At 45.3% G+C, this 144,179-nt stretch overlaps 1 protein-coding gene across 5 annotated transcripts; it reads left to right on the top strand.

The window, feature by feature from the left end:
- The first annotated feature begins 38,425 nt into the window (after positions 1 to 38,425).
- ZBTB37 (zinc finger and BTB domain containing 37) lies at positions 38,426 to 127,831 on the top strand. 5 transcript variants are annotated; one of them, XM_069231578.1, is made up of 5 exons: positions 38,426 to 38,609; positions 47,531 to 47,672; positions 48,176 to 49,107; positions 110,587 to 110,686; positions 125,750 to 127,831. In XM_069231578.1, exons 3-5 carry the CDS (start codon positions 48,203 to 48,205, stop codon positions 126,278 to 126,280), a joined length of 1,536 nt encoding a protein of 511 aa, XP_069087679.1. In that variant the 5' UTR covers positions 38,426 to 38,609; positions 47,531 to 47,672; positions 48,176 to 48,202; the 3' UTR covers positions 126,281 to 127,831. The 5 variants fall into 5 exon arrangements, with proteins under 5 accessions (XP_069087679.1, XP_069087683.1, XP_069087680.1 ...); XM_069231579.1 differs by having other exon boundaries at positions 38,481 to 38,609; positions 47,531 to 47,676; XM_069231580.1 differs by lacking the exon at positions 38,426 to 38,609 and adding an exon at positions 38,699 to 39,016.
- The last annotated feature ends 16,348 nt before the right edge of the window (positions 127,832 to 144,179 follow it).

Genomic DNA, 144,179 nt, shown 5'->3' with positions numbered 1-144,179 from the left:
CTCTTGGAGGGTTGGGCCCTTTTTCCAGGCTCCAACACCACTTTTTCACCCTGAGCCTTGCACTGTGCCCTTGTCTTGACACACACCAGTTCAGGGATACCCAGCATGGCTGCATGGGTTTTGAGTTCTACCTCAGCCAATGCTGAGGACTCCAGGTCATTTCCAAGCAAACAGTCTACAGGGATATTTGAGGAGACCACCACCTGTTTCAGGCCATTGACCCCTCCCCACTCTAAAGTTACCATAGCCATGGGATGTATTTTAGTCTGATTGTCAGCGTTGGTGACTGGATAAGTTTGTGCAGCCAGGTATTGACCAGGGGAAACCAGTTTCTCTGTCACCATGGTGACACTGGCACCTGTATCCCTCAGGCCTTCTACACTTGTCCCATTAATTAAGAGTTGCTTCCTGTATTTTTGCATATTAGGGGGTCAGGCAGCCAGTGTGGCTAAATCCACCCCACCCTCAGAGATTAATGTAGCTTCAGTGTAGACCCTGATTTGCTCTGGGCACACTGTTGATCCCACTTGGAGACTGGCCATTCCAGTGTTAGCTGGAGTAGAGGTAGAAGTGGAACCTTTCCTGGAACAGGCCTTGTCTCCAGTTTGGTGTCCTTGCTGATTACAGCTATGACACCAGGCCTTTTTGGGATCAAAGTTTTTACCCTTGTACCCAAAATTGGATTGTGAAGAGGCTCTGGACCCTCCCTCCTGAGCAGGTTTTTGGGGCCCTATAGAAGACTCTTTACTTTTTCCCTTGGATGTCTCAACACTCTTCCCCTGGGGAGTCTTTGTGACCCCTTTCTTTTGGTCACCCCCTGTGGAAGTCTTGGTCACCCTAGTCTTGACACAATGGTCCGCCTTCTTTCCCAATTCTTGGGGAGAAATTGGTCCTAGGTCTACCAGATGCTGATGCAGTTTATCATTGAAACAATTACTTAACAGGTGTTCTTTCACAAATAAATTGTACAGCCCGTCATAATCATTTACACCACTGCCTTGAATCCAACCATCCAGTGTTTTTACTGAGTAGTCTACAAAATCAACCCAGGTCTGGCTCGAGGATTTTTGAGCCCCCCTGAACCTAATTCTATACTCCTCAGTTGAGAATCCAAAGCCCTCATTCAGGGTAGCCTTCATGAGGTCATAGGATTCTGCATCTTTTCCAGAGAGTGTGAGGAGTCTATCCCTACACTTTCCAGTGAACATTTCCCAAAGGAGAGCACCCCAGTGAGATCTGTTTACTTTTCTGGTTGCACAAGCCCTCTCAAAAGCTGTGAACCATTTGGTGATGTCATCACCATCTTCATATTTAGTTACAATCCCTTTTGGGATTTTCAACATGTCAGGAGAATCTCTGACCCTATTTATGTTGCTGCCACCATTGATGGGACCTAGGCCCATCTCTTGTCTTTCCCTTTCTATGGCTAGGATCTGTCTTTCCAAAGCCAATGTATTGACCATTCTGGCTAACTGGAGGTCATCTTCATTGAGGCTGCCCTCAGTCCTTCCTGAGTTGCTGGACTCTCCTGTGAGAGAAGCAGCATCTCTGACTATCACTTGGGGAGACAGGGTTTGAGGGACCCTGTTCTCCCTAACTAGGAGTGGGGGTGGGAAATCCTCCACATCACTAGCTTCCCCCTCTGGGAAGGTATCCTCAGAGGGGTTGTTCTTAGCAAACTCTGCCAATAGCTCCTGGAGCTGTACTTTGGTAGGGTTTGAACCAGTTTTAATCGTTTTGATTTTGCAGAGAGACCATTATGTTTCTAAAAGTTGGAATACTTTTTAAGAATCTAAAACTATCTCTAGAACTTAATTCAAACTTTTACAAAACTTTTAAACTCTAAAAGAAATGCTAACAGGGACTAACACAAGGCCCTAGCAGGGCTTTTAAAAATTTAGAAAAATAGCTCACATTTCAAACATCAGTTTCTAATGACAATTTTTGGAATTTAGTTGTGTGATCAGGTATTGGCTGAGTAGTCCAGCAAATGCAAAGTCTTGTACCCCACCACTGATCCACCAATGTAGGAAGTTGGCTCTGTATGTACTATTTCAAAGTAAGAAATAGCATGCACAGAGTCCAAGGGTTCCCCTTAGAGGTAAGATAGTGGCAAAAAGAGATAATTCTAATGCTCTATTTTGTGGTAGTGTGGTCGAACAGTAGGCTTATCAGAGGGTAGTGTTAAGCATTTGTTGTACACACACAGGCAATAAATGAGGAACACACACTCAAAGACAATTCCAGGCCAATAGGTTTTTATATAGAAAAATATATTTTCTTAGTTAAGAACCACAGGTTCAAGATTTACAAACAATACTTTAAATGAAAGGTATTTCACTTAGGAACTTTAGGAACTTTGAATTAGCAAACTAGCATATACAGTGTTCACACAAATGGCAATAAGCTATTTTAAAACTGGACACAGTGCAATTTTCAACAGTTCCTGGGGGAGGTAAGTGTTTGTTAGTTTTGCAGGTAAGTAAACCACCTACAGGGTTCAAAGTTGGGTCCAAGGTAGCCCACCGTTGGGGGTTCAGAGCAACCCCAAAGTTACCACATCAGCAGCTCAGGGCCAGTCAGGTGCAGAGGTCAAAGTGGTGCCCAAAACGTATAGGCTTCAATGGAGAAGGGGGTGCCCCGGTTCCAGTCTGACAGCAGGTAAGTACCCACGTCTTCGGAGGGCAGACCAGGGGGGTTTTGTAGGGCACCGGGGGGGACACAAGTCAGCACAAAAAGTACACCCTCAGCGGCACGGGGGCGGCCGGGTGCAGTGTGCAAACAAGCGTCGGGTTTGCAATGTAGTTCAATGGGAGACCCAGGGGTCTCTTCAGCAAAGCAGCCGGGCAAGGGGGGGGCTCCTCGGGGTAGCCACCACCTGGGCAAAGGAGAGGGCCACCTGGGGGTCGCTCCTGCACTGGAGGTTGGATCCTTCAGGTCCTGGGGGCTGCGGGTGCAGTGTCCTTACCAGGCATCGGGTTCTTAGAAGCAGGCAGTCGCGGTCACTGTGGGGACTCAGGGGGGTCAACTCTGGCAACTCACGGGCTCATAGTCGCCGGGTAGTCCTCCCTGTAGTGTTGGTTCTCCACAAGTCGAGCCGGGGGTGTCGGGTGCAGAGTGCAAAGTCTCACGCTTCCGGCGGGAAACGTGTGTTCTTTCAAAGTTGCTTCTTTGTTGCAAAGATGTTTTTTCTTTGGAGCAGAGCCGCTGTCCTCAGGAGTTCTTGGTCCTTTCAGATGCAGGGTAGTCCTCTGAGGCTTCAGAGGTCGCTGGACCCTGTGGAACGCATCGCTGTAGCAGTTCTTTTGAAGGGGGGAGACAGGCCGGTAGAGCTGGGGCCAAAGCAGTTGGTGTCTCCGTCTTCTCTGCAGGTTTTTCAGCTCAGCAGTCCTTCTTCGTCTTAGGTTGCAGGAATATATCTTGCTTGGTTCTGGGGGACCCTAAATACTCAATTTAGGGGTGTGTTTAGGTCTGGGGGGTTAGTAGCCAATGGCTACTAGCCCTGAGGGTGGCTACACTCTCTTTGTGCCTCCTCCATGAGGGGAGGGAGGCACATCCCTAATGCTATTGGGGGAATCCTCCATCTGCAAGATGGAGGATTTCTAAAAGTCAGAGTCACCTCAGCTCAGGACACCTTAGGGGCTGTCCTGACTGGCCAGTGACTCCTCCTTGTTTTTCTCATTATCTCCTCCGGCCTTCCGCCAAAAGTGGGGCCGTGGCTGGAGGGGGCGGGCAACTCCTCTAGCTGGAGTGCCCTGGGGTGCTGTAACAAAGGGGGTGAGCCTTTGAGGCTCACTGCCAGGTGTTACAGTTCCTGCAGAGGGAGGTGTGAAGCACCTACCGCCAGTACAGGCTTTGTTACTAGCCACAGAGTGACAAAGGCACTCTCCCCATGTGGCCAGCAACATGTCTGGTGTGTGGCAGGCTGCTAAAACTAGTCAGCCCACACTGGTAGTCTGGTATGGTTTCAGGGGGCATCTCTAAGATGCCCTCTGGGGTGTATTTTACAATAAAATATACACTGGCATCAGTGTGCATTTATTGTGCTGAGAAGTTTGATACCAAACTTCCCAGTTTTCAGTGTAGCCATTATGGTGCTGTGGAGTTCGTGTTTGACAGACTCCCAGACCATATACTCTTATGGCTACCCTGCACTTACAATGTCTAAGGTTTTGCTTAGACACTGTAGGGGCATAGTGCTCATGCACCTATGCTCTCACCTATGGTATAGTGCGCCCTGCCTTAGGGCTGTACGGCCTGCTAGAGGGGTGACTTATCTATACCTATAGGCAGTGTGAGGTTGGCATGGCACCCTGAGGGGAGTGCCATGTTGACTTAGTCATTTTCTCCCCACCAGCACACACAAGCTGGCAAGCAGTGTGTCTGTGCTGAGTGAGGGGTCTCCAGGGAGGCATAAGATATGCTGCAGCCCTTAGAGACCTTCCCTGGCATCAGGGCCCTTGGTACCAGGGGTACCAGTTACAAGGGCCTTACCTGGATGCCAGGGTGTGCCAGTTGTGGAAACAAAGGTACAGGTTAGGGAAAGAACACTAGTGCTGGGGCCTGGTTAGCAGGCCTCAGCACACATTCAAATCATAACTTGGCATCAGCAAAGGCAAAAAGTCAGGGGGTAACCATGCCAAGGAGGCATTTCCTTACACAGCCCCCCCCCCCCCAAACGAAAGAGGATGCGACTAACCTTTCCCAAGAGAGTCTTCATTTTCTAAGTGGAAGAACCTGGAAAGGCCATCTGGATTGGCATGGGCAGTCCCAGGTCTGTGTTCCACTATAAAGTCCATTCCCTGTAGGGAGATGGACCACCTTAACAGTTTTGGATTTTCACCTTTCATTTGCATTAGCCATCTGAGAGGTCTGTGGTCAGTTTGAACTACAAAGTGATTACCAAAGAGGTATTGTCTCAGCTTCTTCAGGGACCAAACCACAGCAAAGGCCTCCCTCTCAATGGCACTCCAACGCTGCTCCCTGGGGAGTAACCTCCTGCTAATGAAAGCAACAGGCTGGTCAAGGCCATCATCATTTGTTTGGGACAAAACTGCCCCTATCCCATGTTCAGAGGCATCAGTCTGCACAATGAACTGCTTGGAGTGATCTGGAGCTTTGAGAACTGGTGCTGTGCACATAGCTTGTTTCAGGGTGTCAAAGGCCTGTTGGCATTCTACAGTCCAGTTTACCTTCTTGGGCATTTTCTTGGAGGTAAGTTCTGTGTGGGGTGTCACTATGGATCCATATCCCTTCACAAACCTCCTGTAGTATCAAGACAAGCCAAGGAATGCCCTGACTTGAGTCTGGGTTTTTGGAGCTGCCCAGTCCAGAATAGTCTGGATCTTGGGCTGGAGTGGCTGGACTTGGCCTCCACCTACAAGGTGTCCCAAGTAAACCACAGTTCCCTGCCCTATCTGACATTTGGATGCCTTGATAGAGAGGCCTGCTGCTTGCAGGGCCTTCAAAACCTCCTTCAGGTGGACCAGGTGATCCTGCCAGCTGGAGCTAAAGACAGCAATATCGTCAAGATAATCTGCACTAAAGGACTCCAAGCCAGCAAGAACTTGATTCACCAACCTTTGGAAGGTGGCAGGGGCATTCTTTAAACCAAAGTGCATCACAGTGAACTGATAATGCCCATCAGGTGTGGAGAATGCGGTCTTATCTTTTGCTCCTGGTGCCATTTTGATTTGCCAGTACCCTGCTGTCAAGTCAAAGGTACTTAAGTATCTGGCAGCACCTAGCTTATCAATCAATTCATCTGCCCTTGGAATGGGATGGGCATCTGTCTTGGTGAAAGAATTAAGTTCTCTGTAGTCCACACAGAACCTCATCTCTCTCTTTCCATCTTTGGTGTGAGGTTTGGGGACTAAGACCACTGGGCTAGCCCAGGGGCTGTCAGAGTGCTCAATGACTCCCAATTCCAGCATCTTGTGGACTTCCACCTTGGTGCTCTCCTTAACTTGGTCAGACTGTCTGAGAATTTTGTTTTTGACAGGCATGCTATCTCCTGTGTCCACATCATGGGTACACAGGTGTGTCTGACCAGGGGTTAGGGAAAAGAGCTCAGCAAACTGTTGCAGGACCTTCCTACAGTCAGATTGCTGTTGGCCAGAGAGGGTGTCTGAATAGATCACTCCATCTACTGAACCATCTTTAGGGTCAGTGGAGAGGAGATCAGGGAGAGGTTCACTCTCAGCTTCCTGGTCCTCATCTGTTACCATCAACAGATTCACATCTGCCTTGTCATGGAAGAGTTTGAGGCGGTTCACATGGATCACCCTCTTGGGGGTCCTGCTAGTGCCTAGGTCTACCAGGTAGGTGACCTGACTCTTCCTCTCTAGCACTGGGTAAGGGCCACTCCATCTGTCCTGAAGTGCCCTGGGATCCACAGGCTCCAGAACCCAGACTTTCTGCCCTGGCTGAAACTCAACCATAGCAGCCTTTTGGTCATACCACATCTTCTGGAGTTGTTGGCTGGCCTCAAGGTTTTTACTTGCCTATTACATGTACTCTGTCATCCTTGGCCTAGTACATAGTCCACTATATCTTGTTTAGGCTCATGAAGAGGTCTCTCCCAGCCTTCTTTTACAAGAGCTAGTGGTCCCCTTACAGGGTGGCCAAACAGAAGTTCAAAGGGGGAAAACCCTACTCCCTTCTGAGGCACCTCTCTGTAGGCAAAAAGCAGACATGGCAAGAGGACATCCCATCTCCTTTTGAGTTTTTCAGGGAGCCCCATGATCATGCCTTTCAATGTCTTGTTAAATCTTTCTACAAGACCATTGGTTTGTGGATGGTATGGTGTGGTGAATTTGTAAGTCACCCCACACTCATTCCACATATGTTTCAGGTATGCTGACAGAAGTTGGTACCTCTGTCAGACACCACCTCCTTAGGAAATCCCACTCTGGTAAAAATACCAATGAGTGATTTGGCTACTGGAGGGGCAGTAGTCGACCTAAGGGGAATTGCTTCAGGGTATCTAGTAGCATGATCCACTACTACTAGTATGTATTGGTTCCCTGAGGCTGTGGGAGGTTCAAGTGGACCCACTATGTCCACACCCACTCTTTCGAAGGGGACCCCCACCACTGGAAGTGGAATGAGGGGGGCCTTTGGGTGTCCACCTGTCTTACCACTGGCTTGACAGGTGGCACAGGAGACACAAAACTCATTTACCTTCTGGGACATGTTGGGCCAATAGAAATGGTTGACTAACCTCTCCCAAGTCTTGGTCTGTCCCAAATGCCCAGCAAGAGGAATATCATGAGCTAAGGTCAGGATGAACTCCCTAAACTCCTGAAGCACTACCACTCTCCTAGTGGCACCAGGTTTGGGATCTCTGGCCTCAGTGTAAAGGAGTCCATCTTCCCAACAGACTCTATGTGTTCCTGTTATTTTTCCTTTGGACTCTTCAGCAGCTTGCTGCCTAAGGCCTTCAAGAGAGGGACATGTTTCTTGCCCCTTACACAACTGTTCCCTTGTGGGTCCCCCTGGGCCTAGGAGCTCAACCTGATAAGGTTCTAACTCCATGGGCTCAGTTCCCTCAGAGGGCAGAACCTCTTCCTGAGAAGAGGGGTTCTCTTTCTCTTGTTGTGTGGAAGCTGGTTCCCCAGTCTTCTTTCCTTTTCTCTTGGAGGGTTGGGCCCTTTTTCCAGGCTCCAACACCACTTTTTCACCCTGAGCCTTGCACTGTGCCCTTGTCTTGACACACACCAGTTCAGGGATGCCCAGCATGGCTGCATGGGTTTTGAGTTCTACCTCAGCCAATGCTGAGGACTCCAGGTCATTTCCAAGCAAACAGTCTACAGGGATATTTGAGGAGACCACCACCTGTTTCAGGCCATTGACCCCTCCCCACTCTAAAGTTACCATAGCCATGGGATGTATTTTAGTCTGATTGTCAGCGTTGGTGACTGGATAAGTTTGTGCAGCCAGGTATTGACCAGGGGAAACCAGTTTCTCTGTCACCATGGTGACACTGGCACCTGTATCCCTCAGGCCTTCTACACTTGTCCCATTAATTAAGAGTTGCTGCCTGTATTTTTGCATATTAGGGGGTCAGGCAGCCAGTGTGGCTAAATCCACCCCACCCTCAGAGATTAATGTAGCTTCAGTGTAGACCCTGATTTGCTCTGGGCACACTGTTGATCCCACTTGGAGACTGGCCATTCCAGTGTTAGCTGGAGTAGAGGTAGAAGTGGAACCTTTCCTGGAACAGGCCTTGTCTCCAGTTTGGTGTCCTTGCTGATTACAGCTATGACACCAGGCCTTTTTGGGATCAAAGTTTTTACCCTTGTACCCAAAATTGGATTGTGAAGAGGCTCTGGACCCTCCCTCCTGAGCAGGTTTTTGGGGCCCTATAGAAGACTCTTTACTTTTTCCCTTGGATGTCTCAACACTCTTCCCCTGGGGAGTCTTTGTGACCCCTTTCTTTTGGTCACCCCCTGTGGAAGTCTTGGTCACCCTAGTCTTGACACAATGGTCCGCCTTCTTTCCCAATTCTTGGGGAGAAATTGGTCCTAGGTCTACCAGATGCTGATGCAGTTTATCATTGAAACAATTACTTAACAGGTGTTCTTTCACAAATAAATTGTACAGCCCGTCATAATCATTTACACCACTGCCTTGAATCCAACCATCCAGTGTTTTTACTGAGTAGTCTACAAAATCAACCCAGGTCTGGCTCGAGGATTTTTGAGCCCCCCTGAACCTAATTCTATACTCCTCAGTTGAGAATCCAAAGCCCTCAATCAGGGTAGCCTTCATGAGGTCATAGGATTCTGCATCTTTTCCAGAGAGTGTGAGGAGTCTATCCCTACACTTTCCAGTGAACATTTCCCAAAGGAGAGCACCCCAGTGAGATCGGTTTACTTTTCTGGTTGCACAAGCCCTCTCAAAAGCTGTGAACCATTTGGTGATGTCATCACCATCTTCATATTTAGTTACAATCCCTTTTGGGATTTTCAACATGTCAGGAGAATCTCTGACCCTATTTATGTTGCTGCCACCATTGATGGGACCTAGGCCCATCTCTTGTCTTTCCCTTTCTATGGCTAGGATCTGTCTTTCCAAAGCCAATGTATTGACCATTCTGGCTAACTGGAGGTCATCTTCATTGAGGCTGCCCTCAGTCCTTCCTGAGTTGCTGGACTCTCCTGTGAGAGAAGCAGCATCTCTGACTATCACTTGTGGAGACAGGGTTTGAGGGACCCTGTTCTCCCTAACTAGGAGTGGGGGTGGGAAATCCTCCACATCACTAGCTTCCCCCTCTGGGAAGGTATCCTCAGAGGGGTTGTTCTTAGCAAACTCTGCCAATAGCTCCTGGAGCTGTACTTTGGTAGGGTTTGAACCAGTTTTAATCTTTTTGATTTTGCAGAGAGACCATTATGTTTCTAAAAGTTGGAATACTTTTTAAGAATCTAAAACTATCTCTAGAACTTAATTCAAACTTTTACAAAACTTTTAAACTCTAAAAGAAATGCTAACAGGGACTAACACAAGGCCCTAGCAGGGCTTTTAAAAATTTAGAAAAATAGCTCACATTTCAAACATCAGTTTCTAATGACAATTTTAGGAATTTAGTTGTGTGATCAGGTATTGGCTGAGTAGTCCAGCAAATGCAAAGTCTTGTACCCCACCACTGATCCACCAATGTAGGAAGTTGGCTCTGTATGTACTATTTCAAAGTAAGAAATAGCATGCACAGAGTCCAAGGGTTCCCCTTAGAGGTAAGATAGTGGCAAAAAGAGATAATTCTAATGCTCTATTTTGTGGTAGTGTGGTCGAACAGTAGGCTTATCAGAGGGTAGTGTTAAGAATTTGTTGTACACACACAGGCAATAAATGAGGAACACACACTCAAAGACAATTCCAGGCCAATAGGTTTTTATATAGAAAAATATATTTTCTTAGTTTATTTTAAGAACCACAGGTTCAAGATTTACAAACAATACTTTAAATGAAAGGTATTTCACTTAGGAACTTTAGGAACTTTGAATTAGCAAACTAGTATATACAGTTTTCACACAAATACAATCTATTTTAAAACTGGACCCAGTGCAATTTTCAACAGTTCCTGGGGGAGGTAAGTGTTTGTTAGTTTTGCAGGTAAGTAAACCACCTACAGGGTTCAAAGTTGGGTCCAAGGTAGCCCACCGTTGGGGGTTCAGAGCAACCCCAAAGTTACCACATCAGCAGCTCAGGGCCAGTCAGGTGAAGAGGTCAAAGTGGTGCCCAAAACGTATAGGCTTCAATGGAGAAGGGGGTGCCCCGGTTCCAGTCTGCCAGCAGGTAAGTACCCACGTCTTCGGAGGGCAGACCAGGGGGGTTTTGTAGGGCACCGGGGGGGACACAAGTCAGCACAAAAAGTACACCCTCAGCGGCACGGGGCGGCCGGGTGCAGTGTGCAAACAAGCATCGGGTTTGCAATGTAGTTCAATGGGAGACCCAGGGGTCTCTTCAGCAAAGCAGCCAGGCAAGGGGGGGGGCTCCTCGGGGTAGCCACCACCTGGGCAAGGGAGAGGGCCACCTGGGGGTCGCTCCTGCACTGGAGGTTGGATCCTTCAGGTCCTGGGGGCTGCGGGTGCAGTGTCCTTACCAGGCATCGGGTTCTTAGAAGCAGGCAGTCGCGGTCAAGGGGAGCCTCTGGATTCCCTCTGCAGGCGTCGCTGTGGGGACTCAGGGGGGTCAACTCTGGCTACTCACGGGCTCGCAGTCGCCGGGGAGTCCTCCCTGTAGTGTTTGTTCTCCACAAGTCGAGCCGGGGGTGTCGGGTGCAGAGTGCAAAGTCTCACGCTTCCGGTGGGAAATGTGTGTTCTTTCAAAGTTGCTTCTTTGTTGCAAAGATGTTTTTTCTTTGGAGCAGAGCCGCTGTCCTTGGGAGTACTTGGTCCTTTCAGATGCAGGGTAGTCCTCAGAGGCTTCAGAGGTCGCTGGACCCTGTGGAACGCGTCGCTGTAGCAGTTCTTTTGAAGGGGGGAGACAGGCCGGTAGAGCTGCGGCCAAAGCAGTTGGTGTCTCCGTCTTCTCTGCAGGTTTTTCAGCTCAGCAGTCCTTCTTCGTCTTAGGTTGCACGAATCTATCTTGCTTGGTTCTGGGGGCCCCTAAATACTCAATTTAGGGGTGTGTTTAGTTCTGGGGGGTTAGTAGCCAATGGCTACTAGCCCTGAGGGTGGCTACACTCTCTTTGTGCCTCCTCCATGAGGGGAGGGGGGCACATCCCTAATCCTATTGGGGGAATCCTCCATCTGCAAGATGGAGGATTTCTAAAAGTCAGAGTCACCTCAGCTCAGGACACCTTAGGGGCTGTCCTGACTGGCCAGTGACTCCTCCTTGTTTTTCTCATTATCTCCTCCGGCCTTGCCGCCAAAAGTGGGGCCGTGGCCAGAGGGGGCAGGCAACTCCACTACCTGGAGTGCCCTGGGGTGCTGTAAGAAAGGGGCTGAGCCTTTGAGGCTCACCGCCAGGTGTTACAGTTCCTGCAGGGGGAGGTGTGAAGCCACAGAGTGACAAAGGCACTCTCCCCATGTGGCCAGCAACATGTCTGGTGTGTGGCAGGCTGCTAAACTAGTCAGCCCACACTGGTAGTCGGGTATGGTTTCAGGGGGCATCTCTAAGATGCCCTCTGTGGTGTATTTTACAATAAAATGTACACTGGCATCAGTGTGCATTTATTGTGCTGAGGAGTTTGATACCAAACTTCCCAGTTTTCAGTCTAGCCATTATGGTGCTGTGGAGTTCGTGTTTGACAGACTCCCAGACCATATACTCTTATGGCTACCCTGCACTTACAATGTCTAAGGTTTTGCTTAGACACTGTAGGGGCATAGTGCTCATGCACCTATGCTCTCACCTATGGTATAGTGCGCCCTGCCTTAGGGCTGTAAGGCCTGCTAGAGGGGTGACTTATCTATACCTATAGGCAGTGTGAGGTTGGCATGGCACCCTGAGGGGAGTGCCATGTCGACTTAGTCATTTTCTCCCCACCAGCACACACAAGCTGGCAAGCAGTGTGTCTGTGCTGAGTGAGGGGTCTCCAGGGTGGCATAAGATATGCTGCAGCCCTTAGAGACCTTCCCTGGTATCAGGGCCCTTGGTACCAGGGGTACCAGTTACAAGGGACTTACCCGGATGCCAGGGTGTGCCAATTGTGGAAACAAAGGTACAGGTTAGGGAAAGAACACTGGTGCTGGGGCCTGGTTAGCAGGCCTTAGCACACTTTCAAATCATAACTTAGCATCAGCAAAGGCAAAAAGTCAGGGGGTAACCATGCCAAGGAGGCATTTCCTTACACTCTCTTAACTTAAGACGACTCTTCACTATCCTACACATGACCAGGGAAATGAAGCCACCTACGGGAGTGCTGTTAGCGGTGGACTTTGAAAAGGCTTTCGACTCAGTCAGGTGGGACAACTTGAAGGCAGTGATGCTACGAATGGTAATGGGTGAGAGTTGGGTAAAGTGGGTAGATCTATTATACGCATTGCCAGTAGTGAGGGTAAAGACAGGTAAGACAATATCCGATACCTAACCGATATATAGGGGAACCAGACAGGGATGCCCCCTTTCACCGCTAATATTTGCACTGGCCATAGAACCACTGGCGTCCCTGATGTGGAAGGAGGGCGTGGGTTTGGGATTGGACTGGGGTCACACAGAGCACATTATATCGTTATACGCAGATGATGTACTCATTTACCTTAGAGACGGGGAAATTGGCGTCCCGTGGGCTCTCAGGGTCTTGGAAGATTTGGGGGAGTGTTCGGGTCTCCATCTCAATCGAGGCAAAACTTATATGTTTCCCATAACTCCGGAATACGAACGCCCAGCGGCTTGTCCGCAGGATGTGAACTGGGCCCCAAGAACCTTCAAATATCTGGGTGTTCGGGTGTTCCACGACATGGTGGACCTCCGGGAGGGAAATCTCGGTGGAGCACTCCGCTCATTGCGAACTTCGGTGGGGTTCTGGAGATCCTTGAAACTTCCGATAATGGCCAGAATAGCGTTGTCGAAAATGATCATGCTTCCAAGCCTCCTTTACTTCTTTGTTAACTTGCCCCTGTAGATCCCTGCGGCTTGGTTTCGAGTGCTGAACAGTCTACTTAGGGAACTGATATGGGACGATGGTCGGAGGCGCACTTCGCTCTCAACGTTATGCAGACCAACCCAAATGGGCGGTCTGGGTGCCCCAGATTTCGAAGCCTATTATCTTGCATCCCAATTACAATGGGCTGCCGCTTGGTTCGCTGGGAAGGGGCAGTTGGATAGGTGCACCGCTCACGAAGCAATGGACACAAACTGGATCATTGCGCGTATGATAAACAGGAAACTCCCCCCTCAGACAGACAGTGTGATGACAAGAGTAGCGATGTTGTGCTGGAAGAGATGTGCAAAGAAGGTCAGGTTGGTTCTCCATATTCTCCGGCAGTCCCATTATCGGTCCTTACTTGAGCCTAGGGGAGATAACACGGGAAGCTCAGGACTGGGTGCATGGAGGAGGGTGGGAGTTGAGACAATCGGTGATTTGTTCCGAGAAGGGGTGCTGAGATCCTTTACTGACCTTGTGAATGAGGGGGTTCCCCGGGGACAGTTCCTACTATTGAGTAATTTGGAGCATACACTGAAAAAACACTGGGACACGATCAACGCGGAGCCCACTACCCATAGGGTGCTGCATCTTCTACTAACAGCTGGTGAGGAGGCACACTTAGTGACTAAGCTATATCGGATCCAAATCGAGGACAGTCTGGACCCATTGCGCCACTTGAGAGAGATATGGGAAAGGACATTAGCCAGGGTGCTTTCGGACGCAGAGTGGAGCAATGCACTAGCCTATCCTCGGAGGGTCTCCCGCAGCACACGATTGCGATACATCCAATATAATTACTTACACAGGACGTACCTCACCCCACACAGACTGACACTAATGTATGGTGGGAACCCGAGGACATGTCCGAGGTGTGAGGAGGCGGACGCTGACTATGACCATATGGTATGGGACTGTTCGGAGATACAATCAGGCTGGAGGGCGGTAATGGATGAACTATCAAGGTTGTTTGAGCATACACTGCCACCGACCCCAGTAGTATGTCTGCTGGGCATTGGGAGAGGACCACTGAGGAGAAAAGTGGGAGAACGTTTTCTGGACCTAGCATTAGTACTTTATAGGAGATTAATTTCAAAAAGGTGAAAGGCCTCTGGACCTCCCTCCCTATCTGAATGGAGACGAGATGTGGCGAAATGGTCCAGGGTTGAGTTACAGGTGTTGAGAAGAGAAGAGGCGAAAAGGCCTGCATCAAAACCCAATAGCACCAGAGTGGGAGAACATACTATCGAATTGGGAAGACATGCTGAGGGGACCGGGAACACCTATGGAAGAATCAGCTAGTATAGAGGTTTAAACGGACAAATGGAAGGGAGGGATATAACATACCAACTAGAGAAGGGGCTGCCTGCAGAACTGAGAGCGAAATTAAGTTAGCAACGACAACCGGTCTCAACCAAATGCATCTAGGATTAGACAACCTGGATGTGGAAGGCTGCCCTTTAAACGTGGAATTAAAGTAATGGGAGTGCGGTGGGGACATACTCACCGAGAGGACCCTGATACGGCGCACCATAGCAAATATAATCGCTAAACCTATACATTGCCAACAAAGTTAAAGTAAAAGTTTAATATTTAATTCTTGTACAGTACATGTTAAGTCTGTTGTGTGGTCATTAACTAAATAGTAGTACAACAACCACATAAAGGAGTAAAATTGGAAAACAGAATAGGCTCAATTACTATAAAAAGGCATGAGTTGGAGTCAAGTACTAAATGAATAACGAGTAACCAAAGTTTAAATCTGAGCAAACAAGTATGTTACGAACACTGATAAAAGAAGTCCAAGTATGTACTAAACTATGTCATAATTTGTGTTGTATTTGTAAAACAACAATTGGTTAATAAAAATATACCTAAAAAAAAAAACAATATCATTTTTTTCCTCACAAATCTTGAACAATTCGAATTTTCCCACAGGGCTTTTTCAATCGCATTATCAGTGAATTACATGGACTGCTCAACACTTCCTTCAAAACCACTTGGTTCACAAACTTTGCAGTTATGGAGCAACTTTCTCAATGATGTCCTGTGTCATGTCGTTCTGGGGAATCTGGGGAAAAATTGTGTTTGGCTTTACTCGGATCTTAAATGGTTCAACTCCTTGAAGGAAGATCCTTTACTGTGAAAACTGGAAATAAGCTAATCAAAGGATATTCCTCATTTATTGTCTCATAACCTATTTCTGGGGCTGGATCATCTTCATCATCACTGTTTATCTGAATTTCACTTCTGTCATTTGAGCAAGTAATCGAGCATCTTGTTTTACACACGTCCCTTCCCAGTAAGGATACCTGATTTGAGTCACAAACTACAAATTTGTGTAATCCCTTAAAGCTGCCAATTTGAACCTGAACTGGTTCTGTAATTGGGTTGGTCAAAATCTGATTCTCTACTCCAATAATCTGGACTGTTTTCCCTGAAAGGGGCAAATTTGGAACTTCTACAGTTCTCACTGTAGAGCGTGTAGCTACTGTGTCAACCAAGAATGAAACTTTATGACCCATTACTTCTCCCTTCACATGTGGACCCTTTTGATCTACTTCTGGAGAAGCTGTAAGCACACATTCTTCTTCGTCCGAACTCTCAATCACCCAATTATCGTTTATTCCATTCTCACTGTGTAACGGGAATTGGTGTACTGTGTTATTACACTAGTTAAACCTTTGACCGGTGACCTGTTGAGGAAGCATTACCTGCTACTGTAGGCATTTGGATTTGCTCTCTGGGAACCATTTGAACTTGCTGTTGCATTGGCTGCGACTGTGCCATCTGAATATGTGGCATTTACACCTGTTGTATGGGTTGAAAACCTTGCATCTGATTCACATTACTTTGAAAATATGAATTCTGACCTCTCGGGCCGCTCATGTTTTAGACGGAAATTATGTTACTTGTTTGCTGAACGACACCTTCCTGTACTGTACGTCGGACACTCCCACTTCCAGTGTCCAATCCCTTCGCAAGCGTGACATGGAAGCATTCTCTTCATTCCCTGCACATCATTCTGAACCACTAATGTACCCAAATCGGGACTACTGTTTCCGTTTCCAATTCCTCTGTGACCTCTACCTCTCGCCTGATTCTGAAAACCACATTCCCTTGCTGTGGAAAGTTTCCATGCATCCCTGTTTGTGCTGCTTTAATCTGCATCCGCCTTTTCCTTCAACTTTCTCTGCTTCAATTCAATCTTGTCACTACAGTACTTTGCATACTGCAATACCTCATTGATCGGCTTTGCTTGCCAGCAAATCAAATGGCTCTTAATTAACTGGCTTCAATCCTTCAACAAATTTGAACACTTAATGAATCATGTCTTTCGGCTCAATTGTTTCTGTACCACTGTAATCCTTAAATGCCTGCAACAATCTCTCGTAGTACGCATGTTTATAATCCTTAGCTTCCTGTGTTGTTATGTCTATGCGCTGCCAATCAATATTTTCAGGCGAAATTCTGGTTTTCAAGAACTCAATCACTTTATAATAATATTTCATCACCTCGGGAGATGGTGCACCTGTGATTGGGTCTCTCTCTGGTTCCTTTGTTGGCCAATCTATGCTCCTCTTGCATTCAATCAATAAATATGCTGGAGCTACTATCTCTAATAGGGTGTTCAAATCTTCCCACAGGTATTTTGCGAGTTTCACAAACCAGTCTGTCTGCTGGTATCATTCTACTGGTTTCGCTCTCAATCAGGGATAATCGTGGGTAAATGACAGAATGTCACTTCTGCTCCAAGGGACATGGACAAAATTCCCTCCTGGAATTTCTCTCATTGGTAGAATTTTCAAGGGGTCCTCAACCTGCTGCACATTTGCAGTAAGATTCGCTGAATCCCTTTTCTTCTTATCTCTTTATTTCACCCATCTGCCTTCCCATTTGTCTAATGCTTCCCATGTTTGGACGCTTTGAAGTACCTTACTAAGGTGTGCTTTCATTCCTGTGGATCTCATGTGTTTGAAATCTTTTGAGTCAAAAATCTAATCTGTAATCCCTATTCAAGTATTTTCTCAATTTCTATGCAGTATTTCTCTGTAAGGTCTGCTAACCTTTGATGCACCTCATTCGCTTCCTTTGTAATTTTTGGCCACAATTATCGCAATTCTGCTTCTCTGTAGGATTCGAGTTAGTTCACACTCGTGGTTCCTTTAATACGTTTACCCGCTTCGACCCCAAGTCTAGTACAGTTCAAGTAATCTTCTGCCCAAGAAGCACTTTGTGGACTATTCAGCTTATCTAACCATTCGGTCAATTGTTGGGCTGTCAAACCTTGTAGTGAAATGTTGTTGGGCTGAGTATTTGGCAACAGTTGTACAGTTAGATTTGGAGATTGCGGTGTCAGTAACTTCAGGCTAGGACTGATGTTTGACCCTGTTCCAGTATTCGGAAGGACTCTGAAGGGACTAAGGTCTAACAATGATCCTGTTCTATCAAAGGTCTGTCCCACAGGAGAGACTACTCGGGCACTCTCATTGAGTCCTCCTCTTATTGAATTCTGACTCAGGGCTCCCTGTTCGTTTGTGCTGTTATTTCCATGGGCAAACAACGGTATGACTGGACTAATGGTGACAGGTACAGACACTGCATCTGGATTTGGTCTAACATTCGGGTTTTGTAGCTGCATGATTCCCTTATTGTGACTCATCAGTATGGACATATCTGTTTGTGTTCCTGTTATAGAAGTGTACTTTGGCGTTGTTTTCGTCTGGACTCAAAGCAGTAGGAGTGGAGTTGGCTCTGAACCAATGTTGGTTTCAGGAAAACCTGTGCTGTTGGTACTAATAAATTTGTTGCAGTTTCCACAATAGGTACATCAGGGTAAATTCAAGGGATATTCAACTGCGGCATTAGTGTTTGGGCTGCCGATGTAGTAGGCAGATTAGGACTGCTCTGCGTTGACCTCTGTGTCAGGTTAGGATTAATCTGTACTAGACTCGTCGTCACGTTAACCGGTGTCAGTGCTGAAGGGTTTACACTAGTGCTCGGACCACTCTCTTGTGCTGCATATGGTAGAGGACGATTTCTCAGTAACTGTAAAATGAAGTCAACATCATCTGACTCTTCATCAAGTGTTAAAGAGCTAGACTCTTGATCTCTACTCCCCACTTTCAGAGGGACTTCTATTTGTCTTTCTGGTAGCTTTCCTTTCCTCTCTCTCGCTGTCCTGTGTAGTTGCAGGAAAGAACTTAATTCCCTGTAAAGTCTTGGTTCTCCAAAATTTCTGATCGCTGTCCCATCTAGCCTCCGTTAGTGTATTTTATGCCTTTTCATTCTCCTCTCAAATTTATGTTGCTGTTGCTGTCTGGCTACTAGTTCCCAGATTGCTAATGCCTCAAGCTATGCTGGTCTCAGAGGAGGCTTCAAATCATATAGCACCCTCCTCAAATTCTCTAAGCTCCTCAAATTAAATGTACCATGGCCAGGAAATGCTAAACTCCCTTCTTTCTCTGTCACTTCGCACCACTGTTTCAGCCAAACACATAGCGCAGCACCCTTCTCTTCGAATACAATGTAAGCAGGTGTACCTTCTGGTGGTGCAATGTCTCCTATACTCGTTGTAATATACGTATCTCCTCTTAGGGCACTCTTTAAAGCTTTAAAAAATTTGATCTCTCCGACTTTTATGCTCCTTTCAATCAAATCAGGAACTGACTTTCAATCCCAGAATTCTTTTTGACGACCTTCTCAACCAATTGCCCTTCACATTTGTCTGCCAATCCGTGCGAAACCCTTCTCACTAACAAACCTATCTCAGCACGGCTCCAATGACGTCACAGTCATACGTTCAGAGGCTGACAAAGTCTTGCGGCTTGTCTTCCTAAACTCAGATTCACACGAAACTAATGCAAGATTATTGCAAGCACTAAACAAAATCAAAACCTCAATTTGTCCGTTTACGACAGGTAGAGTAACACAATCGCTTCAGAAACCCTACGGATTTTTCACTGATGGCGTTTCACTCTAGCAGCTACTCTTTCTTTCTCAATTTTCCGTGATTCACAAGCAAATTCGTCCAACAAATTTTACTCTCAACTGATCAGTGAGTCTGTCCTGGTGCACATAGGACTCGCCAGATCTCAGTCAAAAAATTATTTCACTCACTTTGACACACACTCTGACTTGTCGGCCATGCCCGATCTACCTACTAAACCAGACAAATTACAACAAAAAACAACACTTTTCAATATACTCTGGAGTCTTAGACCTCATAGGGTCCGTATACCAACAACCACGTGGACAGTTTTTGAGCACAAAACGCCACACACGTGTAGTTTGACAACTTCCCTATTCTCACACTTCGGAGTATGCAAACTCCTTCAGCAACTTCAATTTGGAGTACGTAAACTCCCTAAACCCTCACAAACATCACAATTTACCTGCGATTTGCGTAAGCTGTCCATGCGCAAAACCTATTCCATTCACACTGTCACTAGAATGCCGAGAACATCCTCAGTCATTGGCAAGCTCCAAGGTTCTGGGAAAGTCCTCCTAAATTCTTAGGGACACATTCCATCTCCACTTTGTATCATCGAATTTGAAAATCCAAACTTTCACCAAATCTGCGAATTACTTTGCTCTTTGTAGGAGACTAACCATTGCCCCACTACCATCTCTGGGTACATGCTATTTCTCGCTTACCATCTCTGGGGCCAAATACTCTTCTAACGATCTCTAAGCTTTGGGATGGGCTCTTACGGAGACAAATCATGTACCAGGCCTTTATGATGGGCTCTTAAGGAGACTAACCATCTACTGGGCCTTTACGATGAGCTCTTAAGGAGGCTAACCATCATACTCTGCTAACATATCTGTTAGCGCATCTGACCTTATTTGGTTTCTTCTCGTTAATTTACAAGGTGACGGGTAAGAGGTTTGACGGACCTTTTGACTGCGCTTAGAGTAATTTCCACCATAAGACTCAATTTCAACACCAATCAATAAAAATATCAATCAATGGGATAAATAAACTTGGGAGTCAGTAATTTCCATGCGTCATGACCTCTTGGCCATGAATAACCACACCTTTATGTAAAAGTTAGAATGTTTATTTCTCTATATTAAGCCCTTCGCTGCCAGGCCTTTTCTCCTCCGGTGTCAAGCCTTTTTTTGGCTATTTGGCTTAGGCCCTTATAACTTTTTGTCCACATAAGCTACCCATGCTGTAGGAAGTTGGCTCTGTATATACTATTTCAAAGTAAGAAATAGTGTGCACAGAGTCAGAGGGTTCCCCTTAGAGGTAAGATAGTGGCAAAAAGAGATAATTCTAATGCTCTATTTTGTGGTAGTGTGGTCGAGCAGTAGGCTTATCAGAGGGTAGTGTCAATAGTGTGACTGGCACAAGTGTCTCTCAGGGCAGTGGCTGGGATTCCATTCACCAGTAGGTGGTGGAAGTGTCTACTTCCCTCTGGAATCTCCAACTCACCTGTTGGGCCCTTTTTCCAGTTGAAGGCTATGAAGACCTCCTCATCTGAGGAGTCATCTCCAATGGCTACACTGGTCACCCCTGGGATTTTGCTAGGGGGTTAGTTTTTGGGACAGGAAGTGTCCTTGGTGTGGTGCCCTGTCTGTCTACAGTTTTGGCACCATGCCTTAGTGGCATCCCAGTTCTTACCCTGGTATCCACCTTTGATTTGGGTTGTGTCTTGGGGCCCACCCACCTGGACTGGTTTTTGGGGGCCTACAGATGACTCTTTTTCTTTGTTTCTAGTGTCACCCACTCTCACGTGGTGAGGCTTCGTAACCCCTTTCCTTTGGTCACCCCCAGTGGAAGTTTTGGTTACCCTAGTCTTGACCCAGTGGTCTGCCTTCTTTCCCAATTCTTGGGGAGAAATTGGACCTAGGTCTACCAGATACTGATGCAACTTTTCATTGAAGCAGTTACTTAAAATGTGTTCTTTCATAAACAAATTATAAAGCCCAACATAGTCATGCACTTCAGTTCCAGTTACCCAACCATCCAGTGTTTTCACTGAGTAGTCTACAAAATCAACCCAGGTCTGGCTTGAGGATTTTAGAGGCCCCCTTGGACCTAATCCTGTACTCCTCAGTGGACAATCCAAAGCCCTCAATCAGGGTAGCCTTCTTGAGGTCATAGGATTCTGCATCTTTAACAAAGAGTGTGAGGAGTCTATCCCTACACTTTCCAGTGAACATTTCCCAAAGGAGAGCTCCTCAGTGAGATCTGTTTACTTTTCTGGTTGCACAAGCCCTCTCAAAAGCTGTGAACCATTTGGTGATGTCATCACCATCTTCATATTTTGTTACAATCCCTTTGGGGATTTTTAGGATGTGAGTATTCTCTCTGACCCTATTTAAGTTGCAGCCACCATTGATGGGAGCTAAACCCATCTCTTTTCTTTCCCTTTCTATGGCTAGGAGCTGTTTCTCCAAAGCCAATCTTTTGGCTATCCAGGCTAACAGGAGGTCATCTTCATTGAGGCTGCCCTCAATGTTTTCAGAGGTACTGGTCTCCCCTATGGAAGAACCCGTCTCTCTGACTATGATTTGAGGAGTCAGGGTTTGAGGGACCCTGTTCTCCCTATTTAGGACAGTAGGGGGGGGATTCATCCTCCTGTTCACTAATTTCCCCTTGTGAAGGATTATCCTCAGAGGGGTGGTCCCTTTTGAACTCTGCCAAAAGCTCCTGGAGCTGTACTTTGGTAGGGTTGGACCCAGTTTTTATTTTTTAATAAACCTTAACTCTGACATCTTTAGATGCAGGTAAGGGGTGAGGTTGAGTTCCACCACCATCTCATCTGTGCTAGACATTATTTTTCTAACAGTTGGGATTACTTTTTAAGAATCTAAAAACTACTTCTAGAACTTAAATCCAAACAAGCTGTTTTTTGCAAAGTGCCTAGCTATGGATTTTGTCCCCTAACTCAGCCAGCACCTAGGGAAACCTACCAAACCTGCACATTTCTGAAAACTAGACATCTAGGGGAATCCAAGATGGGGTGACTTGTGGGGCTCTCACCAGGTTCTGTTACTCAGAATCCTTTGCAAACCTCAAACTTTGGCCAAAAAAACACTTTTTCCTCACATTTCGGTGACAGAAAGTTCTGGAACCAGAGAGGAGCCACTCATTTCCTTCCACCCAGCGTTCCCCCAAGTCTCCCAATGAAATTGGTACCTCACTTGTGTGGGTAGGCCTAGCGCCCGCGACAGGAAATACCCCAAAACACAATGTGGACACATCACATTTTCCCAAAGAAAACAGAGCTGTTTTTTGGAAAGTGCCTAGCTGTGGATTTTGGCCTCTAGTTCAGCCGACACCTAAGGAAACCTACCATACCTGTACAGTTTTGAAAACTAGACACCTAGGGGAATCCAAGATGGGGTGACTTGTGGAGCTCTCACCAAGTTCTGTTACCCAGAATCCTTTGCAAACCTCAAAATTTGGCCAAAAAATCACTTGTTCCTCACATTTCAGTGACAGAAAGTTCTGGAATCTAAGAGGAGCCACAAATGGCCTTCCATCCAGCGTTCCTCCAAGTCTCCTGATAAAATGGTACCCCACTTGTGTGGGTAGGCCTAGTGCCTGCGAAAGGATACCCCAAAACACTATCTGGACACATAAAAATTATCAACTACAAAACTACCTGTTTTTGTGGGGGGCACCTGCGTTTTTGGTCCTGGGCTCAGCAGCTATCTAGGGAAACCTACTAAACCCAGACATTTCTGAAAACTAGACACCCGAGGGAGTCCAGGGAGGTGTGACTTGAATGGATACCCCAATGTTTTATCACCCAGAATCCTCAGCAAACCTCACATTTAGCTAAAAAATCTAATTTTTCCCACATTTCTGTGTGGGATCACCACACCGGGACAAATTTCCTACCACCCAACATTCCCTTCAGTCTCCTGGTAAAAATGATACCTCACTTGTATAGGTGGGCCAAATGACTGTGACAGGGAAGAGCCAAAAACATGTCAAAATTGAGGGGGATCCAGAGCGGGTCCAAAAGGGCAGTTTGTAAAAAAAAACATTTTTAGGCTGACAAGTGCAGCAGAATTTTTATCGGTGTAGTTGAGACAATGCTGGGTGGTAGGAATTTTGTGGATTCCTGCAGATGTGTCTAGGTCTTGTGGATTTTTCTCCAAAACCCAAAATAATCAAATGTCCTCTTGCTTGCCGTGGGACAAGATGTTTTAGTGTGCCGGGGAGAGCTGAAATACTGTTACCCTCTTCAGTTGGGGTAGGGGCATAACCAGGCCCATACTGGTTGGTAGCCACCACCCCATTATTTTTTGTTATTTTTCAAATTTCCTGGCATCTAGTAGACTTTCTGCCCCCCCCCGGGGTGTGGATCAGGGGTAATTGCCCCATCTGCTCACTAGTGGGCAGAACAACTTTGGCCCCATTTATTTGGGGTGGGGGTAATGCCATACCCCCACCCTCTTATTTTGGAGAAAAAAATCTTCCCTGGTCTCTAGTTGGCTGTCTGCCCCCCTTGGGGGCAGACGGCCTTCCACAAATAGGCCGATCTGCACCCAAGGGGGGCAGCTATGACCAACAGTAATGTGCCCCCTTGGGGGAGCGACCCTTGCCCAAGCTGCCCCCCCAAACAAAAAACACACATACACCAATCCCTGGTGCCTAATGGTTTCTGCCCGCCCTGGGGGCAGATCGGCCTAATAGATATAGGCTGATCTGCCCCCAAGGGGAGCAGAAGTGGCCTAAAATAAATTTGCCCACCCAGGAGAGCGACCCTTGCCTAAGGGGTCGCTCCCCTTGTGTGAAATTGGTGCAAAAAAAAAAGAATCCCTGGTGCTTAGTGGTTTCTGCCTCCCTTGGTTTCACCTCACTCCGGTGGGCTGATTCCTCAGCTGGGTGGCGGAATCAGCTGGGTGTGGAAGAGCAACTTCACAGGTGAGTAATTGCAGCGCGTTGCGTGCTGGGTTGGATCTTGAAGGATTTCCTCTTCGACACGGCTTCAGCGCCAGCCCAGAGCCTTTCCCTTGTCAGGCGAGAGCCGAGGACGAGCACGTAGCCCAATTGGGCTATCTTAGTAGGATTGGGCTACGCACTGTCCTACGTTGATTTCTACTCCTCCAACGTGCTGACAGGATGCTGGGAATTGTGCGCATTCTTCACATTCCTGGCTTCCTGTCAGCGCGGTAGACGCTGTACTCAGGCTAAAATAACAGAGTTGGCCCTGCATTAGAGCGGAGTACACGCTTGTGGATCGTTTTATTTCCCTCACTTTTATGGCTCTCTAGACGTGCTCCTTTTCCAAGGGGGGCTGTAATAATTAGTAGACAGCTAACTCTGAGGAGCTGGTTTATTATTCATTGCGCTAGGGGTGGCTCCTCCTGGATATTAAGTTACTACTTTGCATTAAGCTTACCTTTAACATGACTGATTGGGTGCCCTTCGAGGAGGAGGAGTATGGAGTGATACTTCGAAGACGGTAAGTTCTTGGATGAAGGTCTGTCTGAGGCAATCAATGCCTCCGTTCAGCAGTCAGTCAGCAGGGTCCTCGCAGCTTCTGTCCCTCCGAAGATTAGTCAAGTGTTGGTGGTGGCTCTAAAACCAATAACACAACAATTAGAGCACTTCACGAAAAACCAAGGTCTGGTTCCATTATAGGAGGGCAGTTCAGCGAAAGGGAGCTCTTCTCTCCCCGGTAAATCTAAAGATGCCTCCCTCTCTTGGCCTCATGATGGAGTCATGGCAGCATTACACCAACTCTGCGAATGATCATCAATATTGTTCTGTCCCTTCCACTTCCAAAGACTCCCCTAGAGGTGCTCATGCTTCATCAGATTCTGACCCCAGTTATTCTGATTCCTCCCACTCCAGAGCCTCCATGAGCAAGTGTAAAGGATCAAGGAAGGCGGCTTCCTCGAAAGCGCCAGAGATTTCCATCCCCCCCAACCCATTTCAAGTTCACCCGGAAGATATAGCATGCCCTCATTCAGCAGATTGGGCCCCTGGGCAGGCGGTAGTGGAGTACTTGCATGATAAGCTGCGCAAGAGCTTTGACAAGGAGATCAACAATAGGTTGGGGGTGGAATTATCCCGGCCCGAAATCCTAAATAAGGTGGCGGAAACGCCTGAGTTTGATGCCAGCATGTTAACATTCCTGAAAAAATTTGCCAAAGATCCAAAGAAAGGAATCGACCGAGCCTGGTGCTCCTGCCAGGATAAGCTTCTGGAACTATCGGGCCCCTGGGGAAAATCCTTGAGATGGCTTTGAGAACCAAAGAAACTGGCACCCCTATCGACCCCCACACCCTGGCCGACTAGACTCAAAGAGCAATATGCCTGTGAGGCAAAGCCAACTGTGCCATATCGTCAGAAAGGCGCAAATCCCTCCTCATGAGGATTGACTCTAATTTTAAGGAGCTTGCCACTGCTGATGCGGGCCCCCTGGCCGAAGGTCGTCTCTTCGGCGACAAATTGGTAAAAGATATTGCAAAGTATGTCACTACTTTTACATCATTAGACAAGGCGCAAGCTAATTTTAAAAAAGTGTTTCACTTGGGCCTTTTTGGTCGGGCCGCATGAGGCAGGGGCCGCTGGTCAGGCCGAGCATACTTTCAGGGCCCCGAAAGAGGATCTTTTAATCATGGCCAGGACTATACCCGAGGTAGCACCTTCTTCCCCTCTCGCTTCCGCTTCCAACGGCACAGAGGCCAGCGAGGAGGTGCAAGGAATAGCGTCCCAGCAGGTTTTCATCGGGTAAGACTTCTGGATTTCTCTCTCACCCATTTGGGGGGTCGAGTGCAATTCTGTCTACACAATTGGCACTGAGTGACTCAGGATGCATTGGTGTTGCAGACTGTGCAGGGTTTTCGCTTAGAATTTTACCAGACTCCACATCAATGGACTCCCCCTCTAGAAATCCAGGCTTTGACACGGAAATGGGCGGTGGCCTTTTGCGAACCCCATCCGGCCGGGTTTTGCTGCAACATTTTTCTTGTACAGAAGTGGGGAGGAGGACACCGCTTAGTGTTAAACCTCAGTTAGTTCAATTATTTCATTGTTTATCATCACTTCAAGATGGAGGGCCTCCATCTACTACCAGATTTACCTCAGACCGGTTGATGCGTCTAGATCTGAAGGACCCTTATCTAACAATCCTTATTTGGCATCCTCACAGGAGGTTCCTCCACTTGAGATGGAAGGAAAAATGGCTGAAATATTTGGTTCTGCCTTTCAGACTTTCATCAGCACTGTGGTGCTTCACCAAACTGCTCAAGCCAGTAGTAGCTCACTTGCGAGAGAAAGGGATTCGGATGATAATATACCTCGATGATATTTTGATCATAGCTCAATCCCAAGAGTTGGTGAAGCAACACGGTTTCATGACAATTTCTCTCTTGCAGGATCTGGGATTTGTAATAAACGAGGACAAGTCGAGCCTTGTACCCACCAGATCGGTGGAGTTCCTGGGGTTTGTGATCAACTCGGAGACATCGCAACTGATCCTTTCCCATTCCAAACTTCGAGACATCAAGAGGGAGTTAGGGTGGCCCTAGCACAACCCTCACTGTCCCTGAGAAAAATAGCACGCATTGTGGGCCTTTTAGCGTCCTGAATTCAGGCAATATTCCTGGTGCCCTTACATTACCGACCCTTACAGAGACTCAAGATTCAACACCTGCAGAGAGGTTTGGCGTATTCGGAGCAAGTTCCCCTGACAGAGGAGGCCAGGACAGAACTCAGGTGGTGGCTGACACAGGTGGATGCCTGGAATGGCAGAGCTATTTTCAGTACCCAACCGGAGGCGATAATAGAGTCAGATGCCAGTCAGTGGGGCTGGGGGGCCCGATGCTGGGGAATCTCAACGAGAGGCAGATGGTCTTAACAGGAACTCCGGCTTCATATTAACTGTCTAGAGTTACTAGCAGGATCCTTTGGGATCGGGACCTTGTTTCCCAAGAAAGTCTAGTGCTCCTTTCTGTTAAGGACGGACAACATCTCGGCAGTCCGCTATAACAACAAGTTGGGGGTACAGGATCACTCCTGCTAGCGGAGAGGAGATAGCCAAGGATTTTTTGCACTATTGCTTGTCTCGCAGGCTGGTAGTGGAGTATATCCTGTTACAGACAAATGTAATAGTGGACTAGAACTCCAGGTATCTCAGGGATCAAAGCGACTGGAAGCCTCTTCCCCAACTATTCCAATTGACCTAAGAGGTATGGGGTCAGTGCACGATTGATCTCTTTGCCTCCCATATGACTCGACAGCTGGAGGAGTGCTTCAGCTGGAGGCCGGATCCTCTTGCAAGGGCCACGGATGTCTTTTCCCAAGACTGGTCAGAGGACCTCAATTATGCCTTTCCCCCATTTGCGATGATACCAAGGAGTAGCGACTCAAATCAGGAAGCAGATGGTGGAAGTGGTGTTGATCACTCCGGTTTGGAAGGCGCAAACGTGATTTCCACTGCTTCTAGAGCAGTGGTCTCCAAACGTTTTAATGCCGCGCCCCCCCAGTTGGAAAATAAAAATCATTGGGCCCCCCCTCAGAATTTTTCACAATTATTTTATAAAGATGGCAATGTTTAAATATGTCTAGGTCTATTAAAACATTGCAGTTAAGTACTGTTGCCTTTTTTAAATGCAATAACATGCTTCTGATTAAAACAAAGGCCTGTTATCTGCATAATGCTTGTTTTGGCCAGAGTTTGGCGCCCCCCTAGGATCACTTGGGGCCCCCCTAGGGTGGCCCGCCCTCCAGTTTGAAGACCTCTGTTCTAAAGCTAGCCTGCAACTTTCCCCTGCCATTTCTGTGGTCGCAGGAAATGCTATTGGGACCCCAAGGATAACTACACCCTCTTGTGGTGGAGAGGCAGTTGCATCTGCTGGCCTGGAGACTTTCAGGCAACAGTGGTGCTTCCAAGGCCTTTTGGACACGGCTGCAAGCTTTATCAGTAAAGCATGGGCAGGTCTACTAAGAAGAGATATTCCTTGGCATGGAGAGCTTGGCAGAGTTGGTGCTTCGGAAGGCACGTGGATCCCGTGGCAGCAGGGATAGTGGAAACAGTACATTTTTTATCGCAAAAAGTGGCAGAGAGCCTATCTTACAGGTCAGTAAATAACTTTCATTCTGCCATTTCAGCGGGGCACGTTAAAGTCAGTAATAATCTGGTTGGAAGGCATCTTGTAATTTCTAATCTTTTTAGGGGCATTAGAGTATCTAACCCTCTGAAGCCGAAATATACATTTCTGCGGGATGTCAGCCTAGTGCTTAAGTTGTTTGAGAAATGGCCTGAGAACATTTATTTGACTCTGAAACAAATATTGGCCAAATTAGCAATGCTTTTATGCCTTGCAGCATGTCGACGATCTTCGGATGTGAAAGCACTTAACCTTGCAGGTAGAGTGTTTACACCGGAAGGTGTCTCTTTCAATATTACTAGAAGTACGAAAACGATGTCTGCATGTATAGAGTACTTTGCATACCCTTTCATTACAAAATTGTGTGTTGTATATTGTTTGAAACAGTATGAAGAATGTACTAGAGTACTAAGATCAGATGTGGAAGGTCAGTTACTGTTTTCGTTGCAAAAACCTTTCAAACCGGTGTCTGCTGCGACCATTGCCAGGTAGTTATGAGGAGTGATGGTCAAGGCAGGAACTGATGTTAAGCAATGTGGCGTTCATTCAATTAGAGGAGCAATGGCTTCCAAGTCTGTTGAGATGGAAGTGACAGTGCAGGATATTATGAAATCAACTGATTGGTCTTCGGATTCTACTTTTAAGCAGTTTTATTACAAACCGGTGGGTGATATTGCAACAAGAGTTTTTCAATCAGCCTTGAACTAGCATAATCTGAGCCTCCAGTCCTGACACAGAATGAAAGATTTGCTAGCATTCGCACCAAGAATTTTTAATTCTATTAAGGACACGGAGGCGAGGATTATCACACCCAGTTGTTGATCTGATAAGGTCTGAATACGTCAGTATATAAAGAGTAATGTATGTGTAATATCAGCTTTATCCCACCCAGATAATTTCACAGTGATGTAGTGGGAGTTAGATTAATGTTCAGTCTGTTTTCTTAGGATAAGAACAGAAAGCGGAATGAAAAAAGGTCTTGGTTATCAAGAGGTTGATGTGTCCGAGGTCGATATCGGGGTGGATTGAAACGTTTCAAGGACATTCGTCATGTTGACATCCTGCAAGTTCGTTTTAAGCAGTTCATGGACCAAGATTCGGTTCCTCTGCGCAAAGAAAGAGGAGTTCAAGATGGTGTTAAGGACTCTAGTAGAGTCTGGAGAGAGGTGATTGGTGGAAATATTGTGCTAAGCATAACGGGAAATGTAGTTAAAGTTTTTTTCTGTTTTGTGATTGGCTGCTGTTTTTTGAGTAGTAAAGAAAGAGAAGCATAATCTGAGCATCCGGCCCTGACATAGAATTAAATACATAGCATTAACATTGTGAATGCATACATGCCAACATTTTGTAACTGAAACAAGGGAGATTTTGGAAAAAAACACAAACTTTATTTTCTACGTCGCCTATTCGACATTTACTACCTTAGACAAGGCGCAAGCTAACTTAAAGAAAGTGTTTCATTCGGGCCTTTTTCGCCGGGCGAGGCAAGGGCCGCTCGTCAGGCCGTGCATACTATCAAGGACCCCAGAGAGGAACCTTTACACAAGGCCAAGATTACACCAGAGGTGGTACCTTCTTTCCCTCCCGCTCCCGTTTCCAATGACGCTTAGGACAGCGGAAGGCTCACAGGCTAGCGCCCCTACTGGTTACTCAGCAGGTAAGACTTCTGGATTCTTCATTAATTGTTGGAGGGTCGGGTGCAGTTCTATCTTCACAATTGGCTCTGAGTAATTCAGGATGCGTGGGTGTTGCAGACTGTGCAGGGTTTTCATTTAGAGTTTTACCAAACTCCACATCAACTGTCTCCGCCTCCTCCTCTCTGTTTTTCCCTTCCAGAGACCAACTTTATAGATCTAGAGATAGAGACTTTGGTAAAGAAACGAGCAATGGATTTTTGCCATCCCCACCCGACTGGTTTCTGCAGCAATGTTTTTCTTGTGCAAAAGCTGGGAGGAGGGCACCGCTTGGTGCTAAACCTCAAAGAATTCAATTTTTTCATTGTTTATCAGCACTTCAAGATGGAAGGCCTTCATCTTCTTCCAGATTTACTACAAACGGGGGACTGGCTGATGCCTCTGGACCTGATGGACGCTTATCTGACGATCCCCATTTGGCATCCGAACCGGCGGTTCCTCCAATTCAGATGGAAGGACAAATGGTTAGAATATTTGGTCCTGCCTTTCAGGCTTTCTTCAGCACCCTGGTGCTTCACCAAACTGCTCAGGCCGGTGGCAGCTCACTTGCAGGAGAAAGGGATTCAGCTGATAATATACCTAGACAATATTTTGGTCATGGCTCAATCCCAAGAGCTGGTGAAGCAACACAGTTTCATGACAATTTCTCTCTTACAGGATCTCAGGTTTGTTATAAACTAAGCCAAGTTGGTCCTTGTGCCCACCAGATCAGTGGAGTTCCTGGGTTTCGTGATCAACTCGGAGACTTCTCAGCTGATCCTTCCCAGGTCCAAACTTCGAGACATCAAGAAGGAGTTGAGGGCGGCCCTGACGCAAGCGTCTCTGTCCCTAGGAAAAGATAGCTTGTCTGGTGGGCCTTTTAGCCTTCTCGATTCAGGCGATATTGCCGGGACCCTTACACTACCGAGCCTTACTGAGGCTCAAGATTCAACACTTGCAAAGAGGTTTGGCGTATTCGGAACGAGTTCCCCTAACAGAGGAGGTCAGGGCAGATCTCAGGTAGTGGTTGACGCAAGTGGACACTTGGAACGGCAGGGCCATTTTCAGTTCCCGATTGGAGGCGATCATAGAATCAGATGCCAGTCGGTGGGGCTGGGGAGCCCGATGTGGGGATATCTCCACTGGAGGCCGTTGGCCCCAACAGAAAATCCAGCTTCATATCAATTGTCTAGAGCTACTAGCAGGATCCTTTGCGATCAAGACCTTGTCCCCAAAGAAAGTCTTGTGTTCCATTCTCTTACGGATGGACAACATCTCGGCAGTCTGTTATATCAACAAGTTGGGGGGTACTAGATCCCCTCTGCTAGCGGTTTTGGTCACTCCGGTCTGGAAGGCGCAACCGTGGATTCCTCTTCTACTGGAGTTAGCCTGCAATTCTTCCCTACTCATTCCATGGTCTCAGGACATGCTGCTGGGTCCCCAAGGGGAAGTGCACCCTCTTGTGGTGGAGAGACAATTGAGACAGATGGCATGGCGGCTTTCAGGCAACAGTGGTGCTTGCCAGGCCTTTTGGACACAGCTACAAGTTTTATCAGTAGAGCGTGAGCACCGTCTACCAAGAAGCGATACTCCTCAGCATGAAGAGCTTGGAGGAGTTGGTATATGGGAAGGCATGTGGATCTCGTGGAGGCAGGAATAGTGGAAATAGTAAATTTTTTGTCACAAAAGACGGTGGAAGGCATGTCCTATAGGACAATAAACAATTTTCATTCCGCCATTTCAGCGGGTCATGCCAAAGTTGGCAATAATCCGGTGGGAATGCATCCGGTCATTTCTAAGCTTCTTAAGGGCATTAGAGTTTCTAATCCTCCGAAGGCTAAATATACGTTTCTGTGGGATGTTAGCCTCGTGCTTAAGTTGTTTGAGAGATGGCTAATTTTTATCTAGGAAGCAATTATCGGCGAAACTGGTCATGTTGTTGTGCCTTGCAGCATGTCGACGATTGTCGATGGGAAAGTTCTGGACCTTGCAGGTAGAGTGTTTACACCGGAAGGTGTTTCTTTCACTATTACTAGAGGGACAAAAACGATGTCTGCAAGTATAGAGTACGTTGCATTTCCTTCCAATTCGAAACTGTGCGTAGTGAATTGTTTGAAACAGTATGAAGAATGTACTAGAGTTTTCAGATCAGATGGGGAGAGTCAATTACGGATTTCATTGCAAAAAACTTTAAAAACGGTTCCTGCTGCGACCATTGCCAGATGGTTAAGAGGAGTGATGGTCGAGGTAGGGATTGACGTTACTCAGTTTGGCACTCACTCTGTCAGAGGAGCAATGGCTTCCAGGTCTCTCAAATTGGGAGTGACAATTCAGGATATTATGAAATCAGCTGATTGGTCTTCCAATTCTACTTTCAAGCAGTTTTATTACAAACCGGTGGGTGATATTGCTACAAGAGTTTTTCAATCAGCTTTGAACTAGCATAATTTGAGCCTCCTGTCCTGGCATAGAATCAAAAATGTGCTAGCATTCGCGCCAGGACTTTTCAATTCTATTAAGGACACGGAGGCGAAGATTATTCCACCTGGTTGCTGATCTGATAAGGTATGGTCATAATGTATGAATACATCAGCATATAAAGACCTATGAATATGTGATGTCTTTATGTTTTTTCCCCCCGATAATGTCAAGGTGAGATTGGAAGCAGTTTTGATAATCCTTGCCTCCGTGTCCTTAATAGAATTGAAAATTCTTGGTGCGAATGCTAGCAAATTTTTCATTCTATGGCAGGACCAGAGGCTCGGATTATGCTAGTTCAAAGCTGCCTGAAACACTCTAGATGCATAACCACCCACTGGTTTGTAATAAAACTGTTTGAAAGTGGAATCTGAGGACCAAGCTGCTGATTTCATAATATCCAGCACTGAGAGACCCAGACCCACAGATTTGGAAGCCATCGCACCCCGAACCGAGTGCGCACCAAAAACCTGCGTATCAATTCCTGCTTCAGCCATTACAAAACGCAACCATCTGGCAATGGTAGCCGCAGAAACAGGCTTAAAAGGTTTGCAAAGAGAAATCAACAATTGGCCCGTCAGACTCTGCCTAAGAGATCTAGTACATTGCTCATATTCCTTCAAACAAGCAACAACACACAACTTTTTAGAAAATGGAAAAGCAAAGTATTCGATACTGGTAGACATTGTTTTAGTTCTTCTAGATATGGAAAAGGAAACACCTTCAGGTGTAAAAACTCTACCTGCAAGATCCAAGGCCATCACATCCGAAGATCGTCGACAAGCCGCTAGGCATAGCAGAATAGCTAGCTTTGCCGATAACTGTTTCCTAGATAGATCAGAGTTATCCGGCCATCTCTCAAACAAATGGAGAACCAAGTTCACATCCCAAAGGAACGTATACCTGGAAGAAGGAGGGTTAGAAACCCTCACACCATTTAAAAGCTTAACCACTACCGGATGCATACCTACCGAAACTCCATCCACCTTAGCAGCTAGCATTCGCAGAAATAGCTGAACGAAAATTATTTACCGACCTGTACGACAAACCTTTGTCAGCTTTCTGCGATAAAAAATTCACAATTTGGACAAGGTCGGCTGCCACGGGATCCAAACACTGTTCCAGGCACCAACTGCTTCAGATTCTCCAAGCGGAGAGATACCCCTTTCTAGTGGAGGGCGCCCACGCTCCACTGATAAACATCTGAGCCGATCGCGAAATGCCTGGCAAGTGCCACTGTTGCCTGAAGGCCTCCAGCCATCAGCTGCAACTTTCTCTCCAGAACCAGAGGGTGTTTCTTGCCCTGGGGACCCCAAAGCATGTCCGACGACCAAGGAAAAAGAAGAGGAGAGTCGCACGCCATCTCCAACAGCAACGGGAACCACGGCTGCGCCCTCCAGAGAGGAGTAATCAATATCACCTCCGCTTTCTGCCGTTTGATCTGCGTCGCCACCCTCGGGATCATGGCAAACGGAGGAAAGGCATAATTGAGGGACCCTACCCAATCCTGAAGGAACGCATCCGTTGCTCTTGCCAACGGATCCGGCCTCCAACTGAAAAACTCTTGTAACTGTTTGTTCAGGCGAGAGGCAAAGAGATCTATTCTGCATTGACCCCATAGTTGCGGAGTCAGCAGAAATAACTGAGACAGAAGCCTCCAGTCGCTTTAATCCCTGAGGTAACAGGAATTCCAACCCGCTATCACATTGATCTGACCTGGAAGATACTCCGCCCTCACCTGCAGACGGTGCTCCAAACAGTAATGCCAAAAATCCTTGGCTATCTCCGCTAGGACAGGTGACCTTGTGCACCCCAGCTTGTTGATATACCTGACTGCCGCGACATTGCCCATCTGAAGCAGAATGGAACATGAGACTCTCTTGGGTGACAGAGTCCTTATTGCAAAAGAACCTGCTAACAACTTCAGGCAATTGATGTGCAACTGAAGTTCCTGCGAGGACCCCCCCCCGTCGAGATGCCCCCGCATCTCACGCCCCGGCCCCAAAGACTGGCATCTGACTCTATCACCGTCTCGGGCTGGGAGCTGAAGATGGCTCTGCCATTCCATGGGTCGACTTGGGACAACTACCAATTGAGCTCCGAAGAACTTCCTCCGTCAGAGGAACCAAGTCCAAATAGGTCATGCCCCGCTGGAGATGACGTATTTTGAACCTCTGTAACACTCTGTAATGGAGGGGTCCTGAAAAAATCGCTTGGATTGAGGATGCCAGAAGCCCCACAATCTGAGCGATCTTCCTCAGGGACAATGACGTCCTGGCAAAGGCCACCTGAAGCTCCTTCTTGATGGCCTGAAGCTTGGCCTTGGGAAGAACCAAAAGCGATCTGTCGGAATCTATCAAAAAACCTAAGAATTCTACAGTCTTGGAAGGTACCAGGACCGACTTCTTGTCGTTTATGATAAACCCGAGATCCTGAAGAAGGGCTACGGTTGTGAGGCCGTGCTGCCTCAGCAACTCTTGGAATTGCTTCATGATCAGAATATCGTCTAGATAAACGATCAAGCGAATCCCTTTCTCCCTCAGAAACGCCACTACTGGCTTGAGCAGCTTGGTAAAACACCAAGGCGCCAAGTATAGCCCGAAGGGAAGGACCGAATACTCCATCCAAGCGCCCCCCCACCTGAGCTGGAGGAAACGCCTGTGAGGATGCCAGATGGGAAGCGTTAAATAGGCATCTTTGAGATCCAGACGCAGCAGCCAGTCTCCCGGCTGAAGGAGGTCTGGTAAATGATAAAGACCCTCCATTTTGAAATGCTGGTAAACGATAAAAGCGTTGAAGTCTCGAAGATTTAAGACCAAACGGTGACCTCCTCCTCTTTTCTGAACTAGAAAAATATTGCTGCAGAACCCCGAAGGATGGGGATCGCAAAAAACGATGGCTCTCTTCTGGAGCAGCTCCCAAATCCCAGAGTCTATGACGCTGGTGTCTTGTCGGGAAAAATGGAGAGGCGGAGGAATACTCTGCTGCTGTGGAGTCTGATAAAACTCCAGACGAAAACCCTGGACTGTTTGCAACACCCATGCATCCGGAGTCACACGAGACCAATTGTGGAGGAAAAACTGTACACGACCCCCCAACTGAATGAAAGAACCGTCTTGAATTCTCACCTGCAGACAAACTTGACTGGGCGTTAGATCTAGAGCCGCCTCGTTGGCCACGCCGACGAATGAATCAGGAGCGTGAGGGGAAGAAAGCACCTCCTCTGCCATAGTCTTGGCCCCTAAAGGAGCCATGCTGGGAGCCTTGGAAGGTTGGCCGCCGCCGCCAACTCCGTCAAGGTCGAATTCAATCCTCATGAGAAGGGACTTAAGCCGCTCCGTTGAAATAGCGCAATTAGCATTCCCTAAAAAAAAAATATCGCCCTCTGAGTCCACTCAGCCAGGTTGTGAGGATCAATAGGCTCACCAGACTCTTTATCCCTCAAGGCCATTTCCAATATTTTGGCTAAGGGGCCCGAGAGGTCCAAAAGCTTGTCCTGGCACAAGCGCCAGGCCCTGTCAATACCTTTCTTGGGGCCCTTGGCGAATTTCTCAAGGAAAGTCAGCATGCTGAGATCTATGTCTGGATTCTCCGCCACCTTATCTGGAATCTCCGGCCTAGGGCACTCAGCCCGCAATCTATTCCGGACCTCCTTGTCGAACCCCTTCCTTAGCTTGTCATGGAGGTAATCTGCCACGGCCTGCGCCGGGGCTCAATCCGCTGAACGAGGATGAATAATGTCTTCTCCTTGACCTGAGAAGAGCCGGATTTCGAAGCTCTCTTGCGTTTACGCAAGGTACTGCTAGAATGAGAGGACTCAGGGGAGGCTGAGTCCGTGCCAGACGAATCTGCTGCTTCCAGAGAAGATCCGTTGGACGTGGATGGAAGGGAACAATACACGTGATCAGAAGAAGCCTTAGCCAACGCTGACAAGGCACCATCATGCAGCCATGAAGAGGTCTGCGGAGCAGCCGCCGCCACGGGGCCTTCTTCCATCACCTTATCATCTGGCAAGGGAGCCAACCCTTGTTTTTTGAGAAAAGATTCAAATTGCTGAGTGATGGGCTTGAGAGCTGCGAGAACAGCTTGGTTGATCCTCTGCGGTATGGACTCGCCAGCGCCCTGCTCAGAGACTGCTGTACTGAGGCATTAATTACATCAGACAAGCCTGCACCCAACTGGGGACCGAGGGCCTCCTCAAAACCATGCCCAATCTCCTCCTCCTCGAAGGGCAGCCACTCAGTCATGATCACACAACAAATTGTCACAGCAAAACTCCAAAAAAACAGTCTGGACACTGAGATCAAAGACCCAGGTGCAAGAGGGAAACGTTCGATAAGGCTCCTCGGCTCAGCCGTATAATAATTATTGCAGCCCCTCCAAATATAACAAGGGGTGTAAATGAGAGCCAAAACAACAATTCACCAGCGTGCACACCGCTACTATGCAGGGCAACTAGTAGATCTAGTAGGATTTGGGCTACGTGCACCGTCACGCTCTCTGACTCAGGCCACACTAGTGAAAGGCACCGGTCGAGAGCAGACGCGCTAATCAGCTGCAGGGGACCGAAACCTGTAAAGTAAAATTCACAGAAAACCGATGCTAGAGCGGAAATCGGCGAAGCGATCAGGCCACTGAATGCGAGCGTGTAAAGCCGGCGCCACAGCAAACAAGCCGCGCGCCCCCAAATAACGGCAAACCTCCCAGATTAAGAAGGTAAGAAAAAGCACTTAACTCGTCGAGGAGCAGCAAAGAAAGAGGAGGTTCCAGAATGTTTGTGGACTCTAATATGGTTAAGGAGCTGTTGATTGGTGGGCATTTTCTACAGTGACTTTTGGGAAATGTAGTTTATGTTTTTACCAGTGGTGGCTGGCAACTTTAGGAGGGAGGGAGGGGGCGGGCGGGGCACACACACACTCATTCTTTCACACACAGACATACATGCACGCACATCCATTAACAACACTCATACCATTCAAACATGCAAGCACGCACCAAACATTCATTTTAAAACATCACACACACTCATTCTTTCACACACGCACGCATGCACATCCATCAACAACATTCATACCATTCAAACATGCACGCACGCCCCAAACATTCAATTTAAAACATCACACACACACACACTTACCTTCGGCCTCCAGGTCCCAGGAGGGTTGGGACTGCTGCCTTCCCTCATTGGCTGACAGCAGTCCCAGCCTCGTCACAGAGTGGGATGGGGTCAGTGAGACTGCTGACCCCACCCCACTCTGTGATGAAGTGTCACTGATTGACACTCGCCCTGGGCACTTCGGGGCTTAAACTGAAGCGCCCAGGGAGAGTGTCAATTGGTGACGCTTTCCTCGTCACCCAGGGGAGGGCCTCGAGGCACCTTTGCTGGGCTGAGGAGGTCACGCCCATAGGAGCTGTGATCTCCTCAGCCCAGCAAAGTTCAGGCAGCCAGGAGTCTGCGCATATCTGCTCCTGGCTACCTGACCTGAACATGAAGAGTGTCTGTCAGGCTGACCTTTGTTCAGTCTGACAGGCACTCTTCATGGGGGGCAAAAGGTGGGGGTGTGTGGCCCCTCCGCCCTAAAGGACGGGCTGCCACTGTTCTTTACGTGTTTTGATAGGCTGCTGAAATTTTGAGTAGTAAAGAAAGAGAAGCATAATCTGAGCCTCTGGTCCTGCCATAGAATTAACACTCTCCCTGGGCGCTTCAGTTTAAGCCCTGAAGTGCCCAGATCGAGTGTCAATCGAATGCAGGCAAGATGAAATCCCAGCTCGTTTTGAGCCTGAGGGTCCAAGAGGATCTCGAGCTAAGCCAGAGCCTGCGTCTAACTAGTTTTCGGTGGCTCGTCGGCCTCGAATCCAGATGTTTAGTATGTGCTAATGTTAGTCCCTTTGTGGCTTCCTGCATACCACTCAGGATATTCAACCTGTAAAGAATAAAATATATAACGCACGCTAAAAAAACATTTTAAGTTAAGTTTCCAGTTTTATAAAATTCTTCGTGGTTTTGAGGGGTTGGGCTTGTTTTGGGCTTTTTTCAGTGGGACTTGTGCTTATTTTAAACTTCTTTTCAAAGGGAATGGTGCTTGTTTTGGTTTTCAGACTTGCAACTTGGCTCTTAACGAAGATGGCGGCGCTGCTGCCACAGGGGCGGGGGGACACATAGACAGTATCAGAGGGGCCGTCTGCTTCCGGGATGCTGGTCAGGAGGGAGGGGGGCGAGTGGGCCTTCCACTTCCGGCACGGTGTGTTCCGGCGCTTGCCAGTCCGCCGTAACCCTACAGGTAGGGGGCAGCAGAACCGGGTGTAAAGCGGGGGCGATACGAGGGCGGATGTGACGTCACTAGCGGTAGGGCTAGGGGTGGGACCTGACAGAGACCCTGGGGTGACAGCAAGCGTGGACCCCATAAATGCCCCAGGGACATGGTACCGTCGGCGCCAGTGTGTTCTGGGAACTGTAGTCATGTGTGGTGACAGCAGTAACCCCTTACCCCTCTGCTGACACGGTCCTAGTACCATTCCCCCAAAATTCAGAGACCTGTGCTTCATTAAAAGGCGTGACAGCAGGGAAGCCAGTACCTTGAGTTTGTCCCAACGCCACCAGTCGCATAGGATGCCGGGACACTCGGTCCTGTGTAATGAGGGACAGCCGTGGAATCGCAGACTTCCTCCGCATAAAATCATTAATCTGGTCAGCACTGGTATTATAGAATAACAGGAACCATGGGGTGACAAAAAACAGCGTTGTACACTAAGGACGAGGTTCCATAGCACCTTAACACTGTGGTTATCATAACTGCTGGAGTATGCCCCGCCTTGCCCTCTCTTCTAAAGTGGCGGGGACGTGTAACCCATTTAGCCGCGGGATATTTTATAACTTACAGCGACTGGCATTCAGTAGTTGGAGGGGGTGGGCAGTCGTTACGCTGTACCGCGTTTGAACTCAACTCCAGTAAAATGGAAGGCTTAGTGCTGGCCTATGGTTCTATGCAGTCCGACTGTTGATGGTCACCAGACTATGGCACTTTTCCTTTGTTTGTGGGAACCTGCGTTTTATTTTCGAGAACTTCAAACTTTGGCTCTTCTGTTAAATGAGGTGCCCAGCATCTATTTCTTCTATTCGAAAATGCCTAAAAAAACGGTCTTTGCCTCCTTCCCCATCTCCCGTTTCTGTATAACAGATATATATCTTTTATCTTAATTTGCCCGTGTAAAGATCATGCAGAATGTTACTATCTGCCTACTGTTTTTTTTAAACTTTATTTATTACGGGGATTAGAATCCATTAATTCAGTAGCAGTTGCCAACAATGTGGATACAAGGCAGTTGCATCACACATTTGTCTTAATCGACCAGCCCCTTTTTCTGTAAGATTTGAGTTCAATAGACAATGAACACATACTCTGGTTAGCTTTACAAGTTAGTTATGGCTTAGCATCTATGCAATTCACTATACATCTCAAATAGTCGAGCTCATATCCACAGAAGACAAAATTACTCTGTTGGATAGATATGTTCTTAGAGGACCCCAAAATGTATTTTGGTCTTTTCTTAATCATCCCAACAAGTTGAATCTTTCTACCATTGTTGCAATGAAGGAATCGGGTCGAGCGTCCATGTTATTGCAAGTCTACGTTTGGTAAGAGCATTGTAGCCAGCCGCCTAACCCATTTAGGAATTTTACCAACATATCCCAACAAGGCAATCATTGAAGATGTATTGCATCATTTATATAGCCCATACTACCCCTATGTGGGGCAATGAAGTGCTTACATGTGTAGCATGCTATGCTATGGCTGGAAGGGTGTTACCTTTATTTTGTGATCCCGTGTGGGAAGTGTTTACATGTCATGAGTGAGGGACACAAGGTTTGGTTATGAGAGACAGCATGTAGTGGTGCAGGGGATCATGAGGTGTGTCAGAGACAGGCAGTTTTGTGGTTTTCAGTGTGCTGACTGCACTGAAAAGCTCTGAAGGTCCCTTCAGGGTAATTTTTACGAATATGTTAAGCTGAGCTGGTTACTGTACTGGGTTGTCTAAGATGAGATTTTGTATACCGTTGAAGTCCTAAAATGGCATGGTTGGTGAGAGCGAGGTGGAGAGATCTGCTAGGATGGGTAGTTTTACTATCATCCCATATTTGAGTGTCATTGTGAGATGTAAGGAGGCTGTTGGAGTGTATTTCAACGCCTCGTCAGGGGTAGGAAGTTCTATATAAATACTATCACAAAATAATATAGATATTTGGGACCTGCAATGGTGGACTACAATAAAGTTCTCCAAATTGTCCAGCAGCGTGTGACAGATCTCTTCAGTTATTCCATATCTGTTCATTTGGTGATATCTGTTTTTTTTGGCTGCAGAGTATTGGTGATGAACAGCCCTCTTAGCAGATGTCTTATGTGAATGTAGGAGGTGTAAGTTACCAGTGGCTGCTGACCGCAGAGTATAACTGACTTGGTAATATTGTGGGCCATAAATGTTATACATGAAATTACATAACTATATAATTCCCCAGAGAACCCTAGACCAGCTCTTCTTATGCTTATCTGCTTATCTGCATATCAAAAGTAGTTTGCTGGTTGGGTTGTATGCAGTCTGTGGGTTGTAAGCTGAAGATTGTGCTGTCTTTCTAGGGTCTCTTGACAGGATGTGGAGTGGTGTAGTTATGTTTTTTTAAATTATTATTTCCAAAATAAGTGGGTTAGCCAAATATAAGGAGCCTATTTGACCCCTTCCAAATTCTACTTTAAAAAGGAACCTAGCAGAAAACCCTAGTCAGGATTACAAAAAATAAACAATATTAAGACTCTGAAATGCCAATTCTATTGGCTGAGGAAGCCTCACCCTCTGATTGTGGCATGCTTCATGATCGGCAATCTTATCCCACCCTTGTAAGATGATAATACCAGGGTGGACTCGCTAGCCAAGTCCATGGAGGACCTAGATTGTCCTCTTTATCCAATGTAAAGAGAACAATCTAGGTCCACCGTGGGTATACAGTTTGATAAATGTGAGACTACAGAGGATAGTACCTCCTCCCAGACCATGAAGCTCTAGGTCCATAGAGTCGGGAACCACTGTTTTCCCAGGTTGTCAAGGTAGGACTCACAGACAACTCTGCACAGTATACTCAATAGAGTAAGGAGTAGAGTTAGGGATTCCCTTTGTCCCCTGACAAGTGCCCTTGACCAGTATTGGCAATATTGTGGTCAGAAAGATGTTGGCGTAAAATTAGATGGCCAGGTAATAAAATCCCATATACCATCCCAATTCTTTGGTTTTAGCTGTACCTAAGGTACCCATTATTAAATATATTATATTGGGTTTACCTTAAGATATTTTTATTACATCTGTTTTGTCCAGTTAGCTTTAATTAAGAACTCCCTCTTTTGAGGTTGAGTCAGCCCTGGTAATATCATCCTATAAGTTTGGGATGAGGTCGCCAATGACGGAGTGTGCCACGATTAGTGAGTGAGGCTTTCTCAGCCGAAAGAATTGGCACTTCAGGATCTTGATATTGTTTTTGTAATCCTGAATAGGGTTTTCTGGTAGCTTCCCTTTTCAAGTAGAATTTGGAAGGGGACACATTGGCTGCTTAGAGTTGGCCAATGCGATTTTACGTGTGTGTTTTCTATTTTTTTATGATCACAAAGGGTGTGCGTTGGCGTAGCGCCTTGTCTCTTATTGTCTTACAGGGCTATCTTGGAAATGACCATATTTTTTGAAGTGTGTGTGCTCCTAGATACATGCACTGCTGTCTGGCATTTGTAGGAAGCTGGCCTGGTATGTGGTGGGTACCTGTGGTATTATCACCTTATACCAGATTCAGCTGTCACCTTATTAGTGAAGTGTAGGCAGTATCTAGAAGCCAGGCTCTCTAGAGGTAGCTGTGGATGACCAACCAAAGCTTATCTAGGAGACATGCAAAGCTCATGCAATACCACTATAGTCACACATCACTTACAAACATGAAAGAACCACACATTGTTACAAAAATAAAGGTACTTTATTTTAGTGACATAAGTACTAAAATACTAGATAGGCAATACTCCAATAGGAGGTAAGTAAACACACTATATATGAATAGTAACAATCCGAAAATGGGCATAAAAAGTAATAGAAAACAGTGAAAAGCAATAGGGAATAATGAAAGCCTGGTGGGCGGGGCCAAACCATATACTTAGAAAGTGGAATGCAAACGTTTGGTCCCCACCCAAGGAAGAGGAATCAGTAAAGGGTAGCTGGAGGGACTGGGAAACCCTATAGGTAAGTACCAGACTGCCCCCTATTGACAAGGACGAAAGGAGTAAGTTATTGGATTTTCCCCAAACTACCAAAAGGACTGAAAATTAGGATAATGCAACACCCAGAAAAGACTGCAAGAGACCAGCTGTGGATTCCCGAAGAGGATGACCTGAAAGAGAAGGGGACCAAGTCCAGATCTTGTCGAAGTGTCTGTTTGTGGCAAGAGCCACTACCCACCTGTCTGTGGTTGCAGGAGTTAGTTGATGGTGGAACGAAGACAGTCAGCAATGCAGCCCTGTAGTCGGTAAAGAGTTCCTGGAGGATGCAGACGATGTACCATGTCAGAAAGAAGATTGCAGTCTGTCTGTGGCGTGAAAAAGCCAGCAACAAGCCTTGGCAAAGGCAAGAGTTGCTGTAGATGAAAAGCAGCAAAGTCCAGGAAGACTCAACCCACGGAGGAGGGGAAGTCCCATCAGACCCTCAGCAGTGCAGAGAGTCCACAGAAGAAAAGGCAGCTCCCACAGAAGATCCACAGGCAAGGAGCGGAGAGGCCTACGCAGCACAACTGGAGAAGTGTCCCACACCACAGGAGAAGCACGCAGAGGGCTGTGCGTCGCACTGAACAGTGCATAGGGCCGGAGCTACATGGAGCCTGAAGATTCCTTGGAGGAGATGCTAACAAGCCTTGGTAGCTGCAAGAGACGCAGGGCACAGGGAAGGCAAGGGCTTACTGTGTGGGAAGGCAAGGGCTTACCTTCACCAAAGTTGGACAGCTGGCAGAGAGGACCAAGGGGACCACTCAGACCACCACCTGTGGTGCAGGATCCATGCAGCTTAGGATCAGAGGAGATCCACAAAGACTGTCGTCATAGTAGTTTTGCCTGAGGACGCAGGGAAAGTGACTCCTTCACTCCAATGGAAAGTTCTTCTTGTGCAGACTCAAGACTTGCCACCATCAGAGGGTGCACAGCTGGGGAAATGTTGCAATTGCTGCAAGGAGCCGGAGAAACAATGTTGCAGGGCAAAGTCATAGCTGGAGCTGCAAATTGTAGGTTCCTGTGAAGTCCAGTTGCAGTTCCAGTGGGAAGATGTCGAAGCAGACACTGCACAGGAGTCCTGCTGGAATCTTGCAAGTCGAATCTGAGGACCAACCCAAGAGGGAGACCCTAATTAGCCCTGGAAGAGGGATTGGTCACCTAGCCAGGTGACCACCTATCAAGGGGGGGCTCTGACTTCACCTGCCTGACCTGGCCACTCAGATGCTCCCAGAGGCCTCTGCTCACATTGGTTTCAAGATGGCAGATTCAAGGAGCCCCCTGGAGGCGCTCTGGGCACCATCCCTGGGGTGGTGATGGACAGGGGAGTGGTCACTCTTCTTTCCGTTGTCCAGTTAGGCACCAGAGCAGGGACTGGAGGTCCCTGAACCAGTGCAGACTGGTTTATTAAAGGAGGGCTCCAAATGTTTCCTTCAAGCATACCAGTGGCTTGGGGAGGATAACCTCCCAAGCCATGTTAACACCTATTTACAAAGGGAGAGGGTGTTGCCTCCCTCTCACAAAGGAAATCCTTTGTTCTGCCTTCCTGGGCTTGAGCTGTTCAAGCAGCAGGAGGGCAGAAACCCGTCTGAGGCGTGGCAGCAGCTTGGACTGCCCGGAATCCCCCAAAAAGCTGGTAGAAGCAATGCTGGGGCATTGCTTAATTTGTGCTTGTTGTTTCTGGTGCTGAGAACTGGCATTTATTTTTGAGGGCCGGCGCTTAGTCTTCTGCCTCAAACATTTGCTGCAAGCAAAAGACACACATGGGAAAGACAGAGGAAGGGGAAAAACGAAACAGCGTCACAAAGGGAGAAAGCAGAAAGCTGCACAAGTGAGCCGAAGGGGTAGGGAGTGGCTTTAAATGGATTGAAGAGGTCCGAGATTGCTTCAGGATTACGCCGCCTCAGTATTTTGTGCTCGCACCTTTAAATGCAGCAGCCGCACGTTTGAGAAGAGGGCTTTGGGCACCGGCACGTTTTTATTTACAAGTTAAGCACTGTGCTGGCGGATCCTCTAAGGAGCCCCCAGAGTGCATGGTATCATACTTCCAATACTGGTAACAGTATGACCTGGTGGCGTGACCTGTTGTGAAAAGGGTGCATGCACACTTTCACGCAGACTGCAATGGCAGGCCTGCAGATGCACTATACATGGGCTCCCCATGGGTGGCATAATACATACTGCAGCCCATGGGGGACCTCTGGTGCCCCAATGCCCTGGGAACCATATACTAGGGACTTAGTAATAAGGCACCATTATTCCAAATGTGGGGTTCTTGTGGTCTAAGCACCCAAGTTTAAAAGGAGAGAGCACAGTCACTGGGGTCCTGGTTAGCAGGATCCCAGTGAACACCATCAAAACATACTGACAACAGGCAAAAAGTGGGGGTAACAATGCCAGAAAGAGGTTACTTTCCTACAGTAGTGAGTTCCAGAGCTTGGTGACTTGTACTGAGGAAAATAGTGCCTCCTACGGATTTCTTGTTGAGGTGGTATAATGAGAATTGGTGTAAGCCTGGAGTGCAATGTTCTGTTTTGTTTGTATTGCTTGAATTTAACTTAAGGCATAGCGGTCCTTTCTCTTGGGAGGCTCTGTGGACAATACATAGTGCCTTGCACATTACCCTTCAAGTTATGGGTAGCTCGTGAATCCATTGCAGGACTGGAGTCATGTGTTTTCTTGGAGTGGAGAAGAAGTCTTTTGGTTGAGTTGTATTTTGCCAGTAATGAATGCTGGTGCACCATGTTAAAGGCTGTTGGTATATTCAAGCTTGGTGATTATGAGTGGTAGATGACTTGCAATTTATGTTGGTGTAAAAGGTATGGGAAGATGCAATGTAGTGTTTTCATTGTGTAGAAGGCACTTTTTATGACGTTAGCATGCAGCATCAAGGATTGGTCAGAACTTTTGGTTACCGCTAGGTTTCTAACTTCTCTTAATGTTACTGGCAGAGCATCAAGTTCCTTAGGCCATATGGTAATAGGCTGATATTTTTGCCATTCTTCACAGGTCATAATCTCTGACTTTGTGGTATTGAGCTTCAGATGGTTACTCATCAACCATTTGTTTATGGTATGAAGGCAGTCATCAAGTGTTGAATTGTAGAGGTCTTGCCCTCTATCCATTTTTAAAACTATTTTGGTATCATCTGTATAGGTGTAACAGGTGAGGATGAATGATTGAATCTGATTCTGTAACAGGGTTAGGTAGATGTTGAGTAATATGGGAATACGATGGACCCCTGAAGGATGCTACAGTGTTGTCTGAGGATCTGTTAAGAAATCCATTTTAGAGCATTTTCATGGACTCGGAGATAGTGAAGCCTATGTAGTAGCGTGTGGTGGACAGCGTCAAATGCAGCTAATAAATCAGAAGCAACAAGGCAGCTACTCAGTTCTTATGTGATAACTAACTATGTGCCAATCCCTGATCTGAAGCCAGACTATTGGTCTGGCATTTCTGTTTGGCCGGTAGTTCTGTTAAGAGCCCCAAAGATTGATTTCCAGGACTCTTGAATACTAGGGCAATACTAAGTAGATGAATACATTTCGTTACTGGATCTGAGCAATGGCAGGACCAGGGGGCAATATCAGGATCTATTCTAGTCAGCTTCCTTGGAGTGTAATGGAAATGATTTAGGAATTTATAATGTATAAGCTTGTATCTCTTGTTAATGGAAATGAGTCTATCTGCAGCAGTGGAGCCATGTGTCATCATCCGTTGGAAAGGTAAAGACTTGGCTCAAATGCTCTGGGTCTGGATGTATTGCCGGCACAGTTCTCAGTAAACATAAACTACAGCGTGGCCACTGAGTATTTCAAGTTTGATGTAATCATGCTTTGCAACGGGACAAAGGTGAGAGATTAGTTCCTGTAGGATGAGAATGCAGACTTGGCTGATGCATTTGGTCGGTAGTACAGAAAAGTGTGAAATAGTGAACTGCATTCTGACAATACATTTTTCAAGAGTAATAAATTGACCTTTCTTAAAACAGTCATCTAGGCACTTTGGGTTTTTGGCCAACAGTATTTCTTTAACAGCTTTGTCTCTTGTCAAGAAAAGTAAAAGATTATCTGCTGGTTGTGGATTAGAGGCAGTTGCAGAAGCCCTGCTTTCCTACTTGCTTCCCACATGGCCCAATGTGCGGTTCGTACTAGGGGCATTCGTTGTATGGGTCTGTGGACTGAAACGGAAAGTAACGTTTTTAATGTACCAGGTGCAATTTCTGTCCACCTACTCTTGAAACTTACTCACCAATTACCCATTTCTAGCTATCTTGCCACACTTCCTTGGCCACCCACCACTCAGCTATCACTTTGTGTATGCCATTGGATATAAATATCAAGTGCCTTACATTTTTTATACATCTGTAATCCCACTTTCTTCTTAAAAACTGCAGAAACCCTGCTTTTTCCAACCTAGTTTGATGCCTTCAGTGCCAGAGCACCCCAGCAGGTAACCATGTGCTCTAGACATATTTAAAATAAATAAAAACATGAAAGCTAATACTGGTATTATGAATCCTGTTTTTTTAGATGTACGATATTAGCTCTGCTGCTGCATGTAGGTCTGCTTTGTGCTGCATCCTAAGAAAGCCTATGGGAAGTGGCTTCCACTTAATCAGGCCAGCAGATAGATATTTCGGTTTGAAAGATTAGATGAATATTGAAGATTTTCGCTTCTTCCAGAATTGCTATTGAGCAATTGGACGCCTCAGGGCATGAAGCGCTTAAAAAAAAAATAGTTATTGAAGGAGATGTGCCTGCAAAATAGAACCCTTTTGTCATATGCTGGATTTCTTGCAGGCAAAAAGTAAGGATGAGGCGACAATGACAGGTAATAGAGTTTGGTTAAAATTGTGACAAGTGGTTTTCAGAGACACAAGGTATGAGGTTGATAAGTTTTATGCTTTTGCGTTCCAGACAAAAGATGACAAAGTCATGAATGAGGATTTAAACAACATTGCAAAATGGGCTTCTCTAGGCAGTGTGATGAAGGAAAACCTGGCCCAAGCGGTTGAATACATGGAGCTGATATGTGAGAGGGAGCAGCAGGGCGCAAAAGGCAAGTAGGTGATAAGTCAGCGTTTAGAAAAACGTAGTTGCTGTAAACAAAACAAAGTGAGTTGTCATATCATTTGTTCCTTGTTCTGTGTGTGCTTCAGGTTGCAGCTAGTTTTCCAACTATCTTGATTCAAGTCTTTACTGAGAGGTGTGGTTTTCTGGGCATGTAGAATTATTATCTCAAAGTAAAGATGAATGCCAATTCTCTGTGAGAATATGGCAGAATGAGAATGGGAAACTACAAGTTGCCAGGTCTCAGGTGAGCCTTAGAGGCAGTCTGTCAGAGTCTGCGAAGCGAGGCGTTGTTATTAAAAGCCATCAACCACCTTACATAACCTTGAGCCATTTAACTATATTAACTCTAACCCTGCTATCATTTTGTTTTTATAGCCCCTTCGAACTGCATCCTACACTAAGAACTGTTTAGCTGTTATTCCACGAGTAGCTCAAAAGTCTTGGATGACGTTTGCTTAAAATGTCTCTCTTTTGCTCATATTCACTTAGGGTTCCGAGCCTGAAACTGGAGTCGCCATGGAGAAAAATGGGAACATTCAGCTGGAGATTCCCGAATTCAGCAATTCGGTTCTGAGCCACTTGAATCAACTGCGCATGCAGGGACGACTGTGTGATATCGTGGTGAATGTGCAGGGTCAATCCTTCCGTGCACACAAGGTGGTGCTAGCGGCCAGCTCACCTTACTTTCGTGACCACATGTCATTAAACGAGATGAGCGCAGTCTCTCTCTCTGTCATCAAGAACCCCACTGTGTTTGAACGTCTCCTCTCCTTCTGTTACACGGGGCGGATCTGTCTGCAGCTGGCGGACATCATCAGTTATTTGACTGCTGCCAGTTTCCTGCAGATGCAACATGTTATTGATAAATGCACGCAGATTCTGGAGGGCATCCACTTCAAAATTAGCACTGAGGACTCGGAGCAGGAACCTAGTCACCCAAAATCTGCAGAGCGACTGCCTGATTCTCATCGAGTGAGCCAGAGCTTGAGCCCACGCCACAGCACCCCACGTGGTAGTCGGCATGGTCAGGTGAGCACAGTGCTGGACATCCGGGAGCTGAGCCCCCCTGAGGAGTCCACCAGCCCCCAAATAATTGAACAGAGTTCAGACGCAGAGAGTCGTGAGCCAATCCTGCGCATTAACCGAGTAGGACAGTGGTATGTTGAGACGGGGGCAGCTGATCGCAGTGGACGGAGTGAGGACGATGTTCAAGTAGTTGATGGGATGAGAATCAAGAGTGAGAACATGGAGGAGTGGCTTGGAGTGGAAAACCAGCCATCTGGGGAAGATGGGAGCAGTGCTGAGGAGGTGACAGCTATGGTGATTGATACCACAGGCCATGGGTCTGGGAGTCAGGAGAGTTATGCACTGGGGCCATCTGGAATCAAGGTAGCCCGGCCTACTAGCAGTGAAATGGACAGGTGAGTGTGCATTCGTTTTTTTTTTAATATATCCACACTAAATATTGACTTGCCACTGTGTTCTGTGATATGGAAAGAGGAACTATAAGTGTGCGTTTCATTTTAGCCTCCTTCCACAACTTTCTTAATGCAGTCCATCACAGGTTGTATGAGTGAGCCTCGTGTAGTTCTATAATGTAGTCTTGTAGTATTCTGATTGGACAAATTCATGAATTGCTGAAACTTTTATTAATTGGACAAGTATAGAATGGGACCCAGTACTCAATAGGACAACCTGTGAATGAGCCCTCTTCGCTGATTACATTAGCAAATGAGTAGCTCCACTTCATGTGAGTGGATAAAAAAGCTTAAAAATGCTTCCATTCTGATATAGGATAAAAACGATATGAGACCCTCCTGTGATTGGATGATAAGAATGTGTAGGTGCATATTCTGTGTTTTGATCAGAATAATGTGTGACTGCTTGTCCTGTGGCCGAAAGAGTGATGATTAGTGTGATTGAAAAAGAGGATACTGTATGATTTTCTCATGACTGGATATGAGCAGTGTGAGTGAGAAGTGAATGGGTAAGAGGAAAACATACGTTTATTATTTGTTTGGAGGTGCTACATGGCTGTTTTATGATTAGGTAAGCTAATTTCTTACTCCTCCACATGATATGATTTTAGTAAAGACATACATATTACCACACTTTTATTGGGATGTTCATAGTCCCTATGGAACTCAAAATAATGTTTTCCTTTCATCTTTACGGCTGTTTCCTGAAAGCAAAGTCCCTATCTGTGTTCCAAGGAAGGGAGTTCTAAAGCAGAAATAGAAAAGGCCCTTGCTCCCTTTACTGAAGTGTGTGACATGATCACGATTTGTTGTTAGCAAGTCTGACAGTCCAAGAAGGAAGTCCTGTATTGAAATTTAGAAAGGATAATAATAAATCCATGCACTGGATTTTCTTTCAGGATTTTCATTCACCCGATAGTAGCAGCACCACGCTGCACAACCCATGTCTGTTCACAGTAACTCCAAATCCTACTTTTTATATTCTCAGCATTCACCACCTGTCCACTTGATATTAGAACCATTGTAGCCTTCCTCTTCTCTTTCCTCACACATTCCGATGCGGTTTGTCTAGACTCTCACATATGCCTGATGTATTTTTGTCATGCATAGATCAATGGACAGCTTTTGTTAACTTCAACTTGCATGTATTATGTTATTAAATCAACCTTAGTCACTTTTTATGGCTTACAAAGTACAGCCTTAAAATCACACAAGAGGACAACATATTAGAACATAAAAACACCACTTATCACTATATACTGAAATCCCAGATATGTTTCATTTAAAATAATCCACCATGGCAGTTTTTAGTCTTTTGTGATTGATAGAAATTGATCCTCATTACTGCTCACAAGTGGTGAAATTAACGCACCATGTGATGCCTGTAGCTTTATGTATTGGTCTCATTATTTCAATGTTGGGCGCTGAATATTAGGTACCATAGAGCATAACATGCTTCCAGGTTCAGTGCAACACTGTCTCTCCAGGGCAAGGAGGAGAAATTTCAAATTGTGCACAAACCTTGAGAAAATGAAGCATGTGCTGAACAATTCAGAACCCGCATAATGGAAGAAGCTTTGTCTCTCGCATTAAAAAAAAAAAAAATCCTTTATTCATGAAAAACACACTTGTTTCATTCAAAAAATGATACTATACACATTAAGGATAGCATGTACTGTGATAATAAAAGGATAGTAATATAGTATTATTAGGGTTGAGAAACCTTAAATACAATTAAGAATGTGGTTTAGTAGGTGATCGGGGCCTGCTATCCTGAACTTACAAAGCTCTCAAGGATGATAGACTGACTGACCTTCAGGGGATTAGAGGCCAATGTGGTGCTCACAGATGGGGAATGGAATAGGACCCTTCTTTGGTGCGGGATGCGACCAGCAACGCTAGGTTTAAGTTAACGCACTTTATTTACTTACATAGAGCAAACCTGACACCTCAACGGTTAAATAGGATATTTCCTTCAAGGACTGATAGTTGTAACCATTGTGGAGAGCAGTCGGCTAAATTTGATCACATGGCATGGGTCTGTGGTTCTGTCCAACCTTATTAGCACCAAGTGGTGAAGACGCTAAGGGAGGTTACGGCTGTAAGAGTGCAGGTGGCAATGAAGCACTGCCTGCTGGGCCTGATCTCGATCCCCAAAAAGGGTAGAAAAATGGCATATAGATTTGCACAGCTGAGGCTTTTATTGGCGAAAAGGCGCATTGCGATTCGTTGGGCCAGCCTGCACCCCTGCTGCATGTTACTTGCTTAAGTGATTTAGTTGAATCGGCTACTGCAGAAGAATGCTGTTTGCGGAGGGTTCGATTAGATGAGTATGCTGACTGAGATTTGGAACTCTGGTGTGCCATAACTAATGAGCTAACTGATGTGCTGGAGAGCGAGGGTGAGAGTCCTTTGACTGATGCATCTGCCCATTGAGCCCTGGTTGTGGTTGAGCCTTGGGGTGCTGGACCCGGGGATTCCCGCGGCACGAATGTGTGTCTTGGTGGGCCCAGGAGGGCATGCTTCCGGTCTTGCTACTTGAGGGGGGGTTGCCGTGGGTGGCTCCGCCCTCGCTCCCTTGACCTGGCTACTGTGTCACTCTGGGATGCTGCTGTAGCTTCTCTCCCCCCCCTCCTCCCCCCACCCCGACCATGCCTGTTGCACCAGATGAATGACGATCATTTGTAGCACTGTCCGCTGGTCTGTCGATGTTTACTATGCTTACAGTGTACTGTTGTTGGTTGTTGGTTAATATGTTATAGTGTACTGCATTGTCTCTGAAGGGGTGGGCTCCGCTCTGTCGGGCCGCTGTGGAAGTCATGTTGGTTGGGTTCCCCAATCTAACAACACGGATGACTTCTCACCCCATGCGCACCCAGTCAGAGCAGTTAAGTGGACCTGGATCTGAACTCTTCAAAATGTTATGAACATAAAAGGTGCGATTGGTCTGATTCCCCCCCCCCCCTCCTGAAAGCACTATGTAATAATGTAGTACACAGTTGTATGTGTTTATCTTATGCATAAATAAACAAGTTAAAAAAAAAAAAGGAATGTGGTTCAGCACATATCCTGACTGAAGGCGCCCCTTTTCAGTTACTATTGGGTGGCCTAATAATTTGCCTTCATTAAAATCCCTCTTCCTTATCTTAAAAGTGAATGCTTATTTTTTTATCTCTGGTTATCAGCTTTCTAGCAGTCACGACAGCATACAGGATAATAATCGGTTGACCACATTTGTTGAAAATGAAATAATGGCTAAACACTATTCCTGTAGAGAAGGCCTCCTTGCTCAAGTGCTCTCTGCCAACAGTGTTGCACACCTGGTGCATTCTGAGCATTCCGATTTGTTCCAATTTACCCCTCAGGTAGGCGTGACATAAGAATAACAAATTTGCAGTATTGTTGTGGTGTAAGATTCACAAACATCATGAAGAAGTTAAAAGTCCCATACATTCGTCATTGGGGATAACCCATATGTCAATGTTTTGCCTGTTTAAATCTGTCATCTTTCTTTTTCTTAATTAACCAGTTAGAACATTCTGTTAAACTTGGTGATGTATCTTTTACGAATTAAAGTAACAGTTGACAATTAATGTAAGGTATCCTCGATCATAGGGTGTTTAGTGAAATAGTATTATATTTGTACAAATGTGAAAACCTGAACATTTGAGACTGATAACTCTTGCCTCGCTACTTCAGATGACTAAAAGATGGGATCAGTGGGGAAAAAAATGATCACCTCCACGCTGTGATTCAACTGCGCTCCAAGGGTTACAAAATGAGTCAGTGAAAACTTCTAGGAAGTCTGAGGTATCCTCAGTAAATACTGCTAGTCTGAACTGGAGATAGCTTAAAATATCTCTTAACAGCAGAGATAAGAAAATAACGATCAGTGTAAATTTAATTTAATTTACAAAAAAGTATGATATCTAAATAGCATTTGACGACAGCTAGGTGCATAAGAGATGTCAAAACTAGATGGAGTACAAAAATGGCTTTGGAGAATGCGATCATTCTCTTCGCTTAGCCGTCCCAATAGTAAACCTGTCTGTTGAAAAAGGCAGAGATCTCCTCTTAGTAAAGTGGGCTACCAAAACCGATATGCCTTATGTGGCTGCTTGTGACCTCAAATAACACTGGAGGTGGCCTCGTCTAATTTGCTAAACAAAAAAAAAAAGAAATTAGGGCCATAAAGTGGTTGAAAGTAAAACAAATAAAATAAATTACATAGGATGGTCCTTTTTATCATGTTAATACAATCATGTAGTTGGCTGCGTTGCTCAAAAGTGTACTGCAGAGGCTACACAGTTGATAGTAGTTAGTTATAGAGGAGGATGCCAATAATTTACAGTGAAGGAATTGTCTACACCAGTGCTTTATAAACGTTTTAGCACCACAACGCAGTTCTTAGAACGACACACTTTCTCGATCCACCTAGCTTTAATGAACATGAGATGGAGGCATTTTTTTGTTTTTTCAATTAATAGTACACATGCATTCAAAATGATGTGAATTACCTAAATAACATACTCTTTCCAATGGTTTGCTTTCTTCTCTAACAGCAATTATTTGTAAAGGTCAATACCTTGACCACGACTTTCGATATGTCTTTATAGGACTGTGGCCAAGTTATTGACCTGCCATAAAAGTGGCAAATGGTGAACTGCACTGGAGTTGGAACACTTTAAAAGTGAAGCGCTGGGCTGTGGGATCTATTCACTAAAATCATAAGACTTCTGAAAAATCTTGGTCTTGATCAAATTTGAAAAACTCTTACAGCAGAGTATGGGATAAAGCCTCATATCCATTTTTGTATCAAAACCAGACTGAATAGTGTATTTTGGAACTTTATATATATTGCAGTTTATTTTTATGTAGTACAGACACTGCCCAAAGGCTTTGATGTGCTTTACCTGCGCAGAGGATTTCATTACACAAGGTCAGATCAATTTTATTTTAAGCAGTGGAATTCAGGTGATCTGCCCAGAGCAAACACTGGGACTTTAATCTGGTTTCCCAGATGCAAAGCCGTTGGCTCTGGCCTTTAGGGCACATATATATTTCTAAATTTATTTGTTAAAGTTATAAACAAAAGGCATGATTGTTTATGAACTTGTAAAATGAACACAGTCTTTGGTGACTTTGTTGGCTTTGTGAAGATAAAAAGCAGCAGCAACAATACTGGGAGGTTCACCCAAGTCTTGCATGGAAATTCTTACAAAGGTTTGTTTTAAAACTGGACTTGGGGACATAGTTCAGCACCTCTGCACTAGTGGTGCGAGAAAAATTGTTGCAGCTGATCCGGCGAATTTTTGTTTAAAAAAAAAAGCTTGTTATATTTTTGTGGCCTCCCTCAACGCATTTCGGCCCAACAGAGCCTTTCTTATTGGTAACGCATGTGAAGGCCTTGTCAGGGCAAAACGCTTTGGGAGAAGCCACAAAAACACACACACATATATATATATATATATATATATAACATAAAGTGCAAGAGACAAGAACTGTATTGGGTGTCTCTTGGTGAAGATTTCAGTCCATTGATAAGAGCATAAGATTGCAGTTATTGATATTCCTTTTACCCATCCGATAAAGGTTGAATTTACATTCATTTCCCTTATCAGCACGCACAAAGACTACAACAAACCCCAATGAAATGTTTTATCACTGTTAGGAAAGTGTTGTATTAATGGTGCAATTGTAAGACCTCGCTGTGTAGTACACTCACAATACCGTCTTGGCTCTAGTCAGGCTAATTTTAAAACCTTTAGCTCAACCCTGGGTAGCTACGGATTTGAGCAATTAGGCTTAAACAAAGGAACACATGTAAAGCATTTAGAAATAACAGAACAACAAAATAAAGTCACACAAAAGAAATCGGACACCAATTTATAAAAAATAGATCCTGTTTTTATGAATTTTTAGTAAAGAAATGAACAAAATCCACCACAGGTTTCCTGAGACGTCTTTATCTTTTTTTAAGCACTGTTTTTCAGTCAAAATGCAAACGAGCATCAGTAACTACCACAGTTAGTGGAAACTATAGAAACATTGCAAAATGTTTTGTAAAGTTGTTTGGGTATGCTTACTTTGGGTGACCAGCTGTGGCAGGGAGCAGGTCAGGGGGGCCAGTATGGATTTGCAGGACAGTTAGGTCTTTTTATGGCGCCGCCTGGGATATAAAGGAAAGTCAACTTGTTTTCAGCCTTGCAAATTCTAGCCTCTTCAGGACTGTTGTAAGGGTATGTACCAAAACCCAGTGTTTTATCTAATAAATAGAGTAGTTTGAACAGGCGAAATATTACCGGGGTACACTGAAAAGCACATAGTCACGTGGCAAAACCGTGAAGCAAAACCTCATTGTGACTGCAGAAAAAGGAAAAGCTCAGGTCGCTGATGAGATCCTGAGTGCTATGCTTTTCGGGACTGGGCAAACTGGTCCGGTAGTAATGCCTAGTCCCGACATCCTGACCAGCGACAGGAGACCCCAGTCAGCGTTCCACCTCATTTTGAAGTAGAACACTCTTGAAATTGTTTGTGTATTTGTTTTCCTGATTAACACATTCTTCTTTATGGAACCATATTATACAATTGTGCTTATTAACAATTCAGAAGCCGTCCCATAAGGAGACTGACCGCACTCTGCTTAATTATGTATGCCCTGAGAGATATAAAATGTTTTTTCATATTGAGAAGGTGGCAGTCACAATCCATTGGTTTTGGTTTACTCAATAACAAGTGATGTTATTGAAGGACAATAATGGATAGCTTCAGTCTATCCTGCTAGAGCCCCGTTCTGTTTCCTGCTAAGTAACTTTAGGCCACGGGTTATAGTTTCTTAACATAAGTATAAGGATTACTCCAACTGCCATATTTCTATGGTTTTGTATGGTAAAAAAGTGAACCTAACTTTAAAGTCCCTGTAACCTTTGTCTTTTTTCAGCGAGTGTGTGTGTATGTATGTTTTTGCCTACGTAGTTAGGTAGAGGTCAGAGGTTTCATTGAAACATGTTTTGTTTACTTACTTACTTTGCACTAAACTTTCCATACAAAAAGTGCATCCACCCTGCGTTCCTGGTGGCAAATGTCTTGAAGGTCAATCCAGTGGGAGTCAAATAAAAAGTGGGGTGGTCCAAAAGGGACATTTCCCATTTTAACTGCAATAGGATTATTTGGTTCTCTGTACAGGAAAAAAATAGCTTGACAGACTTACACGAAACTTGCCATGTAAGTAGAACACTAGGCAGACACTTACCATGTTAAGCCTTCTCTTGATGTTCTTAGTATCATGCAGCTCTGTCAGGGGGAGCGGGGGGGGACACTGGAAGGGGTAGTTGAGACGTAGCCTTCCTCTTTTTAAGTCCCATATGAATCATTGCTCTTTTCGCTGCAGAAAAAAAATCCTTAATGGATCTGCTTAAGACATAAGATTCCTGTGCTGGGATTAACTTCCCACGAGTAGTCAGCCACTTCCAAAGTTAATAGCTCACAGCTGAAAGCCATGTGCAGCTAGTGTTGGCAGTCTGCTGCAGATTGTGTGAAAGTCCTGGTCTTAGGCTGGCCCGAGTGCCAAATGCCAGTGTGCACAGCCATCAACCCCAAAGGCATCCTAGAGGATCTGAACAACACCCACTGTGTATGGCCTTCAATCCCACTGGTACCCCAGGGGGACTGGCCAACCCTGCTGCAAACGCTACTTTCACCCATCTCTTTACCTCTGTTCCCCTTTGTCAGATCTTGGTGAAATCTGAGATCCCAGCACAGGGTTTCACTTGCTTGCATCCTTTCAAGTACCATTCCGATTAATTAACTTATGTTAAAATTATTAGAAAATGGGAAACCTTATCAGCCCACACCCGTAAATGTTCCCTCTCATGATGAATTTGCATGCTAATCAATATACCAAGAGTAAGCTAAGTATAGTAAGGGTGTATTAACGTTTGTGCAGGTTCCTGCTAATATTTTTTAGCCCTCCACCCCTTTAAGTTTGCCACCTTTGTCAGATGTGTCTAAAACCTGACCTTCAAATACCTGGTTTAACTTGTGAAAAGCCTTTCAAATATCAACTGGTTCATTAAGTAGCATTATTAAGTTATTTGCAAATGAGCACTTCAACACCGCCCCTTGTTGATGGTTTTGCACAAACCTCAATATATTGAGGCTCAGCTAATCGTGATAGGCTCTGGCAAATGTCATGCATATAATGCACCAAATTTATTAATATTTCAAGTTTTTTTACCTGTTCCCTTTTAAATTGTCTCTACCTTCATTGGTCTGCATAACACTTGAACTACCAACAGAAAAACTGTATGCTAAAGGTTTGGCAAATTTCATATGAATTTGTGAAACTGTGTAGGAAGTTGGCTCTGTATGTGCTATTTCAAAGTAAGGAATAGCATGCACAGAGTCCAAGGGTTCCCCTTAGAGGTAAAATAGTGGTAAAAAGAGATAATACTAATGCTCTATTTTGTGGTAGTGTGGTCGAGCAGTAGGCTTATCCAAGGAGTAGTGTTAAGCATTTGTTGCACATACACATAGACAATAAATGAGGTACACACACTCAGAGACAATTCCAGCCAATAGGTTTTTGTATAGAAAAATATATTTTCTTAGTTTATTTTAAGAACCACAGGTTCAAATTCTACATGTAATATCTCATTTGAAAGGTATTGCAGGTAAGTACTTTAGGAACTTTAAATCATAAAAATTGCATGTATACTTTTCAAGTTATTGACAAATAGCTGTTTTAAAAGTGGACACTTAGTGCAATTTTCACAGTTCCTAGGGGAGGTAAGTTTTGGTTAGTTTTACCAGGTAAGTAAGACACTTACAGGGTTCAGTTCTTGGTCCAAGGTAGCCCACCGTTGGGGGTTCAGAGCAACCCCAAAGTCACCACACCAGCAGCTCAGGGCCGGTCAGGTGCAGAGTTCAAAGTGGTGCCCAAAACACATAGGCTAGAATGGAGAGAAGGGGGTGCCCCGGTTCCGGTCTGCTTGCAGGTAAGTACCCGCGTCTTCGGAGGGCAGACCAGGGGGGTTTTGTAGGGCACCGGGGGGGACACAAGTCCACACAGAAATTTCACCCTCAGCAGCGCGGGGGCGGCCGGGTGCAGTGTAGAAACAGGCGTCGGGTTCGCAATGTTAGTCTATGAGAGGTCTCGGGATCTCTTCAGCGCTGCAGGCAGGCAAGGGGGGGGTTCCTCGGGGAAACCTCCACTTGGGCAAGGGAGAGGGACTCCTGGGGGTCACTTCTCCAGTGAAAGTCCGGTCCTTCAGGTCCTGGGGGCTGCGGGTGCAGGGTCTCTCCCAGGTGTCGGGACTTAGGATTCAAAGAGTCGCGGTCAGGGGAAGCCTCGGGATTCCCTCTGCAGGCGGCGCTGTGGGGGCTCAGGGGGGACAGGTTTTGGTACTCACAGTATCAGAGTAGTCCTGGGGTCCCTCCTGAGGTGTTGGATCTCCACCAGCCGAGTCGGGGTCGCCGGGTGCAGTGTTGCAAGTCTCACGCTTCTTGCGGGGAGCTTGCAGAGTTCTTTCAAGGCTGCTGGAAACAAAGTTGCAGCCTTTCTTGGAGCAGGTCCGCTGTCCTCGGGAGTTTCTTGTCTTTTCGAAGCAGGGGCAGTCCTCAGAGGATGTCGAGGTCGCTGGTCCCTTTGGAAGGCGTCGCTGGAGCAGGATCTTTGGAAGGCAGGAGACAGGCCGGTGAGTTTCTGGAGCCAAGGCAGTTGTCGTCTTCTGGTCTTCCTCTGCAGGGGTTTTCAGCTAGGCAGTCCTTCTTCTTGTAGTTGCAGGAATCTAATTTTCTAGGGTTCAGGTTAGCCCTTAAATACTAAATTTAAGGGCGTGTTTAGGTCTGGGGGGTTAGTAGCCAATGGCTACTAGCCCTGAGGGTGGGTACACCCTCTTTGTGCCTCCTCCCAAGGGGAGGGGGTCACAATCCTAACCCTATTGGGGGAATCCTCCATCTGCAAGATGGAGGATTTCTAAAAGTCAGAGTCACCTCAGCTCAGGACACCTTAGGGGCTGTCCTGACTGGCCAGTGACTCCTCCTTGTTGCTTTCTTTGTTCCCTCCAGCCTTGCCGCCAAAAGTGGGGGCCGTGGCCGGAGGGGGCGGGCAACTCCACTAAGCTGGAGTGCCCTGCTGGGCTGTGACAAAGGGGTGAGCCTTTGAGGCTCACCGCCAGGTGTTACAGCTCCTGCCTGGGGGAGGTGTTAGCATCTCCACCCAGTGCAGGCTTTGTTACTGGCCTCAGAGTGACAAAGGCACTCTCCTCATGGGGCCAGCAACATGTCTCTAGTGTGGCAGGCTGCTGGAACTAGTCAGCCTACACAGACAGTCGGTTAAGTTTCAGGGGGCACCTCTAAGGTGCCCTCTGTGGTGTATTTTACAATAAAAGGTACACTGGCATCAGTGTGCATTTATTGTGCTGAGAAGTTTGATACCAAACTTCCCAGTTTTCAGTGTAGCCATTATGGTGCTGTGGAGTTCGTGTTTGACAGACTCCCAGACCATATACTCTTTTGGCTACCCTGCACTTACAATGTCTAAGGTTTTGTTTAGACACTGTAGGGGTACCATGCTCATGCACTGGTACCCTCACCTATGGTATAGTGCACCCTGCCTTAGGGCTGTAAGGCCTGCTAGAGGGGTGCCTTACCTATACTGCATAGGCAGTGAGAGGCTGGCTTGGCACCCTGAGGGGAGTGCCATGTCAACTTACTCGTTTTGTCCTCACTAGCACACACAAGCTGGCAAGCAGTGTGTCTGTGCTGAGTGAGAGGTCTCCAGGGTGGCATAAGACATGCTGCAGCCCTTAGAGACCTTCCTTGGCATCAGGGCCCTTGGTACTAGAAGTACCAGTTACAAGGGACTTATCTGGATGCCAGGGTCTGCCAATTGTGGATACAAAAGTACAGGTTAGGGAAAGAACACTGGTGCTGGGGCCTGGTTAGCAGGCCTCAGCACACTTTCAATTGTAAACATAGCATCAGCAAAGGCAAAAAGTCAGGGGGCAACCATGCCAAGGAGGCATTTCCTTACACAACCCCCCCCCCCAAACGAAAGAGGATGAGACTAACCTTTCCCAAGAGAGTCTTCATTTTCTAAGTGGAAGAACCTGGAAAGGCCATCTGCATTGGCATGGGCAGTCCCAGGTCTGTGTTCCACTATAAAGTCCATTCCCTGTAGGGAGATGGACAACCTCAACAGTTTAGGATTTTCACCTTTCATTTGCATCAGCCATTTGAGAGGTCTGTGGTCAGTTTGAACTAGGAAGTGAGTCCCAAAGAGGTATGGTCTCAGCTTCTTCAGGGACCAAACCACAGCAAAGGCCTCCCTCTCAATGGCACTCCAACGCTGCTCCCTGGGGAGTAACCTCCTGCTAATGAAAGCAACAGGCTGGTCAAGGCCATCGTCATTTGTTTGGGACAAAACTGCCCCTATCCCATGTTCAGAGGCATCAGTCTGCACAATGAACTGCTTAGAATAATCTGGAGCTTTTAGAACTGGTGCTGAGCACATTGCTTGTTTCAGGGTGTCAAAGGCCTGTTGGCATTCCACAGTCCAGTTCACTTTCTTGGGCATTTTCTTGGAGGTGAGTTCAGTGAGGGCTGTCACAATGGATCCATATCCTTTCACAAACCTCCTGTAGTACCCAGTCAAGCCAAGGAATGCCCTGACTTGAGTCTGGGTTTTTGGAGCTACCCAGTCCAGAATAGTCTGGATCTTGGGTTGGAGTGGCTGAACTTGGCCTCCACCTACAAGGTGGCCCAAGTAAACCACAGTTCCCTGCCCTATCTGGCATTTGGATGCCTTGATAGAGAGGCCTGCAGATTGCAGAGCCTTCAAAACCTTCTTCAGGTGGACCAGGTGATCCTGCCAGGTGGAGCTAAAGACAGCAATATCATCAAGATAAGCTGTGCTAAAGGACTCCAAGCCAGCAAGGACTTGATTCACCAACCTTTGGAAGGTGGCAGGGGCATTCTTTAAACCAAAGGGCATAACAGTAAACTGATAATGCCCATCAGGTGTGGAGAATGCTGTTTTCTCTTTTGCTCCAGGTGCCATTTTTATTTGCCAGTACCCTGCTGTCAAGTCAAAGGTACTTAAGAATCTGGCAGCACCTAATTTATCTATGAGCTCATCAGCTCTAGGAATTGGATGAGCATCTGTCTTGGTGACAGAATTGAGCCCCCTGTAGTCCACACAAAACCTCATCTCTTTCTTTCCATCTTTGGTGTGAGGTTTGGGGACTAAGACCACTGGGCTAGCCCAGGGGCTGTCAGAGCGCTCAATTACTCCCAATTCCAGCATCTTGTGGACTTCCACCTTGATGCTTTCCTTAACATGGTCAGACTGTCTAAAGATTTTGTTTTTGACAGGCATGCTGTCTCCTGTGTCCACATCATGGGTACACAGGTGTGTCTGACCAGGGGTTAAGGAGAAGAGTTCAGGAAACTGTTGTAGGACTCTCCTACAATCAGCTTGCTGTTGGCCAGAGAGGGTGTCTGAGTAGATCACTCCATCTACTGTGCCATCTTTTGGGTCTGATGACAGAAGATCAGGGAGAGGTTCACTCTCTGCCTCCTGATCCTCATCTGTTACCATCAACAGATTCACATCAGCCCTGTCATGGAAGAGCTTAAGGCGGTTCACATGGATCACCCTCTTGGGGCTCCTGCTTGTGCCCAGGTCCACCAGGTAGGTGACCTGACTCTTCCTTTCTAGTACTGGGTAAGGGCCACTCCATTTGTCCTGGAGTGCTCTGGGAGCCACAGGCGCCAGAACCCAGAATTTCTGCCCTGGTTGGAACTCAACCAGTGCAGCCTTTTGGTCATACCAAAACTTCTGGAGCTGTTGGCTGGCCTCAAGGTTTTTGGTTGCCTTTTCCATGTACTCTGCCATTCTAGAGCGAAGGCCAAGTACATAGTCCACTATGTCCTGTTTAGGCTCATGGAGAGGTCTCTCCCAGCCTTCTTTAACAAGGGCAAGTGGTCCCCTTACAGGATGACCAAACAGAAGTTCAAAGGGTGAGAATCCTACTCCCTTCTGTGGCACCTCTCTGTAAGCGAAAAGCAGACATGGTAAGAGGACATCCCATCTCCTTTTGAGTTTTTCTGGGAGCCCCATGATCATGCCTTTTAATGTCTTGTTGAATCTCTCAACCAAGCCATTAGTTTGTGGATGGTATGGTGTAGTGAATTTATAAGTCACTCCACACTCATTCCACTTGTGCTTTAGGTATGCTGACATGAAGTTGGTACCTCTGTCAGACACCACCTCCTTAGGGAAACCCACTCTGGTAAAGATACCAATGAGGGCCTTGGCTACTGCAGGGGCAGTAGTCGACCTAAGGGGAATAGCTTCAGGATACCTGGTAGCATGATCCACTACTACCAGGATATACATATTTCCTGAGGCTGTGGGAGGTTCCAGTGGACCAACTATGTCCACACCCACTCTTTCAAAGGGGACCCCCACCACTGGAAGTGGAATGAGGGGGGCCTTTGGGTGCCCACCTGTCTTACCACTGGCTTGACAGGTGGGGCAGGAGAGGTAAAACTCCTTAACCATGTTGGACATATTGGGCCAGTAGAAGTGGTTGACTAACCTCTCCCACGTCTTGGTTTGTCCCAAATGTCCAGCAAGGGGAATGTCATGGGCCAATGTTAGGATGAACTCTCTGAACAGCTGAGGCACTACCACTCTCCTAGTGGCACCAGGTTTGGGGTCTCTGGCCTCAGTGTACAGGAGTCCATCTTCCCAATAGACCCTATGTGTTCCATTTTTCTTGCCTTTGGACTCTTCAGCAGCTTGCTGCCTAAGGCCTTCAAGAGAGGGACAGGTTTCTTGTCCCTTACACAGCTCCTCCCTTGAGGGTCCCCCTGGGCCTAAGAGCTCAACCTGATAAGGTTCAAGCTCCAAAGGCTCAGTTCCCTCAGAGGGCAGAACTTCTTCCTGAGAAGAGAGGTTCCCTTTCTTTTGCTGTGTTGCAGTTGGTTTCCCAACTGACTTTCCTGTTCTCTTGGTAGGCTGGGCCATTCTTCCAGACTCCAGCTCTACTTGTTCACCCTGTGCCTTGCACTGTGCTCTTGTTTTCACACACACCAGTTCAGGGATACCCAGCATTGCTGCATGGGTTTTTAGTTCTACCTCAGCCCATGCTGAGGACTCCAGGTCATTTCCAAGCAGACAGTCTACTGGGATGTTTGAGGAGACCACCACCTGTTTCAGGCCATTGACCCCTCCCCATTCTAAAGTTACCATTGCCATGGGATGTGCTTTAGTTTGATTGTCAGCATTGGTGACTGTATAAGTTTTTCCAGTCAGGTATTGGCCAGGGGAAACCAGTTTCTCTGTCACCATGGTGACACTGGCACCTGTATCCCTCAGGCCCTCTATTCTAGTCCCATTAATTAAGAGTTGCTGTCTGTATTTTTGCATGTTAGGCGGCCAGACAGCTAGTGTGGCTAAATCCACCCCACCCTCAGAAACTAGAGTAGCTTCAGTGTGGACCCTGATTTGCTCTGGGCACACTGTTGATCCCACTTGGAGACTAGCCATACCAGTGTTACCTGGATGGGAGTTTGGGGTGGAACCTTTCTTGGGACAGGCCTTGTCTCCAGTTTGGTGTCCATGCTGTTTACAGCTATGACACCAGGCCTTTTTGGGATCAAAGTTTTTACCCTTGTACCCATTGTTTTGTGAAGAGGCTCTGGGCCCACCCTCCTGTGCAGGTTTTTGGGGGCCTGTAGAAGACTCTTTACTATTTTTAGTTTTGGTTGTCTCATCACCCTTCCCCTGGGGAGTCTTTGTGACCCCTTTCTTTTGGTCACCCCCTGTTGAAGTCTTGGACACCCTTGTCTTGACCCAATGGTCCGCCTTCTTTCCCAATTCTTGGGGAGAAATTGGTCCTAGGTCTACCAGATGCTGATGCAGTTTATCATTGAAACAATTACTCAATAGGTGTTCTTTCACAAATAAATTGTACAGCCCATCATAATTACTTACACCACTGACTTGAATCCAACCATCTAGTGTTTTCACTGAGTAGTCAACAAAGTCAACCCAGGTCTGGCTCGAGGATTTTTGAGCCCCCCTGAACCTAATCCTGTACTCCTCAGTGGAGAATCCAAAGCCCTCAATCAGGGTACCCTTCATGAGGTCATAAGATTCTGCATCTTTTCCAGAGAGTGTGAGGAGTCTATCCCTACACTTTCCAGTGAACATTTCCCAAAGGAGAGCACCCCAGTGAGATCTGTTCACTTTTCTGGTTACACAAGCCCTCTCAAAAGCTGTGAACCACTTGGTGATGTCATCACCATCTTCAAATTTTGTCACAATCCCTTTGGGGATTTTTAACATGTCAGGAGAATCTCTGACCCTATTTATATTGCTGCCACCGTTGATGGGTCCTAGGCCCATCTCTTGTCTTTCCCTTTCTATGGCTAGGAGCTGTCTCTCTAAAGCCAATCTTTTGGCCATCCTGGCTAACAGGAGGTCATCTTCACTGAGAGCATCCTCAGTGATTTCAGAAATGTGGGACCCTCCTGTGAGGGACTCACTATTTCTGACTAACACAGTTGGAGACAGGACTTGAGGGGTCCTGTTCTCCCTATTTAGGACTGGAGGAGGGACATTGGCCTCCAAGTCACTAATTTCTTCCTCTGTGATGTCATCATCAGAGCGGTTGGCTTTTTCTAACTCTGCCAACAGCTCCTGGAGCTGAATTTTGGTAGGTCTGGAGCCAATGGTTATTTTTTTGATATTACAGAGAGACCTTAGCTCCCTCATCTTAAGATGGAGGTAAGGTGTGGTGTCGAGTTCCACCACATTCATCTCTGTATCAGACATTATTTTGCTAAAAGTTGGAAGACTTTTTAAAGAATCTAAAACTGTTTCTAGAATCTAATTTCAAACTTTTAACAAACTTTTAAACTCTAAAAGACAATGCTAAACAGGGACTTAACACACAAGGCCCTAGCAGGACTTTTAAGAATTTAGAAAAATTTCAAATTGCAAAAATGAATTTCTAATGACAATTTTGGAATTTGTCGTGTGATCAGGTATTGGCTGAGTAGTCCAGCAAATGCAAAGTCTTGTACCCCACCGCTGATCCACCAATGTAGGAAGTTGGCTCTGTATGTGCTATTTCAAAGTAAGGAATAGCATGCACAGAGTCCAAGGGTTCCCCTTAGAGGTAAAATAGTGGTAAAAAGAGATAATACTAATGCTCTATTTTGTGGTAGTGTGGTCGAGCAGTAGGCTTATCCAAGGAGTAGTGTTAAGCATTTGTTGCACATACACATAGACAATAAATGAGGTACACACACTCAGAGACAATTCCAGCCAATAGGTTTTTGTATAGAAAAATATCTTTTCTTAGTTTATTTTAAGAACCACAGGTTCAAATTCTACATGTAATATCTCATTTGAAAGGTATTGCAGGTAAGTACTTTAGGAACTTTAAATCATAAAAATTGCATGTATACTTTTCAAGTTATTGACAAATAGCTGTTTTAAAAGTGGACACTTAGTGCAATTTTCACAGTTCCTAGGGGAGGTAAGTTTTGGTTAGTTTTACCAGGTAAGTAAGACACTTACAGGGTTCAGTTCTTGGTCCAAGGTAGCCCACCGTTGGGGGTTCAGAGCAACCCCAAAGTCACCACACCAGCAGCTCAGGGCCGGTCAGGTGCAGAGTTCAAAGTGGTGCCCAAAACACATAGGCTAGAATGGAGAGAAGGGGGTGCCCCGGTTCCGGTCTGCTTGCAGGTAAGTACCCGCGTCTTCGGAGGGCAGACCAGGGGGGTTTTGTAGGGCACCGGGGGGGACACAAGTCCACACAGAAATTTCACCCTCAGCAGCGCGGGGGCGGCCGGGTGCAGTGTAGAAACAGGCGTCGGGTTCGCAATGTTAGTCTATGAGAGGTCTCGGGATCTCTTCAGCGCTGCAGGCAGGCAAGGGGGGGGTTCCTCGGGGAAACCTCCACTTGGGCAAGGGAGAGGGACTCCTGGGGGTCACTTTTCCAGTGAAAGTCCGGTCCTTCAGGTCCTGGGGGCTGCGGGTGCAGGGTCTCTCCCAGGTGTCGGGACTTAGGATTCAAAGAGTCGCGGTCAGGGGAAGCCTCGGGATTCCCTCTGCAGGCGGCGCTGTGGGGGCTCAGAGGGGACAGGTTTTGGTACTCACAGTATCAGAGTAGTCCTGGGGTCCCTCCTGAGGTGTTGGATCTCCACCAGCCGAGTCGGGGTCGCCGGGTGCAGTGTTGCAAGTCTCACGCTTCTTGCGGGGAGCTTGCAGAGTTCTTTCAAGGCTGCTGGAAACAAAGTTGCAGCCTTTCTTGGAGCAGGTCCGCTGTCCTCGGGAGTTTCTTGTCTTTTCGAAGCAGGGGCAGTCCTCAGAGGATGTCGAGGTCGCTGGTCCCTTTGGAAGGCGTCGCTGGAGCAGGATCTTTGGAAGGCAGGAGACAGGCCGGTGAGTTTCTGGAGCCAAGGCAGTTGTCGTCTTCTGGTCTTCCTCTGCAGGGGTTTTCAGCTAGGCAGTCCTTCTTCTTGTAGTTGCAGGAATCTAATTTTCTAGGGTTCAGGTTAGCCCTTAAATACTAAATTTAAGGGCGTGTTTAGGTCTGGGGGGTTAGTAGCCAATGGCTACTAGCCCTGAGGGTGGGTACACCCTCTTTGTGCCTCCTCCCAAGGGGAGGGGGTCACAATCCTAACCCTATTGGGGGAATCCTCCATCTGCAAGATGGAGGATTTCTTAAAGTCAGAGTCACCTCAGCTCAGGACACCTTAGGGGCTGTCCTGACTGGCCAGTGACTCCTCCTTGTTGCTTTCTTTGTTCCCTCCAGCCTTGCCGCCAAAAGTGGGGGCCGTGGCCGGAGGGGGCGGGCAACTCCACTAAGCTGGAGTGCCCTGCTGGGCTGTGACAAAGGGGTGAGCCTTTGAGGCTCACCGCCAGGTGTTACAGCTCCTGCCTGGGGGAGGTGTTAGCATCTCCACCCAGTGCAGGCTTTGTTACTGGCCTCAGAGTGACAAAGGCACTCTCCTCATGGGGCCAGCAACATGTCTCTAGTGTGGCAGGCTGCTGGAACTAGTCAGCCTACACAGACAGTCGGTTAAGTTTCAGGGGGCACCTCTAAGGTGCCCTCTGTGGTGTATTTTACAATAAAAGGTACACTGGCATCAGTGTGCATTTATTGTGCTGAGAAGTTTGATACCAAACTTCCCAGTTTTCAGTGTAGCCATTATGGTGCTGTGGAGTTCGTGTTTGACAGACTCCCAGACCATATACTCTTATGGCTACCCTGCACTTACAATGTCTAAGGTTTTGTTTAGACACTGTAGGGGTACCATGCTCATGCACTGGTACCCTCACCTATGGTATAGTGCACCCTGCCTTAGGGCTGTAAGGCCTGCTAGAGGGGTGCCTTACCTATACTGCATAGGCTGTGAGAGGCTGGCATGGCACCCTGAGGGGAGTGCCATGTCGACTTACTCGTTTTTTCCTCACTAGCACACACAAGCTGGCAAGCAGTGTGTCTGTGCTGAGTGAGAGGTCTCCAGGGTGGCATAAGACATGCTGCAGCCCTTAGAGGCCTTCCTTGGCATCAGGGCCCTTGGTACTAGAAGTACCAGTTACAAGGGACTTATCTGGATGCCAGGGTCTGCCAATTGTGGATACAAAAGTACAGGTTAGGGAAAGAACACTGGTGCTGGGGCCTGGTTAGCAGGCCTCAGCACACTTTCAATTGTAAACATAGCATCAGCAAAGGCAAAAAGTCAGGGGGCAACCATGCCAAGGAGGCATTTCCTTACAAACTGTGTCACAAATATTAAAAAATGGACACCTTGACTCTCCCCCTTTTATCTGCCTCCATTGATAAATGAGCACAAAGTTGAAACTACTGAGATGGAGCTGAACATGCTAAATATTTGCCATTTTTCTTCCCGATTCTGCAATCGGGACTAAGGTTATATGCAAATCAGTATTCGTAGATACATAAGACAATGCTGTGATGGTGCCTGTGTAGTTATAGTTATGGTTAGGTCAAAGTTTCCATTGAAAAAGCATTTTGTTTTCTTAATAAATTTGGTACTGTTTGACAAATGTACACACAATTTCCACATTCGCTTTCTGATTTTGTGCAGCTCAGTCAAACTTGTACTTAAAAAATGGTGAATGGGGAAGGACGGTGACAACGTGAAATTCTCCTTTGAAATGCCTATAAGATTCTTCTTTTTCCTTGATAACAGAAAAATGGCCGAATCGAATTACACCATATTTAGCATAAAAGTGATTCGTTACTCAAGAAAGTCTCTGTAGCACTTGGAGTAAATCCTTTCAGTAGTTGTCAAGAAATTGGATTTAAAAAGTGGTCTGGTTTGGACATAAACAGGTTAAACTATAGAAAAGGCTTGACTGTTACTCCGGGTTTGTGTACCTGCAAGCCCCAAATTCTAAAACATGGCAGCTGCGGTCTAAGAAATCAAAAGGCCGGGCTGCATTATACCGGCCCTAGCCACGCTCAAACGAGTAATATATTTATGCTTTTGTGTATAATACGTAACATTCCAAACACCATCCTGCTGTCCTACCTTCTCAGGGAGCTCCTTGTTCCCTCGAGGACGTGCATCCTTCTTTAAAAAAAAAAAAAAAAAAACAATCTTCAAGAAAAACGCAAAAGCCCTCTCAAGGACTGGTACCAAGGTTTGAAATGCTATTCCACTTGCAATCAAAATCAATTTCTTGGATGAAACAGTTAAGTAGGAGCTCAGATGCCTTTTCTTCAGTTGCATTGTCTCTTTTGTCTTCCTCGATGGCTTGGTTGTTTTGTCAACTGATGTCTTTAACCCTCAACCTATGTCTGCTGATGCGGTCTTTGCTTGATTGTTTACATATAATTTGTATCTGCACCCCTCTAATGTGTCTTAGAAGGTACTGGGTGCGATCAGTTTTCTTGCAGCTAAATTTGAGAACTTGGAAAGATGCAGTTGTGGCCTATCAATCTGGGAAATTTCTAAATATTGTCAGCCTGCTGTTTGAAATACATTCATCAGTCAGTCAAGTAACTTAATGACAAATCCCTTTTCAGCATAACAGCTTTAATCAAGACTCAGGATGTTTGTGGATATCGAAAGTGCAAATGAAACCATCAATCAATGACGAAATTATTAACTAGTTACCAATTTTATTGCATGTGTTAGTGACTCTGAAATGAGAGATAATATTCTGCTATTGAGGTGAGCACAAAAGAACCCTTTTCAAACTGCTGAAACTGCGTACATTGTTCATGCTCTCAGTCACTTTAGAGATACTCATGCTTTAATCATCCAGTAGTCCTTGTGTTATCGGCTTTGTGTCTGCTAAGTTAACTGCCGCTTTAATTACTAGGCACTAGAACTTAAATGTGGAAAATTAGAACTTGTCAATTTTGACTTCTGTTTTTTATTATCCTTTTTATCACTTTCTTTTTATATCTTTCGTAAACGTTTTAATTAACTGAAACAAATAGATGTATTCATTCACTCATTCATTCCATTGCTGTGTATATGTATTTCTTCTTGTTGCTTCACTGTGTTTTAATCAATTGTGTTTTCTAAAGATTATTACTATGTCGCTGCTTGATTAAAACCATTGCAAACAGAAGGCAAGCATTGGATAAGCCAATAGGTTTCACCTACGCAAGAGCTATTGGCTTTGCCGATGCCCTTTAGCCGTGTTGTACAGCAGAGTAGTTAGGAGGGGACTGGCATGACACAGAGCGGTGCAAGCGATGTGCAGACAAAACCAAGAAACTGAAGCACAAGAATGAGTTGCGGCCATCTTGGAATGGTAATAACTCCTTTTGCAGGAGACCCTTTGTCAAAATAATATCTTAGACACAGGAAAAGGTAGTAAAAATATGGAATGCTAAGGCATCGGAAAATAGTGACCTTCTTTGAATGGTGTAGCGTTCATAGACCTATATGAATCATCACTATTGGACTGTATGACAATTTCAAACAAGATTAGGGAGCGAGATAAAAATTAAGGATATTCTAATCATATGACGCCTATGCTTAAAAACATGTGCGGTCTCCAAATGGTACAGTGACTGCAATTCAGGCACCTAATAGTCAGCTGTCAGAACGACTGACAAAGCGCAGCATGGCCTTGGAACAAGAGCCGACATGAGGACACATCTTGGAATCACATAACATTAGCTGATTGTTGCTTTGACACATATCAGAGATTAACTGCACGTTATTTGAATTTGAATTGTATGACTCCAATAGCTATTTGAAAGTATCCATCAGCCATCGCTATGACAAGTAGAAAACGTATATCTTTGTGAGCATTTTAATTGTTTATTGAAGTCAGTGCCATATGAAAATATATTGTTATGCCTTCAGGAGGAGCTGGGAGGGACACGAATGGGACAGGTATTCAATGGACTGGCATGTCTAGTGTAAAAAAGAGACGTTGTGCAACTTTGGAAAAGTCCAGTGGCGGTGTTGATTTCGAGATGGCGAACTGCAGTAGACTGTGCTCTCAAGTAGAAAAGCCAATTTATGAAGCATGTACGTGGCTGCCCTCAGAAACATGAGGCAATCTTGGGGAAATGGTGGGCGCATCGTGGGTTGAATTTCTAAGCTGTATAACTGTTCCTGGGCTGGGTGAGAGGCGAAATGTTATCAACTATAAGTCATATATTGATCCGCCTCGTGTATTTGTGCCTGCTAGCACTCACTGTCACGTTGTTCTATGTAGGACTAAAGGTTACGCCGAACCTTAAGTGAATTTTGCAAACGCACTGAAAAATACTTTGGCATTCATTTTTTCGTGGAGCAGGTGCTCCAGTCACACCCATCTCACTGCGAAAAGCAATCATCAAGTTATGCCATTGTCGATTGTGTTGAAGCAGTTACCCTTCTGAACAATATAAAAGCTAACAATTTTCCGTAAAGAAAAAAAAAAAGACTAATCTCTGTTTTGTTTTAACAAAATCATTCATACAATACACTAATAACAGGGGATGTTGGTGGGGGTGGTGTAATAAAGAGAGTACCTGATTGAGCTTTCAGTGGAAGGACACTGGAAGGAGCACTTGGTCCGAGCTCCATGGCAGGACGAAGACAACTCGAAGCCCAGGAGGAAGACGGGTGCGAGGAGGATGAATTGGAATCAAGAAAACAGAGTGACATGGGGGGGGGGGGGGTCATGTGGAGCTGGGCAGTGGTAAATAAAGGTAAGTAATGGGCACTCTCTAGGGCTCTTTTAAGACTTTATAATTTTTTTCTTAATACAACAGATTTTGCAAGCACAGCAGAAGTGCAGTGCAGGCGGAACCTATAACAAAATGTTAGAAGGAATCCATGTATAAGTACACCTGTGCCTCTAGAAACAGAAGCTAAAATACGTTAATCACAGGGGAGACAGATACGCAGAGAAAGGTGAAATAAAAATAAAAAAAAACTCAAGATAGCAGCACTCGCTGTCTTCAATTAAGTATTAATGTGACTATAGAAACTTTTTAAAACAAAATAATCTAGTGGTTGCGAGTTAAAAACAGTATGATATCATTGCAAGTATGTCAGTGCTTTGCCCATGAATTTGCTAAAAACTACCAAGCAATTTTGGATCACTGTTGTTCAGGTATGCTAAAACTCCATCTTTACTCATACTCATCCATTAAAAACTGATTTCAGGGTGCATCTGTGACTAACGTCTAAACTTTGGCAGACACAAAAAATGTGTCCATGGTTCTGCCTCAGCAGAAAAATACAGCAAAGTAATTCGAGATTTTAGCAGCAGGAAAGGGTAGTTGTATTGCACAGTTCCTTGGCCAGCAAATTACTAATTGCCGTTGTTAAATAATGTTTCTTGGGGTTGTCAGTCTTATTCAATTACTGCAGTAGTAACAATGGGCCTCTCAAATTCCTCCTCCGGTGCAAGAATGATGTGTTCAGTGCTATAGCTTTGGTCTTAAAAGAGGCACAATGTTTTACCCCCCCTCCCCTTGTTCGACCAGCTAAGTCCAAAGATATTTTTATGCTGCTAGCCGTTCTGATTTTTGTAAACATTTTCCATATACCATATACTTTTTATGGCAATTTTTCTGAAAAACAGAATATTCGTTTTTTCAGTATAAATCTTTCCTATATTTATTTTTATATGTACATTTTGTTCAACTCAAGCCACTGTTGCCTATGTATCTTTGTAAATTGTTCCAATACCCAGTGCCAGGTAGCTTCTACAAAGCATACGTTTGTGTTAAATAAATAAATCCCGTTAGTTAAATTTTTTAATGGGGGGGCCGTTTGAACTAACAAGGACATCAATTGCGCTTTTATTTATTTGATTGTGATAAGGTCCGTACTTCCCTTATAAACTGCGTATTAGAGGAGTGGGCTTTGGAGGTCATTTGTACTTTCGAGAGCCCGACCACATCATCTGCATATAGCAGAAGAGTCATCGTTTCAATTCTGTTGTCCAGTGGTTTATTTAGAGTAAGTTGTTGATGTGTGGCTTTCAGGGCCTTTATTAGCAGTCTGGCCCAAATATCAAACTGGTGTTTATATAAATACAGGTATACTCCATTAAATTTGAGGCAGTGTTGGAAAGACTGTAGTTTAGCACACAAATTGCAAAATGTTATTTTAAACCCAGTGTTGAGAAATATGGGGTGGTAGCACTGGTCTCATAGCTTCAGTGATGAGGCTGTGCCATCTATCTGTCAAGTGGAGTATTCACTTCTAAAGAATATTGTAGATTTACTCTTGATCTGTTTGCAACAAGCCACCAGACCTTTTGGCAATACACTTCCGTGGACACCTGTACTAATTCCTGCCATGCTTTTTGCGTCTTCATCTTTTTACTTTAAATATTTAGTTTTAGAAACAGTCTGCTCTTTTGCCATTTCCTTCCTGCTACCTTCTGGATTTTCAGAGCCATCCACTCTTCCCTTCTGACCATGCTACATGTCCCTCAGGGCCATACTCTGTAGTTTAAACCTTTCTTTAGAGGAACCCACCTCCTTCCATAGGTCCCTTATGATTATCTTGAGTACTGTCACCACAACCCCACTTTCTGAGCTACCTGGTGGTCTTTTGTTCAGAAAGGATGGAACTCTTCCAGAACAGGAAGTTTGCAGAGCGTCTGGGTTACAGTTCTCTGTTTTAAATGTCAATACATTATTTGAGGTGATCAGTACTCTGGATCATACCACTCTTGATGGTATAGTTGTGTGTTTTATCCCTAGAACTCCGCCACAGCACATGGGAAATAATGTCCATATTTTAGTATTTGCAACAACATATACAGCCACGTTTTGGCTCTGTTGTCAGCATGTAGCCTAGGCATTTAAAAGTAGAGGTGGTTACTGTAGCCAAACAGGAGGAACTCTGGTTGCATTAATGACAATTCTGACTGAAGAACTGTGAGGTAAGAAGCTAACATATGTTAAAGTCCCCAAAAGGTACACATAAAACAAGCAAGACTTCGCTATGTAGTTGCCTGATCAATGCAAGGTGAGTTCTCAATTAGGACCAGTAAAGGTCCAAAGTGACCCATCACAGATGCCAATAACTGCTTCTATCTGTTCAGCCACTCGTCCCTCTTATATAAGCTGATGGCAGTGTGGCATGGCCATAGCTTGGCTCCGATTGACGTTTTCTTGACATACAGCTGGTGTACAGTGCCGTCCAAATTGTATAGTATACATGGGGACAGACAGAGAGACTAAATATATCAACGATATGAAACACCCCAGTGGGTCACCAAAGGAGATTGCAAACTCAATGAGGATTGTATGTAGCACTGTATCTAATGACTGGTTAATAAGAGTGCATGACTGCATTCTGTGATTGCAGCTAAGTGCAGCTGGGACTTTTACTGGGAAAGACCAATTCATAACGCCACAATTGTTGATGTATAAGAGCACTGTGTGACTGCATGTCCTCTGAGGGCCTTAGATTTGGGCCTTCTGTTTTTATGCGTCGAAATGCTTGAGGACATGCCCTATTCCTAAAACCTGCTGTGTAGTTAAATGAGATTAGGAAACCAGTCTGTAACTAGATACCCAGTGTAAGGAAATGCCTCCTTGGCATGGTTACCCCATGACTTTTTGCCTTTGCTGATGCTATGTTTTGAATTGAAAGTGTGCTGAGGCCTGCTAACCAGGCCCCAGCACCAGTGTTCTTTCCCTAACCTGTACTTTTGTTTTCACAATTGGCACACCCTGGCATTCAGGTAAGTCCCTTGTAACTGGTACCCCTGGGCCTGATGCCAGGGAAGGTCTCTAAGGTCTCTAAGGGCTGCAGCATATCTTATGCCACCCTGGGGACCCCTCACTCAGCACAGACACACTGCTTGCCAGCTTGTGTGTGCTGGTGAGGACAAAACGAGTAAGTCGACATGGCACTCCCCTCAGGGTGCCATGCCAACCTCACACTGCCTATGCAGTATAGATAAGTCACCCCTCTAGCAGGCCTTACAGCCCTAAGGCAGGGTGCACTATACCATAGGTGAGGGCACCAGTGCATGAGCACTGTGCCCCTACAGTGTCTAAGCAAAACCTTAGACATTGTAAGTGCAGGGTAGCCATAAGAGTATATGGTCTGGGAGTCTGTCAGACACGGACTCCACAGCACCATAATGGCTGCACTGAAAACTGGGAAGTTTGGTATCAAACTTCTCAGCACAATAAATGCACACTGATGCCAGTGTACATTTTATTGTAAAATACACCCCAGAGGGCACCTTAGAGGTGCCCCCTGAAACGTTAACCAACTACCCGTGTAGGCTGACTGGTTTTAGCAGCCTGCCACACTCGAGACGTGTTGCTGGCCACATGGGGAGAGTGCTTTTGTCACTCTGTGGCTAGTAGCATCTCCCCCCAGTGCAGGCTTTGTTATCACCTCCCCCAGGCAGGAGCTGTAACACCTGGCGGTGAGCCTCAAAGGCTCACCCCCTTTGTTCCAGCACCACAGGGCACTCATGCTAGTGGAGTTGCCCGCCCACTTTTGGCGGCAAGGCCGGAGGAAATAATGAGAATAACAAGGAGGAGTCACTGGCCAGTCAGGACAGCCCCTAAGGTGTCCTGAGCTGAGGTGACTCTAACTTTTAGAAATCCTCCATCTTGCAGATGGAGGATTCCCCCAATAGGGATAGGAATGTGACCCCCTCCCCTTGGGAGGAGGCACAAAGAGGGTGTACCCACCCTCAGGGCTAGTAGCCATTGGCTACTAACCCCCCAGACCTAAACACGCCCTTAAATTTAGTATTTAAGGGCTCCCCAGAACCTAGGAACTCAGATTCCTGCAACCTAAAAAGAAGAGGACTGCTAAGCTGACAAACCCTGCAGAGAAGACGGAGACACCAACTGCTTTGGCCCCAGCTCTACCGGCCTGTCTCCCCCCTTCGGAAGAAACCTGCTCCAGTGACGCTTTCCCCAGGACCAGCGACCTCTGAATCCTCAGAGGACTGCCCTGCTCTAGAAGGACCAAGAAACTCCTGAGAACAGCAGCCCTGTTCACCCGAGACTGCAACTTTGTTTCCAAAGGAACAACTTTAAAACAACTGCGTTTCCCGCCAGAAGCGTGAGACTTGCAACTCTGCACCCAACGCCCCCGGCTTGACTTGTGGAGAAACAACACTTCAGGGAGGACTCCCCGGCGACTCCGAGACTGTGAGTAACCAAAGTTGTCCCCCCTGAGCCCCCACAGCGATGCCTGTAGAGGGAATCCCGAGGCTCCCCCTGACCGCGACTGCCTAACTCCCAGATCCCGACGCCTGGAAAAGACCCTGCACCCGCAGCCCCCAGGACCTGAATGATCGGAACTCCAGTGCAGGAGTGACCCCCAGGAGGCCCTCTCCCTTGCCCAGGTGGTGGCTACCCCGAGGAGCCCCCCTCCCCTTGCCTGCCTGCATCGCTGAAGAGACCCCTTGGTCTCCCGTTGATTTCAATTACAAACCCGACGTGTGTTTGCACACTGCACCCGGCTGCCCCTGTGCTGCTGAGGGTTTACTTTCAGTGCTAACTTGTGTCCCCCTCCCCGGTGCCCTACAAAACCCCCCTGGTCTGCCCTCCGAAGACGCGGGTACTTACCTGCTGGCAGACTGGAACCGGGGCACCCCCTTCTCCATTGAAGCCTGTGTGTTTTGGGCACCACTTTGAACTCTGCACCTGACCGGCCCTGAGCTGCTGGTGTGGTAGCTTTGGGGTTGCTCTGAACCCCCAACGGTGGGCTACCTTGGACCCAAACTTGAACCCCGTAGGTGGTTTACTTACCTGCAAGAACTAACAATTACTTACCTCCCCTAGGAACTGTGAAAATTGCACTGTCTAGTTTTAAAATAGCTATATGTGTTTTATTTGAAAAGTATATATGCTATTGTGATTATTCAAAGTTCCTAAAGTTCTTACCTGCAATACCTTTCATGCAAAGTATTACATGTAGAATTTGAACCTGTGGTTCGTAAAATAAACTAAGAAAAGATATTTTTCTATACAAAAACCTATTGGCCTGGAATTGTCTCTGAGTGTGTGTTCCTCATTTATTGCCTGTGTGTATGTACAACAAATGCTTAACACTACTCCTTTGATAAGCCTACTGCTCGACCACACTACCACAAAATAGAGCATTAGTATTATCTCTTTTTGCCACTATCTTACCTCTGAGGGGAACCCTTGGACTCTGTGCATACTATTCCTTACTTTGAAATAGTGCATACAGAGCCAACTTCCTACACCCAGTGATTGGATGCGAGCAGTGAATAAATGGAAATGCAGGATTTGCTTCGGATTGGGATTATGGCACTTTAGAAACTCTGGTTATGAATCAAGGTACTAAAATACCACTATTGTTTTGTAGTGAAGGATGGAGATGCCGAAAGAAAGAGATGTGTGAGTTTTTTGAGTCTCATATGTGCTGCGGAAAAGAATCCAGGTTTGTTTAGGTTTCAATACCTGCATTCCAGTGGGCTGTTCAAAGCAAAATGGAGGTTCAGTGGCAGGGCTGTCTGTGGGTTCCAAACACTTTAATAGAATGGAGCACGAGGTGCAGAATGAATCTGTAATTTGGGTGCTCTAGAGTTATGTGATGGGTCTTTCAAAAATGTGCTTCCCCTTTATGTGTACAATCTGCTGATCTTTAAGACCTTTTTTTTTTTAATTTACAGTTCTGGAAAGTTGAGTTGTTTCTGCCTGGTGGTCTACGGAATAGGGTATTTTGAACACGCAATGGGCTTCCAAGATTCCCATGTGCTGTGGCGGAGTTCCAGGGATAAATGCCACTGCCTGAGTACTTAATTTTTGAAATATATAAGAAGCCCTTCAGAGTCTCCTGGGTACAAGGGGGAGGGGGAAACTTTGGGGCTGTTAATTATAATAGTTGACAGCGGTCATAGAATGATAAAAGCCTCACTTTTATGGTAGTGTCTTTTCTTTGATACCGTTTCCATATTCCATCCTTTCAGTTTACATGGTGCTACACTATAGTAAAGCCAGAACAGTGTGATAGAACATTTACTTTATGGCCTTGACAAAGAAGCATGGACTAAGTCTTTAATGATGAGAGCTGGAGTGTAAGCCCTTTTATTCGTGCCCTTTGTCAAGGAATGCTGTTTGCTGAAAGTCCCTCGTTTTCCCGGGTGACGTTTCAGGTCTGTCACGGAGGCTCCAAATGGATAGACTTCTCATGAAGATCCTATTTCATTTGAAAAGATTACTAAGAAATTAAGTTTTCAATCCGCATGTGTCTAAATTTTATATGCTCTAATATTCCTGGTTTGAATAGTACATGCATGTCTTACTTACATGTATGCCCTGTTGTTGATGCACAGCTGCATATTTTTTGTGGCTCTTTCGTGCCGCACCCATGGTGGTATGGTGAATAATGGTGTCCTATCTGCGCCTTATGATTCAGGTGCTAGTGGCCAGTCTGTGAAGTACTTTATTATTCAATAAATTAAAACTGTTACAATTTAAAAAATACCTCATGAATAAATACAATAAAAATGGTATTCCATAGCGTGTTAAAAAGAAAGGTAATCGTGATCGCCTTTTGGCTAAAATGTAAAAAAGTCCTACTTGTGTGATTTGCCAGCAACTTAGCAACCGCGTAAAATGAACTGTCGTTTTCCCTACTTGCGACCGCCTATAGCCCTGCTACAGACATTGTCAATGCCTGCATACTCTAACGTTTACCTGAAAGACTAGTGATTCCCTTGTGCCAAGCTCGGTGGTTTAGGCAGTGGGACTGAGTTGCTTGAGGGGGCATCACCCCCACCCTTGGGAGGGGCATGTGTTTGGGGCTGGCAGTTTTGTATTGGCGGAGGAGTTGCCTCTCTTAAAGCCCTGTCGACTCACTGTATACATGTCGATATCTTAAGGCCGCAAGCTTGTTCAGAAGTAAAGTGATAGTGCGAAGAGGAGCGCATGTGCAGGGCTTGTGCTAGAGTAAAGTGCTTGTGTAAGGAGGAGGACTTACGCTGAGTACTTTATTGCCACAGCAGTTGAGGGTGATTGCCTTGCTTCCATGCTATACTGGTGCCAAGCTTGGTGGTTTAGGCAATGGGACTGGGTTGCTAGAGGGAGCATCACCGCTACCCTTGGGTGGGGCAGGTGTTTGTGGCTGCCAGTTTTTTGTTGGCGGAGCATGTGCCTCCCTTAAAGGCTTGTTGACTCCCTGGAGATACCTTACTGTGTGAAATATATACCCAGGTAACGGAATCCCTCTTCAGCAGTTTGTGCGCCACATCCCTTGGGGACACGAGGGCCTGGCCATAGAGGAGATAAATCACAGATTTGTCCCAATTTTTGGTGTAGCCAGAGTAGTGACAGACATGTGTGAGGATATGCATCATTCTGTCTAGGGTAGGGGTTGGATCCGAGATATACAACAGGATGTCATCAGCATAGAGGGATAACCTGTCCTTCCACTCCCCGACCATCTTAAGCCTCTAATGAGAAGATCTCTGAGTATCCAGGCCTCTAAGGCCTCCAAGGCAAAGATCAGAGGGGACTGAGGGCATCCCTGACGAGCTGTCTGGTATTTTTGAGTCCCTGCCCCAAAGGGCTTTGCTTCTGTGTGCCAGGGTGGGCACCACCTTTGCCCTTTGTTGTTTCTAAGCTGGGGCTGTATGACAGCCCATTCAGGTTTCTGAATAAAGCTCTTAACCTTTAGAGGATTCAAACAGTAGTGATGGCACCATGATGTAAGGCATGGACCCGTTTTTGTTGTTGTTTTCTTTGGGTAAACCTAGTCTCATTGATTGGGATGAAGGAGTTTGTGTTGGCCCAATCAAGAAGCTGCTCCAACAGGATGCCCGCATAATACTTCGCCTCGTTGTCAATGAGGGCTATCAGCCTATAGTTCTCAGCTTTTGATTTGTCACCTCCCTTGAAGATGGGTGCTACGATGGTCCCTTACCAGGATGCTGGCATTGTGGCTCCTGCTAAAGTGTGGTTAAATGAAGGGCTCATATACCCTGCCAATTTTGCTGGATTGATCTTATAGATAGCCTGAGGAATTCCGTTCGGGCCAGGGGCTCCTGTGGTTCTGGCGTTCCACTGCAGCTTCCTCTATGTTTTGCACATCGGCTATGTGACTGGGCATGGCTGCTGACATGCTGTGGCCTTCTCTATATGTTCTGAAATAACCACTGAACTAGCATTATTATAATGTGCAGAAAGGAAGGAGGCCCAGGCTTCTTCAGACAGGTTGGATTCCGGGCTTGGCCATGGTGTGCTTTTTCAGACATTGCCTGTTAGCCAAAATGCATTGGAGTTGTGATGCTTAGTGTCCCAGATGAGTTTATCCCAGAAAGTTTCTGTATTTTATTTTTTTCTCTTCTCACTCCAGAGCGCCCTTATGTACTCCCTTTTTTTGAGCCTTCGAATTAGGTAAAAGGGTTTTAATCAAGAGGCAACTGCTGCACTGCTCTGACGTTCTTCAGTGAGTTTATTTCCCTGTTCCTGCACTGGTTTTTGCCTGGCAGGCTGTGGCCTGCTGGTTGAGGGCTGTGTATGGTTCTACTTTTGTAGACTGTTTGGAGTCTGTGAAGGCGTTTCAGTTTTTGCTAGCAGAGCTCCGACTTTTTCCAGAACCTTTTTAAGTGATTTTCAGCTTCCTGCTCCAGTAGTTCTATGGTGGCAAAGGTCAATTTTACCCTCCTTAATGTGGCGGAGTAAGTTGAACCTGCTGGATCGTCAGTGTGATTGTTTTCGGTTACAGCAAGGGTGAATTCTAGCTTTTCAGGCTGGTGGTAGCTCTCTGGTCTTTTGCCTGTTTTGAAGGATTGAACTAGCTGTAATAGAGGCAAAGATCCAAACTTGTAGGTGATCAAGGAGTTTCTTTTGGAGCAATAGAAGGACATAGAAGGTGGAATGTTACCTTGATAGTGGCCATTGATGGTCCGAAAGTCCAGATGTTCTATTTTACCAAGCAAATCAAGACCATTTGAGGCCCTCCTCCCGTGATTGATTGTTGTTTCTGTTGGGATATCCCATTGGTGCTTCTGTGCCTCTGTGATTTCTTTCTTTGGTGAGTGGCTGTTTTGCTTTCACTAATGACTGAGTGGACAAAAATCTCTGGAATGCACTTCTCAGTTCAAAGAAGACATTTATTATTATTTCACCACAAGGTTCCTAAAAAGGAGGTTAGCATGTTAAAAGCACACGTTTAAAAATAGTCACAGCAATGAAAGGAAAATATACCAAAATGATTCTCAACTGCAATGTACATAGCAAATATATGTAGTTATATTATGCAAAGCAAATAATGAAGTAAATATTCATCACTGTAGGGCATGCCAATCTCTTAATCTTTCTCATGCCAGCCAGACCATGACCCCTTTCGACTGCAAAAGAGATAACCACCCTCTCGGGACAGATATCAGGCATCCGACGTCAAGATTCCTGATTGAGGCCACTCTTGTTCTCTCTGTCGCACTGGGTCTTTTATATCTTAAAGAGCCAAAAGGAGGTTTCTGCAAAAAAACCTCATTTATCAATTCAGTACATGCTGGCTAGTTTAGGTCTGCTTTAAAAATAATACGTTGGGATTTGGCCACAGTCCCAAGATGCTAAATCAAAACAAGGCCATTCCCTCAGTCTGAATACATCCTCATCAACCAAAGCCCTTGGTGAGAAAAAGCACAAAAACAAGCACAGTTTACAATGTGGAAAAATAAGAACACATTTAACATGGCAGTGTCTAAAGCTACAATAAAGTCAATAGGCAGCTAAACTGAATACAAAATGTAGTCTGCAACTGGTGAACACTAGACAGCTAATCAGGGTGCACAGTGGTGAAACACAGTCAGTGGTCAAAAACACATATTTCACTACAGTGGCCTAGCAAGTACGTGTTAAGTCACCTGTCAATATGGTCATAAAATTAGGGTGGGCCGCTTTTACTTTGAGGAGATTTTCAAACCGCTTTTTTTGAGTTTCTGTGTGGTCTTTGCGACTGGGTGGCACTTAAATATTTATTAGAGTCAGTGTGGTGGTTGGGCCCCTCCACTTCCATTGTTAAGTGCAGTATTTGGCGGTTGTCCGAGTCAGTTTTCTGCTGGCTTTGATTATAGTTGACAGGTAGATTGCAAGGCTCCCCCTACCTGCGACCAATTTTTGCCTCCTTGTTTGCTAGTTCTACGTTGTGCCCGGGATTGCGACTGGTTCTGGGCCATGTCTCCTGAAGAGTGATCACCGTGAAGGATTGAAAGAAGCTTAGAAGGTCCTGGTCACCAAGCTGTTTTGGGGGTCTGTGGTGTCCGCTTGTGCTGCTTTGGGTCACAATGCAGGATGAGGCATGTTTAGTGACCTTGTGATCCATCCCCAATAATTTGTCAGGGACTTTCCACTATATGGTGTCGTGGAGTAGAGGTTGGGGGCTGGTTCAGTTGCATTTTCCTTGTTCAATGGGGTTGCCCCTTGTGCATTTTTAGGACTGAGTAAGGCTGCAGTGGTGGCCTCTATTTCCCTTTCACAGCTCTTTGAGCCCTCCTCAGTGCGTACTGGTACCCGGGTTCTTGATATTTTCCCACAATTATGCTCCCAGGCCAAAAAGAATTTGCTTTTGCGCTGTCTGCCATGTCCAATGAGCCCCAAGTGTCCTTTGTCTATTCTCTGTTGCACACTTGATTCATGTTTACAAATTGGGTGAGTTTGATGTTGGAGGAGGTTATCCCGGTGAGTCCTGGGATCTGATTCAGCAATTTCTGATGTTTCCTCGGTTGATGATGTCAGATCCTGTTGTGAGTGGTAAAGCGGACGAAACTGAGTAATTATTTGTCCCCTTTTCAGGGTGCACTCCCATAAAGCTGGTGTTTTTATGTCTGATGCTGGGAGCCCTTCTGATCTGTTTTGAATAGTTCATTTTAGCACCAAGTCCCTGTTGCAGGGCGGGTTCCCAGGAGGGTTACTGCACATCTTCAGTGATAGGATTGGCATGCCGCTGGTCTCCCCATCCAGGTTCTCTTCAACCATGATGACTAACAGGGGGCTGTGGGTATTAGGTGGCCCTTTCCTTTGGTTCTGGGCCTCTGAGACGGGGGAACCAGACTCTGGGTGATGGTACTGAGCTAGTCTGTACCCAGCGGCATGGCCTCTTGACCCTCTATATCAGGCCCCTCTGCGTGGGAGAATAGTTTATCCTCATTTGTGCAATCTGTTGTTGCCCTGTTCCCTCTATGGGGGGGGGTGTCTTCCCTTTGCCTTTCTGATGTCAAAGCTGAGTTTTCAAAGATGGCATGCTGCTTCTGTGTATCCTGGGGCTGAACAAATGCAGTGGGGCCTGGCTCGTTGTGTCCACTGCAGCTGCTTCTGCATTGATGCCTTTTTGTCCTTGTTGGATTTGTTTTTGTTTCCCCCCCGCTAGCTCCCTCCCTCGGTGGGCGATGGGGTGGGGACAAGTCTTTTAGTGGGTAAACACCTACCTTCTGGGCTGGCAGTACGCACGGCTGAGCTCCCTCCGTCTTCATGATCCAGCGTCTTCTTGGGACGACCACGGATGCAGGGAGCTGGCGTTGGAGTCAGTGGCCCTACGCGGCTGAGGCTCTGTTCGCTCACTTGTGGTTCCTTGCGGATCCCCTTTAGTTGCATGAACCGTGGCTGCTCGCTGCTTGCACCTCCCCTTCCAAAATCGAGTTAGTATGGTAGAGAATGGGCCTCAGTATATTACCACACTTTTCGTGAGGTAGGAACGATCAGTTACTTGCCAACAACGGAGGACGTCAGTGGAATTGTTCAGTGTGGAGGTGGGCAACACAGTTGCAGATGATCTGTAGATTAATAGCCAGTCATTAGAGCCATATTTCAGTGTAGTTTTTTCAGCAGTTTCTTACTGCCCAAACATTATTTCTTCCTGCATTACACATGCTGTTTGGGAATGATTGTAGGTGTCGTTATTAAACAAAGGACCTTTACTTATGCTAGACCTAATTGCTTCATTATTGACAGGTCACGAGATTGCTTTTCGGGCTACCTTATGACCTGATTTCGCTGCTGAATCAGCCCCAGGTGCTAATGAAAAGTGTGTCTATCCTGGCATCACTAACAAACCAATTGCCCGCTCCTCACTGCCGGGAGATGCTTCTCCATTTCAGTTCTGCTGGTCTTCAGGTTGCACGTTTAGTGCTTATTATTGTTTTGATGGTTTATTCCAATCTACTGGATCCTCAAAAACGTTCCTGCAGTTAGCCTTGCCATTCCTTTATTCTGAGCTATATAAACCTGCTACATTGTGATACATATTCGCATCATTGATGTTGCTTTCAATGCATTGGTGAACTAGCGTGCTGCACAGAAAACCCTCTTGAGCTGCTGCTGGTTTGAGTCTGTTTCATTTTACTATAGTGCCTACAAACACTAGCAGGCTGTTATATCAACAGGGCTGTGCTTTCGTTTTTTAATCCTTTTTTCCAGCACCTCCTCATCTTCTGATTAGTGTGTGGATAATGTTGTGTCTAGCCATGGAGTCTTCCAAGCTTAGCCGACTGGAGATTTTCCTCTTAGGTAACTTTCTTCAGTTAATTGACCTGAGCTTGCTGTGTCTATGGGCCTCAGCCCATCTAGCCTCTCAGTGGAAACAAAGTTGTGTTTTTTACAAATATGGGTTCCATGCAGCAGGATGTGCTGCCCACAAATCCTAAATCCCTTTTAGTAATATAAGCTCCCTTCCCTATTACAAAGGCTTAATTTCTAGTATGTCCGCATCTACCCCCCCCACCCCCCCACCAAAAAATAAAAAAAATACGTCCGTCCCATCTTCAGTCTGGCAGTAGCACTTGCTTTCTTCTCTCCTGACAGTGTTGAACATTTGTTTGAAGACAGACTCGTTCGGGACCTTTACTGGTGGGGACTCTTAGTGTTTGCTTCCACACTTACTGGAATTATGGTAGTGCCAGCCATTACATTACCAGTCGGGTAAAACTACTTTCCATTTCCTGAGATGAGGGGACTTGGTGTGCTGTGTGTAATTAAACTGTGTCTTCGCTCTGTGTCTTTCTATAGACTGATAGAATCCGAGATTTACATAAACCTCAATGCACTTATTTGGATTTGTCTGGCCCAAGGATGACGTTTCCTTCTAGATTCCCAACTAAGCACAAATTAATCACATTGAGAGCTGGCCTTTCTTATTAGCTGCCAACATATGAGCAATAAGTCCCATCTATGCCTATCTGTTTTGCCATCCATTGTACATATGTAATCAAGTAATACACAGCCTCTATAATTCAAGACCTTTGTGGCATGTTACTTGGTACTTCCTAAATGCAGGACTTGGTCCTTCATTGTGTTGCCCTGTCTGCTATCGTCCTGGGCCTTTAGGCCAGCCCTCTCCTCAACTTCTTCTCTATCGGGGTTCCTGGGGATCAGAGAAGGGGACTCTGAGTTATTCTGTGTTAAATATGAGGTCAATAGCACCAGAGTTTATCTTTAATAAGAGTGATACACTAAAGAAATTGGTGTGTCTGAACTCCTGGTGTGTGTGTTGATTGAGGCCCTTCTCAGGAGTTTTAAAGGTACAGGCTAAGGCAGGAGATTGCCCAGGTCCCCTAACTTGTGTACTTGGTTGGTAGCCTTCCCTAGTGATCCATACATGTCGATTTCCTCTTTCCACATGGCATATTTTGTACTGTCACTACCGGTAAAAAGAGTCAATTAGAGTGATGGATAATGAGGCTAATCTTCAGTGGCTTATAATGACTACTAGCGACAGGTCCCTTTTGGTGCTTGGTGGGTCCCTTGCCAAAACACTCCCAGGATACAAACACTCCTGATGGTTTTGAAAAACGTAATCTTTTTATGACGTTCTTCTCCAGGAGACTATTTCAAGAATGAGTTAAGTGCCAGAAATCCTCTCAGAGAGCAGACTCCTCCTTCCCAAAGGCCAGTCATCATCTTCCCCCATTCACACTGATATCCACAGCATGTTCTGGCATCCTATATAAATCCTATAAGTCTACCGCTCACGAGCTGGAGTACAGAAACCGATAACCCCTCTCCTTCTGGGGAATGTTTACAACATTCATAGAAAACTTGATGCCGAACTTGAACTGGAGAATCGACCATGTAGAGAAACACCACTTAAACCCAAGACAAAGACACTTAAAAGTCCCCAACTTAACATTGTAAAGAGTATTGCCCTTGAATTGAAAATCAGCCTCAAAAGAAAGAATGTACCAATTAAAACGTTTGTTCCAAAGCTGAGCAACTTATCTTTGGCAGGTTCACACAAACACCTTCCCAAATAAAAAACATACTTGTAGCACTGCACATGCTGGCATCGGAGCTCCTCAAAAATCGATATACAAACTTCACTTCCAAAGTTAATAAAGACAGCTTTATGGTATTCATGCAGCGTGAATTTGCCTGTCCATGTTGTATTTGCATATTTTTCCAAAAGGTCACTTCAAGGACTGATTGAGTGAGAATGTGGTTGTACGCCAAAGGACTTCCAAGTAGGTGGGATGTGATCTGACCCACTTGCTCAGTAGACCTGACGCCCTTCTCTCCTGGTGCAGTAGGATTTAGGAATGTACTGCATGACATGTGGCATGTGCTGTCGTGTTTCGTTGAAGTGTGGTGTGCCTCACTCATTCTGCATAGTTATAACAATAGCTATCAGCTAGTTTTTATTTGTACGACTGCATTTGTTCTCATCTAAAATAAGGCAAAATACATAAAAATAATATTTCAGTAAAGGTCCAGACACCACTTCTCAAGGGGACAAATCCTGCCAAGTTTGTGGACATCTGTTAAAATGACACGATCACTCACTCCAGCCTTCAGGTAGTTCAGTCTTCATTCATTCACCCCAGTCCTCATTCAATCTCTCCAGTCCCCAGTAATTTCATCCCTCATTCCAGTCTGTGTCACATAGTGTACATGTCACAAAAATAAATGTTCAACATGAGATGGGTCGAGCTTGGCTGTTAATGCTTTTCTTTGTGTCAAAATGAGTGCAGTGCTGTGCTGTTAAAATTACTCATTTGCCTTCACTCCATGGAGTTCTCCCAAGCGAGGGAGAAACCAACAAAAAATGTGATCTTCCTCAGAATTGTAACTGGTATATACACACACCTCCCATTCCCTCTCCCCTACCTCACCGACCTAGTCTCTGAAAAGCAGGATGTGTATTTAAATCGAAGGAAAGTGTTGAGATGCCGGTTAAGACATCTAAAAACGGATTGTGCTGCAAATCCGGGACGACTGGTGACTCTTGATCAAGCCCACTTAAGGTTTACCCTCAATGTTGACCTCAACAGGAAATAAGAACAATTTACATTGATCATAAAAATTGGGCACTATTCACCTACACCATTTTCAGCTTGTTTAAAACAAAGGGTTGCACTGGCATTGAATAAACTTTCTTTTGAAGAATGTATTTCTCCAGAACCTTGAGCATTTCCAAAACCAAATAAGAAAACAGCTAAAAGGCAGTCTAGGTGCACCTAGTCCATTTCTCCCCAAGAGTTAGGGGGACACACTGACCCCCTTCATTCAGACAACTTCCTGGTGTCCTAGAGGGTTATTTAAAATTTGGTGCATGTCATGTCCATCCTCTTAAGAGTGCATCCTGTAAATATGATGGACGGGTCATCCAGCAATTCTTGGCATCAATCCAGCATCTGCCAAACTCTGGAAAAAAAACTTTGTCCCTAGAGATCCAAATCAACATAATCAATGTGAGGGAAGCCAATCCCAACAGAAACAAGAGGGATTGGAAGGGCTGGAACAACTATTAGATTGACTTTTGTTTGATGAGTGACTAGAGTCCAATCTCATACGATCTACTGATGGGACGTGGGCATAATGCAGTCATACAAAGAAATGTCTGCCTTAAAGTAGTTTTAAAGCAGATGGAGGAGGAATATGACTTCCCATTGAAACTTTCTATAATAGGTAGAACTAATCTGTACTTGTAAGCCCTTAAGAATGTCTTAAAACCTTCCAAAGGCAATTTGTCAACCCTCTAAAGACAAATTCTGACCCTCAAGTGTTGCTTTCAAGTACAAAGCTGCCTCTCAGACCCCATTTACATTAAAGGCCTTGTCAAACCTCTTTGTATGTTGGTAAATGCAGCATGGAAGTGACCCTGAATCTCTCTCTACTCCTACGAAGAGCATGCTCATCAACCTTGTAGGGAAATATTTAGCCATGGGGCAGCTGTACGTTCTGTTAAAATTAGCTTCCAAGCTCTGCTTAGAGGTATAACTGATTTTCAGGAGAAGAAATGAACTGTATCCTCCAGCACCTTCCAGATGGTCAACATAAAAAAAACTGAGGACATTTTTGCAAAGTTATCTTGTATGCAGGTGTTCACACTTCATTGGATGCAGCAGACCAAACCCGCCAGCTGCTCAAATCCACGTTTCTCTTATGTCGACATTTCTATCATTGCCAAAATAGCAGGGATGTCTTTCAACAAGCAATGTGTGCAATCACAGGACTGCAGTTGGAGTTACTGGGGCACAACAGAAGTGAAACGGCTATGTATAGGGTGTAGTAAAGAAAGTGCTGTATTTATCTTAGATTAGAACTACATTGCCATAGGTGGAGCTAGAAATATATATATATTATATTGTGTGTGCATGTATGTGTGTATACATTCATTGAAAAAAACACAGGTTAAAGTAACGTTATAGTTAGGTAAATTTGTCAGTGACAACAATAATGTTTTGAGCTGAAAAATACACATTCACTAGTTATAGTTAGCAGAGCTAACTTACTTATGCTCTCCCCATGCATTGCTTATCACCTCAATGTGACATCACTCATGACATTCTATGATGTCATTTATGACATCACTGGTGACATCTCAAATGACTTACTTTAGGACATCACTGGTGACATCATCCTATGAGTTTGTTTGTTTTATAGCTTACAGAGGGGCGGGTAACTGCTATATCACTTTTTTACCTCATTTTGTACAGCCTGGATCCAGCTAATGGGTGTAAGTGTTTACGAAATACATGTGCTCTTAATGCATATTAGGTGTATTGAGGTATTGAACACGTTACGTTATAAATCTTTGTATTGAAGAGTAAGTCTGTGCAGGTGACAGTTGACAACTATTGTAGATAATGTTCTGCAAAATTTTTTGATACTGCAGAAAAAGTTGTCGGCAGGGCCAGTATTGGAAGCAGCCTTAAGTTATTGGACAGATTCATCTCATCATGATAGTTTTGACCTAACGTAGAAGACTAGGTGCCCCAGGTACTAACCTATGTACATGTGCTTGTTTTGCTAAAAAAAGATGGGCTTTCTGTGCAGTTTTCACCTCAGTATGAAGGCTGCAGGTAGTATAATCTTTAGCAAGTGCAGACTTTGATTATTTTAAGTAAATAGTCGCTCTCTGTACGAGTTTTGCTTAGTAGACACTTTAAAAAAAAAAATACTTTGTGGTGTATTTTTCATGAATGTTTCACTGCCTGAAAACAGTATGGTTGAGAGTAAACTCTCTTTATAGAGTCAAAAGTCTTAATAGTACCCACTTTTCTACTCTTATCCACTTCATTTCTCAATGTAGATACAGTGATTGTCTGGTTTGATACATGTGAAGACTGGCTGTAGTAGGGCATTAGTTATGTAGCAGGTCTTGAGTATCTGGAGGAACTTGATTTTTCCTGAAAAGTTGTTCACAGATTGAACACCATTTGCAGAATAGGTTACCCTTTCATCTGTGGTTAATAGTCAAAATAATCTCAGCTACCCATGCAGTGTATGGTATAGGGTTAATGTTGCAAATTCAACAAGCTTGCTTTACTTATGTTGGTTGTATGTATGGTAGCAGTAAATATGCTTCATATTCTTCTAAGCTGTTTTGCACTTACTTTCATAGCTCTAACACGCTATACCTGTTTATAGAGCAATGTATGCAAAAAAAAAAAAAACTTGGATGATGCAATCAGTAATTTAATCAATGATGTCATTTGAGATACCACACGTGATGCCATCAGTAATATCATAGAATATGTCATGAGTCATGGCATATCTGAGGTCATAAGCAGTGCATGGCGGGGATGTAATGTCTGCGTTTTATTTATTTTTTGTAGTTTTTTTTTTTTAGTTCAAAACATTATAGTTGTCACTGACAAATGCACCAAACTATAATGTTACTTTAACATTAGTTTTTTTCCCCAGTGAATTTGGAAGGTTTAAAAAAAAAAAAAAAATCTTTTTATTACACTTAACTAATATTATTTTAACTATTATACGTATTAAGTGAAAAAATATATAAATGTGTGTGTGTGTGTGTGTGTAGATCCACTGAAAAAACAAAAAACAAAGGTTAAAGTAAACATTATAGTTAAGTGAAATGCTGAGTGAAAACTTTAACGTTAACCACAGAAATTCAGCATTACTGGTATCAGCACTAACTATAACTTACGCCCCGCTAAGTTCCTCCCCAAATCTAGGTAGACTGCATGCCCTTCTGCTGCCCCCTTATATTGCTTTTTCTACTTCGTTTCCACATCACCTCCAGTTTTTCACAGTAACAGTACTATTTCATTTCTAACCTTCCAACAGATAGCCAATCAAAGCGCTTGCAAGACTTGTAGGACACCCCTGCGCTTGCAAGACTCACGAGTGCCTTTTTCTCCCACAAGAGTGTGTAGGGTTATGGCAAAAACATGCCTCTTAACCAATCACATGCCTCCATCTTTAAATTTGTGCTCTTGCGGGACTCTCCCAAGCCCAGCCATCCAAATATAAAAAAATGTTTTACCCTTAATTTCCCAAAAACTACTGAATAGATTTACATCAAATCACAAAAAGCACAATTTGCGGAGCAAGATCTAACTGCCAGCAGAATTTGGTGTAATTCCGTTCAGCAGTTTTTGCTAAAGCAATGACTAATGAAGTCTACGGAAATTGCATGGGGAAAACGCATTTTGGAATCCCCTTTTTCTCGACTCCTGCTTGATGAATCACCGCAGCAGCTGAACTGAGTGGTAAGCTAGTTTTGAAAATTTCGGGAAGATTTCTCAAACTGCACTAAAGTTGTAGGCAAAACAAAAAATGCTATTCCCATGGAAATCAGCTCCTAACTAATACTACCTACTGGCTATTGCCAATTGTAAATAGCCAGCAGGTAGTTATCATTGGGACTGAATTATGAGAGTGTAAACTGTGCTTAGTGTATACTTTTTAATACTCTGTGGTGCATTTCTCATGAGAGTTTCATTGTTTGCAAACAGTATGGTACAGAGTGAACTCTCTATATAGAGAGAGAGAGAGAGACATGCACACACTCACAATTTACTATTTTAATTCCACGCATGCTTCGATAGTAGGGAAGGTTATAAAGCGGACCAAGGCAAATATAACTGCACTTTTAATCGCTTGAAACTACCTAAACACACTACAGGGACCAGTCCCCCGCACTGGTCCTCACAAGGATAGTGTTTGTCTGGAACTGATAGTGTTTACCCACGCTATGAAAACCGAACTGGTCCTCACAGCATGGGAGATATATATAGCTATATATATATATATATATATATATATATATATATATATATATATATACATACATATAGATATATATCTCCTCCTCTCCCATAATTTGCCAAAAGACGTGCCCCTGTAACCTTTTTTTTTTTTTTTGTGATATATATTTCTGATGGATACAGCTACCTGTGGATTCCTCACCTTATGAATTCTCCCAATGCGCCAGCATTCGACTGAAATATTTTCCTAGCTCTCCGCGTCAACAAGGACGTCACAATTGCTCGGCTCCGCACGCTACTCCATCTGACATCATCGGAGGCATGCTGACGTCAGTTCCCTTTTTTCCCCCACCTTCAACGCGAACGGTTTTCTACCTCTCCATTGTATCTCAACTATTTTGAGGGAATTATTTGGTAGTGCTACTATGTCCCCACCAAAGAAATACAGGTTTAAACCTTGTAGCGAGTGCGGAGTTCATATGCTGGTGACAGATCCGTACGAGAACTGCCTCTGGTGTTTGAGCTCTGATCACGATGTGGCAGGTTGCTCGTCCTGCCAACGTATGAATCCAAAAGCTCTGAAAGAGGGAGAGACTAAGCTTTTTCTGTCAAAAGCTAAGAAGGAGAAAAGAGGTCGGTGAAGTTCGAGGACACGGGACACTTTGTTGCCCAGATCTTCGAGGTCTCATAAGAAGCGACGCGAGAGATCGGCTGGAGTTTCCCCCCACCCCCCCGACACGGGCGCTGCACGACTTGGGAAGTCCGTCCCACTATGACTCTACAACCAGTCTCCTTAGGCATCTCCGGCACCGCCTTTGATCAAGACCTCTGAGTCGCCTGCGAGTCAAACGGCTCATTTTTCTCCTGCATCCCCCCCACAGTCAGGAGTTTGGGGCTCGAGCGACAGATCCAGCGCAACCACCGCAAGGGGAACAAGAGTATCCTACCTTCCCAGCTCCGGGAGCGGATCCGTCTGTTCCTTAATGCTATGTTTAGCATTTTTAACAGAGCCATGGACCGCTGTGGAGCACCTGCTGGTCCCACAGGTCCATTGGCTTTTACACTGGGGTTGCCGGCGCCATATAAGCAGGCCCCATTTATGCCTTTTTTTTCACCAGCAACACCTTACAAGGGTACTGGCAGGGTGCTGAGGATGTCACCACCTCTACCCTGGATGACGGCGCCTGCGGTGTCGATACCGGTGTCTGATGGATCTCGATGCTCTACTTTGGCGCAGTGTGTGGATTTGCCTCCTCCCCCTCCTCTGTCGGTGTTGCCTTCTCCTTCAAAGCCCGCGTCCTCCACGTCGATCAGTTCTCTATCGACAGTGCATTTGGAGTCCAGGCTGAGGTCTAGAAGAAAGGCCTTGAGACTTCTGGAGCAGCAGCAGTATTAAGAGGAACAGCAACAGCAACAATTGGAGGAAGGAGAAATCCCGGGGCCTTCAGGGGATTTCCAGGGTTTAGACACTGCTTGTGGGTTAGATACCTCCCCTGAGTGGGAGCTTTTATCCCCTGGAGGGAAACTCACGGCAGAAGTGGCTACCTACCATGGGGTTGATAAGGAAGGCAGCATAATTTTTGGGCTTGCCACTGCTTGCGTCGGAGATAAAAACCAATTATCTGACAGAGGTTTTGCATCCATCTGCTTCCTCTTCAGGGCCCTTCCACCCATTCAATGATGCCTTAACAGAACCCATATTAGAAATATGGAAGAAACTGGTTACTACACCTGCCTTTTCTAAGACTGTAGCCAGAAGATAGAAAGTGGCACCTAGTGATCCGCAATTTCTATCTCAAAACCCAACGTCGGAAAGCTTGGTGGTACAGACTTCTTGTTCATCTAGATCGGCTCAGGGTTCATCCCCTACAATGCCTTCTGATAGGGAGTCAAAGCACATGGAGCAGTCCGCAAAGAAATGCTTCTCCTCAGGAAGCATGGCCTTGAAACCGCTGAATGCTACCTGTGTACTGGGGAGATACATTTACTCCCTAATGGATATGGCGAAGGAGGTAGTCCTTAAGTTGCTACATGAAGTTCAGGAGCATTCTAGTGAACTGTTGCAGGACAGCCAAGTGGCAGCTAAGCAGGTGATTCAATCGGGATTGGACACTGTGAACTCAGTTGCTAGAGTCATGGGGACTTACATTGCAACAAGGAGGCATGCTTGGCTCGGAGGTTCAGTGTTTTCCTCTGATGTGCAGGCCACATTGATAGACCTCCATTAGATGGTGCAAGGCTATTTGGAGCAAAGGCGGACTCAGCCTTGGAAAGGTTCAAAGGTAGCAGAGCCACTGCAAAATCTTTGGTCCTTCAGGCTTCTTCTTCAGACCTTTTCGTAGATTAAGAGGGTTTGGCCGTGGATCGCCTTTCTTGGGAGGCAGCAGTCCTATATCCAACACCCTGCCAACCCTCTCTACAGGTCCTACAGCGTTTGTGGGAGAGTTTGAATGCGGGTAGCCGTCCAGCAACCTACTTCCTCAGCTTCATCCTCCGGGGGAGTCCAGCCAGGGAAGCAGCCCTAGTGGGTGGAAGGCTGCTACATTTTCTCCTTGAATGAGAGTTAATTACATCGGACTCTTGGGTGTTGAGCAAAGTGGGAGAAGGTTATGCCCTTCCATTTCAGGAGTTTCCTCCCCCTTTCCCATTCAATTTACATAGAAGAGCATCTCCTGTTGCTTCAGCAGGAGGTGCATACCCTTTTGTTAAAAGGTGCAGTGGAGTTGGTTCCGGTAAAAGGTGCAGTGGAGTTGGTTCCGGAGCAGAAAAGGGGTCAGTGATGTTATTCAAGGTATTTCCTGATTTCCAAGAAGGATGGTCGATTGAGGCCTTTCCTGGATCTGAGGATTTTGAACTGGTTCCTCAAGCAGGGAAAGTTCAAAATGCTGACCGTAGCGCAGGTGCTTCTTGCGTTGAACAGGAAGACTGGATGGTGTTTATCGCCTTACAGGATGCTTATTTTCATATCCCTATTCTGAAGTTGCACAGGAAGTATCTCCTGGTTCGTGGTATGGTCGCAACACTACCAGTTTGGGGGTCCTTCGGTTTGGTCTTACTTCCGTGCCTCGAGTCATCACGAAGGCGATGGCAGTGGTTGCAGCGGGCCTCAGAAGGAAGGGAAAATCTGTATTCCCTTACCTGGACGATTGGCTGATCAAAGCCGGGTCCCCAGAGCTCATGCTGCACAATTTGTAGGCGTCAACCCGGTTGTTGTTCAACCTGGGCGTTATGGTAAAAATGCCCAAGTCTCACCTGGAGCACCCTCAGCACCTCCTGTTCATAGGGGCAGTACTGGACACAACGTTGAATCTAGCATACCCTCCTCCACAGAGGATTCAGGACATTCAGGCAATGATTCCGATGTTTCAAAAGGGAGCGGCTGTTCCAATCCTCAAGGACCTCAGTCTGCTCAGTCTGATCGCGTCCTGCATTCTGTTGGTCACTCACGCACATTGGCACATGAGGGCTCTCCAGTGGTGCCTCCGCAAGCAGTGATTTTAACACACGGGGGATCTCGAGGAGTCCATAACGATCTCCAGGGATGCTGTGGATCTGCAATGATGGGTTGTGGAAGGCAACCTCTCTCAAGGAAGGCCGTTTTGTCTTCCACCTCCGGTGACCACAGTCATAACTGTGGATGCTTCCAGTCTAGGGTGGGGAGCTCATCTGTGGGACCTGGAGATCAAGGGCCTTTGGTCTCCAGTAGAACAGATGTTTCACATCAATCTGTTAGAACTGTGGGCGATAGATACGTCTGGCTTTCAAGGCCTTCCTCCCGTCCATTTGAGGTCAGTCAGTACTAGTCTTAACAGACCACACTACTGCGATGTGGTACATCAACAAGCAGGGAGGAGTAGGGTCGTACCTTTTCTGCGGAGAGGCTCTGCGGCTCTGGTCCTGTGCACAGGACCATCAGATTTGCATAGTAGCAAGCCATCTAGCCTGAGTTCTCAGTGTGCGTGCGGACACTCTCATTCAGCACTTTTCGGCAGATCACGAGTGGCGTCTCCATCCAGACGTGGATCTTCACTTTTTCCGGATGTGGGGAGCACCTCAGATAGACTTATTTGCCACTCAAATGCATACTGCCCATCGTTCTGCAGCCTCCAGTATCCGATTCGGTGGGCGTTGGGGGACACGTTTCAGCTGACCTGGAGCGGTCAACTGCTTTACGCGTATCCTCCCATACCCTTGATTCCTCGAGTTCTGAGGAAGATTCGCCAAGATCGGGCCCAAGTCATATTAATAGCCCCATATTGGCTAAGAAGGGTGTGGTACACAGACCTCCTTCAACTCTCACTGGGCCCTCCGCTCCGTCTCCCTCACAGGGTAGACCTCCTTTTGCAGTCGCAGGGGCAGGTTCTACATCCCCCACCTCCAGGGCCTGCACTTACATGCTTGGAGATTGAACGGAGCAATGTGAGTTCTTTTTCCCTCCCTCCAGAAGTGGTGGATGTTATCTTATCGGGCAGGAGACACTCCACCAAGACTGTCTATCCCGGTAGATTGGCAAAATTTGTTTCTTGGTGTGGAGAGAGACAAATTGATCCCTTAAAGGCCCATTCATCTAATATTTTGCAGTTTGCACTTTCCTTAACACAAAAAGGTTGCGCAGTTGCAACAGTGAAGGCTGTTTATCGGCGCTGTCGACTTTTCTTTGCCTAACTGATCGGCCTTCCTTATTTAAGTCCCCTCTAGTTCTTAGGTTGCTTAAAGAGTTAAGGAACAAGCTTCCTCCCACTCTTCTTGTAATGCCTCAGTGGGATTTGAATTTAGTTTTGAATTTTTTGATTCGTTCACCGATTGAGCTTATGCATACTTAGTTTCTAAGACGGTTTTTCTAACAGCCATCATGTCGGCTAGACGGGTGAGTGAGCTTCAGGCTCTTAGTGTAAAACCACCTTTCACTACCTTTCATGCTGACAAGGTGGTGCTGAGAACCAGGATGGCTTTCTTTCCTCAGGTAGTTACTCCCTTCCATTTGGGACAATCTATAACTCTCCCTTCCTTTTACCCTCATCCCCATCCATCAAATGAGAAGGAAAAGCTGCATCGCTTGGATCCCAGAAGGGCACGGACCTTCTACATAGAAAGGGTGAGAGACTTCAGAATTGATGAACAGCTATTCATTGGATATGTGGGAAAAATAAAGGGCAAAGCTGTCCACAAGAGGACTCTTTCAAGGGGGGTTGGGGTGTCAATTTTTGCATAACGATTTGCTATTCACTACTAAAGAAGGTTCCCCCTGAGGGCCCATTCCACCAGGGCCAAGTCTGCAACTTCGGATTTAGCAAGAGGTGTGCCGGTTGCTGATATTTGTAAGGCAGCAACTTGGGCTTCCCTCCACACCTTCGCAAAGCATTATTGTTCAGACTCAGAAGTTAGAAAGGAAGGCCATTTTACCCGTTCTGTTTTGCAGAACTTTTTGATTTGACCAGTCGGGCACCCACCTCCGAGTGCGGGACTGCTTTGGAATTCTATTCATAAGGTGAGGAATCCGCAGGTAGTTGTGCCCATCAGAAGAAGAAGTTACTTACCTTCGGTAATGCTTTTTCTGGTGGATACAGTAGCTACCCTTGGATTCCTCACAGTCCCACCCACCTCCCCATTGCCTGTCTGGTCATACCAAGAGTACTGTTAATGGTATAGATAGTATGTATATTTGTATATATATTTGATTTATATATATATATAAATAAATATTTATTGAGTGAACACATGTTGTGCTTGTGAAGTCGGAATTCACTTGTTCGCCTCAAAGGCATGGTAAAAAATGGTGAAACTGATGTCAGCGTGCCGGTGAGGACCTATTATGGCTCTGATGACATCAGGCGGAGTCATGTGCGGAGCTGAGCAATTGTGAAGTCCTCGTCGGCTTGGAGAGCTAGGAAAACATTTCTGTTGAATGTGGACGCATTGGAAGAATTCATAAGGTGAGAAATCCGCAGGTAGCTACTGTATCCACCAGTAAAAGCATTAGCGAAGGTAAGTAAATTGTTAACACACACCCACACACACATTAATATTTATATATATATATATATATATATATATATATATATATATATATATATATATATAGTTGCTTAGATCGGAATTCCTCAGATTTTTGTACCTCAATAACTTTGCACTCGTTTGATGAATGTCTACGTAACTTTGCAGACCTATTGCACACGTTAGATTAGTGGAGGATTTAAGGTTTTGCAGAGTTTGGTCAAGGGTGAGCAAAGAATTAAAGGAAGGGTCCCTAAACACTTGAAATCCAATGCATTTTACATGGACTTCTGTATTTCTCTTAGCACGAAAACGGTCAGTTGGATTTGGATAAAATTCAGCAGAAATGAAGGTTTTGGTGTGCAGATGATTCTTATGGTGGTTGCATCTGAAAAGGATCCGTGTTTCTTTACAGTTAATAACATTTTAATTTAAGTGACATCTGTTAGCACAGTAGTTTTGAGGTAGTACTGTGGTACATAGCAATGACAGTTCATGATCTGATTGGACAATGACTGCCTTAACAAAAATTGCAGGGAACTCTGTTGTTTTAAGGCCACTCTGATGGTGTTCTAGCTTAGGGTCTTGAATATAGGTGAGTATTAGTTTTCATAAGTTTCTCTACCTATTACCACTTACATTAAATGGTAACAGGTATTGAAATATGGTAATAGGATGGGAAGTATAATTATAAGTTAGTATGTATTTAAAAAAAATGTTAGAGAACCGCGGTACCCTATAAAATAACAAAAAAAGTGAAAAATATTTGAAAAAAGCACTAATACCCAATATTTCACAAATATAGTGTACTACAGTGCCTTTACAATTTTTTTTTTACATTTTATGTCAGAAAGACATACATTACAAAATGGTACCATTTGTTACTGTGGGATACAGTGCCATAGTATATCACCTAGGATAAATTTGTGATTCTCTTGTGTTATCCATTCATTGCCGATAGTGTTGCAAGGAGAAAGCATTACATACATAACATTTAACAAACTACGTAAACCCTCAACGCGTTGCCCTACTTTGCTTGGTACATGTATAGAAACTCAATGCAGCGTAAGATGCTGACTTGCGATACTCTGCATACCATATTCTAGAGTTCGCCAGAATTTCTAGTAAATGCGTACCCCACTACACTATACAACACTCAACTCTTCGCAATTCCACTGTACGCCACTGCAGTGTACACTGCTCCACTGTAGATATCTCCACTATAAGCAATTCCAGTCTACGTTATTCCACTATATGCCACTCCACCCTACACTATTTCATTGTATGGCAGTCCAATGCACGCTACTCCACTGTATACCACTCCACTGTACACCACTCCATTCTACACTATTTCCTTGGACGACAGGCCACTCTGTCCCACTAGATTATGCTATTCCACTCTGTCCCACTCCACCGCGCAACACTTCAGTATTCAAGATTCCTTTCTACACAACTCTTATGTCCGCACTACACACATGCCAGTCCAGTGTACACCACTCAACTGCACACAACTCCACTGTATACAACTTGACTATATGCTATTACACTGTACTTCACTCCATTGTACACCACAGCAATCTACAATATTCCATTGTATGGCACTGTACTGTATGCCATTCATATGTACAGTAAAACACTACAGCACTCCATTTGACTCTATTCGATTGGGTGGCATCCTACCCCACTCCACTGTACGCTATTCCAATGTATGCTAATCCACTGTATGCCACTCTACTGTACTTCAGTGTACGATATTCCAGTGTATGGCACTTCACTTTACAACACCCCAGTCAACGCCATTCCACTTTATGGCAATCCTCTCTTATACACTTAACTGTACGCTATTAGACTCTATGACATTCCATTGTACGCTGTTCCACTATATGCTACTCCACTGTACGGTATTCTACTTCACTCCACTACAGTGTATGCCACTGCACTCTACGAGGATCGACTATTTGACACTCTGCTCCACTGTCTAGAACTGTTCTCTATAAAAGTATACTACACTTTACGGCACAACACAAGACTCTACCTCACTCTATCCACGTATATTCCACTGTCTAACTGTACAGTTCAATATGTTCCCTTGCACACCATTGTACAACACTGTATTCCACTAAACAGCACTTTTCGATACTCTACGATACAGCACTCCACTCTACTGTATGAGACACCACTCCTTTTTGTGAGTTTACTCGACTGTGCGCAACTCAATTAGACTATAATCAACTCCAGGCTACTCTACGCCACTTCAATATACTGTATTATAATTTATTCCACACTACGTTATGCAGGTCCACTGTATGAAACTTTACCTTGCTCTACACCACTGTCCAATCATCCATGCTACGCAGCTCCACTGTACTTCACACTAGTGTACTCTATACAACTCTGCTGTACAACACTCTAATATACTGTTTCACATTCTACCCCACTACATGCTGCTACACTGCACTCAATTCCACTATACAATACTCCACACTCCAGAACTCTACTGTGCTACATACTTGTCTTTCAGTGTCATACAGTAAGATGGAGACCTTAATAAACAATATTTGATACTACAATATAAAGCATATAAAAAAAAAAAAAAGAAAAAAACATTGAAAGTTCATGAAAAAAGCAAAGATTAGAGGTAAGTTATTTTTAGTAAAACTTTGTTTATTGTTTTTATACAAACCACACTTAAACTACACAAACTTTAGAAATTCTAAAGTTATAATTATAATTTACATTTAGAATTTGCACACTAACTAATGACACGCACATCCGTACACAGTGTGCTTTCCTCACTCTCCATTACTATGTTAACTGTAACTCACAACAAGATATTTTCAGACAAATTGAAAAGGAAAATGTCAAGTAAGTAGTGTGAGATTACCTTTCGGTATGTACTTTAAACATTTGAAGTTGAAAAGAAATGTAAGTACCACATAAAATGACCACAGTCACACCCAGACTAGAACCCACAATCTTCAGTGTGACACTCAAAGACCTTAACCACTATGTCACAGGTGAATTATTCTTTACAGTGTCCAGACAGAATTATGACTTTGAACCCACAGCTTTTGATGGCAAAAACGTGTAAATGTTTCCTCACTAAAAATGTTCAACATTCAAAATTCGAGTAAATAAACAGACACACAGCATAAGATACGAAGACTTGAACATTCAACCACTGAGTGACCGTTTAAGAGCTGTCCCAGTAGGACATTTCATTGTTTTTTTATTTTATGTTATTTTTTTTTTAATGTACTGAACCAGGGGGTGGGAGTGGAGGGGAGCCTGAAGCCAGCTCCCTACTCCTGCAGGATCCGGTATTTCCCCCGCAAGCAGGGAACTGCTTTTAAATAGCAGCTCCCTGCCTGCAGAAGCAATGTTTTCATCTGTTTCTGCAGGGAAACAGATGAAAACTTTGCTTTTTGCAAGCTGGACTCTTTGACAGCTCCTGTTTGCAGAAAGTGTAGTTTGTTTGCTTTAGCTTGGTGGGAGATGTCAGCCCCCACCAAGCAAAAGCAACAGTTATGTCCCAGAGGTGGGCACCCCGGGACATAGCAGAAGTTGACCCTGGGGGGGTGGCGGTCCCCAGGGCCATCATTGGCTCTTCGAGGTTGGCCCCCTCCAACATCAGCTAGCCCCAGGGAGGTGGTGGTCCCCCTCAGGGGAGTTGGGGGGCCGTGATGGACTGCCTTCCTTCTTTAAATTCAGCCCCTGGGGAGGTGGCAGTCCCTGGGGATACGGGGGGGGGCATGTATTTAATTCATTTTCATTCAATTAATTTGCCCCCCTCCTTTATTATGATTAAAGCCCCAGGGAGGTAGCGGTCCCCTGGGCTACGGGGTGGGGGAGCGGGAAGATTGCATTTAATGCAGTATGTAGTAATTGTCCCAGGGAGGTGAGGGGTCCCCGGAGTTTCAGCAAGCCCAGGATGGGGGCCCAGTGTGTCCCCCTCCTTATTTTTGACATGCCCCCCGGACCTATTGCGAATTTGCAGCAACAATTTTTTTTTTTTCTTTCTTTACAATGCTTCTTTTTGCCCTGGGTGGGTTCCCTATTGGACCCCAGCACCAGAGCTAAGAGGTCAGGGTGTCCCTACCCTGGCCTCTTTTCTTATGTTTTATCTTTGTCCCAAGATGGCTGCCAACTCTATACTTGTTTAAGTGTTGGTAGTTAATCAGATATCTGCATGAGTTCGGGAGGGTTTGCGGAGCCTTCGGATCCCTAGATATACAGTAGCTTATTCATTAATATTTCAAAAACTACTGAACACATTTACACCAAATAACGAAATGGGTGCTTTGTGGACCAAGAGCTACCATTCTGCCAAATTTGGTGTAATTCCGTTTAGTGGTTCAGCCGCTATTCCTGTCCAAACTCCCTATGAGAATTAACATGGAGAAAACACGTTTTGGTATGACCCCCCCACCACCTTTTTTCTCGGCCTCTGCTTGATGAATCACCACAAAACATTCCAGACAGCATGTAGGAAGTTGGCTCTGTATGTGCTATTTCAAAGTAAGGAATAGCATGCACAGAGTCCAAGGGTTCCCCTTAGAGGTAAAATAGTGGTAAAAATAGATAATACTAATGCTCTATTTTGTGGTAGTGTGGTCGAGCAGTAGGCTTATCCAAGGAGTAGTGTTAAGCATTTGTTGTACATACACATAGACAATAAATGAGGTACACACACTCAGAGACAAATCCAGCCAATAGGTTTTTATATAGAAAAATATCTTTTCTTAGTTTATTTTAAGAACCACAGGTTCAAATTCTACATGTAATAGCTCATTTGAAAGGTATTGCAGGTAAGTACTTTAGGAACTCTAAGTCATAAAAATTGCATGTATACTTTTCAAGTTATTGACAAATAGCTGTTTTAAAAGTGGACACTTAGTGCAATTTTCACAGTTCCTAGGGGAGGTAAGTTTTGGTTAGTTTTACCAGGTAAGTAAGACACTTACAGGGTTCAGTTCTTGGTCCAAGGTAGCCCACCGTTGGGGGTTCAGAGCAACCCCAAAGTCACCACACCAGTAGCTCAGGGCCGGTCAGGTGCAGAGTTCAAAGTGGTGCCCAAAACACATAGGCTAGAATGGAGAGAAGGGGGTGCCCCGGTTCCGGTCTGCTTGCAGGTAAGTACCCGCGTCTTCGGAGGGCAGACCAGGGGGGTTTTGTAGGGCACCGGGGGGGACACAAGTCCACACAGAAATTTCACCCTCAGCAGCGCGGGGGCGGCCGGGTGCAGTGTAGAAACAAGCGTCGGGTTTGTAATGGAAGTCAATGGGAGATCTAGGGATCTCTTCAGCGCTGCAGGCAGGCAAGGGGGGGGTTCCTCGGGGAAACATCCACTTGGTCAAGGGAGAGGGACTCCTGGCGGTCACTCCTCCAGTGAAAGTCCGGTCCTTCAGGTCCTGGGGGCTGCGGGTGCAGGGTCTCTCCCAGGTGTCGGGACTTAGGATTCAAAAGAGTCGCGGTCAGGGGAAGCCTCGGGATTCCCTCTGCAGGCGGCGCTGTGGGGGCTCAGGGGGGACAGGTTTTTGTACTCACAGTCTTAGAGTAGTCCTGGGGTCCCTCCTGAGGTGTTGGATCGCCACCAGCCGAGTCGGAGTCGCCGGGTGCAGTGTTGCAAGTCTCACGCTTCTTGCGGGGAGCTTGCAGGGATCTTTAAAGCTGCTGGAAACAAAGTTGCAGCTTTTCTTGGAGCAGGTCCGCTGTCCTCGGGAGTTTCTTGTCTTTTCGAAGCAGGGGCAGTCCTCAGAGGATGTCGAGGTCGCTGGTCCCTTTGGAAGGCGTCGCTGGAGCAGGATCTTTGGAAGGCAGGAGACAGGCCGGTGAGTTTCTGGAGCCAAGGCAGTTGTCGTCTTCTGGTCTTCCTCTGCAGGGGTTTTCAGCTAGGCAGTCCTTCTTCTTGTAGTTGCAGGAATCTAATTTTCTAGGGTTCAGGGGAGCCCTTAAATACTAAATTTAAGGGCGTGTTTAGGTCTGGGGGGTTAGTAGCCAATGGCTACTAGCCCTGAGGGTGGGTACACCCTCTTTGTGCCTCCTCCCAAGGGGAGGGGGTCACAATCCTAACCCTATTGGGGGAATCCTCCATCTGCAAGATGGAGGATTTCTAAAAGTCAGAGTCACCTCAGCTCAGGACACCTTAGGGGCTGTCCTGACTGGCCAGTGACTCCTCCTTGTTTTTCTCATTATTTTCTCCGGCCTTGCCGCCAAAAGTGGGGCCTGGTCGGAGGGGGCGGGCAACTCCACTAGCTGGAGTGTCCTGCTGGGTTGGCACAAAGGAGGTGAGCCTTTGAGGCTCACCGCCAGGTGTGACAATTCCTGCCTGGGAGAGGTGTTAGCATCTCCACCCAGTGCAGGCTTTGTTACTGGCCTCAGAGTGACAAAGGCACTCTCCCCATGGGGCCAGCAACATGTCTCGGTTTGTGGCAGGCTGCTAAAACTAGTCAGCCTACACAGATAGTCGGTTAAGTTTCAGGGGGCACCTCTAAGGTGCGCTCTGTGGTGTATTTTACAATAAAATGTACACTGGCATCAGTGTGCATTTATTGTGCTGAGAAGTTTGATACCAAACTTCCCAGTTTTCAGTGTAGCCATTATGGTGCTGTGGAGTTCGTGTAAAACAGACTCCCAGACCATATACTCTTATGGCTACCCTGCACTTACAATGTCTAAGGTTTTGCTTAGACACTGTAGGGGCACAGTGCTCATGCACTGGTACCCTCACCTATGGTATAGTGCACCCTGCCTTAGGGCTGTAAGGCCTGCTAGAGGGGTGTCTTACCTATACTGCATAGGCAGTGAGAGGCTGGCATGGCACCCTGAGGGGAGTGCCATGTCGACTTACTCATTTTGTTCTCACTAGCACACACAAGCTGGTAAGCAGGGTGTCTGTGCTGAGTGAGGGGTCTCTAGGGTGGCATAATACATGCTACAGCCCTTAGAGACCTTCCCTGGCATCAGGGCCCTTGGTACCAGAGGTACCAGTTACAAGGGACTTATCTGGATGCCAGGGTGTGCCAATTGTGGAAACAATGGTACATTTTAGGTGAAAGAACACTGGTGCTGGGGCCTGGTTAGCAGGGTCCCAGCACACTTCTCAGTCAAGTCAGCATCAGTATCAGGCAAAAAGTGGGGGGTAACTGCAACAGGGAGCCATTTCTTTACACAAGCCCCCCCCAGCCCACAGGCCAGGAGACTCAGCCAACGCTGGAAGAGTCTTCCTAGTCTGTCAGGCGAGGAAGAGTAGAGGAAATGGCTGGTTTGTTGCAGGGCCTACTCTGCCTTACATCCTCCTGTTCAGGTCATTCCCTCTGGGGAACTGACCCACTTCCACAGTGATAGGACCTAGTCTGAACTGCCTCTTGTCTGTGCTTTTTATGTCTTCACCCATTCTCTCTATTTTGAGGTCAGAGGTATCCACCTCTGCTAATCTTATCTTAGCCAGGGTCACCCCTAGCTTACCCAAAGAGGTTACCCAGAGCTGGAGTAACCCCACCATGACCAACAGGGTCAGGGGGCCTAACTTGTTATTTGGCATGGGGTCAGACCACCAGGCCAAGGATAGTGCAGCCATAAAGGCTAACACCCAGCAGAGGCCACTGACAGCTGTCAGTGCCCAGAACCACACCTTTAGCTCTTCACCTACAAGGGAAGGGGCTAAGTTACAGGCTTCTTTGGGTTCAGGGTGCCTGTCTGCTGTATTAGAGTGGGGGGTCACCACATCTTGTAGTAAACACCCTTCTTCCACTCTTTCTTCTGTTAGCTGAGGAGCCACCCACTCAGGCTTAACAGTTGCCTGACTAGCCAGGACTTCTTGTGGGTCAGGTTGGACTTTATCAGAGCCATTTTTGGAGTTCTCCCCTACTGGAGCAGAATCTCCTTGGTTTGCTGGAACCTTGGCTAAAGGTTGTCCACCTTTCCTACTCTGTTTCCTTTTCTTTTTCTTCTGGGGCCTACTTGCATTTACTGCAGAGGCAGGACTTCCAGAATCCTTGGGAGAGGACTGGCACTGGACCAGTCCCTCTCTTGGGCTCTGACTAACCTCTGGGTAGTCATTTCCAAGGAGACAATCAAGGGGGAGGTCTGTACTGACTACTACCCTTCTCCAGCTAAGAGTGCCACCCACTTCTATGGGTACTAAAGCCACAGGCCTCTTAGTGACCCTGTCTAGGCTAACTCTTACCCTGGCAGTCTCACCTGGGATGTACTGGTTTGAGAGCACCAGCCTGTCATGCACAATAGTGTGACTGGCACAAGTGTCTCTCAGGGCAGTGGTTGGGATTCCATTCACCAGTAGGTGGTGGAAGTGTCTACTTCCCTCTGGAATCTCCAACTCACCTGTTGGGCCCTGTTTCCAGTTGAAGGCTATGAAGACCTCCTCATCTGAGGAGTCATCTCCCATGGCTACACTGGTTACCCCTGGAATCTTGTTCTGGGGTTTGTTTTTGGGACAAGAAGTGTCCTTGGTGTGGTGCCCAGACTGTTTACAGTTGTGGCACCATGCCTTAGTGGCATCCCAGTTCTTACCCTGGTACCCACCTTTGTTTTGGGTTGTGTCTTGGGGCCCACCCACCTGTTCTGGTTTTTGGGGGCCTACAGAGGACTCTTTTTCTTTGTTTCTAGTGTCACCCACTTTCTCCTGGGGAGTTTTTGTAACCCCTTTCTTTTGGTCACCCCCAGTGGAAGTTTTGGTTACCCTAGTCTTGACCCAGTGGTCTGCCTTCTTTCCCAATTCTTGGGGAGAAATTGGACCTAGGTCTACCAGATACTGATGCAACTTTTCATTGAAGCAGTTACTTAAAATGTGTTCTTTCATAAACAAATTATAAAGCCCAACATAGTCACACACTTCATTTCCAGTTAACCAACCATCTAGTGTTTTTACTGAGTAGTCTACAAAGTCAACCCAGGTCTGGCTCGAGGATTTTTGAGCCCCCCTGAATCTAATTCTATACTCCTCAGTGGAGAATCCAAAGCCCTCAATCAGGGTACCCTTCATGAGGTCATAAGATTCTGCATCTTTTCCAGAGAGTGTGAGGAGTCTATCCCTACACTTTCCAGTGAACATTTCCCAAAGGAGAGCACCCCAGTGAGATCTGTTTACTTTTCTGGTTACACAAGCCCTCTCAAAAGCTGTGAACCATTTGGTGATGTCATCACCATCTTCATATTTTGTTACAATCCCTTTGGGGATTTTTAGGATGTCAGGAGAATCTCTGACCCTATTTAAGTTGCTGCCACCATCGATGGGACCTAGGCCCATCTCTTTTCTTTCCCTTTCTATGGCTAGGAGCTGCTTTTCCAAAGCCAATCTTTTGGCCATCCTGGCTAACTGGATGTCCTCTTCACTGGGGCTATCCTCAGTGATTTCAGAGGTGTTGGTCTCTCCTGTGAGGGAACCAGCATCTCTGACTATTATTTTTGGAGTCAGGGTTTGAGGGACCCTGTTCTCCCTAGATAGGATTGGTAGGGGGGAATTGTCCTCCAAGTCACTATCCTCTTCCTCTGAGTTGCCACCCTCAGAGGGGTTGGCCTTTTCAAACTCTGCCAAAAGCTCCTGGAGCTGTATTTTGGTAGGTTTGGGGCCCATTGTTATTTTCTTTATTTTACAGAGTGACCTTAGCTCCCTCATCTTAAGATGGAGGTAAGGTGTGGTGTCGAGTTCCACCACAGTCACATCTGTGCTAGACATTTTGCTTCTAAAAGTTGGAATACTTTTTAAGAATCTACAACTGGTTCTAGAATCTAATTCAAACTTTTACAAACTTTTAAACTCTAAAAGAAATGCTAAACAGGATCTAACACAAGGCCCTAGCAGGTCTTTTAAGAATTTAGAGAACTTTTCAAATTGCAAAAATCAATTTCTAATGACAATTTTGGAATTTGTCGTGTGATCAGGTATTGGCTGAGTAGTCCAGCAAATGCAAAGTCTTGTACCCCACCGCTGATCCACCAATGTAGGAAGTTGGCTCTGTATGTGCTATTTCAAAGTAAGGAATAGCATGCACAGAGTCCAAGGGTTCCCCTTAGAGGTAAAATAGTGGTAAAAATAGATAATACTAATGCTCTATTTTGTGGTAGTGTGGTCGAGCAGTAGGCTTATCCAAGGAGTAGTGTTAAGCATTTGTTGTACATACACATAGACAATAAATGAGGTACACACACTCAGAGACAAATCCAGCCAATAGGTTTTTATATAGAAAAATATCTTTTCTTAGTTTATTTTAAGAACCACAGGTTCAAATTCTACATGTAATAGCTCATTTGAAAGGTATTGCAGGTAAGTACTTTAGGAACTCTAAGTCATAAAAATTGCATGTATACTTTTCAAGTTATTGACAAATAGCTGTTTTAAAAGTGGACACTTAGTGCAATTTTCACAGTTCCTAGGGGAGGTAAGTTTTGGTTAGTTTTACCAGGTAAGTAAGACACTTACAGGGTTCAGTTCTTGGTCCAAGGTAGCCCACCGTTGGGGGTTCAGAGCAACCCCAAAGTCACCACACCAGTAGCTCAGGGCCGGTCAGGTGCAGAGTTCAAAGTGGTGCCCAAAACACATAGGCTAGAATGGAGAGAAGGGGGTGCCCCGGTTCCGGTCTGCTTGCAGGTAAGTACCCGCGTCTTCGGAGGGCAGACCAGGGGGGTTTTGTAGGGCACCGGGGGGGACACAAGTCCACACAGAAATTTCACCCTCAGCAGCGCGGGGGCGGCCGGGTGCAGTGTAGAAACAAGCGTCGGGTTTGTAATGGAAGTCAATGGGAGATCTAGGGATCTCTTCAGCGCTGCAGGCAGGCAAGGGGGGGGTTCCTCGGGGAAACCTCCACTTGGTCAAGGGAGAGGGACTCCTGGCGGTCACTCCTCCAGTGAAAGTCCGGTCCTTCAGGTCCTGGGGGCTGCGGGTGCAGGGTCTCTCCCAGGTGTCGGGACTTAGGATTCAAAAGAGTCGCGGTCAGGGGAAGCCTCGGGATTCCCTCTGCAGGCGGCGCTGTGGGGGCTCAGGGGGGACAGGTTTTTGTACTCACAGTCTTAGAGTAGTCCTGGGGTCCCTCCTGAGGTGTTGGATCGCCACCAGCCGAGTCGGAGTCGCCGGGTGCAGTGTTGCAAGTCTCACGCTTCTTGCGGGGAGCTTGCAGGGATCTTTAAAGCTGCTGGAAACAAAGTTGCAGCTTTTCTTGGAGCAGGTCCGCTGTCCTCGGGAGTTTCTTGTCTTTTCGAAGCAGGGGCAGTCCTCAGAGGATGTCGAGGTCGCTGGTCCCTTTGGAAGGCGTCGCTGGAGCAGGATCTTTGGAAGGCAGGAGACAGGCCGGTGAGTTTCTGGAGCCAAGGCAGTTGTCGTCTTCTGGTCTTCCTCTGCAGGGGTTTTCAGCTAGGCAGTCCTCCTTCTTGTAGTTGCAGGAATCTAATTTTCTAGGGTTCAGGGGAGCCCTTAAATACTAAATTTAAGGGCGTGTTTAGGTCTGGGGGGTTAGTAGCCAATGGCTACTAGCCCTGAGGGTGGGTACACCCTCTTTGTGCCTCCTCCCAAGGGGAGGGGGTCACAATCCTAACCCTATTGGGGGAATCCTCCATCTGCAAGATGGAGGATTTCTAAAAGTCAGAGTCACCTCAGCTCAGGACACCTTAGGGGCTGTCCTGACTGGCCAGTGACTCCTCCTTGTTTTTCTCATTATTTTCTCCGGCCTTGCCGCCAAAAGTGGGGCCTGGTCGGAGGGGGCGGGCAACTCCACTAGCTGGAGGGTCCTGCTGGGTTGGCACAAAGGAGGTGAGCCTTTGAGGCTCACCGCCAGGTGTGACAATTCCTGCCTGGGAGAGGTGTTAGCATCTCCACCCAGTGCAGGCTTTGTTACTGGCCTCAGAGTGACAAAGGCACTCTCCCCATGGGGCCAGCAACATGTCTCGGTTTGTGGCAGGCTGCTAAAACTAGTCAGCCTACACAGATAGTCGGTTAAGTTTCAGGGGGCACCTCTAAGGTGCGCTCTGTGGTGTATTTTACAATAAAATGTACACTGGCATCAGTGTGCATTTATTGTGCTGAGAAGTTTGATACCAAACTTCCCAGTTTTCAGTGTAGCCATTATGGTGCTGTGGAGTTCGTGTAAAACAGACTCCCAGACCATATACTCTTATGGCTACCCTGCACTTACAATGTCTAAGGTTTTGCTTAGACACTGTAGGGGCACAGTGCTCATGCACTGGTACCCTCACCTATGGTATAGTGCACCCTGCCTTAGGGCTGTAAGGCCTGCTAGAGGGGTGTCTTACCTATACTGCATAGGCAGTGAGAGGCTGGCATGGCACCCTGAGGGGAGTGCCATGTCGACTTACTCATTTTGTTCTCACTAGCACACACAAGCTGGTAAGCAGGGTGTCTGTGCTGAGTGAGGGGTCTCTAGGGTGGCATAATACATGCTACAGCCCTTAGAGACCTTCCCTGGCATCAGGGCCCTTGGTACCAGAGGTACCAGTTACAAGGGACTTATCTGGATGCCAGGGTGTGCCAATTGTGGAAACAATGGTACATTTTAGGTGAAAGAACACTGGTGCTGGGGCCTGGTTAGCAGGGTCCCAGCACACTTCTCAGTCAAGTCAGCATCAGTATCAGGCAAAAAGTGGGGGGTAACTGCAACAGGGAGCCATTTCTTTACACAGCACCTCAAAAGTTTGTGAAGATTAGTCAACTAGTGCCAAAGATATAGGTAAGTAAACAAACACTTTTTCTATAGAAACTTGGTCCTAACTATAGCTACCTACTGGTGACCGCCCGTAGGTAATAAATGTATATCCAGGTGCTGTATAATAGCAGAGCTGCCTTTGTCTCAGACCGTTAGATTAGCATGGGCTGCAGCAGATGAGATTTGAGGGTGCTCTGGCAGAACTGCGTGTGGTGGTCTTAATGCTGGAACTGCATGGTGTGCTACAGGTCCAGAAATATGGTACTTTTGTGGTTCCTATCCCAAATATGGGAGGGCTGTCAGTCTGAACCACACAGATGCTTTGAGCAACAGCAATGGCGCAGATGCCATTGTTTATGTCTCCCACCTGGGAATGTTCCTCCCAACTATTTATCATTTCTGTTCCTATATCACGCTCATTGAGTCTTCTGCACCGAATACTGTTGCCTTTCAGTTCGAGGCATTGTACACTACATGAAGAACGCGCTTTTTTCAAATAACTACTTTGTGTATTGTGTGTATGTGGAGACATACAAATAAAACGTTTTAAAAAAAGAGATGCATGGAGAAAATCTGTTTAGGACTAAGAAGTGTTTAGCTGTGTTTTACTGATAGCGGGAGGGAGTGTGGGCCACTGTGGATTACATTTTTACCAAAGGTGTAAGCAACTGATGTAATACATATACTAGTAGTTACAGTATAAATTGCACAAAGATCTTTCTTCTCCACTATATTAGGTGCAGTGACTTCAGAGGCTATTCCTACAGCTCAGCCTTCATTGTATTTCTTTTTGTTTCGTCACCGTTCCTCCACCCCTTTTAGGTTTAGCCCGTCTGACAGTGTGGTGACCAAGACTGAGAGATATCGGGCGAAAAGTGAGTCACCGATCCCCACGGATGAGCCCAAGCAACACAGCTCTCAGGTCTGTGAAAAGAACAATTGTTTTATATTCTTTGTCGGAGTTCCTTACAGAGGGCAATTGAGCAAGGAGTGGTTCCTGGGCCCAACCCAGTCCTTTTACTTCTGTTGCCCTAAAGTCCAATCTATCATGAATCTACTATGATTCCTGAGTAACTAAATACTACCCTTTCAGCACTTGACTTTTAGTGCTAGTGTGGGTCGAGCATTCCAAGGAGCTTCACGGGGGTGTAGGTTTAAGGTACTCGAAGGGTCAAGAATCAGTGACACTCAATAATTTTATTGTCAAGCCCAATACTTTTGGGAAGAAAAGCAGTATTTATTACACATGCTATGTATAATTCAGCACGCTAAACCCTTTGAGTCTTCTCCCTCCTTCCACACTAATAAACGTGTACCTTTCAGTTCTTTGAAGGCAACCCCAGAAGTGCTGCCTGTATTTGCGATGTGCACCAAAGTCTGTTTTTTGCCTTAGAGTTCAGCTCACTGTGGCACTAATCTGTTAAGTCTAAGGAGGACGCACCATGTCCAGGAGCATGGGTGCATCTCACTTGCCTCTGTTAACGAGCAGTTTGCACTGTGTTTTCCTGCGATGGCTGGACTGTGTGCTCTGGTGGTTACAGTTGCTGATGGCTGCTGGGTGCAGCTTGTAGCTTCTCTTTCACAGTTCTGCCGATAAGGCTATGGGACAGTAGCGATGCTTTAGAGCAGCTTCTGATCTTGTCCTGGACTACCTCTGCTCTGACATGAGCGATGGGCATACAGGAGTCATGGACAAGAGTGATAGTCCCAACAATATCACTTTTGCCAGGCAACCTACAGGGGGTTGTGACTTCCGCAAGAGGTTAGATGGTTCTTTATCAAAAACAGGCCCGACTGGACTTGGCACCTTACTTTCTGTTTATTCGGATCCACTCACAAAGAGCCCTGCTGTACCTTGTTCCCTCTTAGTCGTCTCTGTCTTATCACAGGGCACATTGCCCTTGGTAGGCAGGTAGAAGGCAGGATCTCCAGGCAGAGGGCAAGTGTTCATGGCTTCCTGGGAGAGGGTCCTTCAGCCAGCTGGGAAACGGTCAGACATTGGTCCCCAGTCCTAGTTGCAACAGCTTAGCGACCTTCTTTTCCCTGACAAATAGTGCTGTTAAATAAATTATAGGGCTCATGCTCCAGTCTTTACAGTCCAAATCCAAACACAGATGTGATTTAGTGTCTAGTTCTTTGAAACTGGGGTTCCGAATGTCGACTCCTTTGACATGCCCTCCCCTATGCTCTGTCGTTTGTCAAAGGGACAGTCTCCCACAGCAAGAGCAACACCCATAACACAGGCCAAAAGAGTAAACCACGATCACACCTGTTTGTCAGCCTCCACTGAAATATGCCTCGCCAAAGGATCAAAGGTCTAAGCATTCCACTCTATTAAGAGTGCCTGGTCATACAGTGCCAAACCTATGAGACCTCCCATCATCAGACAGGCTTCACTGACCAGTAACTCTTCCCGGCCTTACAGACCTTTGATGTGCATAGAGGATGTTATGCTCCTCATCCTCCAGTGTATGTGTTCCCATCCCAGCCCTAAGAAATCATCAATCCACATTGCCTATGTGGGGGTTGCAGTCCTCCCCTCCAGAAGCCTTTCCAGGCCCTGGGCTACCAAAATGGATTCCACAGGCATCCATGTTATGGACAGCGCATTTACATCCCAGCACACGCATGCAAGTGTCATGCTTTGCTAGATGCCGCACACATTCACCCTGCAGTCCAATGGTGCGTCGTGTGCACCGCAGCAGAATTTTAAATGAGTGGGCCAATGGGCACCACTTCTATGTCACATGTAAATAGGCCTCTTTACTGATCACTACTAAACACAAAACAAGTATGCTGCCACCACAGCGCTCGTGTCACTTAACTCTAGTTAAGGGCAGTAGCCCTCTATCAGTATGAGGGTACAGCTTGGTTCGTCCCTACCGGGCTAACAAGTCTGCTTTACTTTGAGACAGGCCTAGGTCATGGCACATACGCATGAACCGTGTTCCCCTAAGACCAAAAATCAGTATCAAGGATTCAGATATCCATGCATCTGGACCTTTCAAGTCAGGGGAGCATGTCCCAACATTATTCAAAATGGTGAACCATGTTTTCTTTATAAATATATCTTTCATCTACATGCCAGTGATTTTCATTTATATTTTTCGCTTTATCACAGAGATAAAGTTATTTATTTGCAACCGGGGTTCTTGCCAGAATTACAGAGGTTAATCTCAAATTGTATTGAAAAGTACAATCACTTAATGTTGTATAGGCTGAAAATGGTCAGTCAAACATTCAAGCCCTATATTCATTCCAAGGAGCCTCAGGCTGAGATGCTGCAAAAACATGATAGATCGAAGTGCTACAGTTATTTTCAGAAACTGTTGATTAATCTAAGGTTGTCATTCATCAGGTGTAGTCATTTGTGCCATCACAGAGCACCTGCAGAAGGCCAGTCAGCCCCAGATATGCCCCATCACCCCTCATCAGCCAGGCTAGCTGGAATCCAGTGGCACAGTAAGCATGGGACCCACATCTGTGCATACCCTTCCCACTTAAGGTAACAAAAGCAAAAAGAACAGATGATGAACTGAATGCTGAACAATGCAAAGATGAGGGGTGATACCCTGATACCGGTCCCAGGGTGCTTGTTTCCGGTTCATGGAGGACCTGGCCTGGCAGTTCAAGCTGGACTGTTACAATTGGGAACAGGGTCAAGACTGATTTGCATGTGGCTGGGTACAAACTGGGGTGGCGTGGTTAACAAAAAAAGCTATGGATTAAACGCAGATCTGTGACTGGGGGTGAGTGTTTGCATTGTTCAGCATTCCGTCCATTCCGTCCATCATCTATTCTTTTTGCTTTTGTCGCCCTAGGTGTGGGGCGTGTATGCCCAGACGTGGGTCCTGTGCTCACTGTGCCACTGGATTCGAGCTAGCCTGGCTAATGAGGGGTGATATCCTGGGACCAGTTTCAGGGTATCGCCCCTCATCAGCCAGGTCCTTAGCCTCCAGCCCTCTTATTCCAATCTCAGAACAGAACCCTATCCATTTCTTGGCAATCGCTAAATCTCTGAAGGTACTGAGCTGGCATCATCCCAAACCACCTAACCAGAGCGACCTTCATTCATTCATAGACCATCAGGTCTACCACACAGGTTTTCCTAATGACAGCTGCCCCTTCCAGTGGCTTACAAGCAACCTCAAAGCTCACAACCCATTGCAAAACGTCCTGGCCTTCCACATGATCTTTCGGAGCCCTTTCCACTACCTGCCCTAAACTGGATTTAGAGTTACTTATCCCAGATGGAGTTCTCATTGCTGCCATCCTGAGTTTTTCTCTCTCAAGGGCTATCATGTTCCTTTCCAGCCCTTTTTTCTTTTCCTTCTGTTTCTCCGCCTGCTCTTTTTCCCCTGTCTCTCACAGTTTCTCTACCTGGGCCCATTCTGCCTGTCTCTTCCGTCTCCTCTCCTCTTGTTCTGGGTGAGCTAGCCTTAGGTTCTCCCTCTCAAACTCTCTGGCCCTCTCATCCTTCTCAATTTCCAAAGACAAGTTTAGAGTTTAGGCTAAACTCAGCTCACCCAATGGATTTACTCCTCGAATACTCTAGAAATTTAAGGTGGTATACACATCTGAGGCTTTTTGGAAACTAAAGGTGGAAAGTATCTTAGTGAAACTCTGAAAAATGCATTAGGGGTCACACTATGTGTGTTTGAGATGGATCTGCCCTAGGGGAATTTCAGAACCTCTGTCCACATTGTGCCTCTCCTCTGAGTCTACCATGGTTCCCTCCCCAAGGTCAACTATAGTGTCATGCCCTTTCAGTCAGTGTCTCAGACTGGTCCCTAATGAAATTAGCAAGGACCTCTCTGTCCCTGCTCCTGGAAATTCTCCACCCTCTGTCCCCACATAAATCCTACATTTGATCTATGGACATTCTGCTGAGGTCTATTCCCAAGCCTGTGTCTTTATTTGTCGTTGCAGGTTGCCTTTGCACGTGAAACACACTAGACTTATTGTGCTGCTTGTGTAAATTGGAAATGGCCAATTCTACTCTTCTATCCCAGCTCCTAAATGTTGAGTGCCCCACCACTTGTCACCTATTGTCAGAATCCCATTTAGAGGGGTTAGCAGGAGCTACTGGGCCAAACCATGGGGGTTGATGCCTTTTACTCCTGGTGTACCGGGCCTGAACTACTATGGATTCCAAGCAGCTGGGTCCATTACTCCTTCAGCGCTAGACACTCGAATACCCAAGTAGTCCAAGGCTACCTTGGGGGGCAGATGCATACAGGTGGTAGACAGTCCTACAATTCAGTGCGCAAACAGTAGCAGCAATAAAAGATTGTCCAGCCAGATATGCACTTTCAGGATTAAAAAAAAAGTATTTTATTTTACAGCTACCAACACAACAACATTTACACGACATACAAAAACAACTACACAGTCCCCCTGAGGTTGGAGCTCCTAGTGTTTTCTTAGGTAGTTCTCTCTGTCCCGGTCCCTTTTCACTATAGCAATGGTGGTTATTAAAATCAAAAGTGTTCCAGTGCTGAAACGCTATGTGGTAAGCAAGTTCCCCCAGTGCCGACTAGCTTGAATTCAGATGTACCGGCACCGCAGGATCCTAGCGTCCGGAGTTTGAGCGTGCCCCCTGTTGATCCCAGAGCATCAGTGGCTAGTACAGGTGAGGTCACTGCCTGTGGCTCACGTGGGCTGCACTCTATGATCCCAGAGTTACTCACATGATGTTATGCACCCACAGCGACCAGAGGTTCCTCGCGGCTCCTCCTTGCAGGGTAACTCTTGGGAGGGGTGAGTTTGATGTGAAGTTCCTAATGCTGACCTCTTGACCCAGGGTAGGTGCTTAGGGGTACACACGGTGGCCTTCCTCCTCTGTGACATTCCAGAACAGGTCACTCTCTTTGCTATTTCCGATGACCCCTCCCGCATTCGAGATCACCATATCTCTACTGTATATGGGCCTGCACAGCAGCCCCTCCTGGAACATGGGTTCGCCAGCCCTTCACTACACAGGGGCTGCAGCCCATTGCTCATGACAATCTGCCCATGATGGACCCTTCTGGCATACAGCGTCACCGCTCCCTTACTGCACACGAGCAGGTCACTCTTGGCATACAGGGTCACCGATGCCTCACTGTGCATCGGCTCCAGCTTACTTCATGGCCGCCCTCCTCTGGCATATGGGGTTGCCGACTTTGCCTTGCGCACGGCCAACAACCTGATTGATGCAGCAGATGTTTATGCACACCACGCTCAGGGAGTGCACTTGCCAAGAGTCGCCAGTAAACCACGCGCCCTCCAACACTGTCCTCTTCATCACAGGGCAGACTGGTCTTGGCAGGCTCTAGTGCTCCAGGGCAGGTGTTTTTGGATTCCCCGTGTGGGGTCCCTTTACCCCACAGGGAGACTAGCAGGCCTTGTCCCCCAGTCCTGGTCACAGGCAGGAATCTTGCAGAGGTTCTCCTCCTCGCACAGCCCGACTGGTTACTTGACAGTTGACAGTTTTTAGGTTATTGAGGTTCCCTTCCTATAGCCCATTTCCAGACACTAAATGAGATTTAGGGTCTGTGTCTTTGAAGTATATGTTGGGGGTCTGCTTACTTTTAAAATCACACTCCTCCGCCCTCTCTTCATCTTCAAAGCACTCCCCTGAGGAGCAACTCCAAAGCTGAGGGCCTCTGAGCTCAGGCCATGGAAGTGACTAGAATACACACTTGGATGCGAGTCAGTGTTTTGTGTATCAAAAGGCTAGCCAAGGGCCTCAACCCTACTCTTTGATTTTCTTATCAGCCCCATGTCCTTCCTGAGATGTGCCAATGCTCTTTCCCTGTGACCTCTGAATAAAAATAAATAAAAAAACACCCTTTGAAGTGTGCAGTTGAAGCCTTGCTCTCCCTTCGTCAGCGTTTCCCACCCAGCTTTCAGAAAAGCAATAATACACAAATCTCTCTGTGGAGATTCCTCTGCCCCCTCTCCATGTTCCACCATGCAGCGCTGGGTCTTATCAAAATGGAACCCATAGTCTGTCATGTATTACTGTACTCCCAGTACATGCATTTCACATACACACACTGCACGGCATTGTATCCTACGTGTACTGTACCTCTCACCTCACAGGCACATCTAGCACATTCATTTAACATGCACATACTGCACAGCACTACATCCTGCATGTACTATACCACTCACGCACACATACACCAAGCATTCAACTTGCACTCACTACACAGTACTGCTTTATCTCTCTATTTTGCCATTCTGAGGCATGCATACACCCAGCGCAGATACACCACTCACGCACTGCGCAGCACTCCATATCAATCCAATGGAAGCCGGGGTGAGTTAAACACACAGCAGTAGAACTTTCAATGAGCTAGCCTGTATGCCTTACTCAAATGACACAGGTTTAAAAGGATCTGTTCTCTCCTACTGATTGCAACACAGTATGCTGCCATCACCCCAATAGTGCAGTTTAGCTCCTGGCAAAGGGAGCAGCCTTTCACCACTAAGAGAGTAACACTTTGGGCCACCCTCCTGGCCCAACAAGACTGCAGTGGACACGACAGCCCTATGCTAGGGCGCACAAGCACGATCCATGTTCGCCTGTGACAACAGAAATCAGTATTCAGGGCTAGAAATTGGCATAGTTGAGGCACTCAGGACAGGGGTGCAGATCTGTTACCATGTGGAGAACTTTTCCATCCCAACAGAGAGAGAATGCTTGCCATAAGTCTAAACACTGCCAGTCACTTGAAGTAGCATTCCAGCACATCGTTCTTTTGCCCACCATGCCATCTCCGATGAGATCCAGCTGTATGCAAATCAGTCTTCGTCCTGCTCCAATAGGAACAGTCCAGCCTAAATTGCCAAGCAAGGTTCTCTCTGAACCTTGAACGCAAGCAACCCAAGACCTGTTTTAACCTGATTGGGTACCTTCAGTCGGTGTAGCTTAGTTAGCAAAGTTTGGGTCCTACGTCAGTAGGAATAGTCTAGCCTGAATTGCCAAGCATGGTCCACTGTGAACTGGAACACAAGCAATCCAAGACTGATTTCGGCCTGATTGGGTCTCTTCCATGTGTTATAGCTTGGTTTCAATGGCACAGTGAGCAAGGGACAAACATCTGGGTGTACCCTTGTCCACTTTGGGTGTTACATCAAACACATAAAAGGTGATGGAAGGAATACTTGCAGCAAGTCTAACCACTATTAAGCAAGCAATCGCCAGCGGTTAAAATAATTACAGCCTTGCTTTCATCACCTTTTGTGTGTTTGATATAAATGTCCTAAGTAGACAAGGTTATGCCCAGCATGGGTCCTTTGTTCTCTGTGTCACTGGAACCCAGTTACACCTGACTGAACAGACCGTGTTTTAGGTTACTTGCATTCTTGTTCAGAAAGGACCTTGCTTGACAGTTCCAACTGGATTGTTCGGGACCAAGACTGGTGTGCATATGGCTTGACCTAATCTGAGTTGGCATGGTGGGCAGGAGAAGAACAGGTTGGAATGCTACCCTGAATGATTGCCAGTGGTTAGACTTATTGCAAGCATCCTTCCCATCACCTTTTATGTGTTTGATGTGATGCCCTAAGTGGTTAAGGATGAGCCTAAACATGGGTACCTTGCATGCAAGCTATACCTCACTAACAGTCAAAACTGATTTGGGGTTGCTTGTGCTCCCTTCTAGAGAGGGCCCCACCTGGCATTTCGGATGGGCTTGCTCCCGTGATGAGCATGACCATTTCTGACTTTCATAAGGATCACTTTGTCAAGAGTGGCACAGTGGGTGAAAAACGATTGGAAGGAATGCTACCCTGATTGATTGAAGTGGTTAGAATATTTGCAAATGTTCATCTCATCACCTTTTATGTGATTCTTGTCCTAGTTCCACAATCTGAACCTATTAAAATTGAGAGGCGGCATGCTAAATTTGCTTTCTTTGTGCTACAAGATTAAAAAGGGGGTCTAGTGTTAGCATACCCTTTTGATATGTTTTACTGTCCTTTTATACAATTGTCTTGGTCAGGACTGTTGGCTTTAAGTCTTGATGTTTGTAAAAATGACAAAATGCGTCCTTCGTAAAATGCAGGCTTAAGTATTTATACAGTATTTATTCATCATACATCATTGTAGATGTTCTGAGGCCATATTTTATTCAAGTTAAAATGATCTGCTTATTTTTGTCAGCAAGCCAGGAGGACCCAACAAAGTTCTGTTATTTATGAAAATCTTTCCGCTCAGGGTGAAGACCTCCTGGCTATTTCATTAAAAAGAAGACTTCATTTCCTATCATCCGTCTGTACAGGAAGTGACATCACTGGTTTTCTGCCCACCCTACCCTGCACTCTTCCCAGGACCTATTTATTGGCTGCTGCAGTGCAGCCGCATGCCATTGGTGTGCAAAAGACAAGCCAGTCTGCCCTGTCTCTTCCTCGACTGCACCCAGTGCCAGGGGCCCTGGTTCTCCCCACCCACCTTTACCTTGCAGTGCTACTTTATGCTTTTGTTACTGGCTGCAGCTTGCTGAAATACTGCCATACAACACCACAGAACACGAAAAGAACATTCTCTTGCGCCTCTTCATGCCCTCTCCCACACCCACCACTTTCTCTCCAACAGCACCGCCCTCACTCAAGAACACTCAGACCAAACACCACCCAGGCAAAATTCCACATTCACATGCAAGCTCCTCAACAAATGTTTACTCATTAAATATGCCCCAGAGATATGAGACCTACTGCATGACCACATTCAGGACTTTTTCTCAGAATCATGGCTAAACCTAACCTTGGCACTGGACATCACTACCACCACAACTATCCCTGCTGGCTACAAGAGCGTTGGGCAAGACCGTCAGCACAAGCCCAAAGGTGGCATCAATATCATATTCAAACATACCATCAGCTGCACCACCTACACAGACACCCCCACCAGCTAAATGGAACACCTCACGTTCAAGATACATGTCACAACCAGCGTTGTCCTGGGCAGAACCCTCGTATACTGGCCTCATGGACCCTGCACCAATTTCGCGAGCAACATCGGAGACTTCATTGCACACCTCAACATCAAAGCCAATGTCTTCATCCTGCTGGAAGACCTTAACTTTCTCCTAGAACTCTGCACCAACCCAAACTCTACGCCAGTCTAGAAAACTATGCAAACCTTGGCCTCTGCCAGCACGGTTCCGAACCCACACACACTGCCCAACATCTATTGGATCCGATTTTCTCCTCAATCACCAACCTCAAAGTCGGAACGCCAGCAACAATGACCTTGACAGACCACAACTTTGTCCTTTTTTAGTATACCCGTCTCGCACAATCACAGACCTACCACCACAGAAACTGTCAGAAAAGGAGTGGGTTTCCACTCTCTCCGAGCATCAGCCCAAGGACACCAGCGACTTGCTGAGAGCCATCAAAGACCTCAACAGCAGGATCACCACATGTTCTGACACCTTGGCTTTCCTCAAGCGGAACCTGTAGGAGGCTGGCCTGGCTTATAGTGGGTACCTGATGGTACTTACACCTTGTGCCAGGTCCAGTTATCCCTTATTAGTAGATTAGTAGTGTTCTAGCAGCTTAGGCTGATAGAGGTAGCTATAACAGAGCAGCATAGGCTGAACTAGGAGACATGCAAAGCTCCTACCATACCACTTATTTCATATAGCACTATATCATAAAAAACACAATACTCAGAGTTACTAAAAATAAAGGTACTTTATTTTAGTGACAATATGCCAAAAGTATCTCCGAGAATATACTCCCTTAGGAGGTAAGTTAAAATGCACAAAATATACACACAAACCAAAATCAGTTAAGTAAACAGTTAGAAAAGTAGTGCAAACACTGTAGAACACAATAGAATGCAATAGGACACAGTAGGCCTAGGGGCAACACAAACCATATACTCCAAAAGTGGAATGCGAACCACAAATGGACCCCAGGCCCAGTGTAGTGTGTAGAGGGTCGCTGGGAGTGTAAGAAAACACTAAGGGTTTCCAAGATACCCCACCCCAAGATAGTGAAAAGTAGGAGTAAAGTTACCCTACTACCCCAGACAATAAAGTCGAGATAGGGGATTCTGCAAAGGCAACAACTGACTGCAAAGCACTGAAGCAGATTCCTGGACCTGAGGACCTGTAAAGGAAGGGGACCAAGTACAAGAGTCACGCAAGTGTCCAGGGGGGGTAGGAGCCCACCAAACCCCGGATGAAGGTGTAAAAGGGCTGCCTCCGGGTGGAAGAAGCCGAAGATTCTGCAACAACGGAAGGTGCCAGGAACTTCCCTTTGGTCAGAAGATGTCCCAACACAACAAAAGAGGGTCCCATGAAGCCGGTGGTCAACTCAGCGAGTTGAGCAGTGCAGGACGGAGTGCTGGGGACCTGGGCTGTGCTGTGCACGAAGGAATTCTTGCAAAAGTGCACAGAAGCCCTAGCAGCTGCAGATCACACAGTACACAGGATTACTGTCTGGCGTGGGGAGGCAAGGACTTACCTCCAACAAATTTGTACAGAAGGACCACTGGACTGTCTGGGTCACTTGGATCCAGCTCCTGTGTTCCAGGGACCACGCTCGTCAAGATGAGAGGGGACCCAGAGGACTGGTGACGCAGAAGTTTGGTGCCTGCGTTAGCAGGGGGAAGATTCCGTCAACCCACAGGAGATTTCTACTTGGCTTCCAGTGCAGGGTGAAGGCAGACAGCCCTCAGAGCATTCACCACCAGGAAACAGTTGAGAAGCCGGCAGGATTAGGCGCTACAATGCTGCTGGTAGTCGTCTTGCTACTTTGTTGCGGTTTTGCAGGCGTCCTGGAGCAGTCAGCGGTCGATCCTTGGCAGAAGTTGAACAGAGAGATGCAGAGGAACTCTGGTGAGCTCTTGCATTCATTATCTGAAGAGAAACCCACAGGAGAGACCCTAAATAGTCCTCGGAGGAGGATTTGCTACCTAACCAGGTAAGAGCCTATCGGGAGGGGTCTCTGACGTCACCTGCTGGCACTGACAACTCGGAGGTCTCCATTGTGCCCTCACACCTCTGCATTCAAGATGGCAGAGGTCTTGGACACACTGGAGGAGCTCAGGGCATCACCCCTGGGGTGGTCATGGACAGGGGAGTGGTCATTCACCTTTCCTTTGTCCAGTTTCGCTCCAGAGCAGGGGTTGGGGGATCCCTAAACTGGCGTAGACTGGCTTATGCAAGGAGTGCACCATCTGTGCCCTTCAAAGCATTTCCAGAGGCTGGGGGAGGCTACTCCTCCCCAGCCCTTAACACCTATTTGTAAAGGGAGAGGGTGTAACACCCTCTCTCAGAGGAAATCCTTTGTTCTGCCTTCCTGAGACTGGGCTGCCCAGACCCCAGGAGGGAAGAAACCTGTCTGTGGGTTGGCAGTAGCTGCAGAGAAAACCCCAGAGAGCTAGTTTGGCAGTACCCGGGGTCCATGCTGGAGCCCCGGGGATGCATGGGATTGGCACCCCAATACCATATTTGGCTTGGGGGGACAATTCCATGATCTTAGACGTGTTACATGGCCATTTTCGGAGTCACCAGTGTGAAGCTACATATAGGTATTAACCTGTATGTAGTTCACGCGTGTCATGGTGTCCCTGCACTCACAGATTCCAGGGAAATTGCCCTGAACAATATGAGGGCCCCTTGGCTAGTGCCAGGGTGCCCTCACACTTAGTAACTTTGCACCTACCCATCACCAAGTGAGGGTTAGACATATAGATGACTTATAAGTTACCTAAGTGCAGTGTATAATGACTGTGAAATAACGTGGACGTTATTTCACTCAGGCTGCAGTGGCAGTCCTGTGTAAGAATTGTCTGAGCTCCCTATGGGTGGCAAAAGAAATGCTGCAGCCCATAGGGCTCTCCTGGAACCCCAATACCCTGGGTACCTAGGTACCACATACTAGGGAATTATAAGGGTGTTCCAGTGTGCCAATCAGAATTGGTGAAAATAGTCACTAGCCTGAAGTGACAATTTTAAAAGCAGAGTGAGCATAAACACTGAGGCCCCACACAGGGAACACATATAGGCCACAAACTATGAGGACTGGAGTCCTGGCTAGCAGCATCCCAGTGACAGGCAAAAACAAACTGACACACAAATAAAAATGGGGGTAACATTCCAGGCAAGATGGCACTTTCCTACAGAACCCGAAGGCAAGAGCCCGACCACAGACCAGCTGGCACACAGTGGAACTCAGACTGATGAAACACCACTGCAAGCATTCGGTAGCAGAAATAGAGAACAAGTACCAACACCACAGATAAAGATATCTTCAAGTCAGCACTAAGACTCTGCCACCAGCAGATACGTAACACCAAGCTCACATCTCTTGCAGATCGCACTGACCCCAGCATCAATAACAAAAAGGGAATCTTCACCATTATCAAAGATTTCACCACGCCTCCTGCCGCCTCAAGCAAAACCATCCCCTCACAAGACATTTGCAACAAGCTCTCGGAATTCTTCAAAATCACCTCCATATACTGCAACTTCGACTCTCAACCGGACCCCGTTTCTATATACTGCAACTTCAACTGCCTGGATTCCCACTCGGGTGACGAGATGTGCTGTACAAGTTATACCTGATTGATTGATTGATTGAACATCAACCCTCAACCACACCCTGTTTCTGTTGAAACTAAACTTCCCATCATGGCCGATGAGTGAACCCTGACCTTGTAGCCTTCGTTCACCTTTGTCGAAATTGTTGCTACCATAAAGACCATTCACATGGGACCTTCATCTGACCCTTGCCCCCACTATGCCTTCACCAAATAACTACCAATCAATGAAGCACTAACACCCGTTTTTAATGCCTTCATCGACTCAGCCACATACCTAGATACCTGAAAACATGCCAACATCATGCCACTGCTCAGGAAACCATCCTCTGACCCAGCCTCACTTTCCTATTACAGACCCATCTCCCTCCTACCATACCCAGCAAAGGTCTTAAAGAGACTAATCAACCAATGCCTGAGCAACCACCAGCTCCCCACACAGTCTGGATTAGGGCCCAACCACAATAGAGAAACGGCACTCATTGCCACCACAGTCAACATCTGCATGATCTTGACAGCGTAGACACCGCCGTCCTCATTCTCTGCAGCATTTGACCGCGTCTCACACCACATCCTCATCAGACGCCTGCACAAGATTGGCATTCAAGGACTTTCTCACCGTGGGATCTGTTCCTTCTTAATGGATAGAACACAAGCCTGTCAGCCTGGCACCTTACTTCACAGAAGCCCACAAACTCATCTACTGAGACCTCCAAGGTTCATCACTCAGCCCCACCGTCTTCATTACATACATGATCCCTTTGGTCTATGTAATTCGTGTACACAACATTAACATCCTTTCCTATGCAGATGACACACAACACATACTCTCTCTCTCGGGCAGGACCCCCAACAAAAGAACCAATTCACTGCCTGCATAACCAAAGTCACTAAGTGAATAAAAGCCAGCTGTCTCAAGCTCAACACTGACTGGACCGAAGTAGTGATCTTCGGCAAAACATTCTCAGCTTGAGACTCCATCTGGTGCCTGGTCAAACTCTGACCCATACCCATCATCTTTTTCAGCTTCTCCTGCACCCGGTCCATTCTACACAAGAGAGATTGATTGGGAAAATAGAGGGCCTAGTTAACAGTGTGAAGACTTCACTAATGTTTACTAAGCACTGATTCCTTCCTTGTGCTGTTCAGTTTTTTTGTGATGTACCCAATAAAGGTTTCCACATATAAGGTGGTTAGACTGAGTGATTCTATCTTGCACCTCCTTGTCACTTGCAAATGCAGTTGGTTGTCTAAAAAAAAAAAAAGGAAAGTTGTGCTACGTGGCAAGCAATGGACACATGCATCTATTTGAATGAAAATACTATAGCCACAAAGGGCACTGTGACAAGGTGCGTGTCATCGACACAGGTACGCAACTGACATCACCTAGTGCAGGTCCCAAAAATGTAAACCACCTAGATGTTTCTGCACTGACATCTCATTGGTCACTTTATAGTGACCCAGAAGCATAGAGTGGGAAACCCTGTAATTGAAAAAGAGTCTCACAGATGCTTCAGTGTAGACGTGTGTCAAAATTCACATGGGATCAGATCAATACAACCTTAATCCATAGGAAGAACTTGTTCCCAATTAGTCTGTCCTCATATGTACATGTTAGTATTTTTGCATATATTTCTTTAAATCTAATGTGTGCCATGTGTATATTGCTCAGAACTTGTGCTTTGAGTTCTGTTTGGAAGGGCAGTGTTTTCTGTGGGGGATTTTAAGTTCAAACAGGACAGTCTGATTAGCTGTCAATTAGCAGAATGGCAGTTTCCAGTAATACCATGTTACACTTAAAGAACAAGTGATCAAACTCCAAGCTTCTATTGAAAAACTCCATTGGGGAGCTTCAGGGAATAGCTACCTTAGCTGAGCTAGTGGGAGGTAAATCCAGGAGTGCAGAATTTATCCCAACTCCAAAACCCTAACACATAGAGAAATATTTGCAGCAGTTCAGTACCTGGGGTCAGAATAATTAAATACATAACTTTCCACTTTCGGGGGTCTGTGGCAGTGGCTTCCCATTGCATTAGATGCACTGGAATAGTATCAGATAAGACACGGTTCGTTAAGGAGTGCATAAAAGGCAGAAAAACTTTGTGGAGATGATTAATTGTTTTAACTTGGTTCCTATTTTTTCCTTTAACTCAGTTTATGTGTAACTCTAAGGCACATGCAGCAGAGGTGTTGGGTCTTCCTTACAGTTATTCCAATAAAGAAAGTACCATAGATTGGCATTCAGTTTGAGACAGATGATGAAAAGCAAACTCTTGGCTGTCTCTGGTATTACACCTTGTATCACACCAACCACAAGCCTTCTTTAGCCGCACAAGTGGCAATTTCAATTCCGTAACATCTATCTTTATCTGTATAATTATAATTTGCTATTGAATATAATTGTTTTTTTATTTTTTTTTGGTTTTATTTTTGTTCTAGGGTGATGAGTCTGCTGTCGGGGGAGTGAGTGGCTATGTGGAATACCTGCGTGAACAGGAAGTATCAGAGAGATGGTTCCGTTACAACCCACGTCTCACTTGCATCTACTGCGCCAAATCTTTCAACCAGAAGGGAAGCCTAGACCGTCACATGCGACTTCATATGGGCATCACACCCTTTGTGTGCCGAATGTGTGGCAAAAAATATACCCGAAAGGATCAGCTGGAATACCACATCCGGAAGCACACGGGCAACAAACCGTTCCACTGCCATGTCTGCGGCAAGAGCTTTCCCTTCCAGGCCATTCTCAACCAGCACTTTCGAAAGAATCACCCAGGCTGCCTACCTCTGGAGGGGCCTCATAGCATCTCTCCTGAAACCACAGTAACCTCACGAGGGCAGGTGGAGGAAGAATCCCCACCACAGGAGGAGGTGGCTGTTGGGGCATCATCTGCTGCTGAAACATACCCAGCAGAGACATATGGTGGGGAGACAGTTCAGGGATCTGTGTCCACAACTGGCCCTGATTGAAGAATAGCTTTGTGTGAATTTGAACAGAAATGAAATGGTTCTATTGTCCTTTGATTCACTGTGGCAAATAGCCCTACACATAAGAGCAGGGGTAGAAATGTTCCATGGAACAAGAACTCCGAAGAATTGCCAAATTGAGGATCAAAAGAAAAAAGTGGGGAAAAGCCATTCCCAATTTCATACCACCCTCTGTTCCTCTCTCCATCATGTGCTCAACGTTTGCGGAGTTGAGGGCTATGTTCATTTGTTGGGGCCTCTATTTTTGTTTTTAATATTCCATGGATTTCGTTTTTAACATGGTCCAGGAAAGAGTTTGTTTTAAATATGGTCCTGAAAAAAAAACGTTTTCATTCCATCTCTAAAGCACACTGAGCAAATAGGTGGAAGCACTGGTAGTCGGCTATAGTCAGTGTTTGCTTCTAGAAGGTGGCACAAGAATGTGGGTTGTAACATTAAGGGTTACGCTCCCGCTCACCCTAAAAAATGTGACGTCCTGACACCTCCAAATTGATCAATGCACGTAGGTTGTGCTGAGAGGTCATTTGCCCTTGAGCTGTTTTTATTCCTTTTTTAGCTTCTGCCACCCCAGTATTCTGTATTTTTCACATTTTTAAAGTTTCCTGATTCTTCATTTTGTTTAAAATCTTCCCTGGAAAGGAGAGCTAATGCTTTTGTTGCTGTATGTTTTAGAAAAGAAGTTGATAGCAGAGATGAAAAACGTACATACTCAAATTCCTAAATCCTGTAGTTGAGGGAGCAAAAGGTAACAAGACGGAGAGCCAGTGACAATGCGGCCAAACTATCACAGTTAACATTAGATCATGAGATGCTTATGTACCAAAGGATAGTTTGGTGGCATTGTGTGATAGAGTGAACTTACCTTTGGGGTTCTGCAAAGCATGGGCCTCATGCCACTCACTCTTGTAAGTTTGTGCTTGTTCCCATGCATTAAGCTGGTGTCGCCAGAATGGTGTTAATTTATTCGAGCAATGCTCTCGAATTGAATGGTCTCTTTGAAGGTTCATTCTCAGGTAAAGCTTATCTGCCACGTAACAACTAATGTCAAGGTGATGCGTTGGTGCTAGAAGCCCATCATAGAGGACTTTATTTCTTCTATTTGCACATCTAACCAGTTTTGAGAGATTCTCCCACTTGGACAATACATGGGTGGCAGGAAGGTGGATTTGGGGTCAGGATTCTGCAACATAGGCACACCAACACACTAATCATTTATTTATTGTGGGGTTGGTTGTCCTCCTCTCTCTTCTGCCTCAGTGTATCTATGTAAAATAGCGCATGTTACTTGGGTAAACATAAGCAATTCATTTTCGATCAGTCTGTCCCCTACAGCATCACTGAGTTCAGCTACATATCATTTTAAAGTGTAGCTTTCAAGTAGAATGGAGCAGTGCACTTCCACCTGGTGTTGAATCTGAAGTTTTATTTACCATAATGGCTCAGGCTATAAGTGAGAGACTGCATGTTTAATCAATAATTTGAAGACAAAATAAATCCAGTCGAGCTGAATTTGTAGGTACTTTGGTACAGTTAGACTTCAGTCTGTAGACCTCTTTTTCCACTTTGCTCCTGTTGCATGTTACCTGTGTAGTGGTGGGTAAAGTTAATGAACTGTGTATCCTGTGCTAGGCTGCAATTTCTCAGGTCTAGACAGACTGACACCTACAAACGTTTTTTTACTCTTTAGAGAACTGGCTACAAGGCTCTCCATGTTCATGTTTCTCTAGTTGGTTAAATTGTCTGTGTCTGATAACCTACAGAGTACTTTTACATGGCAACAACACATTATCTCATTAACTTTGCACTTTCCTCTGTTGCATGGTATTTCATCCCATTGATATTTTACGTTATTTCAATGCTTTATTGAGGATATTTATCCAGCCACCTCAAATCGCTTTCTTTGGCAGGAATTTACACTAAAGTGTCCCTCTTCCTTTCACTCTCTTGGGTGAGCAACTACTAGACTTAGTGTCGCCATCTGTACTGGAAAAAGTGCCTCTCGAAATTGCTTCTGATTAGGTGGAGTGAGAATGTGGTTTAATGATCTGCGACTCAGTGCCCATTGAGAGGAAGGATTGGAAAGATTTGCAAATGATTAGTCTTTCCTCTAATGCCAAATCCCATTTTTTGGTACCGTTTGAATATGATGTATTGCTGTGTTTCTAGACATATAAACTGTGAGCAAATGTGGCAAGTATATTATATGTAAGCAATCTTCTCATTCTGTTTTTGGCGACAGGAGCAGAATGAAGTCTCTTATAATAAGAGCCGTTGTCCCCAACTGATTATAAATCCTCCAGGACTGTGAGTGGTGGTCTTTTTGGATATAAAACAATTTAATTTCCCAGCCATTACAAATTGCTAAGCTCTGACTGGTATTTCTTTTGGTACAAAATCAATCTTGTTTTTTTATAATCATCTATAGGTGCTGTGCACAGTGTCATCTGTTGCTGCTAATGTGAAACTGATATAAAAAGTCAAACTACAGGTGGATGCCTGTGACATAAAAAAGGGTTTTTTCATTAAAACAAGTGCTGTGAAAGAGGTTTTTAAGGAATGATGCATTACTCATTTGTGTTGCAAGTTACCTATATGACCACATGTGTCATTAAATAGTAGCATGGTGGTGCTAGATGGCTTCTCCAGTTGTTCCATGAGTGCCACAAGGTGAGTTGTTCCATTGTGCTTTTCCTACTGCTGTCTAACAGGGGAGTGTCTCATCTTGGCTCACATCCCACCCACTTTGCTCATCCCAACTTGTTTGATTTCTTTAACTTTACTGGCAAGTCAAAAGATGGGATTGGCATTTTTGTTAAGTTGTGGATTATTTAAAAAATGCAGATGATAATGTTGGTCATGAACGGGACCTGTGTGTGGCTTCTAACTGTAACCTCCATTCCTTCTGGTGATGTTAAAACAGTTGACATTGGTTCTGCAGTTGTCCCTTTCTTTTTGAAGCTATTAGATCTTTCCCTGTTGTTCTCTTGTAAGGTATGGCCTCCAGTACCATACTGTTAGACTAAGAGCACTGCTTGTCATCAACTCATTGACTGTGAACGCACATACCCCTGGGCTGGCATGTTAGTTGAAATTGTGCAGAAGGCAAACCAAGGCTCTATATTTTTCATAAGAGCGCACTTTTGATGGTGTTTGATTTTTTTTTTTTTTTTTTTTAAGGACATACCCTTCTGCACCCTTACAAAGAAAATGTCTTGAGGGATGTTTGCTGTAATCAAACTGCCAGATCCACTGATCATCCCAGTGCTAGATACTCTGCTTCACCACTTTGACTTACAGGCGATTTTGCCTTGGATACCTCAGAAGCTGTTGCCTTAAGACATCATCCTGACATGTTTATGATCTGGCTGTCAGGAAACTAAGAGGCTGCTGTGTCTCCGTGCCAAATGTAATTGTCTGTTGAGTGCTCAGAAGTGCAAAGACTGGTTCTTGTAGAACTTGGTCTAATAGTCTTTGCTCGTGGCTTGAGCTTGCCTCATCAGCTTCATGCTTTGGAAATATAAACACCTGTTTTAAGGTCCACACATCCTTTCGTCTAAATTCCTTGCAGGGGAAAATTGCATGGTATAATTTTGATGGAACACAGCAGCATGTTGTTTAGCAAGATAGTAAAGCTATGGATTAGTAGAGGGGCTTTTGTCCTTACAAGGGCGACACATCAGGATCAGACTTGCACATGCTCAGTCAGGAACGTAATTGCCTATTTTGTAGGAAACTGCTTCAGACCTCTGTCTTTTAGTGTAAAGGGTGTGCTGTCAAACTGCTTACAAGTGAATGCTGCCTCTGAAAGATGTTGCAAGAAATGTATTTAATGAGACTTGGTGTGAGTGAATATCTATAGTTAGCATGTTACCCAAATGTACTTCGTGTTAAGCCCCAGTGGGGCATCCAGGCTGTGTAAGGATGGAGCAAGTAAGGTGTAGATTTTACCTTTGGAGATTAGACAAACACATTTGCGTTGTGCAAGCCATTTTATGCTGCAGGATGTTCGTTAGAAGTGGCTTCTTTAGGGATTTCATTTTTTCTCTCTTACTGGTTATTCGGTAACAAATGCCATGAGTTTCACCTTTTATGTTGTAGTGAGATGTTCCCTCTGGTTACACATTATGAGTAATGACTCATAAATTAATGGGGACGTCATCGCTGGCTGGTGGCTGGTTTGTGATTTTTGGGTGCTGAGGGTGATGGAGTTTAGACAATATTAGTCTTCATTGCTTACTAGTTGGTAGATAATGGGTGCTGTAAATGATGTCCCCATTAAAAGCGGCCACCTCTCAAACATTAGCAGATATTGCGTCATGTGAGTGATGTTTTATACCATAGGAGATGTCTTCTTTCAGTGGTTGTCACCTAATTGGTGTTTGGAGTGATGTATCTTGCACAGTATTAGTGGCTATTGCTCATAGTTTGTAATTAAGTCTGTGGGTGGTGAGACCACGATGTGAGAGATCATCTTGATGGCTGTAAGTTAACGGACCATGAAAGTAATGCCTCTTAAAGATTTTAACATTGTGTAGCATGGATTGTTCATTGGTTGGAATGTTTGTTTTCTTCCCCCATTTGGAAGGATCCATATGTTCACAGGAACCTAAGAATCACTTTGCATGTTCAGGCCATCTTCAGATTTATTTTCATGCTTCCATGGGCAAGAATCAGTCTGATTATGTACCCCTACTAATGTTGGCTTACCATATTTTGTTGTTTCTGGTGTCTGGCCCGGTTGACTGCAGAGTTTTGTTATGTCACAGGAAAAGGCAGCTGTTTGAACCTCTTTTGCTAGGTATCATCTTTATTTCACATATCATTTTGAGGGACTTGCAGGGGTGTGAATATCTACTTGTCCATGGGACAGGTTGCTTCTTAAAACTACTTGGCCTGTAAAAAAAAATCCACTTGTCCCTTTGGTGCCGTGTAGTGCGGCGACAAATCATGGCAGCAATCTCATTATTTAAGAGCTCTGATAATAGCCTCTCTGATTATGCCAGGGCTACGACTATAGTAGGGCTTGAATACTAGCAATGTCAATCCCTACTATAGCAATTTCATGATTTTGCCACCTTTCCGCAGATCTACATACTGGGACTGAAGGAAGCAGGAAGCAATAGTTCTAGGGCTAGAATGCATTTGAGTCTGCAAACCTACTAACTTGTATGTTTTAAGGATTTTCACCAGCTCTTCTCTAATCTTTTCCACAATGAGAAAGGTTGGAAATTCACTCCTGACAATAGCAGAAGAAGACGTTCTTCCAGGGTTGGGGACAAAAGTGGTTGGAGGGAAAATTAACTTGTAAACTCTCAATAGATTTTCACATGAGCAAATCTACACATGCATATTTGCTCTTGCTAAAATACAGTTCACAAATATTTTCTAGGAGTACGATTTCCTGGCCTACTTCTGTAAGTTCTTGTGAATTCATCAAAGCCACTAATTAAAGACCTATACCATAGGTGCACTTTTGTGACTTTCTTTAAGAATTGGGTCCCTAATTAGGTCTAGGGCTAACAGACATTTTGCTTTTCTTAAACTTCTATTTCTCTATCGGTTGGCTTTACTGCGAGCGATTGCATTCTGCTTTTCCACAAGAAGCATATTGGCACACAAAGTAGTTTTGTTAAGTGCCAGGAACTACTGTGGCAATCAGTGGTGTAACGAAACTGGAGGGGTCGCCCCTGCAAACAACATGGAGTACCCCTCCTCCCCCCAACAGACTCACTCAGGGTAAGTGCTGTGCTGAGGGGGCCCACTGGAGGGAGGCTGCAGGGTCTTTGCAGGGTCTTTGTTATGCCACTGGTGGCAGTGTGTGCTTTTTGAGACAAAAAAACATGTTTTTTTCTTTTTGCCAGTGTTTGTTACAGTGGTGAGGGCCTGGCAGCTCCCACAAAAGTGTTAAAAAGACCATGTCAAAACACAAACATTGACAAAACCATAAGACCCCCCCCCCCCCCCCCCCCAAAGTCAGATCGGTTGGCTTTGCCAGTGCTTGTTTATTTTCATGCTTCCCATAATCTTGTTGAAAATGGTTTCATTTTCCATGTTTTTGGAAATACTAGCATGCATCAACACATTTTACTAAATGATGATTCAAAGAAACCGCACCTAAAATTTCATAGTTGTGAAACATTTTTTTCCTACTTGCATTTTTTTCTGAACATTTCATTTTAAAAGCAAAGAATCATCACTCTTGCTTCCAAGCTTCTGAAAACATTTGCATCTAATCAGAAAGCGTTTCGGGAGCATTATATGTAGCCTCATAGTGTTACCTTTCAAACGTGTGTACACTTTTTTTTTTTTTTTCTGGAACCAGTCCGTAGTGCAGTGTGACCTTAAAACGTTTATTTACAGCGCTCACCCTAATAAGAAAGGCTTTTCATTAATGAACCATAAATACAAGTTCGAACAGCATTAACTTACGGACACACATATTACTTCAACTGCAGACAGTTCCCTTCTCTGTAGACTGGCAGCCAAAGGGTTTGTGTTGCAGGGGGTTAGGCCCACTTGTCCCAAGGACAAAATAAACATGAAAATTTGTTGCCCTTGACCCCAAAAAATATGTCCGTGGTGTCAGGTGATAGGAATTCCACATTCCTGGACTTGACATATAGTGTGCTCCTTTCAAGTTCTGCTTAAAGATAATGGGCAGCTTACTCCAGTAAAACTGCTGACCTAACAGAGAAAATTAGGGGAATCACCCAGGCACTATGTGCTTGGAAGAGATTGCAATTGGTGCTACCTCCTGCATCTTCTCCTTTGACTACTTTGTTGTTGAAATGAGCAGCAACCCTTTTGGTGATCTCATTTAACAAGATGACATTTCAGTTTCCAACCACTCTACTACCTCAAAGCTATCAACCTTCATTTGCATTGGGTCTACCATATATATCTGATTTAAGACCAATTCATGTGCCCAGAATGCTGAAGTTGACTTTACAATCAGAATCACAAGGGAGCTTTCCTCTCATGTATAGCTTGCTAGCATCTTGTCCACTGTCAAAACACTTAGGTGCCAGTTATTTTTTTGATGATAAGTTATGTAAGCAGTGTTTTACAGGGTGAAGTAGTAGTGTAGCCTATTCCCCAGATTTAGATTATACTGAATGCGTAGGAGCCTCTTCAGCAGCAGCCATTCATTTGTTGAAAAAACTGACAAGAAAAACATGAGCAATCACTGCATTCCTTTAGAGCAGAACTGCATGATACAGCATTTAATGTACTATTACACTGCTCCAGAACATAAAGTTGATGGTGCAATATAAAAGAGACCGAGTTTTCAAGTGAAGGACATGGATGGACTCTTAGAGAATTATTGCACATTCCACATGCTGTCATAGTTGGAGGATACAGAATCATATGCACTGGATCGGCAGCACCAGTGACTTCCACAACCTCAATGTGGATAACAGAAACTGTCCAGAGGACTTTGCTCTTGTCTACGAAGTAGTCAGATGACTCAGTTCTGGGAAGCTCATTCCTATATAGTGGATATTTTATGAATCAACTCTTTTCCCTCCAGGATTCACGGTAGATGGGAGACTGATGTTGCCTGCAAAAATAGGAAAACTTTTCTATCATTACGTAGGTGTTAATAAAGTTCTGTATCAATCTCCATAAAGCGGATCCATGAGTTTGGCTTAGAGTGTAAATGTATTTTTCTTTTGACTTGATGAGTTTATTTGCTTCTACTCTAGGAGAATGAATTAATATTTCTTAACTTGAACCTCCATCAACTCAACACTAGTGTTGCTGTACGAAAATCCAGGACACACCCTTGGCAAGGGAATATTCCATTGTTTCAACAAGATATTGTGACAGTTAAAGATTTCAGAGCTGCTTAATTCAAAATTTCTGTTTCAGCAAACTAAATTGAGAGTTTTTCCTAAGTGTATAGTTGTAGTTAACTTGCACTTTGGGCGACTAGGTGATCAGCCACCTGGGCCAAGTTAGAGTGTAGCCCTTGGGACAATATGTAAAGGCAATGTAAGCAATACTTTTGTTTCTACACTCTGAGAATTTTGTCTAGTTTGATCCCTTCTCCGAAGGTAATTTCTAGATACCTTTGAAGTAAATTCTGTTCACTTTAATGAGCATCTGTACATTTCTTGCATCATTTGCAAGACTGTGGATACTTTCCACTAATAGTTGTCTAGACAGTGAACAGATCGAACCATTGTTTTACTAGGAATGCAGGTGACTTTTCTCATCTACCTGCAGTGCCCCTTCAGTGTCAAGTGTTATATTGACTACACCTGGCACATAACTTTGCACACCAAGATATTAGAAACTTTTTAGCTCCTTCAACTACTTATTGTACGCAACAGAGTAAGTTCCATTATGTAGATTGCAATTAGTGAAATGACTGAGACACAAAAGACCTCTCATTCCACCTCCAGTTTAGGCAGTCATGATGTTCTGGCAGACCTTACTTACATGCATATGCTACCCATTCTGAGGTTTGATAGCAAGTTTCTAGTCTTTAAAATGACTTTGATCCTAGCTAGTGGGTAGGCTTTTTGATGAGCTCTTGACAGTATTGGTATTCCATGGGGACAAAGTAGGGTTTTCCACATCCATTATTTCCATTCGTTACAATTTCATATTTTAATGCCAATCACGCCATTTCGTTGTTTTTCCTATGTGCATGTAAATCCCTTATTTAACCAGACATTTTTCTTCCAAGGCTGGAAGGCGGTTTTGTAGAGGGAACCAAAGATTTAATTTGTATGTTTTTAAGCCATTTATCATTTCTTGACGGCAGTGGAACAGTCACGGTCCAAGGGGGCCTCCTTAAGAAAACTGACAGCAGTGAATGCACTCATGAGAAATGTATATGCATGTTTATACATTTACTATAATCTTCAAAGCCCAAACGTGGCGTTTGCTACACATCTTCCCAGACCAATGTTACTTTAATTTTTATTTTCATCAAAATACTTAAGTATCATCGAAAAACAATAGTCTGCTTTTGAGGCTGTCCCATCTCTTTGGAAAGTTACAAGTTTTCTGCTTAATAGAAAACAGGTGAAGCTCTTGCAAATTCATGTTGCAAAAGAGGTTACTTGCCTGAAATAAATTATTTGCAGTGTATTATATTTTATAGATTAACATACAGCACTCACAGTGGCACCTACATACAAAAGAGGTAAAGTACAATTAATTGTTCCCTGGGTACTATATGTGCGACATCTGAAGATGGTGTGGGAGCCAAAAATATTATTTGAATCCTAAAAATGTTGTTTTGCCTGTTTGAAGGCATTGCCTCTGCTGATGCTCCCAGGATGTATTAATTTTTTATGCGACAGTTCCACATCCGGCTGCAAAATGACAGACTTATGATTAGTATGACAAATCTTTTCATATGACGAAGCATTAAAACCTGTGTTATAAACAAGCGATGTATTGTGCTGATTATAAGTCTGCAGGTGCTGAGTGATATCTCTTCTATAAAAAAGAGGACAGCACTCAGATTATTTAAGTTCTTAAATGTCTTGCAATTTGCAATCCGTTGTGGGAATTCTCTGGCCTGTCAAGTGCTTTTTGGTGTTCTTGTTTTAGAGAATGATGGATGATGCTCTTTCTTTGTTTGGTAGGTGGTAGGCCTTTTCCTTTGGTATCTTGGATCATAAAAAATTGCAAATGGAGGAAAGTAGGAGGGAAAGAATGGATTGTTCTATTTACATATTATTCTCACTCCTCAGAAATCCTAACTGCATATCCCACGTATTTATGGATATCAGTATTCAGTCCGTCCTGTGAGCTACTCTATCTATACTATCCCGGAGCACTTTCATAATTTATGCCTTCCGCGCTATACAAAAATCATTAACCTAATCTTATGTTTTGTGTAGAGTTGTGATCCTCTTGTATGTTAACTGAGCAGAAAGTGTTACAATCATGTGATCTGTGTGTCTTTTGTTTAGTTTTAGACAGTTGCATTCACAATGAACAATCTTTTTGAATGATTTTTTTTTGTTGGTTTTTTTTTTTTTTTTTTTGCATTGCTGCATAGTAATCGAATTGAACTATCGGCATGTTGCAGGCATCTGAGACAATGCTAGGGATTGATGTGGAACATCTATGTGTGATTTAGAACAGAGAGTAGACACACTAGAAGAAATTGCCATCAAATGAGCTAAGTTAACTTTACAATAAGTTAGTTATCTGTCATGTGCTGCGTGCAAATTATTTTGATTTACCACTACAATTTCTGCCACAAAATAATCACTCCTTGACCTAACCGCAAACGTCATTACAATATGAAGAACAGACATCCCCAATGATACATAATATAAGCAAAGTTATACACCTGGGCTAGTGCAATATTAGGATGGGTAGATATTAATTTAAATGTGTCCTCAAGACATTGTCAAAGCATGTCTAAGAGTACTTTCTTATTGTAAACTTCTGGTGACTATTATTGAGTTGATAGTAAAAAGCTTTTTAATAATGTGTGGTTGATTCTTTATAGCCTGAAATGATTTTTCCACAAAAGTTATTTGAGCAATAGACATGAAATGCTTTACAACCTCCCCTCTGAATAATCCATTTGGTAATGAGGAGATCCTTATTCGAGGCAAGGTTTATCTTCTGTTATGTTTAAGTCATACCTGCTACACAGTGCATGTTTTGTCTGTTGCAAGACGTATTGTCAGTAATAAGTGGGCTTAGAACCCGCTAATTGCTTACCATTGGGTGGCTTCATTGTCACTCTTGCTTATGTGGGCTTTACTTCCTCTTCATGTGTTTGTCCGTCCCCCCCGGAGCACGGGCACATGACTTGTGTCTTGCCACTGCTCACTTAGTACTTTTCTCTTTACGTTAAAGCACTTCGTCAGTGTTTGTGTTTTTTCAGCTGTCTTCCTCATGTACTACCCCCTCCGTGCTTGTTGCTCTTTTTCACCCATGTGCTTCTCCCTGCCCCCCATATGATGCGCTTGCCCTCATGTGCTTCTCAATCCTCTTGGTTTCTACTTGTCATTCTCCACCCCAGCGCCACATTGCGCTTACTCTCGTCCATTTGCTTTTCCTGCTGCACACTTCTCTATCTGTTTGCTTCCCTCCTGCTGCCCTCCATGTTGCTGCTCTCACTCCTCCCTGTTTTTGCTTAGGCCTACAATTTACTGCTCCTCCCCAACTCTCAATTTGCTTCTCAAGCTCCTGACCTTGCTTCCCCTCACCAGTGCTACTTTGTTTTTATTTAACAATCCTACTCAGATTGTTAAACAAAAAAGATGTTCTTGCATCATTTTTTAAGGCATGTGCATGCACCCCTACAAAATTACTCCCCCCATCCCCCTTTTTTTTTAAATTTATTTTTGCAATGGCAGAAGAGACTGCTCACCTGCCCCTATTTTGAAAATACCTCTTCAAGACTTACAGAATACATGTAAAAATTCACCTTATAACATGTTGTTTTTAATAAATATGCATTTCCATACAATTTACATGTGAATCAGGTGTGCTATAATGTTAGGTTGATCGAATTGCTTTGAAAAATTTGCTGAGTTATCAGCTCTCTCTCCTATCTCGTGTGCTTTCCGCATTTAATGTTAAAATGGCTATCCTCCTGCTAGGCAATTAACATCATACACATAATGAGAGAGGGGTCAGGGTAGCACTGGATTTCCTGCCGCTTATCCTGGCAGGGTTGAGAGCAGCTTTCTCTGCCAACTCTCTCAAGATATTTGCCACAGTTAATTTGTTTCTTTCTTAATTGGGAAGCATTGTACTTCACAAAATAGTTTTGTTGTTTTGTTCCATGAATCAGCTACAGTTTCCTTCACCTTAATTTACTGGTAAACCTAAATGTTGAGTGTCTTGAAAAAAGCTAGGACATCAATTAAAGAGAAATATTTTTGCGTTATTTTGGGAGTCTAAAAAGGATTAGGATTTAGTTTGACCCGTGAAATTGAAGGGACGCCTGAATACATCCACAAGCCAAACATTATTTAAAAGTAATACTATCATAAACAATTCCAAATAATCTATCTCAGAACTGAGTGTGTTTAAATAATTCCCTAAATTACTGTTCTCGATATAAAGGCCAGTGCCAGCTTTGTGCTACAGATAACACTTTGTTGATGTTAATGCACTTTTAGTTATATGCTGTGGTTTGTTGGGCGTTTTTTGTGCAGCGCTTTAAACTGGACTTAGAATTGAGCTTGTCTGCGGTTGTAGGCTTACCCACATTGTGGGATCAGTGAGAGCAAAGAGAGTGAATGACCATGGACATTCGTTGCCCGGGGATACGGGGAGGTTAGGGGATAATTGCAGTGAGGGCTGGGGTGTTCTAAAATTCCGATTAAACCTTCTGCTTGAAAGTTGTTCCATATAACCTTGTTTATACATAAGACAGTTGCTACAATTTCAATATTTACTTCTACGTTTTGTCAGTATTTAACCGTTTTCTTTAATAATGCTGTAGTAAAAGGCTCTCAAATTACCTTCTAGGGTTCGAAGTGCTCGGATTGCATCACAATAAAAGACCCTCTCTGTGGATTAGTAAATCCGTTTTCTGTTTTGCATAGGTGTTTATGCCTTGACTTGAATCCCAGTTTCCGTCAGTCTGCACTTGTTACCATATTGTTCTGCTTTACTGTTGCATCTATTTTACCATTGTGTGCTATTTCAAATACCTGCATCACACCAATGATAGCAAAGCTGTGACATTTAATGACAGTAAGAGGAGGTCCATAACAACTCAGAAACTTGATACTGTCATTGTTTACCTTTCGATTATATTTGATATTATGCACTCTAGTAAACATTATTCAGACTACTCTTGCAGGGTCTCATTTCAAAATGCCCAATTTGCTGTTACTTAGTAATGGTCTAAATGAGTTCAGGGTATCAAGAATAAATTGTCACGCTGTCATGGCAGTGTTGGTTCCTCTTTTAGTTTTTGAGAAAAGGTGGCACACTATGGTAATCAGATATTTTTTTTCAGCTTTATGTTGATCAAGGACTCCTGTAGGAAAATAAAGTGCATAATAACCTGTTCATATGAAGGGAAAATGCAGAACATTACATCCTGGATATGACCCATCTCTTTGAAAAATGCGCTGCCTTTTGTGAAAATGTTTATTTTTATGAGAAAGTGGCAACAATACGTGTAGGAAAAGTCTTCCATGCCTTATACATCCTAAAGGCACGTTCCCGCTTTCCTTGGAGAACAGATTGTGCTATCTTCTTGCCACATGTTACTGCTTTATAATCACTAATCATATGTTCCTAAAGATACTGCAGCACTTCCAAATAGTTCATAATCAACAGGTCATCCAGGTGAGTTTGGTTGTAGTAGGTTCCATTTATTTGTAGGTATGATGAGTTTGGTTCCACAATCACAGCCAGATCAAGAAACTCTATTTGTTTCACATTGATGTGTTGGGTGAATCGTATATTATACTAATTACAATTGAGATGATTACATAGCAGTTCAAAATTCTTGGTACCCACCGTCCAAATTATAATAATGTCATTGATGTATCTGTCCCAATACAAGATGTGGTTTGTAAGTTCATGATGGCAGGATGACCATAGATGGTGTTTCTTGAAATGCCCCATATAAAGATTGGTATATGAGTGTGAACGTTTGGCTCCTACGGCCACACCCTGCCTGTACTTGCTTGTACCACTTGTCATCATGTAAGAATACATTATGTTCCAAGAAAAGAAGACATGCCCATTTCTAGTGGAATGCAAGTATACAGAGAAATAACGTCAAGTGTGGCAAAGCAACAGACGGATGTCCAATCAATATCCTCCAATTGACACAGTAAGTGCTTTGTGTCACAAATATAGGAGGGTAAATTCTGTACTAGCGGTTGGAGGTATACATGAATGAATTCGGAAATATGTTTAGTGGGAGAGCCTATGCCCAAAATAATGGTCCGCCCTGGTGGAAATGGACCTGGTTTGTGCACCTTAGGTAAGATGTAGATGCATGGTGCACGTTGTGTTGTGTTTAACATGTATGTATATTCCAAGTCCGTGATGATGCATAGGTCTTGCCAGTGTGTCAGTTTCTCACTAATGATGTTGGTGATAGAGCTGAGAGGAGTGACGCTGAGCTTAACATATGTTTGGCAATCAGCAAGTTGTCTATTGATTTCAGTGATGTAGTCACTACGATTCATGACCACAACATTTCATCCCTTGCCTGCCTCCCGAATGACCAAGTCTGTGTTCTCGCTTAGTTCTTTTAGGGCTCTAAACTCACTGCTGTTCAAGTTAGTCCCTATGGTTTTATTTTTATTATTAGGGATGTGTTTATCCTTTAATTCATAGAGGTAATCGGTAACCGCCATATAAAAAAACATCAGTTAAGTTGTCCGTTGGCATTGCAGGCATGAAAGTGGATTTCAGTCTTAGGCAACTGTCTAAGCCTAAGTTGGGAGTGATAAGATGTGTTAATAAATCTTCCATGGATGGTGAGTCTGTCTGTTCAAGAGACATCAATAAGTGAATGTCATGGATGTCTCTAATGGTTCTGTTGCTGGCGGGTATAGAGGATGTAGAAGGAATTGAGAGTGTAGGTTGCTCTTCAAAGTGTTTTTTGAGCTTCAATCGGAATACAAATTTAAATAGATAAACATGTATTTGGGTATAATCGGGAGATGAAGTAGGACAAAAACATAGCCCGATATGAAGTACCTTTATTTGTTCAACCGTGAGTTGCCGGTTGGACAGGTTGATACTTTGTGTGATGTACCAGACACTGTAATTATTAGAAGCTGCCGCCAATTCCTCTGATTGCGGGTCACTGATCTTTTACCATCCTTTCCACTGTGTTTGTTGTGCCTCCCCTTCCTGCCTCGTCTTGTCTTTTGGCGTTTCCCCCTGATTTGTTGTAATTCAATCTTTGTCCCTGTCTGAAACGAACTAACTCTTCTAAAAAAAGAAGCAGGTGTGCCCCCAGATGTTACGTCACACGTCCCTGAACCACTGTCAAGTGCTTCGCTGTATCCACTGGAAATGCTAGAAACACTAGTTATACTCGCTGAGGCAGTGTTAGAATTCCCTCCCCGGGGATCTGTCTGCAAATGTCCCAGTACTTTAATTTCATTTTTACGAGCAAAAGTGAATACCCTGCCGTTACGATGATCATTATCGTCCCTTCTAAGTTTCTTGAATTTCTTTTCTTTGATATGTAACTGGTGTGCAGTAAGAATGTCCTTTAGAATTTTATAATTCTTTTCAGTAGCATCTTGTACGTTTAGGTTCTTAATTTCTTGTTCTACTTTAGATATATCTAATAGTAGTGTATCCTTTCTCTTCTCAGCACGTTTGATCACACTATTAATTATGCCAAAAGAGGATGAAAAAATCAATTCCTCCCATTCTCTTAGGAGGTCAGTGTCAAGGTCATCAAACAATGGAAAAATGATAACCCACGGTGAATCTGTTATAGTTCTAAGTTTCTTTTAAGTGTGGTGGCATCCCACCATTTCGAAAGTTCTTGTTTCCTAAGTCGTTCCAATCTCATGAATTTCTGCTTAAGCCCTTCCTGTACAGGATTTGTCTACCGAACCACTATTGTTTTCATAAAGAAAAGTTCTGCTGCCAATTTATCCCTATCAACCTCAAAGAGTGCCATGTTAAATTGGTATGAATATTAGCAAGAAAGATACAGTGTCCCACAATTTGTAGAGAATAGGAGTGCACCTCTCCACAACTGATATGCAGAGTAGAAAATGGGTAGTGGTGGTGAAATGGGTGCACTTCCTATAAGCTTTTGGGTAGTGAAGCATACATTACCTCTCAGCACCGAGCGTTATCCTATTTTGGGCTATTTCTGACTTGAACCATCAGTGTTTGTACCTTGAATAACTCACAGGAAGTGCACCCATTTCACCACAGCTATCCGTTTTCTTCTCTGCATAATCACTAATCACACATGTAAACGGCAGGACCATGACCTGCCTTTACGTGAAGAAAGAGGCACAACATCATACTGTTTTAGTGTGTTGTCCTGTTAAGAGAGGTTATGGATGTGTTGCAACACTTCAGAAATATTGTGCCACCATACATCATTAACGACTGCCTCGAGCCAAAGTTCCTATGTAAGGCCTTGTTGGGGTTCAATGCTAACAGCTGCTCTTTAACTCGAGCCATCTACTTTAACGCTGTCTTATTTCTTCACGTTTTGTGCTATTGGTTTTTGCCATCCTGCTATCCATCTGTAAATAATTCTGCATTGTCTCTTGTAACATGGATACTTTCTGCAGTGCTCAGTGATTGATCTTTGCAGATCTTTCATCATTACTCATTAGGACTGAAACTAGTGGTAGTTTAGCTGTTTTGGAGCATGAAGGGGACATATCTTTGATTGGCACATCCGTTTGAAGGTCTGCTGTATTTCTCAGAGTTCAGGTCTTGTTGGATTAAGTCATTCTTTCAGATAATACAAAATGTGCTTCGCTTGAAAAACAGGAAAACCTGTCCAACCACGTCCTCATGCTGTAAAGCAGTAAACCCCTAGTAGGGTGAGTATCACTTTTCCACCAACAGCCAACAAACACCCGCAACTGAATAATTGATGTTTTAGCTGGTAGGCTGAGCGTAAAACAAGGGATATTGCCGTTATAGCCTCCTGACAGAGGTAGGGCTTCTGGCAGTCTAAAGATTTTGGATTTGTAAGGTGATCTGTGGAAGTGAATAGTAGGCCATTGAGTGGTCAGTGACGAGGCTGAACTCTCTTTCTCAAGAATGGGGGCTTGCCACACATTCTGATTGGAGCTCTTGGTAAGTGCCTTGTGAGGATTTGCTCAGAAGGAACTTGCTTCTGTTTGGGACACTTTCTTAGCCATGGTGAGAGTTCGGAATGCAGCCCAATGACGGTGGTAGGTACATGTTTGTTTCAAAAAGGGTAGTAGGTGTTGGGTAGGAGAGAAAGCCAGGTGGCACCTAACAGATGCAATATATGTGAAAAGAGGCAAAGTGGGTAGGTGGCTATTGTTCAGGTATTCCTTATTTCACTTTCTCGGTCATTCGATTCACATTGTTTAATCCGTGTGATTATGCCCTAAAAATGATCCACTGTCCACAAGGAAGTGGAGACTTTTGCTAGTGGCTGTGGAGATTGAGTTACTAAATAAATCTGAGGCACGCAGGCATGTGCACGTCATTTACTCTTAGAAAGTTCAAAATATTTTTTTTTTTTAATAACCCACTTCCTTTTCACTGACCTGTGGGAATGGAGAGAAATTTGTTGTTTTAGTTTTAGTCAATTATGTGGTTGATTGAACGGAGTACCCATTTCCTTTAATGGCACCAGGACACTCATTGATACTATGAGCAGTGTCATTCTTACCAAACCAAATACTGGAAACTGTTCGTTTTTTGTTATTCCTGTTTGCCTTTTCAAAAGGGGTAGTAATGTGTTGTTTGTGCAAACATCAGTAAGGCTTTTACGTAAGGTAAGAGCAATTGCATGGGTCTCTTACAGTACAGAACTCACTGTAAATTGAATCCCATCCAGTTGCGTGAGAGAATGAGGGGTTTTTGTTGAATGCTGATAAATCTTGGCAAATTATAGGAACTGAGGTTTCCCCAAAGAATTACCAGCTCCTCGCCCAGTTCAATATTGCCAGATCCTCAAGTTGTAACAAATTACACACCAGATTTGCTCTGGAGAATGAGAGGAGTCCATACGATTGGCCCATATAATTTTCACCTCTGAAGAGCCTGCCAAGATGTATTTTTCCATCTTGTAATAACGATTTTTGAGAGAATTGTGAGGTGTAGTGGTCACATAAAGACTGTAATGCAAGGAACTGAGGAAATTACTCCAGTGGCGAACAGGGGAAGGAGACAATGTCAAAGTTGGCATGGAGTGAAGGACTCGTCTCTTTTTTAGTGCCTGTAG

This window comes from Pleurodeles waltl, chromosome 4_2, assembly GCF_031143425.1.
Source record: "Pleurodeles waltl isolate 20211129_DDA chromosome 4_2, aPleWal1.hap1.20221129, whole genome shotgun sequence".
Taxonomy (NCBI): domain Eukaryota; kingdom Metazoa; phylum Chordata; class Amphibia; order Caudata; family Salamandridae; genus Pleurodeles; species Pleurodeles waltl.
This window is presented reverse-complemented; position numbering and strand designations above follow the sequence as displayed.

Coding starts and splice junctions, on each gene's coding strand:
- ZBTB37 (XM_069231582.1), top strand. CDS start 48,203: ATGGAGAAAAATGGGAACATTCAGCTGGAGATTCCCGAATTCAGCAAT. Junction 49,108..110,586: donor ACTAGCAGTGAAATGGACAG/GTGAGTGTGCAT, acceptor CACCCCTTTTAG/GTTTAGCCCGTCTGACAGTG. Junction 110,687..125,749: donor CCAAGCAACACAGCTCTCAG/GTCTGTGAAAAG, acceptor TTTTTGTTCTAG/GGTGATGAGTCTGCTGTCGG.